The 143,241-nt window shown below is 42.8% G+C and overlaps 4 protein-coding genes and 2 long non-coding RNA genes across 22 annotated transcripts; 2 read left to right on the top strand and 4 right to left on the bottom strand.

Annotated features, from left to right (window-relative positions):
• Nucleotides 1-37,631: 37,631 nt before the first annotated feature.
• ZNF892 (zinc finger protein 892) lies at nt 37,632-45,837 on the bottom strand. Its single transcript, XM_014791576.2, has 5 exons — nt 45,266-45,837; nt 44,385-44,473; nt 40,970-41,075; nt 40,390-40,476; nt 37,632-39,987 (listed from the first exon to the last, which is right to left on the bottom strand). The coding sequence occupies exons 1-5, from the start codon at nt 45,282-45,284 to the stop codon at nt 38,717-38,719; spliced, it is 1,572 nt and encodes a 523-aa protein (XP_014647062.1). The 5' UTR covers nt 45,285-45,837; the 3' UTR covers nt 37,632-38,716.
• Nucleotides 45,838-46,988: 1,151 nt separating this feature from the next.
• On the bottom strand, nt 46,989-56,367 carry LOC147912057 (uncharacterized). Its single transcript, XR_015550312.1, has 4 exons — nt 56,248-56,367; nt 54,808-54,880; nt 49,471-49,686; nt 46,989-47,234 (listed from the first exon to the last, which is right to left on the bottom strand). It is a non-coding gene; the product is annotated as an uncharacterized LOC147912057 (long non-coding RNA).
• Nucleotides 56,368-63,940: 7,573 nt separating this feature from the next.
• On the bottom strand, nt 63,941-80,364 carry ZNF2 (zinc finger protein 2). 3 transcript variants are annotated; one of them, XM_004435805.3, is made up of 5 exons: nt 79,989-80,364; nt 71,282-71,352; nt 69,946-70,072; nt 67,286-67,399; nt 63,941-66,760 (listed from the first exon to the last, which is right to left on the bottom strand). In XM_004435805.3, exons 2-5 carry the CDS (start codon nt 71,312-71,314, stop codon nt 65,754-65,756), a joined length of 1,281 nt encoding a protein of 426 aa, XP_004435862.1. In that variant the 5' UTR covers nt 71,315-71,352; nt 79,989-80,364; the 3' UTR covers nt 63,941-65,753. The 3 variants fall into 3 exon arrangements, with proteins under 3 accessions (XP_004435862.1, XP_087282269.1, XP_014647111.2); XM_087426143.1 differs by lacking the exon at nt 79,989-80,364 and having other exon boundaries at nt 63,941-64,262; nt 65,765-66,760; nt 71,282-71,478; XM_014791625.2 differs by lacking the exon at nt 79,989-80,364 and having other exon boundaries at nt 71,282-71,478.
• A 5,337-nt stretch (nt 80,365-85,701) lies between these two features.
• ZNF514 (zinc finger protein 514) lies at nt 85,702-98,092 on the top strand. Of its 14 annotated transcripts, none has more exons than XM_087426131.1 (7): nt 85,711-85,958; nt 86,235-86,325; nt 87,533-87,644; nt 87,852-87,940; nt 92,227-92,353; nt 92,682-92,777; nt 94,107-98,092. In XM_087426131.1, the coding sequence occupies exons 3-7, from the start codon at nt 87,572-87,574 to the stop codon at nt 95,087-95,089; spliced, it is 1,368 nt and encodes a 455-aa protein (XP_087282257.1). In that variant the 5' UTR covers nt 85,711-85,958; nt 86,235-86,325; nt 87,533-87,571; the 3' UTR covers nt 95,090-98,092. The 14 variants fall into 14 exon arrangements, with proteins under 14 accessions (XP_087282266.1, XP_087282267.1, XP_087282261.1 ...); XM_087426129.1 differs by having other exon boundaries at nt 87,017-87,644; XM_087426130.1 differs by having other exon boundaries at nt 86,235-87,197.
• Nucleotides 89,617-90,201, bottom strand: LOC147912056 (uncharacterized). The gene is made up of 2 exons (XR_015550311.1): nt 89,958-90,201; nt 89,617-89,787 (listed from the first exon to the last, which is right to left on the bottom strand). It is a non-coding gene; the product is annotated as an uncharacterized LOC147912056 (long non-coding RNA).
• A 10,806-nt stretch (nt 98,093-108,898) lies between the features above and the next one.
• On the top strand, nt 108,899-134,609 carry MRPS5 (mitochondrial ribosomal protein S5). 2 transcript variants are annotated; one of them, XM_087426142.1, is made up of 12 exons: nt 108,899-109,094; nt 112,490-112,570; nt 115,173-115,310; nt 119,085-119,210; nt 120,655-120,888; nt 122,656-122,690; nt 124,073-124,163; nt 127,086-127,132; nt 127,589-127,646; nt 127,952-128,014; nt 131,519-131,655; nt 134,235-134,609. In XM_087426142.1, exons 1-12 carry the CDS (start codon nt 109,037-109,039, stop codon nt 134,457-134,459), a joined length of 1,293 nt encoding a protein of 430 aa, XP_087282268.1. In that variant the 5' UTR covers nt 108,899-109,036; the 3' UTR covers nt 134,460-134,609. The 2 variants fall into 2 exon arrangements, with proteins under 2 accessions (XP_087282268.1, XP_014647112.1); XM_014791626.2 differs by lacking the exon at nt 108,899-109,094 and adding an exon at nt 109,341-109,497.
• The last annotated feature ends 8,632 nt before the right edge of the window (nt 134,610-143,241 follow it).

Raw genomic sequence — 143,241 nt, 5'->3', positions numbered from 1 at the left:
CTGACACTGTTGTAAACTTGATTGATAGTTTTGCTTTTCCTCACAGAACTGAAAGTATAATCATCCATGACAGAGGTTAAAATAGCCCATCTAGTAAACCAAACTTCAGTCCCTTGGGAAGGAGGCCATTTCTGCCAGAGCCCTCTGACCACTAAGTGAAGTGCACCATGAGGGCCCGAGAGGGTCAGGGTCATCTGACCAGACCCTTCAGACCCTCAGTCACCTGAGCCTGAGTAGCCAGGCCTGAGAAGCCTCACCCCCTCGGGGGACAGCATCACTGGGAGGGGGTGGGGAAGTTACCCATGAAGAACAGGAGGCCCCAGAGGCAGGAGACTCACGTAGAGCACCTGGCAGGTTAGTGCTGGAGCTGGCACTCGGCCTCGGGCACCCTCCTCTGCCAGCCGCCCCCCTCGGCTTCCTGCCCCTGCTGTGCTCCCCTTTATTGCCACAGATTTTTTTGTGTGTGAGGAAGATCAGCCCTGAGCTAACATCCATGCCAATCCTCCTCTTTTTGCTGAGGAAGACTGACCCTGGCCTAACATCCGTGCCTATCTTTCTCCACTTTATATGGAATGCTGCCTCAGCATGGCCTGACAAGCAGTGCATTGGTGCGTGCCCAGGATACGAACCCGGGCTGCCAGCAGTGGAGCACGCGCACTTAACTGCTATGCCATGGGGCCAGCCCCCGTATGGAGATATAATTGTCATATAACGTTGCATAAGTTTAAGGTGTAGAACATTAATGATTTGGTGTATGTATATACTGTGAAATGATCACCACAATAAGTCTAGTTAACATCCATCCCCTCACATAGTTACAAAATTCTTTTCCTTGTGATGAGAACTTTTAAGACCTACTCTCTTAGCAACTTTCAAATATACAGAACAGCATTGTCAGCTACAGTCATCATGTTGTACATTACATCCCTGAACTTGTTTATCTTATAACTGGAAGTTTGTTCCTTTTGATCCCCTTTACCCCATTCTCCCACTCTCCACCCCACACCTCTGGCAACCACAAATCTGATATCTGTTTCTATGAGTTTTTTTTTTTTTTGATTCCACACACAAGTGAGATCACACAGTACTTGTCTTTCTCCGTCTGACTTTTCTCATTTAGCATAAGGAAATCACTATCCCAAAGAGATATCTGCACCCCATGTTCACTGCAGCATTTTTCAAAATAACCAAGACCTGGAAACAACCTAAGTGTCCATGGACGGATGAATGGATAAAGAAAATGTGGTCAATCTATATATACAGTGGAATACTATTCAGCTCTAAAAAAGAAGGACATCTTGCCATTTGGGACAACATGGATGGACCTCAGGGAATTGTGCCCTCCTCTTTTAAGATACCCCACTGCTTTCTGCCACTTGCGCTGAGGCTGTACAGAGACAGAGGCTGAATTAGCAACCTGCACTGATAACATGGCCAGGGGTGAAAACGGCCACCCTGTGAGTGTGAAGATACGGTGTGCACACTCTGCGGCCCATGGGGAGACCCTGCGGACTTCAATGTCTATGATCAGAACTGATGACAAGGAGACAAGTCAAGATGGCGGCATAGGTGGACTCTGAACTCACCTCCTCCTGTGAAGACAGCCAATTTACAGCTACTCTTGCAAAAATTACCCCTGAGAGAGAACTGAAAACTGGACAGGAGGAACCCCTGCAACAAACAACAATCCTCATTGAGGTGGAAGAGGCAGAAATTCCCTTCTGGAGAGAAAAAAATGCCACCTTCAGAAGCTGCAAAGCTTCACGGCCACCCAGGAGCAGTCCAAAGGTAGACAGCCCTCCCTGGAGGAGTGGGGACCTGAGCCGGGGAGCATACTCACTATAGGCATTTTTTGGACCCAGCACAACTGAGACAAGTGGCATAATTTCTAACTTTGCTTGCTACTAACAATATTGGGGAGTACCCCCAGAAAAGCTGCTTCACAAAGAAATTAAAGCCACCTCTAAAGGGCCCATGCTCAAATTCACCCATTTCAGAAAGCAACCTAAAATCACCAGAAAGATAGGTGCACAATCCTTTGGTGAAAAGAGACTCACCTGATAGGTTCTGAGTGCATCTCAGTGAGAGATGAGACCTCTTCAGGGACTGGGACATTGGTGGCGGCCATTGTTGTGGCCTGATGTGGGTATGCTGACACAGACACTGGCAGATGCCATTCGAGTTCTCCCTGGGGCCTGCTAGCCCAGGGTCTGCCCCACCGAGTAGAGCACCAATTTAATCCAGCTCAGCCAGGGCAGGCAGCCCACTCTAGGGACAGGGCCCACCCAACAACAAGCCTGCGGGCAACTTGTGGGCCTGTGTAGATTGGTGACTGGATTCTCCACAGGCTGGTGACTGTGTCCACCTCCGTGGGCCAGGGCATGTGCAAGTGTGGAGCGTGTGGACAGTGTGGGGTGGTGGTGGAGTGTGTGGGGCTTCTGCCTAGGAGAGACTGGGTCCACTTCAGGAGGTCGGGCTGTGTGCACCGGGCAGGACTGTGTTGACGGTGTGTGTGGCCCTGTGGGCAGTGGGGCTTGTTAGCTGCAGAAGACTTGCACTTCTCAAACAAGCACCTAGGGTATCAGCCCCACCTTCCAAAGCCTGAAACAATTGGGTGCTCCCATGCCTGAGGCCAGCCCCACCCAGCTGCAATCCTCAGAGAGATGACAAGAGACCTAAAGGCTGGAGGATTATAGCAATTGTAAGCCCCTAAGCCTAACAACCTGCCACGCTGGGGGCCTACTCACTTAGTAGAAATACTGCAACAGGAATGTGCTATTAGAACTTGCAGCCAATTGTGCTGGGGCTCCCCACGCCAGATAAAGAGACTGAAGGGCCCACAACTACAAGCAGCTGAGCATTACAACAGCTGGCCAGGGGGACAGCTCAGCCTCTCTGGGCACCTATGGGAAGAAAAGCCATGCCACAACAAAAGGACACATATAGCCCACATAGGAGTCACTCCTGGAATATTTGGAACTGAGGGAAGCACACTGCTGGGCCTCATAAGGCATCACTTATATAAGGTCAACTCTCCAAGAGCAGGACATAGCTGACCTACCTAATACATAGACACAAACACAGGGAAATAAGCAAGATGAGGAGGCAAAGGAATACGTTCCAAGTAAGGGAACAGGACAAAACCCTAGAAAAGGAACTAAATGAAACAGAAATGAGCAACCTACCCAAAAGCGAGTTCAAACAAAGAGTGTTAAGGATGTTCACTGATCTTGGGAGAAGAATGGATGAACTCAGTAAGAACGTCAACAAAGAAATGGAAGATATAAAAAAGAACCAATCAGAAATGAAGAATACAATACTGGAAATGAAAAATTCACTAGAGGGACTCAAAAGCAGAGTAGACAATACAGAAGAACGGATCTGTGAGCTGGAAGAAAGGCTAGAATAAATCACCCAAGCTGAACGGATAAAAGAAAAAAGAATTAAAAAGAGTGAGGACAGTCTAAGGGACCTCTGGGACAACATCAAGCACACTAACATCCATGTTATAGGTGTCCCAGAAGTATAAGAGCAAGACAAAGGGGCAGAGAATCTATTTGAAGAAATAATAACTGAAAACTTCCCTAACCTAAGGAAGCAAATGGACATCCAGGTACAGGAAGCACAGAGAGCACCAAGCAAGATAAACCCAAAGAGGTCTACACCAAGACACGTCATAATTAAAATGTCCAGAATTTAAGATAAAGAGAGAATCCTAAAAGCTGCAAGAGAAAGACAAGTTACATACAAAGAAACCCTATGAGGCTATCAGCTGACTTCTCAGCAGAAACTTTACAGGCTAGAAGAGAGTGGCACGATATATTTAAAGTGCTAAAAGGAGAAAACCTACAGCCAAGAATATTCTATCAGGCAAGGTTATCATTCAAAATGGAAGGAGAGAGAAAAAGTTTCCCAGACAAGCAAAAATTAAAGTTTTGTCACCAAGAAACCAGTATTACAAGAAATGCTAAAGGGACTTATTTAAGGGGAAAAGAGAAGACCACAAATAGGAAAAATTATCTATTTCCATGATAAGAGGGTAATGGATACAAATGCAAAAAAAAAAAAAAGAGGTTAGATATGATATCAAAAACAAATATGTGGGAGGAGGAGAGTTAAAGAGTAGAACTTTCAGACTTAATATATATTGCCATTTACGTAGGTTACTGTATATGAACCCCATGGTAATCACAAACCAGACCTATAATAGATACACAAAAAACTAAGAGAAAGGAATCCAAACATAATACTAAATAAAGCCTTCAAACCACAAGGAAAGAGAACAAGAGAAGAAGAAAGGAACAGAGAAGAACTAGTAAAACACCGAGAAAAAAAAAAGTTAAAAAATGGCAGTAAGTACATACTTATCAAGAGCTATTTTAAATGTCAATGGACTTAAAGCCCAAATTAAAAAGCATAGGGTGGCTGATTGGATAAAAAAACAAGACCCATATATATGCTGCATATAAGAGACACGTTTCAGACCTAAAGGCACTCAAACTGAAAGTGAAGGGATGGAAAAAGATACTCCATGCTAATGGCAATGAAAAGAAAGCTGGGGTAGCAGTACTTATATCAGACAAAATAGACTTTAAAACAAAAACTGTAACAAGAGACAAAGAAGGGCACTACATAATGATCAAGGGAACACTCCAACAAGAGGATATAACACTTGTAAATATCTATGCACCCAGTGTAGGAGCCCCTAAATATATAAAGCAATTATTAACAGACATAAAAGGAGAAATAGACAGTAACAGAATAATAGTAGGGGACTTTAACACTCCACTTACACCAACGGATAGATCATCCAAACAGAAGATCAATAAGGAAATATTGGCCTTAACACTCCACTTACACCAACAGATAGATCATCCAAACAGAAGATCAATAAGGAAATATTGGCCTTAAATGACACGCTAGAACAGATGGACCTAGTAGATACATACAGAACATTCCATCCAAAAACCGAAGAATACACATTCTTTTCAAATGCACATGGAACATTCTCCAGGATTGATCACATACTAGGCCTCAAAACAAGTCCTCATAAATTTAAGAAGATTGAAATAATACCAAGCATCTTTTCTGAACACAATGGCATGAAACTAGAAATCAACTATAGGAAGAAAATCAGAAAAGCCACAAATATGTGGAGATTAAACAAAATGCTACTGAACAATGATTGGGTCAATGAGTAAATCAAAGGAGAAATCAAAATATACTTGGAGACAAATGAAAATGAAAATACAACATGCCAGAATTTATGGGATACAGCAAAAGCGGTTCTAAGAGGGAAGTTTATAGCGATACAGGCCTATCTCAACAAACAAGAAAAATTTCAAATAAACAATCTAACAATGCACCTAAAGGAACTGGAAAAAGAAGAACAAACAAAGCCCCAAATCAGTAGAAGGAGGGAAATAATAAAAATCAGAGCAGAATTAAATGAAATAGAGACTAAAAAAACAATAGAAAAAATCAATAAAACCAAGAGCTGGATCTTTGAATAGATAAACAAAATTGACAAACCTTTAGCTAGACTCACCAAGAAAAAAGAGAGACATCTCAAATAAGTAAACAGAAATGAAAGAGGAAAAATTACAACGGACACATCAGAAATACAAAAGATTATAAGAGAATACTATGAAAAGCTATATGCCAACAAATTTGACAATCTAGAAGAATGGATAAATTCTTAGAATCATACAACCTTCCAAAACTGGATCAAGAAGAAATGGAGAATTTGAATAGACCAATCACCAGTAAGGAGATCGAAACGGTAATCAAAAACCTCCCCCAAAATAAAAGTCCAGGACCGGATGGCTTCCCTGGTGAATTCTACCAAACATTCAAAGAAGACTTAATACCTATTTTTCTCAAACTCTTCCAAAATGTTGAAGAGAAGGGGAAGGTCCCTAACTCATTCTATGAAGCCAACATTACCCTGATACCAAAACCAGACAAGGACAACACAAAAAAAGAAAATTAGAGGCCAGTATCCTGATGAACATCGATGCAAAAATCCTCAACAAAATACTAGCAAACCACATACAACAATACATTGAAAAGATTATACACCATGATCAGGTGGGATTTATTCCAGGTATGCAGGGATGGTTTAACATTCGCAAATCAATCAACATGATACACCACATTAAAAAAATGAAGAATAAAAATCACATGATCATCTCAATAGACGCAGAGAAAGCATTTGACAAGATACAGCATCCATTTATGATAAAAACTCTGAATAAAATGGGGATATAAGGAAAGTACCTCAACATAATGAAGGCCCTATATGACAAACCCACAGCTAATATCCTCCTCAATGGTGAAAAACTGAAAGCTATGCCTCTAAGAACAGGAACCAGACAAGGATGCCCACTCTCACCACTCCTATTTAACGTAGTTCTAGCCAGAGCAATCAGGTAAGAAAAAGAAATAAAAGGTATCCAAATTAGAAAGGAAGAAGTGGAACTGTCACTATTTGCAGATGACATGATTTTATATGTAGAAAACCCTAAAGAATCCACCAAAAGACTTTTAGAAGTAATAAACGAATACGGTAAAGTTGCAGGATACAAAATCAACATACAAAAATCAAATGCATTTTTATACACTAACAACGAAGTAGCAGTAAGAGAAATTAAGAATACAATCCCATTTACAATTGCAGCAAAAAGAATAAAATACCTAGGAATAAACTTAACCAAAGAGGTGAAAGATCTGTACACTGAAAACTATAAAACATTGTTGAAAGAAATTGAAGAAGACACAGAAAAATGGAAAGATATTCCATGCTCTTGGATTGGAAGAATTAACATAATTAAGATGTCCATACTTCCTAAAGCAATCTATAGATTCAATGCAATCCCTATCAAAGTTCCAACAACATTTTTCACAGAAATAGAACAAAGAATCCTAAAATTTATATGGAACAACAAAAGAACCCAAATAGCCAAAGGAATCCTGAGTAAAAAGAACAAAGCTCCCTGATTTCAAAATATACCACAAAGCTATAGTAACCAAAACAGCATGGTACTGGCACAAAAACAGACACACAGATCAGTGGAACAGAATCGAAAGCCCAGAAATAAACCCACACATCTATGGACAGCTAATCTTCGACAAAGGAGCCAAGAACATGCGATGAAGAAAGGAAAGTCTCCTCAACAAACGGTGTTGGGAAAACTGGACAGCCACATGCAAAAAAATAAAAGTAGACCATTATCTTACATCATACACAAAAATTAACTCAAAATAGATTAAAGACTTGAATGTAAGACCTGAAACCATAAAAATTCTAGACGAAAACATAGACAGTACACTCTTTGACATCAGTCTTAGCAACATATTTTCAAGTAGCATGTCTGACCGAGCAAGAGAAACAATAGAAAAAATAAACAAATGGGAATACATCAAACTAAAAAGCTTCATCAACAAAATGAAAAGACATCCTAACTATTGGGAGAAGATATTTGCAAACCATATATCAGGTAAGGGGTTCATCTCCAAAATATATAAAGAACTCATACCTCTCAACAACAAAAAAACCAACAACCCAATTAAAAAATGGGCAAAAGATCTGAACAGACATTTCTCCAAAGAAGACATACAGATGGGCAACAGGCACATGAAAAGATGTTCAACATCATTAACTATCAGGGAAATGCAAATCAAAACTACAATGAGATATCACGTCACACCTGTCAGAATGGCTATAATTAACAAGACAGGAAACAAGAAGTGTTGGAGAGGATGTGGAGAGAAGGGAACACTCATACACTGCTGGTGGGAGTGCAAACTGGTGCAGCCACTATGGAAAACAGTGTGGAGATTCCTCAAAAATTAAGAATAGAACTACTGTATGATCCAGCTATTCCACTGCTGGGTATTTATCCAAAGAACGTGAAAACACCAATGCCTAAAGATACATGAACCCCTATGTTCATTGCAGTGTTATTCACAATAACCAAGACTTGGAAGCAACCTAAGTGCCCATCAAGGGACAAATGGATGAAGAAGATGTGGTTTATATACACAATGGAATACTACTCAGCCATAAGATACAATGAAATCCAGCCATTTGTGACAACATGGATGGACATTGATGGTATTATGCTAAGTGAAATAAGTCAGAGGGAGAAGGTGAAATACTGTATGATCTCACTCGTTAAGTAGTAGGTAAAAACAAAAACAAACAAGAACATAGAGACAGAGATTGGATTGGTGGTTACCAGAGGGGAAGATGGGAGGGAGGAGGGCGAAAGGGATAATTAGGCACATGTGTGTAGTGTTGGATTGTAATTAGTATTTGGGTGGTGAACATGATGTAATCTATGCAGAAATAGAAGTATAATGATGTACACCTGAAATTTATACAATGTTATAAACCAAGGTTACCCCAATAAAGAAAATTAAAAAATAAAAGAAAAAAGGAACTGATGACATTCTTGTGGATCACAGAGGACACACATCCACCAGTGGCTGCAGTGAGGGGCACGGCTGTCCCCAAGCATCCTACACGAATCACCCACACACCCTGCCACATTGTACTATGAATGTCAAAGATGATGATGAAGATGATGGTGAGGATGACAACAATGTCAATCCACTGGCCTAAACCCTGCCCAGCTGGCATGCCACATCCTCCAGGGAGCTGTCAGTGAGGGGCACAGCTGTTCCAAAGCATCCTGCACAAATCACCCAGCAACTCTGCCTACAGTGTACTATGAATTTCAATGATGAAGACGATGATGATGGTGAGGATGACAATGTCATCTACAGGCCTAAACCCTGCCCAGCTGGCATGCCACATCCTCCAGGGAGCTGTCCCCATACCCCGCCAGCTCCTGCTCCTGGGTATCCTGACTCTCCACACCCCAGCCTCTGCTCCTTAGGCTTGCAAACACCCCCTCCCCCCCACCTCCCAGGCAGATGCCCTGGCCAGTTCTCTGCAGATGCTCCCCCACACCAACCCCAACAGGATAGAGTGAGGCTAGCAGGACCGAGGGGCTCTGTGCAGCCCCCAGGATGGGCTGTGGGAGAGGCAGCAGGAAGGGAATTGGCCCCAAGGGGCCCTCCTAGAACTCATTCCTGTCACCCAGGCCAGGAACGGATGGCCAGCAGGGCAAGTACAGGGGGACACAACATATTTCCAGGACCTCTCACTTCTATAAGCAGGGCTGGGCCCCTGTGTCAGTCTGTGCCCTGCCCTGGGCAAACAGTGACAGGAACGCACGCCGAGACAGCATGCCCAGCGCCGGCCTGTCAGTCAGATGCTCCGCTAGGGCTGCCCTGCCCTTCACCCCACTCACCTGAGTCCCACAGTTTTCTGGACCCTGATGCCAACAGGTGAAGGATGCTTGACCCATTCAGGGGGTCTCCCCACTAGGTGCCCTCCATGCTCTGGCACAGCCCCCACTGTAATGGAAGGGGCAGGGGTTTCTGGCATCAGTAGGCAGGAATGTGGGGGGAGAGAGGTGATGGAGGGATCGAGAAAGCCCCTCACCATCTGCTCAGCTTTGTTCCCTCCTGTGTTACACGTGAGGGTCCCTAGTGGCTGGCGTGCATTTTCAGTGTGACTGATGCTAAGAGCTCCCCACGCGTTCTCTGCTCTCATCTCACAACAGTCCTACAACAATCCTATTATCATCTCCACCGTGCAGATGAGGAAGCATGTTCTTGATACTGAACAATGCCCATCTGAGGCCACTCCTAAGTGGCTGAGTCAGACCTTGAGCCAGAGCAGGCCGACCCAGAGCCCAGGAAGGGATGGAGCCGTCCCTGTGGAAGTGTCACATAGACTAATGCATCCCCCATGTTCCCTGCCTCCCTTGAGCACTTCTCTCCCCCAATCCCCTCGCCCCAGGCCTGGCTGGATACAGGTTTTCAGCTGCCCACATTCACATTTGGAGCTTAAAAGGGCTGCTGCTCCCAAAGATGCCAGCATTTTAGCAGGAGACCCTCAAAAATCCTCAAGGAAGGCAGTAATGGTGGTGTTTCAGGCACCAGGATCCCTCCCACTCTTTCCCAACCCAAAACTTTTCTCACAGGGAGCGTGTTCTTCCTGCTAGTGATACCGAGCAAGGGCTCAATAAGCTTGCCTCAAGATAAAAGACCAAGCAGGTGGTGGTAGAGAAAGAACTTTAATAAGCAATAAGCTAGCATATTGCAAGATGATGGACTATCATCCTAAAAAACCCATCTTAAAGGGAACTGATTTGGAAATGACTAATATAAGCCAAATGGGGTTGGGGAAGGGGCTCAGGAGTGCCAGATGACGGATGACCTCAGAACGTTGGGTGTCTCTCCATAGCAGATCTGCTGAATACAACATTCCCGAGGAATCTAAGTAAACCTCAGTTACTTCCTTATCTGGGACAGAAGGAACCGTTTGGGCAGAGGACATAAATTTTCTGCTAACAAGTTATTCTTTCTACATGTTACAGATTAGTTTGCCTACGTGCAGTTCTAAGTGCTTTTCCCAAAGCACATTATGAGAATAAGATGGGGAGGGGAGCATGTGGCCTTGGCGGCTGAAGTTCTAAGAATCCTTTGTGCAGGGGTGACTGTCTTTCATATTTATTATGGTGTGTGAAGCTTACAATTGGTCATTTTAGCTTCTTAATGTTCCTGCATGATGCTTAGTCAGGTGGAGGGCTCTCAGCAAGTTACTCTCTTATCAGTGGTCCTCCTGCTGTTCTGCAAGGCAAGCTCAGAAACTTTGGTTACTTTGTTCCCCATGTTTACCTTGTGGGCACAGGCAGAGCTTCATCCCAATCCAGGGAAACTTGAATTCCTTCATCCTCAGTTTCGCTGGGGTGGGAGAACAAACCCACAGGGAATAGACTGCCCCCTAATCTGTGAGGAACACTAAGAAGCCCCCTGCTTGCTTAAGCAAATTATCTGTTCAGATCCAGAGAAGTTATTTCCTAGACAGCTGTGACAAAAAAACAGATGTGGCTGCAGAGGCCATCAGGGCCTTTGGAGCGTCAGGTGGCTGGGAGAGGGGCACAGGACGAGGATGGATAAAGACCCCTTCCTTTCTTGGGCACATCACATGGGCAGATGTGGGTTTGATGTCCTGATTTCTAGCTTCCTCAGGGCCTTCACATCAGCACTAGAACGAAGATGACATACAAGACTGCTCTCCTGCCACCTGTCCAGAGGGTGGGCACCAGGGACCCTTCCTTCCTCCCTGGTCAAAGACAGATGGTTCTCTCTCTTTCTGTCTTCCTACCCGAGGTGCTGAGAACACTGTGACTTGCAGAGCAGGTGCATCTGCCCACCGCCCTCCCTGCCTCCAACCTCAGCAGGCCCTCAGCCAGCAGTGGAGGCCCATCCATGGCCTGAAGCATAATTTGAAACTCACGTCTCTCCTTAAGCCCCTATTGGTCACCTCCTCCAGCACAGTGAGTACCCTTATCTCCTACTTCTAAAAATTAAAAGGAGAAGAAGAAAGAAGGAGGAGGAGGAGAAAAAGAAGCAGCCCATGAGAGGACCTTCCCCTGCCTTGTCCCTCCTGGGCTCCTTCTTCCTGCCCTGTCCCTCCCACACTACAGACCTCCCTCCATCCTCCCATCACATGGGGCCCCTCCACCTGCCCTAGGCGAGTGCTGCCCCACACTCCCGGACCTCAGGGATCCTTCCAACATTCCCCTAGCCCCAACCTTCAGTGGCCGCCCTGCTCCCTGCTGGGGCTCCCACCACAGCATATTCTCAAATATCTGCCTCCTCAAGACAACGCCAACACCAACACCAACCAAAACAGGTCAACAAAGAAACAGCAAAAACCAAATTTCAAGAAACTAACAACTCAAATCAAACCACATCTAAGGGAAACCCCTCCGTGACTCCTGCTTTTCCCCCCTCACAGCCAGACTTCTGAGTCAGCTCCATGGCCTGCTCAGAGATGAGCCACTTAATGTGCCATCACACCTTGCCTTTCATTTAGGTTTGTTGTTGTTGTTTTATTTTCCATAGAGTTAATAATAGTCTGTGGTTTTTTCTTTTGTGTTTATTTTTAAGGGGGAGGAGTTTGTTTTTTCTGCTTACTTATCATTAACTCAACCCGAATACTGTGGCAGTTTTCTCAATCTCTGTCAAGACTGTCAGACATGTCAGATATTCTATCAGTTGCCTCTCCCTGAAGAAGTCTCTCCCAGAGCCTTCCAATCTATGTAGGTGGCCCTCAACACCTGGTGCCCAGCTGTCCCCTCATTGTCACCCTGTGTGCTTCCTCATCTCTCCCACATTGCTCTGTGGTTTCCTGTGGTCCATACAGTTGTTGCCTCTTGTTTGGTTCACTCCTTCATTTGGGGAGCACATGCTCTAGTAACTTCCTAGGAAATAGTTTAATGGAAACTGAGGTGATTGCTTTTTAGACTGTTCTTGTGTGAAAATGTTTTATCCTATCTTCACATTCGATTAATAGTTTAGCTGGGTATAGAATTTGGGTTAAAAATAATTTCCCTTTGATATGTGGGAAGCATTGCTCTGTTGCAGTCAAGATTCCAGAGTTGCTAATTTTTTTTTTTTTGATAATTTCCTCTCCTCTCCTCTCTTTTTTTCTGTACTTTTTCAGAACTTCTGTTATTTGGGTATTATCATTTCTGAACTGGTGCTCTAAGCTTCTTTGCTTTCCCATTTTCCATCTCTGTCATTTTGCTCTACTTTCTGGAAGGTACCTCACATTTATCACTCAACCCTTCTATTACATTTTTCATTTTTACTATTGCTTTTTAAATTTTATTTTTAAGAGCTTTCTTTTGTGCTCTGATTTTCCTTTGTAAGGTGATCTTCTCTTGCTTCATGGATCTGTTATCTTCTTTTTTTCTCTGAGGATATTAATAATTTCATGGATGCTTTCTTCTCCCTTCATAATCTCTTTTTCTTCCAAGTTCCCTTTTCTGTTTGTGTGGTCTCTCTCTTTCATATTAGAGGCACTCTTGAGATGCTTGTTAGTCTTTTGTCGTTGGCTTATATTTTCAAACCAACTTTATTGAAGTTTAATTCACAAATAATAAAATGCACGCATTTTGCACATACGTTTTGATGTTTGACCAATATATACACCCATGTAACAATTATCACAATCAAAGTCTAGAACATTTTCAACACACAGAAAAGGTCCCTTGGGCACCTCCCAATCAATCCCCACCACTCCCACTCCTCAGCCCCATGCAACTATTAGTTGGCTTTCTGTCACTATAGATAAGATTTGTCATTTCTAGAGGTTCATATAAATGGAATCTTACAGAATATACTTTTTTGTACCTGGCCTCTGCTCTTCAAATGTGTATGAAATTCATCTGTGTTGTTGAGTTCTCAGCCATTCGTTCCTTTTATTGCTCTTTTTTCTTAGTATCTAATTGTATGAAGATGTCATAATTTGTTTACCCATTCATTCATTGATGGACATTTGGGTTGGTTCAGCTTGAGATATTATGACTAAAGCTTTGTCTTTGTGTGGACTTATGCTTTCTTTATTCCTGGGTGAAAACCTAGTTGTTGAATGGCTGGGTCACGTGGTCTGTGAATATTTAGGTTTATAGGGTAACCATTTGGTTACCATTTTATTTTCCAAAATGGTTACCATTTTACACTCCCACAGAAATGTAGGAGAGTTCCAGTTCCTCCACATCCTCACCAATACTTGATAGTCAGTCTTTTTAAATTTTAGCCATTCTTGTGGATGTGTAATGGTATATCATTGAGATTTTAATATGCATTTCCCTAATAACTAATGATGTCAGACAACTTTTCATGTGGTTAGTGGTCATTTTTATATCTTCTTTCATGAAATGTGTGTTGAAATCTTTTGCACACTTTCTGTTGAGCTCTCTCTCTCTCTCTATGTATGTGTGTATGTATACCATATATATATATTTTTTTTTAATTTTTTGTTTATTGCAGTAACATTGGTTTATAACATTGTATAAATTTCAGGTGTACATCATTATACTTCTATTTTTGCATAGATTACATCATGTTCACCACCCAAATACTAATTACAACCCATCACCACACACATGTGCCGAATTATCCCTTTCGCCCTCCTCCCTCCCCCCTTCCCCTCTGGTAACCACCAATCCAATCTCTGTCTCTATGTGTTAGTTTATTGTTGTTATTATCTACTACTTAATAAAGGAAATCATACGGTATTTGACCTTCTCCCTCTGACTTATTTCACTTTGCATAATACCCTCGATGTCCATCCATGTTGTCACAAATGGCTGGATTTCATCGTTTCTTATGGCTGAGTAGTATTCCATTGTGTATATATACCACATCTTCTTTATCCATTCGTCCATTGATGGGCACTTAGGTTGCTTCCAAGTCTTAGCTATTGTGAATAACGCTGCAATGAACACAGGGGTGCATGTATCTTTAGGCATTGGTGTTTTCAAGTTCTTTGGATAAATACTCAGCAGTGGAATAGCTGGATCATATGGTAGTTCTATCCTTGATTTTTTGAGGAATCTCCACACTGTTTTCCATAGTGGCTGCACCAGTTTGCACTCCCACCAGCAGTGTGTGAGAGTTCCCTTCTCTCCACATCCTCTCCAACACATGTTGTTTCCTGTCTTGTTAATTATAGCCATTCTGACAGGTGTGAGGTGATATCTCATTGTAGTTTTGATTAGCATTTCCCTGATAGTTAATGATTTTGAACATCTTTTCATGTGTCTGTTGGCCATCTGTATATCTTCTTTGGAGAAATGTCTGTTCAGGTCTTTTGCCCATTTTTTAATTGGGTTGGTAGTTTTTTTGTTGTTGAGATGCATGAGTTCTTTATATATTTTGGAGATTAAGCCCTTATCAGATGTATGGTTTGCAAATATCTTCTCCCAATTGTTAGGTTGACTTCTCCTTTTGTTGATGGTTTCCTTTGATGTGCAGAAGCTTTTTGGTTTGATGTAGTCCCATTTGTTTATTTTTTCTATTGTTTCTCTTGCCCAGTCAGACATGGTGCTTGAAAATATTTTGCTAAGACCGATGTCGCAGAGTGTACTGCCTATGTTTTCTTCTAGAATTTTCATAGTTTCAGGTCGTACATTCAAGTCTTTAATCCATTTGGAGTTAATTTTTGTGTATGGTGTAAGGTAAGGGTCTACTTTCATTTTTTTGCGTGTGGCTGTCCAGTTTTCCCAACATCATTTGTTGAAGAGACTTTCTTTTCTCCATTGTATGTTCTTGGCTCCTTTGTCAAAGATTAGCTGTCCATAGATGTGTAGGTTTATTTCTGGGCTTTCAATTCCATTCCATTGATCTGTGTGTCTGTTTTTGTGCCAGTACCATGCTGTTTTGGTTACTATAGCTTTATAGTATATTTTGAAATCAGGGACTGTGATACCTCCAGCTTTATTCTTTTTTCTCAGGATTCCTTTAGCTATTCGGAGTCTTTTGTTGTTCCATATAAATTTTAGGATTCTTTGTTCTGTTTCTGTGAAAAATGTTGTTGGAACTTTGATAGGGATTGCATTGAATCTATAGATGGCTTTAGGAAGTATGGACATCTTAACTATGTTAATTCTTCCAATCCAAGAGCACGGAATATCTTTCCATTTCTTTGTGTCTTCTTCAATTTCTTTCAGCAATGTTTTATAATTTTCAGTGTACAGCTCTTTCACCTCTTTGGTTAAGTTTATTCCTAGGTATTTTATTCTTTTTGTTGCAATTGTAAATGGGATTGTATTCTTAATTTCTCTTTCTGCTACTTCCTTGTTAGTGAATAGAAATGCAACTGATTTTTGTATGTTGATTTTGTATCCTGCAACTTTACCATATTCGTTTATTACTTCTAAAAGTTTTCTGGTGGATTCTTTAGGGTTTTCTATATATAAAATCATGTCATCTGCAAATAGTGACAGTTTCACTTCTTCCTTTCCAATTTGGATCTCTTTTATTTCTTTCTCTTGCCTGATTGCTCTGGCTAGGACTTCCAGTACTATGTTAAATAGGAGTGGTGACAGTGGGCATCCTTGTCTGGTTCCTGTTCTTATAGGGATAGCTTTCAGTTTTTCACCATTGAGGAGGATATTAGCTGTGGGTTTCTCATATAGGGTCTTTATTATGTTGAGGTACTTTCCTTCTATACCCATTTTATTCAGAGTTTTTATCATAAATGGATGCTGTATCTTGTCAAATGCTTTCTCTGCATCTATTGAGATGATCATGTGACTTTTATTCTTCATTTTATTAATGTGGTGTATCACGTTGATTGATTTGCGAATGTTAAACCATCCCTGCATACCTGGAATAAATCCCACTTGATCATGGTGTATAATCTTTTTAACGTATTGTTGTACGTGATTTGCTAGTATTTTGTTGAGGATTTTTGCATCGATGTTCATCAGTGATATTGGCCTGTAGTTTTCTTTTTTGTGTTGTCCTTGTCTGGTTTTGGTATCAGGGTAATGTCGGCTTCGTAGAATGAGTTAGGGAGCGTCCCCTCCTCCTCAATTCTTTGGAAGAGTTTGAGAAGTATAAGTATTATGTCTTCTTTGAATGTTTGGTAGAATTCACCAGGGAAGCCATCTGGTCCTGGACTTTTATTTTTGGGGAGGTTTTTGATTACTGTTTCGATCTCCTTACTGGTGATTGGTCTATTCAAATTCTCCATTTCTTCTTGATCCAGTTTTGGAAGGTTGTATGATTCTAAGAATTCATTCATTTCTTCCAGATTGTCGAATTGGTTGGCATATAGCTTTTCATAGTATTCTCTTATAATCTTTTGTATTTCTGAGGTGCCTGTTGTAATTTCTCCCTTTCATTTCTGATTTTACTTATTTGTGCCTTCTCTCTATTTTCTTGGTGAGTCTAGCTAAAGGTTTGTCAATTTTGTTTATCTTTTCAAAGAACCAGCTCTTGGTTTTATTAATTTTTTCTTTTTTTTTCTTTGGTCTCTATTTCATTTATTTCTGCTCTGATTTTTATTATTTCCCTTCTTCTACTGATTTTGGCCTCTGTTTGTTCTTCTTTTTACAGTTCCTTTAGGTGCATTGTTAGATTCCTTATTTGACATTTTTCTTGTTTGTTGAGATAGGCCTGTATTGCTATAAACTTCCCTCTATAACCGCTTTTGCTGTATCCCATAAATTCTGGCATGCTGTATTTTCATTTTCATTTGTCTCCAGGTATTTTTTGATTTCTTCTTTGGATTCTTCATTGACCCAGTCGTTGTTCAGTAGCATTTTGTTTAATCTCCACGTATTTGTGGCTTTTCTGATTTTCTCCCTATAGTTGATTTCTAGTTTCATACCGTTGTGGTCAGAAAAGATGCTTGGTATTATTTCAATATTCTTAAATTTATGAGGACTTGTTTTGTGGCCTAATATGTGGTCAATCCTGGAGAATGTTACACGAGCATTTGAAAAAAACGTGTATTCTTCGGTTTTTGGATGAAATGCTCTGTATATATCTACTAGGTCCATCTGTTCAAGTGTATCATTTAAGGCCAATGTTTTCTTATTGATCTTCTGTTTGGATGATCTATCTGTTGGTGTAAGTGGAGTGTTAAAGTCCCCTACTATTATTGTGTTACTGTCTATTTCCGTTTTTATGTCTGTTAATAATTGCTTTAAATATTTAGGTGCACGTACATTGGGTGCGTAGATATTTACAAGTGTTATATCCTCTTGTTGGATTGTTCCCTTGATCATTATGTAATGCCCTTCTTTGTCTCTTTTTACAGTTTTTGTTTTAAAGTCTATTTTGTCTGATATGAGTACTGCTACCCCACCTTTCTTTTCATTGCCATTTGCATGGAGTATCTTTTTCCATCCCTTCACTTTCAGTTTGTGAGTGTCTTTAGGTCTGAAATGTGCCTCTTGTATGCAGCATATATATGGGTCTTGTTTTTTTATCCAATCAGCCACCCTATGCATTTTACTTGGAGCATTTAGTCCATTGACGTTTAAAGTAGCTCTTGATAAGTATGTACTTACTGCCATTTTTTAACTTTTTTTTCTCAGTGTTTTAGTAGTCCTTCTCTGTTCCTTTCTTCTTCTATACAGAATTGATGGTCTCTTTAGTTTGACCCCTATATGAAAGCTCTACTCTTTAACTGCCCTCCTCCCTCCTTTTATGTTTTTGATATCATATCTAATCTCTTTTTTGTGCATTTGCATCCATTACCCTCTTATCATGGAAATAGATAATTTTTCCTATTTGTGGTCCTCTCTTTTCCCCTTAAATCAGTCTCTTTAACATTTTTTGTAGCACTTATTTCTTGGTGACAAACTCCTTTAATTTTTGCTTGTCTGGGAAATTTTTGATCTCTCCTTCCATTTTGAATGATAACCTTCCTGGGTAGAGTATTCCTTTCTGTAAGTTTTTTCCTTTTAGCACTTTAAATATATCATGCCATTCTCTTCTAGCCTGTAAGTTTTCTGCTGAGAAGTCAGCTGATAGCCTCATGGGGTTTCTTTTGTATGTAACTTGACATTCTCTTGCGGCTTCTAGGATTCTCTCTTTATCTTTAATTCTGGACATTTTGATTATGATGTGTCTTGGTGTGGGCATCTTTGGGTTTATCTTGTTTGGGGCTCTTTGTGCTTCCTGTACCTGGATGTCTGTTTCCTTTCTTAGGTTAGGGAAGTTTTCATCTATTATTTCTTGAAACAGATTCTCTGCCCCTTTGTCTTGCTTTTCTCCTTCTGGGACACCTATAACATGGATGTTAGTGTGCTTGATGTTGTCCCAGAGGTCCCTTAGACTGTCCTCACTCTTTTTAATTCTTTTCTCTTTTACCTGTTCAGCTTGGGTAATTTCTTCTAGTCTTTCGTCTAGCTCACAGATCCATTCTTCTGTATCCTGTACTCTGCTTTTGAGTCCCTCTAGTGACTTTCTCATTTCCAGTATTGTATTCTTCATTTCTGATTGGTTCTTTTTTATATCTTCTATTTCTTTGTTGACATTCTCGCTGAGTTCATCTATTCTTCTCCCCAGATCAGTGAGCATCCTTAACACACTTAGTTTGAACTCTCTGTCAGGTAGGTTGCTCATTTCTGTTTCACTTAGTTCCTTTTCTGGGGTTTTGTCCTGTTCCCTTACTTGGAATGTATTCCTTTGCCTCCTCATTTTGCCTCTTTCCCTGTGCTTGTGTCTACGTATTAGGTAGGTCAACTACGTCTCCTGCTCTTGGATAGGTGACCTTATGTAAGTGATGGCTTAGGAGGCCTGCAATGTGCTTCCCTCAGTTCTCAATGTTCCACGGGTGACCCCCTATGTGGGCTACGTGTGTCCTTCTGTTGTGGCCTGTTTGCTCTCCCTGTAGGCGCCCAGGGAGGCCGAGTTATGCTCCTGGCCAGCTGTTGTAATGTTCAGCTGCTTGTAGTTGTTGTGGGCCCTTCAGTCTCTTTATTAGGTGTGGGGAGCCCCAGCACAGTTGGCTGAAAGTTCTAATAACACATTTGTGTTGCAGTATTTCTTTTAAGTGAGTAGGCCCCCAGCGTGGCAGGTTGTTAGGCTTGGGGGCTTACAATTGCTATAAGCCTCCAGCCTTTAGGCCTCTTGTCAGCTCTCTGAAGATTGCAGCTGTGTGGGACTGGCCTCAGGCACGGGATCACCCAATTGTTTCAGGCTTTGGAAGGTGGGGCAAACCCCCTATGTGGGTCTTTGAGAAGCACAAGTCTTCTGCAGCTGACAAGCCCCACCACCCACAGGTCCACACACACAGTCAACACAGTCCTGCCCCATGTGAGCACCCAGACCTCCTGAAGCAGACCCAGTCTCTCCCCGGCGGGAGCCCCACACACTCCACCACTGCCCCACACTCTCCACCTGCTCCTTGTCCATGCCCTGCCCCACTGAAGTCGTCTCAGTTGCCAGGCTGCAGAGAATCCAGTCACCAATCTATGCAGGCCCACAAGTTGCCTGAGGGCTTGTTGTTGGGTGGGGCCAGTCTCTAGGGTGGGCTGCCTGCCCTGGCTGAGCTGGATTAAATCGGTTCTCTAGCGGGTGGGGCAGACCCTGGGCTAACAGGCCCCAGGGAGAACTCCAATGGCGTCTGTGTCAGCACACCCACACCAGGCCACAACAATGGCCGCTGCCACTGTCCCAGTCCCTGGAGAGGTCTCACCTCTCATCTAGATGCACACAGGGCCTATCAGGTGAGTCTCTTTTCACCAAAGCACTGTGCACCTTTCTTTCTGGTGATTTTAGTTTGCTTTCTGAAACGGGTGAGTTTGCGCGTGGGCCCTTCAAGAGCCGGCTTTAATTTCTTTGTGAAGCAGCTTTTCTGGGGGTACTCCCCAATGTTTTAGTAGCAGGCAAAGTCAGATATTATGCCACTTGTCTCGATTGTGCTGGGTCCACAAAATGCCCCCAGCGGGGGCGCTCCCCAGCTCAGGGCCCTGCGCCTCCAGGGAGGGCTGCGGACCTGTGGGCTGCTCCCGGGTGGCCATGAGGCACTGCGGCTTGTGAAGGTGGCGTTTTTCCTCTCCAGAAGGGAGTTTCTGCCTCTTCCACCTCAATTAGGATTGCCCATTGTTGCAGGAGTTCCTCTTATCCAGTTTTCAGTTCTGTCTCAGGGGTAATTTTCCCCAAGTAGTTGTAAATTGGCTGTGTCCGCGGGAGGAGGTGAGTTCAGAGTCTGCCTACGCCGCCATCTTGACTTCCTCTCCCTTGCATTGTTTCTGATGAGAAATCTGCAGTCATCTTTACCTTTGTTCTTCTGTGCTTAATGTCTATTTTTCTCTCCTGCTTTTAAGATTTCCTCTTTATCACTGGTTTAAAGAAATTTTATTATGATATGCATTGGCATAATTTTCTTCATGTTTCTTGTGCTTGGGTTCATTGAACTTATTTGATCTGTTGGTTTGTAGTTGTCATCAATTTGAAAAAAACTCAGCCATTATTTCTTCAAATATTTTTTCATACCTCCCTTCTTCAAGGATTCCAATTACACATATATTTGGCTACTGACGTAGTCCCATAGTTCTCTAATATCTATCCCTCGGTCATCCCTTCCTTCTTCAGTCTTTTTTTTTCTCTCTGTTTAATTTTGAGGTTTTTTTAAATTGCTATGTCTTCAAGTTCACTCATCTTTTCTGCAATGTCCAACCTGTTGTTAACCCCATCCAGTATATTTTTCATCTCAGATATTGACGTTTTCATCTCTTGAAACTCAATTTACAAGTTTTATATCTTCTATTTATCTTCATAACATGATTTTTCTCTAGTTTTTTGAACATATGGAATACATTCCTTGTCTACTAATCTGTTTTAATGTCCTTGCCTACTAATTCTATCATTGTGTTATTTCTGAGTCAGTTTCAATTGGCAGATTTCCCCTGTCATTGTGAGTTTTATTTTCATACTTCTTTGCATGCCTGATGACTTCTTATTAGAAGCCAGGCATTCTGAATTTTACCTCATTGGGTGTTAGATATTTTTTATATTCCTCTAAATATTCTTGAGCTTTGTTTTGGAACACAGTTAAATTACTTGGAAACAGTTGTGTTCTAGTTGGGTCTTGTTTTTAAGGTTTGTGAGCTGGGATCAGAGCTAGGCTTAGGATATGGTTAATTCTTCCACCATCAGGGCAAGATTCATCTTAGGACTCTTCCAATGCCACATGCATTACGTGGTTTTCCACTATGGCTGTTGCAAACAGGCACTATTTTCAGCTCCAAACACTGTTCCCTCTAATCCTTTTGAGTGGGTCTTTCCCTTGTCTTCTGTAGTTTCCTCACAGGCATGTGCTGTTTAGCACACAACAGAATATTTGATCGGAACCTCTGCAGATTTCCTCAGTTCTCTTGCTGTGAAGCTCTCATTAAGGAATTCTCCCCTGTGAACTCTATCCACTTTGACTGCCCTCGACTCCCAACTCCATCTCCTCAACCCAGGGAGACCACCATGTCCTGATGAAATGACCCTTCCTGGAGCCTTGGAATTTCTCACTTGTTTCCCATCTCAAAGGGGTCACTCTCCTTTGTTGCCTGAAGTTCAATATCTTGATATTTATTAGATATTTAAAGAAGGAGGGTAACCTAGCAAGACATAAAAATTTTAGACAATAACTACCTTCTTTATTCAAGTCAAATATCACAGAAACAGAATCCTCACCTGATGATGTCACAGACTCAGAACTTTCACCATCATCCAGCCTCACAAGGCCTTCTCCCTATCCCATTTGTCACTAGGGTGATCCTCCTCCTTACAGCCAGAAGAGAAGCCTAGTGGGGAGCCTGAGTAGGGAACCTGAACTGCCACACCAACTTGGCAGGAAGGAGGCAGCAATCCCATTCCACCACTGAGGCAGCCAAGAGGAGGCCTGCTAAAAGAGGTTTAAACAACACCCAGAATTTCATAACATAATACTGTGTTCAGGATACAGCCAAAATCACTCATCACACCAAATCAGAAAATTATCCACTTGAATGAGAAAAGACTGTCAAAGGATTCCAACATTGAGATAACAAACATGTTGGAATCATAAAGATTTCAAAGCAGCCACCATAAAAATGATTCAGTGAACAATTACAAACATGCTTGAAACAATAGAAAAAGAAAATATCAGCAAAGAAATAAAAGATAAAGAAGCAGCGAATGGAAATTTTAGAACTGAAACACACACCAGCCAAAATAAAAATGCTGAATGGATGGGCTCAAAAGCAGAATAGAGAGGAAAGAGAAAATAATCAGTGACCCTGATGCTGAAGATAAAACTGTGGAAATTACCAAATCTGAACAACAGATAGTAAACAGACTAGAAAAAAATAAACAGAACCTCAGGGACGTGTGGGACTATCACAAAAGATCTAACATTTGTGTCTTCTACATTTCAAAAGGAGGATGTGGGTGGGGTTGAAAAAATATTCAAATAAATAAGAAAATAACAATATATCCCACAGAATGGGAGGAAACTTTTGCAAATCATACATCTGATATGGGGCTTGTATCTAGAATCTATAAAGAACTATTACACTCAATAAAAACACAAATAGCCCAATTTCATAAATGGGCAAATAATCTGAATAGATGTTTCTCCAAAGAACATAAACAAATGACCAATAAGCACAAGAAAAGATGTTCAACATCATTAGTCATCAAGGAACTGCAAATCAAAACCACAATGAGATTCCACTTCATACCCACTATGACAGCTAAGATCAAAAGACAGGATAAATGTTGACTAGGATGTGGAGAAGCCCACATACATCACTGGTGGGAATGTCAAATGGTGCAGCCACTGTCGAAAATAGTTTGGCAGTTCATCAAAAAGTTAAACATAAAATTATCACATGATCCAGTAATTCACTCTTAGGTATATATTCAGGAGAAACCATGTCCACACAAAAACTTGTATTCAAATGTTTATAGCAGCAGTATTCATAATAACCAGAAAGTAGAAACAACTCAAATGTCTATCAACGGATGTATGGATAAATGAAAATATAGTATATCCATACAATGAAGTATTATTTGGAAATAAAGAATGATGTAATGATGCATGGTACTACATGGGTGAACTTTGAAAACATTACGATAAGTGAAAGAAGCCAGTCACAAAAGACCACATATTGTATGATTCCACCTATGTGAAATATCCAAAAGAGGCAAGTCCATAGAGAGTAGATCAGTGGTTACTAGCGGATGGAAAGAGGGGGAATGACTGCTAATGGGTACAGAGTTTCTTGTTGGGTGATGAGATGTTATTAAATCGATTGTGGTAACGGTTGCAAAACTCTGAATATAATGAAAACCACTGAATTGTTTATAAAAAATAAAAGAATAAGAAATAATAGGAGAAAATTTCCCAAGTTTGGCAAAATATTGGTAAACCTACAAATTCAAGGAGCTGAGCAAGACCCAAATAGAATAAACTGAAAGAAATGCATCCTAAGACATGTCATAACCAGACTTCAGAAAACTAAACACAAAGGAAAGTTCTTGAAAGCAGAGAGAGCAAAACAATACCTTGTCTGTAAGGGGAAAACAATTCAAATGAAAGCAGATTTGTCATCAAAAACCATGGAGGCCAAGAATGAAGCAGCACATTTTTCAAGTTCTGAAAGAAAAAAACTGTCAACCTTGAATTTTCTACCTGGTGAAATTATTCTTTAGGAATGAAAGGAAAATACATTCTCAGATGAAAGAAAACTAAGAAAATTTGTTGTCAATAGACATATCCTAATGGAAAAGTTAAGAAGTTCTTCAAGCAGAAAGGAAATGTGTGAGATAATAGAAAATATATATATTGGTTCCTGCCACAGAGTTTCTAAAACTCTTGTAATTTTCTAAGTGACGAGAGCACTATGAGCATCTTTTGTTCTAATATTTGGTCTTTGACCCAGGTTCCTGGCAGAATTCCTAAATCCACTGGAATTTCCTGGGTGATGGCAGAGTCTTTTCTTCTAATGAGATGACTCTGGGTGGGCTCCTGGATGGGGACTGGTCATCAGAAAGACTAAGCCATGATTAGAAGGTTGGAATTTTCAGCCCCATCTCCCACTCTCCAGAGAGGGGAGGGGACTGGAAATGGACTTAATGATCAATCATGCCTGCGTGATGTAGCCTCCATAAAAGTACAGGTTCTGAGAGCTCCTGGGTTGGTAACCACGTGGGGGTGCTGGTAGAACAGCACACTCAGAGAGGGCATGGAAGCTCTGCCCCTTCCCACATGCCCTGCCCTGTGCATCTCTTCCCTCTGGATGTTCATCTGTATCCATTATCATATCCTTTTATAATAAACTGGTAAACAGTACATAAACTGTTTTCCCAGAAAATTAATCTGAACCAATGAGGGATTCATTGGAACCTCTGATTTATAGCCAGTCAGTCAGAAGCACAGGTGACAACTGGAGTTGTGATTGGCATCTGAAGTGGGGTGGGGTGAGTTAAATTGTAGGACGCCCAGCTGGTGTTGTAGAGAATCGCTTGTTCCAGGGAATGCTCCCCACACATCAGTTGCCAGAAGTGTTGTGAGTGTGGTGGTGGTGTGACAACGAAGGATAAACACAGGAGAATTGGGTTTCCCTGACTCAACGTGATGAAAGAAGACCTCTGGGAATATCAGGAAAGAAGAAAGAACAATTGGAAGAGAAAAAGTCTGGGTAAACACAATAAGCTTTTTTTCTTCTTGAGTTTTCTATGTTATGTTTGATGGTTGAAGCAAAAAGTGTAACATTGTCTAATGTAATTCTCAAGGTAGGCAGAGGAAATTTTAAAACAATTATAGAAAGAGGGGAGGGTAAAGGGAGGTAAATAGAAGTAAGATTTCTACACTTTACTTGAACTAGTAAAAAGTCAACACCAGTAGGTAAGTGATGTATGTATAATGTGATGCCTAGAGCAACCACTAAAACATCTATACAAAGAGGTTTAATAAAAAGAATATCTAGATTCAAAAAAAAAAAAACCACAGTTTGGGAGTGATGTCAGCATCATGGTGAAGTGAGTTGTTCCCTTTGTTTCTCCCCTCTAAGTTACAACCAATCACACAACCATTGATCAACAGAGGATTCCCTACACTGCACAATAGGATGCACGAGGGATTCAGACACCTATACAGCTGAAGGTGGGTGGACTGGACCCCCAGGAGGCAGTGGAACTAGGGGAGCAGCCCCTTCTCCCCACCACCTGCAGCAGCAATCCAGGGCACAGATCCCCACACTGGCCCACATGCCTGCAATAAAACATGCATAGCTTGCTCCCAGCCCGTCTCCCAATGGGGTCAGAGAAGGCAAGCCTGTGTGCTACTTGCCCATCTCTCAGCAGGTCCAGTGTGCACGCCCCACCCCCCTTGCCCAACAGTAGCCAGGTCTTTCCAACAGTGGGGATAGTATACAAAAGTCGGATTTTCCCAGCTTGGCAGGGCACTATGACTCGAATTCTCAAAACACACTGGTTATCACCAGAGACCAGAGGCTGCACAGAGAGCAACAGCAAAAACCTCTCCCTGCCTGGCCTCTGCTCCACTAGTGGTGGCATGTGGAACTTGTGACCAGAGGCTTCAGGAGCCATAGCAGAAAACCAGTGACCCAGCCCCCAGGACAGCATCTCTGAAACCAGCTCCACTAGCAGCATGGGCTGTATACAATTCCCTGGGTCCCCAGGGCCTGGGTAGTGACAGTAATGTCCATGAACCCAGCACCTCTGGCAGCAGTGCAACCAGCACCCACAGACAACCCAGGATCAGCAGCACAGGTGGTGCATGGGACAGCAGGTGCCAAGCATGTGGACAGCCTGTGGAGAACCATTGGAGGAACATAAGACCCAGCAACCCCAGAAGCAGTAGAAGTGCTCATAGCCTGGTGACCACTGTGGTGACACTTAAGACTAAAGTGAAAGCACCAGCAACCCCAGAGGCACAAGTGGTAGAAGGAGGGCACTGATGACACCTGAGGCAGAGGCAGTGGAGGGGGTAATGTGCTGGCTCAAATACAACCAGAAGCAGTACAGAACCAAAGTAACTAAAGCCATCCCAAATAAGAAAGTTGTTTACTACCACAAATGCACTGGCAGGGAAACAACTCATCTAACAACACGAGGAACTACAGTAACACCTCAGAACAGAAGGAGAGTAACAGCTCTCCAGAAACCAAACTTGAAGTCACAGAAGATTACAATCTGACTGACAAAGAATTCAAAATAGCTGTCAGAAAGAAATTCAGTGAATTACAAGAAAACTCAGAAAGACATTTCAATGAGCTCAGAAATAAAATTAATGAACAGAAGGAGTACTTCACCAGAGATTGAAACTCTAAAAAAAAACCAAACAGAAATTTTGGAGATGAAGAACATAATAAATGTGATGAAAAATAAAGTAGAAAGCATAAAAAATAGAGCAGACCATATGGAGGAGAGAATTAGTGAGCTCAAGGATAGAAACCTAGCAATGAATCACGTGCAGAAGGAGAGAGAACAAATATTTTTAAAAAATAAATAAATTCTTCAAGAAATATCTGACTCTGTCAGGAAAAGTAACATAAGGATTATAGGTATCCCAGGAGAAGAGAGGGAGAAAGGAGAAGAGAGCTTATTCGAAGTTCTCAGCTATAAGCTGAGAACTTTCCAAACCAAGAGAAAAAACTGGGCATACAAGTACATGAAGCTAATCAAACTCCTAATTACCTCAATGCAAAAAATCCTACTTCAAGGCATATAATATTAAAACTGTCAAAGCTCAATAACAAAGAAAAAATATTAAGGGCAACAAGACAGAATAAAATAACCTACAAAGGAACACTCATCAAGCTTTCAGCGGATTTCTCACAGATACCCACAGACTAGGAACAAGTTGAATGATATATTCAAAACACTGAAAGACAAAAACTATCAACCAGGAATACTCTATCGAGTGAAATTACCCTTCAGATATGATAGAGAAATAAAAGCTTTCTCAGACAAACAAAAGCTGAGGGAGTTTATCACCACTAGACCTGCCTTACAAGAATGTTGAAAGGAGCCATCCTAATGAAACTAAAATGCAAATGTTTTCAAAACCTTGAGCAAGGAGATAAATATACAGGCAGAATCAGAAAATTGCAGTTCTACATCAGAATAGGTTATCAAACACCTAATTATAACATAAAGGATAAAGGGAAAGAAAGTATCCAAAATAACTATGAACATTTCAATTTGGTCACAAAGTCACAACACAAAAAAATAATAATTTGTGACAACAAAAACATAGGAAGGGAAGAGAAAAGGGATGGAGCCTGCATAGGCTAATGGAGATAAGAGGCTATCAGAAAATGGACTATCTCATCTATGACATCTTTTATACAAACATCATGGTAACCACACACCAAAGAAATCATAGCAGAGTCATAAATCATAAATAATGAGAAAGCCATATAGAAAACCACCAAACTCAAATGGCAGACAGAAATACAAAGGAAAAGAAACAATGGAAATATGGAACAGCCAGAAAACAAAAGATAAAATGGCAGTATTAAGCCCTCATATATTGATAATCACTCTAAATGTAAGTGGGTTGAATTCACCAATCAAAAGACACAGAGTGGCTGGATGGATTAAAAAACAAGACCCAACAATATGCTGCCTACAGGAAACACATCTCAGCTCTAAAGACAAACATAGGCTCAGAGTGAAGGGATGGAAGATGATACTCCAAGAAAATAGCAAGCAAAAGTAAGTGGGTGTAGCCATACTTATATCAGACTTCAAGATAAAACAGACTTCAAGATAAAAAAGATAATAAGAGACCAAGATGGGCATTATATAATGATAAAAGGGACATTCCACCAAGAAGACACAACACTTGTTAATATGTATGCACCTAAAACAGGAACACCAAAGCATATAAAGCAACTATTAACAGACCTAAAAGGAGAAATCAAAATCAACACAATAATAGGGGACCTTAATACCCCACTTACATCAATGGATAGATCATCCAGACAAAAAGTCAAGAAGGAAACAGTGGACTTAAATAAAACACTAGACCAGATGTACTTAATAGATATATAGAGAACATTCCATCCAAAAACAGCAGAATACACATTCTTCTCAAGTGCAATGGAACATTCTCAAAGATAGACCATATGTTGGGAAACAAAGCAAGACTCAATAAATTTAAGAAAACTGAAGCCATATCAAGCATCTTTACCAATCACAATGCTATGAAACTAGAAATCAACTACATGAAGAAAGCTGGGAAAGTCACAAAGATGTGGAGATGAAACAACAGGCTACTTAACCCCATTGGATCAAGGAATAAATCAAATGAGAAATCAGAAAATACCCATAGATAAATGAAAATGAAAACACAACACACCAACTCATATGGGATGCAGCAAAAGTGGTACTAAGAGGGAAATTTATAGCAACCCTGGCCTACCTCAACTAACAAGAAAAATTTCAAATAAAAAATCTTACACTATACCTGAAAGAATTAGAAAAAGAAGAACAAACAAAGCCCAAGTCATAGAAGGAAGGAAATAATAAAAATCAGAGCAGAAATAAATGAAATAGAGACTAAAAAACAATAGAAAGGATCAATGAAATTGAGCTGGCTCTTTGAAAAGATAAACAATATTGACTAACTCACTTTGTTTTGTAGCAAAACTCACTACAAAAAAAGAGAGAAAACTCAAATAAATAAAATCAGAAATGAAAGAGAAGAAATAACAATGGCTACCAGAGAAATACAAAGGTTTATAAGAGAATACTATAAAAAGCTATATGCCAACAAATTGGATAACCTAGAAGAAATGGATAAATTCTTAAAATTATACAACCTCCCAAAACTGAGTGAAGAAGAAATAGAGAATGTGAATAGAACAATCACAAGTAAATAATTGAAACTTTTATCAAAAACCTCCCAAAAAACAAAAGTCCAGGACTAGATGTCTTCTCTGGTGAATTCTACTAAACATTCAAAGATTTAAAACCTATGCTTCTCAAACTATTCTGAAATTTTGAAGAGGATGAGACACTTCCTAACTCATTTTATGAGGCCAACATTACCCTGATACAAAAAACAGACAAGGACAACACAAAAAAGGAAAATTACAGGGCAATATCACTGATGAACATAGATGCAAAAATCCTCAACAAAATATTGGTAAATCGAAAAAAACAATACATTAAAAAGATCACACACCATGATCAAGTGGGATTACTCCAGGATGCAGGGATGGTTCAATATCTGCAAATCAACCAATGTGATACACCACATTACCAAAATAAAGAATAAAAATCACATGATAATCTCAATAGACACAAAGAAAACATTTGACAAGATTCAACATCAATTTATGAAAAATCTCTAAATAAAATGGGTATAAATGAAAAGTACCTCAACACAATAAAGGCCACATAGGAGAAACACACAGCCAACATCATACTCAATAGTGAAAAACAGAAAGATATTCCTCTGAAAACAGGAAAAAGACAAGGGTGTGCACTCTCACCACTCTTATTCAACATAGTACTAGAAGTTTTAGCCAGAGCAATTAGGCAAGAAAAAGAAATAAAAGGGATTCAAATTGGGAAGGAAAAAGTACAACTGTCACTATTTGAAGATGACATGATTCTATATAGAGAAAACCCTAAATAATCCATCAAAAAACTATTATAAATAATCAATGAATATAGTAAAGTTGCAGGATACAAAATTAACATACAAAAATCAGTTGCATTTCTATATACTAACAATGACCTAGCAGAAAGAGAAATCAAGAATACAATCCTGTTTGCAATCACAACATAAAGAATAAAATATCTAGGAATAAACTTAACCAAGGAGGTTAAAGACTTATACACTGAAAAGTATAAGACATTGAGAGAAATCAAAGAATACATAAATAAATGGAAAGATATTCCGAGCTCATGGATTGGAAGAATAAACATAATGTCCATATTACCTAAAGCAATCTACAGATTCAATGCAATTCCTATCAAAATACCAAGTACAAGACTAAATGGTAAATATATGTTAGTGTGATGGGTAATTTTATGTATCAATTTGGCAGGGCCAGGGGATGCCCAGATATCTGGTTAAACACTGTTTCTGGGTGTGTATGTAAAAGTGTTTCCAGAAGAGATTAGCATTTGAATTGGTGAACTGAGTAAAGCAGATGGCCCTCCCCAATGTGGGTGGGCATCATCCAATCCATTGAGGGCCTGAATAGAACAAAAAGGCAGAGGAAGGTTGAATTAGCTCTCCCTGCCTGATTGCTTGAGCTGTGACATTGATCTCCTGCCCTTAGCACTCTTAAGTCTCATGCAGTTAAACTTGGACTGAAATTTACACTAACGGCTTTCCTGGGTCCCCAGCTTGCAGACAACAGGTCATAGGACTTCTCAGCCTCCATAAATGCATGAGCCAATTCCTTATAATAAATATCATTATTTATCCAATAAGATATATATATATCCTATTGGTCTGTGTCTCTGGAGAACACTGACTAATACAGAGTTTGGTACCAAAAGTGATCCTAGAAAAACAGAATTTTAAGGATGAGTTTTCTGAATTGGTTCTGAAGGTTCTGGATTTGGCTTCCTAATCTAATTAGATTTAAAGATGCTAATGACTCTATTTCCAGTAGTAAAAAGTGTGCTGGTAGTCCATGGTGTGATCTGGCAATAGAGATATGCAAAATATCTACATTGGATACTCCCAATTAACCATTTACAAGAGGCAAGGAGCTGGAAGGAATATTTTTGGAAAAGATAAGCGTAGTGTAAGTGATTGACATTAAGCTTTTGATTGCCAAGGCATCCATTTCAAAGACATCCATCTCAAATAAACATATTGCCAACTGTATGACACAGCTACGAGTAAAACAACTAGATAAGAAACTAGACTGCCTCACTCATGATTTTCCTCTCTTAGCAAGTGCTGGATAACCTAGATAACTGACTGATTGAGTGACCCTGCTTTTCTCTTCCTGTGTCCTAATTTCTGCTCTTATATTTTAAATTTACCAAGAGAGAATGAACCAGTGAAACCCTAGGCACCCCACCCTCAGACCTAGTAAAGGCAGAGCACCAGGTCCACACTCTGTCTTTACCCACAACCTCACTGTGTGGACCTTGGGCCTGCCTGTACCCTTTAGGACCTGTGAGTAATAAATCTTTTTTTCAAAGTTCTCTGATGGTTGTTGGTGAGGTGTGTCTTGCAGTCATAATAAGAACCACAAGGGCTCGTCTGGCCACAACATTGGCTCTGGTCACAGAAATATCTGTGGGGGCTCACCACAAGTAATATGGGCCCCGGTGAGTGCATCAGGCATTCCTAGCCAATAGCATCATTATTGATAGGATGAGACTGACATAAAACACTAACAAATACAGTAAGTTTGGCTGGTTACTCCTAACATTGCTGGACAAAGTGGTAAAAGAAAAGGATAAGCTCGGAGATTTAAATTCCCTTCTCAAGTGCACATGGAACATTCTCCAGGATAGATCACATTTTAGGTCACAAACCAAGTTTTAACGCTTTTAGGAAGATTGAAATCACTAAGTGTCTTTTCTGACCACAATGGAATGGAACTAGAAATCAATAGCAAAAGGAAAACTGGAAAATTCACAAATATGTGGAAATTAAATAACATACTCTTGAACAACAAATGGGTTAAAGAAGAAATCATAAGGGATATTAGAAAATATCTTGAGACAAATGAAAATTAAAACACAACATACCAAATCTCATGGGATGTGGCAAAAGCAGTACTAAGAGGGAAGTTTACAGTAGTTGGCAGCTATACTAAAAAAGAAGAAAGCTCTCAAATCAACACCCTAATTTACACTTCAAGGAAATAGAAAAAGAAGAACAAACTAAGTCCAAAGTTAGCAGAAGAAAGGAAATAATAAAGTTTAGAACAGAAATAAATGAAATCAAGAATAGATAAAAATAGAAAAATATCAATGAAACTAAGAATTGTGTTTTTTAAAAAGTCAACAAAATTAAGGGGGTAGAAGGAAAGGGAAGAAACTATACTACAAACACATGCATACATTTATGGTGGTGGTTAAATGTGTATTAAATTTATCAAACTCATTGGACATTCTAAAAGGGTGAATTTTTTTTTTCTTCTGTGATGAAGACCGGCCCTGAGCTAACATCTGCCAATCCTCCTCTTTTTGCTGAGGAAGACTGGCCCTGGGCTAACATCCATGCCCATCTTCCTCCACTTTATGTGGGACGCCGCCACAGCATGGCTTAACAAGTGGTGCGTCGGTGCGCACCCAGGATCTGAACTGGTGAACCCCGGGCCGCTGCAGCAGAGCACACACACTTAACTGCTTGCACCACCAGGCCAGCCCCCAAAGGGTGAGTTTTATTTGTGTAAGGTATACTTTGATAAAGTTGATTTTATAAAAGGCCCAAAAACCAGTTCTTTTAAAAGACTAGTAAAATTGACAAACCTCTGGAAACACAATCAAGAGAAAAAAAGATACAAATAATCAATTCCAGGAATGAAAAAGAGGACATAACTACAGATAAAACAGGGATTTTAAAGAAAATAAAAATATTTGAACAATTTATTGGCAAAAAAGGTAAATTTTTAGAAAAACTTAACTCTAAAATTCTCAAGAAAATCAGAATAGCCCCTAAAACCAATCAAAATACACACTACACACATAATAATCCCACTTCACAAGGTGAATGTGACTACATATTCAAGGAATACAAACTCTTCTGGGGTGAGAAAAAGTCATTAAATCCCAGGATTGGGATATCCTAGGATTTCCCCTGGGTAAATCCCAGGAAGGCAAGAATTCTTTTACATTAGAAAATCTATCAATTTAATTTACCACATTAAGAGATTAAGAAAACCATATGATCATCTCAAAAGATGCAGATTTTACTACTGTTCAAGAAAGCTTACTTAAAAAAAAAGAGAAAAAGGCACATTCCATTATATTCATTGTCATTTTTATTGGGCTACACCGTCATAAAGCATACATGATGGACAGGTCATATAAACGACTATATCAACAATAATTAATGGTTGTATAGCACTTGATAGCTTACAAGTCACTTTACACCAATTATGTACCTAATCTAGCCACTCTCAAGTAGATATTACATTTTAAAAAATATATAAATGAGGAAACAGATTTAAAAGAATGAAGTAATTTGTCCCAAATCCCAATTATTTTAATTCTTTATTTTATTGGTACTCTATGATATCATGTGTTATGTATCAAATTCAAATGAATAGATATCTACATATAGATAATACATAGTGGAAAAAAACCCCAAAATTCTGAATCCAATTCTCCAGTGGTTCTCACCTGCTCTTGGAACAAAAATACAAATAAAAATGTTTAAATTAACCTCATAGTTTATACTCTTAGTCGTATCTATCTTTCCTTCTCAAGTCCGAAATCTACAATTAAACACTGGTGTTTCCCCAACTTAAAAACTATAGCTTGTGCAAAGCTAGATGAAGCTTGCAGCCTCGTAGTTTCTACCTACCAAGTTGGCAGCTTATCTTGGTGGAACAAGTGAGCATTCCTCTTGATACTTAATCCTAACTGGTTACAAATGACTTATGCCTGCCACAAACCTCTGACACAACTTGACATGCCATTTCAGTGTCAAGTGGAAGTATGTCATGGGAAAGATGGGGTAGCACTTTTCCCTATCGCTGCCTCTCTAAATACAGCTAGAAGCCCTAGACATTATATATAAAACAACATAAGATTCTGAAAGGTAGAGAGAATATAGCCTGGCTGGGGACCTCTGGACCTGAAGATCCACATAGCACAGAGTTCCTTGGGTTTTCCTTTTGCCTCATCTACTCCAAACTGGTTCTGAAAAAGCCAGCAACCCAGAAACACCAGTGGGTACAGACAAAAAAGAAGGCCTAAGAAAATTCTGCTCTGTCTAGCCAAAGGACTCAGAGAGGGGCAGCCTTGCAAGAGAGAAAACTTTTAGACAATAATCGCCCTACTCCAGCCAAAGGCCATGGGGAAAAAACTGTGTCACCAACCACACTAACAAAGGCCGAGTGGGGAGCCTACACTTCCACCATCACCAGGCTGTAACAAGGATCCCCAATGCCCCACCCCACCCCAGAGTGGTGTCAGAGAAGGTCAAGTGGGAGAGAGGATTTTCAAACCTGACCACTCCCCCATCCCACTCCAGTATGTCATTGGAGACCACATGGGGAGACTAGGCCTCCAACTCTACCCAGAGACAAGACATCTCTCCCCCTTCTTACTGGTTTTGTCAGTAGAGGCCTACTAGAGAGTCAGGACTTTCACCAATGATCAATAGTAATGAAGTTACTCCCCACCCCACTCCACGGTATCAGTAGAGGCCTAGTATCAGCAGTATTGAGGACCCCCGCTGCAGGTGTCAATAGAAGCCAGTGATGAACCTGGACTTGCAACACCAACTTACAGTAATAAGGCAGTGTCCCCCAAACCCTTTCTCTACCAGAGCAGAATCAGAGGAGGCCTGCCCAAACAGAAGCTTTAAACAGGATACAGAGTCTCATAACATAAAACTTAAAATGTCTATATTTCAATTGAAAATCACTCAACACACAAAGAACCAGGAAAATCTCAACTTGAATGAGAAGATAAACCAGAGATGCCAACACTGAGATGACACAGATGTTAGAATTACCTGACAAGGCTTTTAAAACAGCCATCATAAAAATGCCTCAATGAGCAATTATAAACATGCTTGACATAAATTTAAAAAACAGAAAGTCTAGCAAAGAAATAGAATACATAATCAAATGGAACTGTAAAATACAGTAACTGAAATAAAATCCAATGATGGGCTCAACAGCAGAATGGATGGAGGAAAGAATCAGTGAACTTGAAGACAGAACAATAGAAAAAACCCAATCTGAACAACAGAGAGAAATTGGCTATGGACTGAATTGCATCCCCCCTCCAAATTCATGTGTTGAAGCCCTAATCCCCAATGTGACTGTATTTGGAAATAGGGCTTTTAGAAGGTAATTAAGGTTAAATGAGGTCATATGTATGGGGTCCTAATCTGATAGGATTGGTAGCCTTATAAGAAAAGAAAATTCTCTCTATATAAATGCATGTGCCAAGGAAGGGCTGTGAGGACACAGTAAGTAGGTGGCCATCTGCAAGCCAGAAAGAAAGCTCTTACTAGAAACCAAATTAGCTAATAACCTGATCTTGGCCTTCACAGCCTCTAGAACTGTGAGAAATAAATTTCTGTTGTTTGAGCTACCCAGTCTATGGTATTTTGTTGTGGCACCCCAAACAGATTTTGGTGCCTAGAAGTGGGGTGCTTCTCTAACAAATACCCTTTGGAACTGGGTAATGGAAAGAGGTTGGAAGAGTTTAGAGGTACATGCTAGAAATACAGAAGTGAAAGGCCATTCTGGTTAGGTCTCAGACAGAAATGAGGAACACATTATTGGAAACTGGAAGAAAGAAGATTCTTGATGTAAAGTGGCAAAGAACTTGGCTGAGCTATGTTTTGGTGTTTTGTGGCAAGTAGAACTTATGAACAATGAAACTGGATATTCAACAGAGGAGATCTCCAAGCAAAGTATTGAAGGTGCAGCTTGGGTCCTGCTTACTGCTTATAGCAAAATGTGAGTGGAGAGAGATGAACTGAAGGAAGTGTTAAGCAAAAAGGAACTAGAACTTAGAGATTTCAAAAATTCTTGCAAATTTTCCCAGATTGCAAAAATATGAGAAAGCTTAATCTGAAGAGAACATTAAGGGTGTGGTTGAACAACCATTTGATAAAGAGATCATGAATGAGACTGGTAGACTTAATCAGCCATCTCAGTAGAAGTCAGGAATAAAAATGGGATTTTTAGCAGAAACACTGCCAGCTGGGACTAAAGGGGAAAGAAAAACTAGACATATAACGGAAGGCTATGGGACTTCTTAAATCCTACAGGACCAGACAATGGAGCTATTCAGCTGCAAATGTGCCCTATGTTTCAAGAAAAGGGAAGAATGAGTGTTGATTCAAAGATCAAGTTGCCTTTTCAGTTTCAAAGGGTGGGGACACCCCTTGCGTTTCAACAGTCCAGACAGTCTCCAACCAATGCTTTAGAGGCAGGGCTGCCCAGCAGACCCTTGGTGGCAGGACTGCTGCACCAGTGGGTCTGGAAGGTGGGATCACTGCCTCAGTGGGTCTTGAAGGTGGGGCATCAAGCCAAAGAGGATTATCTTCAAGGCGTAAGATCTCATGGAGTTTGTCTCGCTACATTTTGGACTTGCTTGGGACCCATCATCCCTTCCTTTTTCCCTATTTCTTTTTAGAATGAGAATATCTACACTATGCCTGTCTTATGATCCTATTTTGGAAGCACATAGCTTACCTGGTTTCACAGATTCACAGCTGGACAAGAATTTTGCCTCATGATGAATTATATCTCAAGTCTCACCCATATCTGATTTATGTGATATTTAGATGAGACTTTGAACTTTAGACTTTAAAGTTGATACTGGAATGGGTTAAGACTTTTGGGGTTGTTGGGATGGCGTGAACGTATTTTGCATGTGACAAAAACATGAACTTGGGGGGGGGGGGATGCCAGGGACAGAATACCGTGAACTGAATTATGTTCCCCCAAATTCATATGTTGAAGTGCTAACTCCCAATGTGACTGTATTTGGAGATACGGGCTTTGGGAGGTAATTAACGTTAAATGAGGTCATACACCTGGGAGCCTAATTGGATAGGACTTGTGGCCTTATAAGAAAAGGAAGAGAAAGTGAGCTCTCTTCCCACATGCATGCACCAAGGAAAGGCCATGTGAGGACACAGCAAGAATGCGGCCTTCTGCAAGCCAGGAAAAGAACCCTCACAAGAGACCAAAGTCAACACCTTGATCTTGGACTTCCCAGCCTCCAGAACTGTACGAAATTAATTTCTGCTGTTTGAGCCACCCAGTCTATGGTATTTTGTTATGGCAGACTAAGAAAAAATATATCAGGAACAAAAAAAAAAAAAAAAAAAAGAACAGAGCCTCAGGAACCTGTGGGACTGCAATCAAAGATCTAACATTTGTGTCATCAGAGTCCTGGAAGGAGAGAAGGGGTAGGGAGTGGGGGCTGAAAATGTATTCAAAGAAATGATGGCTGAAAATTCCCAAAGTTTGGCAAAAGACATAAACCTACAGATCCAAGAGTTCAGAAAACAGGATAATCTCAAAGAAATCCACACCGAGACATCACAGTCAAACTTGTGAAAACTAAGAACACAGTACTCAAAATATTTGCAATAATAACCTTCAAAGTTTCAATGAAAAAAATATATACACAAAGACGTCATCTGATCCTACCCAAGAGGAAAATGGTGAAAAGTAAGAATTTCAGAGTCTTTTCAAGTTTTTCACAATCTAATATGCAGTGTCGGTTCAGGTCTACAACTAAATTTTACTATGGTATGAAAAAGCCTAAGGTACAAACTACATACAACTGAGGTAAATCTTTATAAATAAGCACCTTCTCAGGTAACTCAGATAGCTTAAAACTGACTGAAAACATCAAAGGTCCCTTCTGTACTCTCCCTTTCTAGGCTGTCAGTCTTGGCCCTTAGAGTTAACATGATTCTTAGTAGGCAACGTCTCAGTAAACAAGGTCTAAAAGACAAACAGTGCAGAAGCAGACTGCCAGGCCAATATTCCTCGGCTTCAGGGTGGAAACTTTGCAACTGACCAACTAACAAGTCTGACAAATATTTTTCCTGGTTGTGAGTACTCACTTGAGTAGTTATCTCAATCAACGTTCCTTGAGTTCATTCTCCCAGCTCTTTTTCTCTATCCTTTCCATCTATCTCCTAAATGTCCTTGTACTTAAGACCAAGGACAACTTCCCTTCCAGCACCACTCCCAACCCTGGACAAACTCACTGTGAATTTTCAATCTCTTGATTTCTACCCCTGCAATTTCCCTAAAAGTAGCACTTATTCTTTAAAACTTCACCCCTTTAGCATTATGAGACCACCTAGCCCAGCAAAGACATCCTCTTTCCATCTCGGCATACCCTATTTCTCTCTCAAGGATTTGGTAGCTTACATATACATTAGGATGTTAGAAATAATTTTCTTCTTTCCCCAGGGAAATTCACAATGTCCTCCATTAGGACATTTTAAAAAATGTAAAACTCCTCTTTCGTATTCTAAGTAAGCTATGTCCCATATCAATGATTTCTCAATTAATATCTTTTTTGTAACACAGTCTTAAATTCCTTCGTAGCCCTCACAGCATGTATAGTAATTGTTCAATAAATATGCTCTGAATGTACTACATTTATATAGTTTTTATCCAGTATGAATTCTCTTTTGCTGGCCAAAGGCTGAACGCTCACTAAAGGATTTTCCATATTCCCTGGTTTTCCCTCCAGCATGAGTTTTCTGATGTTGGGAAAGGGATGAACTCTGGCTGAAAGCTTTTCCACATTCCTTACATTTATAGGGTTTTTCTCCAGTGTGAGTTTTCTGATGCTTTGTAAGAGATGAGCTCTGGCTGAATGCTTTCCCACAATCCTTACACTTGTAAGGTTTCTCTCCAGTGTGTGTTCTCTGATGACGAATAAGGGCTGAGCGGTCACTGAAGGCTTTGGCACAATCATTGCATTTATAGGGTTTCTCCCCAGTATGAGTTCTCTGGTGTTGAGTGAGGGCTGAACAGTAGCCAAAGGCTTTCCCACATTCATTACACTCATAAGGCCTCTCCCCAGTATGAGTTCTCTGGTGCTGAATAAGGCCTGATCGATCACTGAAGGCTTTTCCACATTCATTACACTTATACGGTTTCTCTCCAGTGTGAATGACCTGATGCTGGGTAAGGAACGTGCTTTGGCTGAAGGCCTTCCCACATTCATTACACTCATAAGGTTTCTCTCCAGTATGAATCCGCTGATGTTGAGTGAGATACGAACTCTGATTAAAGGCCTTCCCACATTCATTGCATTCATAGGGTTTCTCTCCAGTATGAATTATATGATGCCGAATAAGGGCTGAGCGGTGACTGAAGGCTTTCCCACATTCATGACATTCATAGGGTTTCTCTCCAGTATGAATTCTCTGGTGTAGAGTAAGGTGTATGCTCTGGCTAAAGGCTTTACCACATTCGTTACATTCGTAAGGTTTTTCTCCTGTGTGAATTCTCTGATGCAAGACAAAAGCTGAGTAGTAACTAAAGGCTTTCTCACACTCATTACACTTCCAAGGCTTCTTTGCTGCACAAATCTTCTCATGCCTCGTTAGATCTGAATTCTGTTTTAAGTTCTTTTTAAATGACTCACGATTATATAGTCTGTCTCCTTGCTGCTGAACATGTAATGACCTCCAATTAAAATTTCTTCCAGATTCATCACACTGGTAACCTCTCTCCCCAGAAGACTTCTTCTGAGTGACAACCTCTTGTTTTAAATGTTTCTCATGGTTTTCCCACTGACTCTCTAAAGAATCTTCACATTCACTGGAAGTGTCCTTTGGAAATCTTGCTATTAACACCCCAGGGGCTGATTCTTCTTCAGAAATGCCCTGCTCTGGAGTTAGCTCCTTGCTTCCTGGTCTTGTCTCCCTGTCTGAAAAAAACAAAAATACACACATATCATTTCCTACGTGGAGAGGAAAATAAGTGCTGTGGTAGGAAAACAACAAAACAAACGAAGAAACAAGCCTGGCTTGGAACCTTGCACCCAAACAAATTATTAACAAACATTAAAATGTTGATTTCATTTCACCTTATTTGGGAAAAAGAATTGGTCTGAAAAGGGTGGAAAGTATTTGCTTTCTAAAAAATAAAATTATGAATTTATAACAGATCATCATCCACAGAGCTGGAGTGTGGCCTGGGAGAAAGGAACTTCACTTCCACTTTCCATGGCTCTAGGGAAATCTGGAGAGGCTCCTCCAGAAGCATTTCAAAGAGGGTCCTTCCATTGCCCATCTGGGTTTTATGTTCATTGTTACCAACAGTCACTCACCTGGCCTAGTTGCTTTTGAGACTTCTCTCTCTGGCTCCTCCCCACACTCCAACTGAGAGATTACATCAGGCTTGGAAATTGGAAGCCCTGTTCGCGGGGAAAGAAAAAAGAGTCTGGGAAAGAGCTCACTCTTAACTCTTTGTCATTGGGGAAGACAATATAAGAGACAGAGAGGTTGGTTCTGGATTTCTCCCTCAGTAGTGCTCAGAAGAAGGCAGGAAGATTGATATGAGGTCTCTTTGAATTTAGAATAATTGAGTCACTTGTTTTTACCTCTCTCCATTAAAAGAATAAGCACCCATTTCTTAAGAGGTGTTTTCACTAGAATTTGTCTCAACATCCTTGGTCAATAAGTAGAGAAGAAGGATGCTATTGTCTGGGTGAATACAATAAAAAGGTGTCTATTTCTAACTTTAGGAGTGTTAAAACTATATCTAGAAACAAACAGCAGAAATTGTCTGTCTCACGCCTTTTGGAGATGAAGAATCTTTGAATCTAAGAACCTCAGAGCTCCTAGGAACTGAAGAAGCAAAGGTACCATGATGGGTAAATTCACAGGGGGAGGGGGAGACATCCTTACCCAGCAACACTAGATTCCTATGCTTCTCAGGCACATCTCCCTGAGGAGGGTTCAGTTGCCCCCACTGGGTGAGAGCCTCAGCCATATCCCTGATCATCAACGACTCCTGAAAAAACAAACACATCTGTGCTCAGCAAGGGACCTCCTTCAAGAGGCTTCTGAGAAGGACTCAAACTGACAGCATAGGAGATGGAAGACAGGAAGGACAGGAAGGTTAGATAAAATGACCTCTAACATCTCTTCCAAGACTAAGATTCTCTGGTGTATTTGTAGCCACAGACTCATTCCTTGCCTCTATGTATCAGAACTGCACGTTACTTACAAGTAGGAAGGAAAGCACCTTCAGTGTAAAGTCTGAAGGTACCAAGTTATTAGTTTATGTATCAATAAACTAAATTATAAGGGGTGACTGGGCACACATGTATGGTGATGGATGGTAATTAATCTTTGGGTGTTGAACATGACGTAGTCTACACAGAAATCGAAATATAATGATGTACACCTGAAATTTATATAACGTTATAAACCATATATACCTCAACAAAAAAATGAAAAAAAAAAGATCAATGCAATTAAATAAAAACCCTATAGTCTTTGGTGTGTGTGTGTATGTGAGGAAGATCAGCCCTGAACTAACATCTATTGCCAATCCTCCTCCTTTTTTCTCCCCCTTTTTCTCCCCAAATCTCCCCAGTAGATAGTTGTATGTCATAGCTGCACATCCTTCTAGTTGCTGTATGTGGGACGCTGCCTCAGCATGGCCAGACAAGCGGTGGGTCGGTGCACACCCGGGATCCGAACCCAGGCCACCAGTAGTGGAGCGTGCGCACTTAACCGCTAAGCCACAGGGCTGGCCCCAAAACCCTACAGTCTTAATAACAAAAATAAAATAAGTTATAGAAATCTTTCCTATTTAGACATGGGAAAGTGAAGAAAATATAATTATGAATTAAGTATTTTCTTTATGGTACAGTTTTAAAATATAAGAGATTCAAGAAATATGAAATATTTTCCTCTGAGAATAAAATTAGCCCAATATATATTTAAAATTAAGAAGTTTGCTACACATGTCACAGAATATAGATTTATTTGTAAAACAGTATCTCGTTCCCAAATTATTATGAAAATTCCCAAAGCGTTTTTGCCCTTTCTCGTAACAGCCCTGATCCGTCCGGCCCCTGCACCTACTCTCCACCCCATCAAACACTCCTCCTCCCACATTCTCTGTGCTCCAGTTGGAGGCCGTCTTTCAGCTTTCTCGAAACGTGTGTCACATTCCCTTTTGCCCCTTTTCACATGCAGCTTCCTGCTCCTGAATGTTCTCCCCCACCTCATCCTTTCAGGTATTTTAATCCCACTCACACTTCAGATCACAGCTCAGATGTTACCTCCTCAAGGAAGCCTTCCTTGACTCTCTGGGTTGCAGCCCCATGGTCCTTCCCTTCTCCTGGGTTATTCGCACATTGAGGAGACTTTGTGATTGATGTCTGTCTGTCCCATTAGATGGTAAGCTCCAGGAGAGCAGAGGCCAGGTCTGTTCTTGCTCAGTGAAGCAGCCCTAGTACCTGGCCCAGAGCGGGCAGACTGTAAATACTTGTCAGATAGTTGAATGAAGGAAGGAACACTTGAACAAGAATTACCAGAAACAACTTTAAATGGGGAGTTCTATAAAATGTGCATGAAAACATGTGGGGAGGGGAAAAGAAGTGTATCAAACATTGAAAACATCGCAGGGGTATTTAGTCCAGCTTAACCTTAATCTAGATGATGCGCACAAAGTTTAGACTGTCTACTAAAATGTGGGGCAAGGGAGCAGGGCAGGTAACGCTCCTTTGAATCTGTTTACTGCTGATAAGACAAATGTCTAATTAAACTTTTATAATTTTACAAAAAAATTTCTATACAACTTCAATTTAAATGAGACACATTACACAGACCAGTTCCTGGGATGCTAGCAAGTGCACCAATCTTCTCCCTTTTTGAACCACTTTTGCCATAGCCCCCTAAACATACACATGAATATAATGGTTAATTTTGTTTATATTCAGCATTCTAATGTTTATGACATAGCCCTCCAAAAACAATTGGTGAAACAATTCACATAATGAAATAAAGTTAAAAGAACTACCTACTTTGAAAATCCCCTGCTGCAAATAATTTAACTCTTTATTCTAATACTTGAAGTATGAAATCACTACCCTTTTTATTTCAGTTTATGGTCCGTTAAGGTCATATGAGTGATCAGTGTGCCTTAGGAGGGATCAACACAAGCAATATCATTTGTATAGTCTTCTTTCTTTACAAACAATGCTCACAGTAACAGATTAACTGGCAGTTCCTTTCAGACACTAGTTCCCTGAGAAAACTTCAGCAATCAAACTCGTTTATGCAGCTGCCGTTCAGTGCGCATGTGCCGGGGCTGGAAGGCAGAGGTGGACCAATCAGACACTGTCCAGCAGATGCTACTGACTCTCTCTTCCCTCTTCCCTCTGAAAGAGATCTACAAATTCAGACCAGCATCAGTACTGGCATCTTCTCCCAGTGTTTTACATGGATCATCAGTTCCTATGTGCTGTGAGGCCAGGTCTGAAGTTGACAAGTAGCCCCGGTGCCTTTACTACGGGGTCTGCCATTCTCCCAGTGTCCTAGGCCAGATCCTACAGAAGCATCTTGACTAATCTCTCTCCAATCAGTCATGGCATGTTTCATCTTGCTGGGCCTCTCAAAACCCTCATGGGGTCTTATATGCCTTTGGAATAAGACCCACTGTAGATTTTCCTGTGGTCTGGCTACAACATACCTGGGTTTCGCTCACCACACTCCAGCTCACACATACCCCTTGAAGACCTCAACCTCTCTCATCACTTGGAGACTCTCTTGCCAAAGCTGTTCTCTCTCTTGGAGTATTTCTGTATTCTATTCTCAAACTACTTACTTTGTGTTGTTTTTCAAAGTGCAGCTTTTATCCCAATATTTTTCCCCCAAATACTCTAGAGGATGGAAAACCTCTTCTAAGGCCTTTTGTGACTTGTCTGTACCAGTCACTTCTGCATTTAGAAATATATATATTTCTTCTTGCTGTTTAACTACGTTACTTATCTGTATCTTATCTCCTTAGTAAACTTCATGAGGCAGGGACAACTGGCTTTCATCACTTTGCATCTCACCATGAGGTCAATGACAGTACAGAGGAGCTAGTAAGCATGCATCAAGCACTAAGTGGATAGAGAAGTAATGCCAGGAGGGAAAGTCCTACACAAGTGAGGAGCATGTACTGTCAGGTTCATCATTCATCATTTTATCAAGATGAACCCAGTGATCTAGGAATCAGGGCTGAGTAATTCCCTAACAATGGAAGAAACCATATTTATATTCTGAGAACAGAAGGAAAATAGAAGAAGAAATCTAAACCCACCTGGGATGCAATGGTCAGCAGCACAGTGGTCATGCCATTTGCTTTTGGGTTTCCAGCACCAAGAAGGTCTGAGTCCTCAGAAAGTGACCCTAGAAGTGGAGATAGAAGCCATGACGATTACTCTTGCCTTGCAGTAAACTCGCAGAAGCTGTCATACATGCTACTTGTCACCTAAGAAGAGTCAATACAGGGAACCAAGGGACAATCCCACAACATCCCTGAATCAAGACAGCCATGACCATTGCTGCCTCAGGTTCCTCCTATCCTCCCCTGCGCTTAACTCCAGTAAACTCTGCTATGAGAATCTGGACACATAAATTAAACACATATTTCTATCTCTCATCTGCTGAGTGACAGCCAAAATAACACTCAAAGTCTCTGCATGTCAATCGGTGCCTCACTTAATGATTCATCCCTGTTCTATCCCAGGCTCATGATGAACCAACACTAAATTCTTTTTGAACACTGTCTTCAGATAGAATACTGGCTTTCTTAGAAAAGCGATGGGTCTTGTGGGAAAAAGTCCAGGATTCTAAATAAATCCTGTGACTTCTCAAAACCTCACTTCCCCACCTGCCAAATGGGTATCCTACCGCCTTATGGGGTTCCTGTAGGGACAAAAGGAAGTCAACATCAAAAGCCACACTGTCAGATCTGTCGACTTGGGGGGGCAGAGGAGGCGCACATCATCCTAAAGACCAGCAGGGCAATGCAGGGAGTGAGCTCTCCTTCAAAATCCCAACGTGTGACCAACTAGTAGGAAAGGGCTCTCTCACAAAGACGTGATGCTTCTCCTTCCCGAGGCTGCTCCAGCCAGAGGGCAGCCTTTCCCCTCTTTCTCTCCAGCGGGCACCGCGGCCGCATCCCTCCGAAATTCTCACCTCTGCTCCCCGGCTCCATGCGACTCCCTCCCCGGCCCGCGCAGGTGACCTCCACCGCAGGAGGAGGGCGCGGTGAACCCGCGAGGGGCGCGGGGGGTGGGTCCACTGCTTTCGTCCACCCAGAGGCCGGGAACGCGCGCGCGCGCGACCCTCGCTGGGCAGCCTGCGCCCCCCACACAGAGACACTCCCGCCGCCCTCCTTCCGGCCACTCAGACTTAGAAGGACACTCGCTCAGACCTCTTCGACCCCAGGCCCGCCGGACACGGAGGAAGCCCGGCCGGTTGACAAAGGCACCTAGGAGCCCGCCGGGCCCAGTCGCGCCGGCCCGAACTCTACGCTGAACTACAACTCCCAGAATCCTCCGCGGGGCGCGGCTCGCGTCACCGGACGCCGCTTCTCAGAGGACTCCGCGGGGCGCTGGCCGGGGGTCTTCCGCCCTCGGGCTGTGACTCCCGCGACGGCGGGTATCGGTACTGGGTCTCCAAGGGCGTTCGGCCCTTCAGAAAGCTCCTTCTTGGACACCTGAAGGGCCGGCCTCTCCTGGACGCCGACTCTGGACTCCGGCCCCGGAAGATGTACTCGGCTTCACCAAACCCCAGCTCACATGGGACATTCACTCCCCTGCAGCTGCAGCGGGCGGAGGGCGGCGCCCCCAGCCGGCAGGACCGCTCCGTGGCTGCTGTACTGCCTTCGGAGGGGAGGCACCACGTCCCCAAGGATGCTTACCCCACCGCCATCGCTTCCCCTCTGCTGCGCTGCCGTACAAGGAAAAGTGGAATCTCAGAGTGGCGGAAATCGCCTCAACCCAGAAACAGATCCCCAGGAAGTTGTTAGTTAATAACTGGTACCGCTGACCTCAAGGTGACTGGAACGAGAAAGTCTTTCAGACTCCATGGAGCTGTAGGAGCCACCGGCTGGGAGTGGGTGTGTCTTCAGGCTGATGCATGTTCCCGCTTATCTTCCCACAATCAAGTAGCCCATGTTCTATCTAGTTCAAATTCTCAAGAAAGGAAATCAGATTAGCCTAACTGTCCCTGTTTGGGTATAAGCCACAATGTCCGTTTGTCCTTTGTCTAATAGAGTTCCCAACTTTCAGCTGGGGCCTAAGGCTTCCCAGACTAAAGATTACATTTCTCATCATCCCTGCCTCTTGCCAGGGGGATGAGAGCAAAGTGATTCTTGGAAAGAGGAAAGCTCCTCCATGCTGGCTGGAACACGGACAAGTCATCGTGGAACACGTGGACACAGTTAACACCCTAGGAATGGCAAGCCAACAGGATAGAAGGGACTGAACCCTGACAATTTGGTGGAACGGCTCGTGCTTTAACATGAGAGAGATGTAAACTTCTGTTTTGTATAAGCTGCTATTATACTGGGTTTCTGCTAAGTGTATCTCTTAACTGGTCTATAGGTCTATAGATTGGACTGCTTTGGGTCCAATCAGCTAGGGCTGGGAGGAGAGAGGGCATGTGGTAGAGAAAGCAACCCTACAAGCTCAAAGGACAGCTGGAGGGGGCACCCCTGCCCCCTTCCATCAGCAAGAGATAAGGAGTGGGCAGTGTCTTTCAAAAAATGGTGTGTATGAAAGGCAGCACCAGTTGACATGTCTGGAACACCTGGGAATACCTTTCTTCCTTTTGTTAATGGTCTCTGTTGTTAACGCACAAAAGGGCACAGTCCACTCACTGTGAGACAAAAGCCAGTCGTCAAGAGGCAAGATGGTGGCAGAGAAAGGGCATTTTATTGCAGCTTGCTAGCAAGAGAGAAGATGGCCGACTAATGTCCAAAAGAACCATCTTAAGGGGGCACAAAATCTTACAGCAGTTACATAGGCCAGTGGGTTATAGGGGAGGGGATTAGGAATGTTGGCCCTCTGGTGTTACAGACTGGGAGCGCCACACCAGATCTTTCAGTTTTCATTGATGATGGCTGTCAGCGTAGACTCTCTGTTTGGGGGTCATCACATACCTAAGGAACTCAAAAGAACAAAGTTATCATCTTATCGCAGCAGGGGTCATAAAATCTACAGAGCAGTTAGATCTCCTGGAGAGTGCATATCCAGCTGGGTTAGTTAGTCAGAGGTCATTCAAAGTTACAATAGGGTTTCTTTTCTACAATATGGCTTCCCTCATGTCAACCTTGTGTTGAGCCGGTATCACCATCACAGAAATCCCCGTTCTTTTGTAACAAGACAATGGTCAGTTCTAAGTCCTCCTTTCACTTTACCAATCAACAGCAGTTGAAACTGACTCCTCCCTCCTCCTGGAAACACTATCTGGTTTTCCTCAGTCTCCTTAAGTAGTTCCTCCTCTTCTCCTAGCCTCTAAACCAAGGGCTCTCAAACTATAGCATGATCAGAATCACCTGGAGGGCTTGTTAAAACAGTGCTGAACTGCACCCCTATTCAGGATGTCTGGGGTGGGGCCTGAAAATTTGCATTTCTGAAAGTTCTCAAGTGATGCTGAAGCTACTGTTTGGGAATGAACTAAATGTTGGAATGGCCCAGGGCTCAATCCCTGGACCTCTCTTCTTTTTCTATCAACACTTACTCCTTAGTAATCTTGTTCAGTCTAGATGTCCTAAATACCATCCAGATGTGGTCAACTAACAATTCATATCTCTAGCCTGGGCTTCTGCCCTGACCTTAAGCTGTCTCCTCAACCTCTTTACTTGGATGTTTAATAACTATATCTACTGTAGCATGTTCAGAACTGAACTTTTGATGTGCTTCCTCCCCCACTGCTGTAACTGTTCCACTTGCAGTTTTCCCCACTTAGTAAATGGCAACTCCATCCTTCCAGTTGCTCAATTCAGACACCTCAGAGTCATTGTTCTTCTCTTTATCTCACAACCCACATCCAGTTCCTCCTCAAATCCTGTTGGCTGTGCTTTCAAAATATATGCAGACTCTGACCAGTTCTCACCACGTCCACCACTACCACCCTGATCTAAACATCCATCATCTGTTGCCTGGATCACTGCACATGCCTGCTAACTGGCCTCACTCCTACTCTTGCACTGCACATCCTATTCTCAACACAGTCGCTCCCGTATCTCAGAACAAAAGCCTAAGTCCCTACAGTGGCCCACAAGGCCCTTCAAAATCTGCCTCATCCACACCCACTAACTCTCTGATCTCATCTTCTACTACTTCCCCTTCATTTGTTCTGCTGCAGCCACACTGGCCTCTTGTCATTCTTCAATTAAGTGAAGGATGCTTCCACTACAGAGCCTCAGTGCTTGTTCCTCTGCCTGGATACCCTTCCCACAGACATCCACATGGCTTGCTCCCTCACCTCCTCCACGCCTTTGTTCACCTTCTCTGTGAAGCTTTCTCTGACCACACTTCTTCATTTTATCCTTTCCCCTTAGCACTTACCTTTTTTAACAAATAATTATTCATTTTGTTTATTGGGTGTCTCCCAACACACATACACCAGAGATGAAGCTCCACGGGGCAAGGAGATTCTTAGATGATCAATAACTGGGTGAGAGTATACTCTTCTCTGTACTTGTAGAGAAGATATAAGTGCCCGAAGCTAAGATGGTTCTTATTCCTTTTCTTGGCTTTGATTTGTGTGCTTTTGGAAAACTTGGACTTCCTTCATAAGCTTGCCTTTATTCACAAGGCCCTACTTTAGAATAATGTAGCCCTAGACACTAGCAGCTGGCCCAAGCACATACATCGGTGTCACATAGCAGTAGAGTGGAGTTGGAACACCTTGGGATAAAAACCCATTGGTCCCCAGTGAGTTCCCATTGTCTCTTAAAGGTGGATTGTCCTTGAGTTTTCCTAAATTTAGTGAGGGACTCTGTTTCCTTCTAGTCTGGCTTTGTGTTTGCCACAACATCCTGCCAGGAAAGCATCCTTGCCTTCCTCAAGAAGCTACAGTGCCATGAAAAGCCATTTACTTTGATGTGAAAGTTGATGTCAAGAGAGGTAAACAAGGAATCTGTTAATCACCGTGGAAGAGAGCAAAACTGAAAATGTGAAGTAAGGATTTGGAGGCAAACAGGTGGAGGGTTGAGGGACATGAGCTTGAACAGAAGAGAGACATGCTAAAGGTCTCAGGTAGTGAGAGAGGAAGGTGGAGTTGAGACAGGAAATCAGGCTTGGAGTGAAATAGCAAAGGGAATAAATCAGGCATGAGTCCTGTTACTTCTGGGCCTCTGCACAGACCCTCAGCTATTTGCTCCTCCTCACCTGCCAGAGCCTATGAACCCACTCAGCCATTTGATTGCACCACCTGCAGCTGCACGGTTTTCTGCCTGGGAGTGCCAGTCTCTCCTCCTTGATCATCACAGGCCAAACACTGCACACCTCAGGTTTCTGGCTCCTTGCACCACTTCCAGGTGTGTTGAAGTGCCACACAATGGGTTGTGGGATCTGGCTTCCTTCAGGGTGGCTGGATGATGCAACCTGAAAGTATGAGGGAGACAGGAAGGATCTGATCAGATAAATTCCTTCTGCTTCTCTTTGCCCGTCAACTGCTCCAAGGCATGGTTTCTCTACATGGACTGGAGACTTCTTGCAGAGCCAAGAAGGCACTTGCTGAATAACCTACTATCTCTCTTCTCAGCCTGTTAGAAGCAGTGACCAAGGTAATTGATCACCTTGCTTTCCTTCCCATCCCTCCTTGCTTCACTTCCTTTTCCTCACTCTTGCTGCCCTAGGTTTGTACCTCATAAAGTGCCAGCTCTTAATCCTTGCCTCAGGCTCTGCTTCCTAGGAAATTTGGGTTAAGACTGGGAACATGGGCTTCTTTCATCCCCTGGTGTCTCTAATGGCCTCATTTTTTCAGGGGAGAACTGTGAGTCACAAGCAGAGGGATTCATGATGGGGCAGGAGCAGTTGTTAGGATGAGCTGATAAAGGCAGAGGCACAGAATGAGACTTGGATCATGTAAGGAGGAGCCTGGAGACAAGCCACTGGGAGAGAATTATAGAGGGTCTCTAGTCCCAGCACCAGGACTTTCAAGGAAGCAAATACCTTAGTGTCAGTGTCCAAATGCTTAAGGAATCCTGAATGTATATTCTCTAATATACAGTAGCAGGAATTTACATGCACAATTTCTGACCATTCATCAGCATGAAGGAGTCACACTGATGGTAGAGGAGATGTTGCAAACAGTGGTCGAGAAAAGAGCCACAGAATGAAGCCAAGATGGCTCGTGACATCACAAGCAACAAGCAGGATTGACTTCGGGCACCTGTTAAATGCTGATTGGGTATTTTACCTGGAACATGGGAGAGGCAATCCTGAAGACTGAAGAATCTGAAGGTATCTGAGACATGGAGGTCTATCTAGGTGGTTTACATAAAGCCAAGTGAAACAATGGCCGGCACCAACTTTGCCCAGACACAGGACATTCAGGGTTGGTTTCAGCCTGTCTGTGGTTTTCTGGTATATGTTTGGTTCATTCACCCACAATAGCTAAATAATAATAGTATTTGGATTCTTTGAAACTCATGAAGTTACCTATTCAAGTCATTTTTTTTGAAGGGGGTCTTCCTCCATCTTATCCTTCCATCAAATAGACTTATTGATGAGGCTTTTCAAGGGAGTTATGGAAAATTCCCATTTCCTAGCAGGGTGACTGTAGAGGGGTTAATGGGAAAGAAATAGTGGGAATGGGTATTCACATAGAGAGAGAAATCAATAGACCTTTAGATGAGAAACACCTTTCAGCCAACATCATGTCATCTTTTTGCACCAGGACACATCATGTTCCTCCCTTTTACACACCCCCAAACAACAGAAAGAGACAAATAGTAGATCTGGAGGATTATTGGGCAGCTCCACAACCAGGTTTAGTGACAGTCAAGAGCTACATATTGAAGTGACTCTTGGCAACAAGTTAACCAACTTCAAATAGTGTAATTATATATACATTTTTATTTATAATTCATTCTCTGTGTACTTTAAAAAGATAGTTGTCTATGGAAATGTTTTTAGTAAGAGTGACAGAGAAGTTGGCTTGAAGAAAACCAGCCATGCAAAAGGATATTTGAAGGACTCTAGGGTTGAGCTACCAGATCCTCATGAAGGGTTTGCAAAGAATTATGCTGGGCTGTAGGGACAGGGAAGCTCTGTACCTCTGTCTCCATTACTCTGCCACAATTAGATACAATCCTGGAGGCATGAATGCTCCAGAGCTGGTCATAAAAGATGTGGTCTATTACACTTCTGAAGTCATGCCAGCCTCACAATGAGGTACTGCTCGCCTCCCCTCTGGTCCTGGTTTGAAGCAGTGTTTTCTCTGGGTGGAAGAGTGAGTTCCTTTTCTGTTGACTCTAGGTATTGCTTTGGAAAGTTTAACAGGAATTTCCTTTGACTGTGAATACGGTGGCTAAAAACATAAGGGTTTATTCTCTCTCATTCAGGAATAGAAATAGTCTGTCCAGGGCTGGGATGGAGGCTCCATAAGATCATCAGGGAATCAGGTGTCTTCTGTTTTTCTCCTCTCCCATCCTTTAGGCATGGCTTATACCCTCAAAGTCACAAGAAGGTTCCTGGAATTCTAGCCAATAAATCCACATTCCAGGTAGAAAGAATGGAAGGGCAAGGGTCAAAAGGAGTTTCCTAGTTGTCCCTCTCTCTTTCAAGTTGCCTTTCCAGAAGTGCTATCCAACAAATTCCAATTATATCAATATATCAAAGGTGCTCTCCCCAGAGTGAGCCATCAAATGTTTCTTAAGACTACTCCTATAACTGAAGGCTTTCCCACATTCTTTACAGTCATAGGGCTTCTCTCCAGTGTGAGTCCTCTGATGGCGAGTGAGGGATAAGTGGTTATATAAGGTCTCCCCTCATATGCTGCATTCAAAGTTTCTCTCCTCACTGTCAGTTTTTTTTGCAAGAATGTATCCTGAAAACACCAATAAACAATTTTTTAGAAATCCTTAAGAAGATAAATTATGATGTCTTTGGCTTTCAAAAATTTAAAGTAGTGACATTTATAAAGCCTTAATTTTCTTTTTTTTGTGAGGAAGATCAGCCCTGAGATAACATCCATGCCAATCCTCCTCTTTTTGCTGAGGAAGACTGGCCCTGAGCTAACATCTGTGCCCATCTTCCTCCACTTTATATGGGACGCCACCACAGCATGGCCTGACAAGCAGTGTGTCGGTGCACGCCTGGGATCCGAACCCAGGCCGCCAGCAGCGGAGCGCACACACTTAACCACTACACCACAGGACCGGCCCCAAGCCTTAATTTTCTATATTTAGTTTTTAAATTCATTACTAAATATATAAGACATACAAGAGGCATAAAGACTAAAACAAATACCTATGAACCCACCATCTAACTTAAGAAATAAATGTTAACACTAAGATTGAAGCCGCTCCCTCATCCCCTCTCTTTCCCCCATGAGGTAACCATCATACTAAATTTGATGTTAATCAGTCTCTGCATTTAAAAATGTGTTTCCTTATCTTCTTTGTAGTTTTTAAAACATTTAAAAAATATTCCATGTTCATTGTAGACAACTAAGAAATATATATATATAAAAAAAAAGGAAAAGTCACCTGTAAGCCTACTACTCAAAGATATTTAGGGGTAACATTTTGGTGTAGATTCTTCCAGACTTTTTCTATGAATATAAATATATGTTGTAAATGTACTCACATTCCAATCATTTTGTATCCTGCTTTTATCATTTAACAGTAAATCATTAATATCTTTATAACTGTATAAATATCATCGTTAAGGCCCATACAATACTGTAGTCCATTATGGATGTACAATAATTCATTTACCTAAATCCACATTACAAAGTATCTATGTTGTTTCCATTTTTTCACAATTTTAGGCAAAATTGAGATAAATTTTTTTTTTTTAATTTTTTTCCCTTAGGACAATTCCCAGAAGAGAGGGTACCCATTTTCAGTTTTACATAACATAATTTTTTACTTAAAGCTAGGGTCTCAGTTCAAACTTCACTTATCCTATAGACACCATCCACATCAAAAAGGCCATTTCCTCTTGGCCCAGGGTGTCCCTCAGGCTGCATGGAGACTTTATGAATATGACAGCCACCTTGCTGTACTTTCTTGCCCCTGGCCTTAGAAACTTCTGTGACTTGGACTCAGCAGTTTTCCTTGACGTCCTTCAAATGTCCTGTTCTGTCTGCTGTTCTTCTGATCCATCTACACTGGTCTAGGGAGTTCTGGCACTCTCTCAGGCTTTCCTCTCTCATTTTAAAAACTGTCTTGTGGTTCCTTTTCCTATGAGATTCTGTATGCTCTCTCTATACCTTACCTCTCCTTCACTGTTTTCCTTTATCACTGTACTTCAAGGTCTTTGAATGATTTTTGACATCTATGGGAACTTGTTCTCGACCTTTTGGTAAGGAGGTAGAATTTTATTACCACTTTGCTAAACAATATATTGTCAAAGCAGCTGCCAGATCCCATTACTAAGACAATCGTTAGTTAAACACAAACAAATAACAACAATTAAATAAACTCACAAGCCATTCTTTTATCTGTCCTGGGGATCTATCCAAAGATGTGCAATTCTGCCCCAGTAATAAAAGAAAGGCCATAGTCTTTACATGCACACACAATGGCAGACTCGGAGTCACTGAGGAAAGTCATGTTTACCCAAAGAAACAAAATCCTGATAGTTCCCCAGCATCACCTCCCTGGAAAGGGCCCTTTGAGTAGGGATCAGTTGCTTCCCTCATCCTTTGAGAACTTCACAGCCACATCCTTAAACTTGAGTGACTTCTGAAAAGACAAACATATTCTTACTCACCTATGTGTCTTTTATGTCTCACTGAGGAAAAGGAAAGACTATAGCACTGCAAGACATAGAATGGAAAAGAAACGGTTTCAATGATGTCAAGGGCACTGGATATTTTAAGGAAGAGGTACAGGTCTGTGATCTGAGGCAGGAAACACTTGGTTATGGCCTCATGCCATTATACTCATGGCAGAGCCTCCAAATTTCAGGGATTTTGTTACTTAGCCTCAATTTTTCAACTATAAAATGAAAGAATTAGATCAGATGATTTTTAAGTCCCTTCCAGCTCGAACATTAACGGATCCATGAGATCTCAGCCTCAACACTTTGTTCTCAAGTCAGGGGAAGAGCCATGATGAGTGTATGAGTAACAGAGGATACTCTAAAGAACTGAAACTGGAGAAATGGAATCAAAGATATAGTGACCATTTGAAAGGAGGATAACATCCTGTCAAGACTAGAGGATGTGGAATTTTTATATTTCCATGAAAGTTCTCCAACCACTCGCTGAACCACTGGGCCCGTTGCTAAGGGCAGAGCTGCCTCGACCCTCTGCTCCCCAACCATTGCAGACTCGTGATGGGGCCAGTCGCCAAGGCTTTATGAAGGGCGGTTCAGAAGCAACGTCCCTGCAGCTGTGTTGTATGGTGAGGAAGAAGAGAATCTGGAGCCAGAAAGTGTACTAGTGAGCATTCTCTACAAAGCCCATCTTCCACCAGCACAGGACCAGTCTCCAAGGCATTTAGTCTCTGGCGGGCAAGGAAGCTCCAGACTGAAGCAAGGCAAACTCACCTGCCACCTGGCTGTTAGGGGCACAGCTGCCATTCTGTCCTCTGGGAAAAGGCCCAGTCCAGAGACAGCAGAGCTACAGAAGGAAACATGAAAGAGACCAAGCCCATTTTGTAGTTGTCTGACCCAGGCTAAAAATTCTACATATCAATTAAGTGTGAAACAGCCCTTCCTCCCAATACCCTACTAAGAGCAAAGCAAGTCTAGATGTAAATTCACCCTTTCCCGGGGGTGGATCTTATGGATATTGCCACGACTTTGTTTCTCAGTTAGCAGATTCCCGGGAACAGGACTCCGTTCCCACATCAGAAAACTATGAAAAATCAAAGTTTACACTGAAGTTAATTTTTACCCCATTTTATAAATCTACAATCAGCATTGTGCTTTGTAGTATTTTGACATAAATAAGCAATTTAATAAATAACTCAATTTGACTTTTAAATTCAATATGACCAGGGGGATGCTTATACTAACTTTTTTTTTTTTTTTTTTAAAGCTAGTGCGAAGCCTATATGGTCAAGAATAAAAAAAGTAAAAGCAAACAGATGACTGTGTATTAGTCCAGTTTTGTTTAGTTCTAAGGACCAGAAATACATTCAAGCCAGTTCAGGTAAGCAGGTGTTATTTTTAGGGTACAAAGGGCATTATAAGGACACTGTAATCAAACTGCATCCAAGCCTCATGACATTTGTGGCCCCTACTGGCATTTGAAGGGCACTGGCCTCTCACCTAATTCCTTCCTGATTGCCAAGGGCCCCAAGTACAGGTTCAAGAAACTGACTGGGTCCCATCCAGCCAAGAAAGGGAATCAGAAGCCAGAGTCTAGAATTTCCAGCCAGTTTCTTTGTTAGGGTCATTTTTAAAGTTTCTGCATAACTAGGAGGCTGTACTCAAAATGATACCCAGCTATTCAATGGCCAGTCCAAGACTGAATACAATCGCTTCTCCAATAAGAGAAAAAGGGCAGCAGGACCAAGCAGGATGGACTGACTGACCACTGCCCCTGCAGCACTGGCCGGTATCACAGAGGACCATGGGAGATAAAGTATTAGCCAGAGAGCTAGGGTATCTGGAATGTTATGGTCACCTGCAGAGGCAGATAGACCCCACTCAAAGTTTGGTTCTGACATCAGTTAAAACTGATGACAGCACAGAATGAAAGGTTTATTACTTATGTAATTGAAGTCTCTGGGGAGAGCAGGGCAGGCCTCTCAAGCAGGTCCAAAATGTCTTGAGAGAGCGAGGAAAGGAGACTGGCCTGGGTTTTTATTGTGTTTGGGGGGTAGGGCCAGGGTGAGGGTTCCCACATGCCCATGCGAAGGGGCTTGTGTGGTTTGAATCTCTCACTGATGCCAAAGGAATTCAGGCTTCCTTATCAGATTGTCTAGGTGTGGGGCACAAGAAGAGGGAGGTGTGAAGCTTAAAAGCTGTAGGCAGTCAAACCTCAAAAAGTGCAGGCAGACTACACAGAGTAACCATACATCTGGGGCAAGACAGAAAATCTCTGTCCCCTTCTCTCCAGTCCTTCTCATATTTAGGCCTGGTATGGAGACAACCTTATGACATAACAGCGCCTGGAAGACATAAGAGGTAATAATACTCTCATAGAAAAGATTCATTCATCTGACAGAAGTCCCCCCCCCCCAAAGCCCCAGTAGATAGTTGTACGTCATAGTTGCACATCCTTCTAGTTGCTGTATGTGGAACGCGGACTCAGCATGGCCGGAGAAGTGGTGTGTCAGTGTGCGCCCGGGATCCGAACCCGGGCCGCCAGTAGCGGAGTGCGCGGCACTTAACCACTAAGCCACGGGGCCAGCCCCTGACAGAAGTTTTATTCCGAAAATCTGAAAGACCTTTCCAGGAGTGGAGCCAGGAACAATGGTCTCCCCAGGCTCGTCCACAAGGAATGCCAGAACAATATTCTCCCAGGTTTTTATCACAAAGTCTGTTGCAAGATGAAGTCAGTATCCAGTAGGGAGGACAGAAGGGTAGAAAAAGAAAGAGAGAAAGGAATTAGGGGTAAAGGGACCCATCAGTGCCCATCTGAGGCTGATTCTGTGTGACACACTGTTACACAATTCAATGGGATAAATCACATTTGGCACCATCTTCTGGATTTCAACAATGGTTGTGATCTACTACCAATCAGATTTTATTTCTTTTGTTAATAGACTTGTGTGCCCTACTGGATACTGAAGGGATAAGCGATGGTGCTACGCATCTTTGTCTCCTGCTCCTCGATATCTCTAGACAGAGAACCTAGATACGCCATCTTGAACATTTAGAATGGCACTTAGAATATTATAGAAATATAATAGTAAGATTATATTTATGCTTTCTGTGTGGGCAGGGCATCTGACCTGTGCCTAGAGGTGACCACAGATGAGAACAGTGCTGGAACCAAAGCTGTTCTATAAAGCCATCAAGGGCTGCGTGGGTCTTGCATCTCTTCATGCGTCAAGAGAATGTTCTCAGAGAACACTTTCCTCTGTACAGACAAGCTTCGATAATGTCTTTAATGCCCAGTTCTTCTGGACTTATTGATCTAATACCCACAATTAACTGACCACGGTCTCTGTGTCTCCTACTCGGAATTCTCGAGACACTATTGCTTGTTGGCCCTTGAGAGACTAGTGACCTCAGATCATATTTCCCTGTCACTGCTGAGAGACCTCAGATCATGTTTCCACCTCTTGCCCAATCAGCTGTAGCCAAGAAGCACGAACAAGAGTAGTTCTCAGAAAAAGGGACTATGGCCAGGCCAGGCCTACTACTTGCTAGAAAGTAGTTTTCTTAGCAGCAGTATTTCAAAGTGAGTGACAGGCAGCAAACAGCAGCTATTGTTCTGTCTCTTGAGCTTTGCCAACACTTCACACTTTTCAAGAAAATATCTTTCCTCACATCCACGCATTAATAAAAACTGACTTCACTTCTTGGCCAAAGCTGATTGGCGTCTGACCCAATTAGAGTCTTTCCCCTAGAATTTTGGAAGTGGAACCAAGAAAAAGAGGTCAGTCTCTTCTCATGAGGCTCCATTTGAGGGCATGAAAACCTGGCAGCTCTTGGCAGTCACATTTCGTCATGCCATCTGAGAGCAGAAAAAGCCAGTCAGCAGTGACAGGGAAATACGAAACATAAGTTCATACAGACGTAGAGGCAAAGGGTTAAGAGAGGGTCCTGAATTTGTTCTGGTCCCTGGTTCCAGTTTATAGGCACACCTGCAGTCCTCTCCTTGAGTTCCATGACCTACCCAAGTATCCTCAAAGTGAATCCCCCTTATACTTGTTTGAACTGGGTTTCTGTGATATGGAACCCAAAGAGGTCTAAGACAGGTAGCAAAAGCAAGCTTTTACCTCCCAGTTCCCTCATCTGAGGTTTCTTTGTTCACGTTCTGCTACCAAGACCTCTCCTCTTAGAGCTCCTTGGGGTCCTGGGACTGCATAGAGGACACAGCATCCAACGTGGCTCACAAAACCAAAAGGTGGTCATTAATCTTAAGATGCCCACCAGTGTCGTGAAAATAAGCTATGGATGTTTCCAGCCAAGCCTATAAACTCTTTTCCAATCTACTCCCAAATGAATCTACATCATCAAATGAAGAGTCAGGGTCATCATCTTCTTTAAACTTTCAAATTTCTGTCTCAGTCACCTAATATATACTTATCTTACACTATAGTTATTTGTGCCTTTGTTTTATCTTTCCAAGTGGATGATGAAATTTGGGAATTGAATCTTGCTTTCCTCACACTAAGAAAGCTACTTCCACATGTCGACACAAATAATCCATAATCAATCTGTAAATCAAAATTGGGGTGAGTTTATTGTGAGACAGATCTGAGGATTAGCCCGGGGCCTTCCTTCCCCAAGAAAGGAAGGGCACTGAAGAAATGAGGTGTACAGAGTGGTTATATACCATCTTGGAACAAAGAGCATACATCACATATGATAGGAATGTCCCTTTCACAATTGCCACGAGATGCTTAGCTGGCACAGTCAGTCACTGGCCAGCAGGTCAGTGGTCACAAGGTGAGAACAGCAGGTCAGTAATTAATACTTAGTTTGTGGAGAGATGCTTATCCTTAAAGAAATGATGATATGGGGAAAGTTACATCCCTATCTTTAAGGGCATCATTCTTATGTTTGGGACATAGTAAATATTTAAAGCAGATGTGCAATGCACACTCAACCGGCCACATCAGGCCCTTTTGGAAAAAACAAGGTTGGGGGGAATTAGTTTTACACCAAATGGCTTCCTCCTATACTCCAATATATATTATTGCTTTTCATTTATTTATCACATATTTGGTACTAAAGAAATTTCTGCAGACTAATTGAAATACCAAGTTTTGCAAGAAAGTCTGGTTAGTGTCGGAAAGCAGCAACGAGAATTAGAAGACCACTTTTGGACAGCTGGAACAGGCCAGGTGGAAAGGACTGAAATCCTTGACCAGGTCCAGGGAGCCAAGAGAAACGAGCAATCTGAGGTGCTTTCCAAGAATGATGGATCAGCAGGATTCAGCGGAGTCAGTTCAGCACAGGTGTGTGAGCCCCTAGTACGGGAAAGCAGGGAAAGGACCGCACGGCGAGCTTCAGGCGGATACGCACTGCTGAGCGCGGCCCTGCGCACCCTAAGGCACGTCATCTAACACTCCAGGCCAGGCTATCTTGATCTCACTTCACTTCGCAGCCACATCGTCACCGAGTCGCGCCAGGCTACAGCTGGCGCCTCCTCTCCTGCCCCGCAGCAGGCCGGATCAAGGTCAGCTCGGGGGCGGCGGCCAAGGATAGTTCTAAAACACCCCATTTCGGTTCCACGCTCATGTCACCGCGCTTTGCATCCCTCCCTACCTGCCTGCCACTTCTTTGCCCGGACCTCACTCCCACCACATCCAGCCCCAAGTCCTCACCTGGCGTGCCAACTTGCTCCCAGCGACCCCCTAAGAGGCAAAGATCGCAGAGCGCCTGCGCAAAGTGACTTCGGAAAAACTACGATTCCCAGAAGGCCTCGGACGTAGCGGCCGACTCAGGGCCACGCCCACTTTCAAAGGCCCCGCCCCCTAAGGTACTAACGGGGTATTCGAGTGCGTCGTTTAAAAGGTGGAACTGCGACATTTATAGTAACAATGGAGGAAAGTCGCCGAGTGAAGAAGCAAAGCTGTCTCCTAGCCCTGTTCGCCTGTCCCAGCTGGACCCGCTACCCTACCGCGGATGCCTTTGTTTCCTAGGCAGCTTTCTATCCATTTCTCCAGGGGGATATTTTAAAACTTTCTCTACCGTCCTAAGGCACCTGCTACTTTATCTTCTCCCTCACTTGGTGGGGGGTGTGGGGGTGGGGGGGTGAGGGCGTGGAGAACAAGCATCAGAGAGAATTCCCATACTTGCTTGTAATCAAATCTACAAATTTGCCTCTCTTCACATCCATTCTTTCTGCCGTCTCTAATTGTAACAATAAACAGAGCTACGCCTGGGCTTTGCAATTTTTTCAGTCAATCAAGCCTTTTTAGGCTCAAGCAAGTTGGGGAAGCGTTTTCTGTCTCTATACCTGAAGGCGTTCTGATAAATGTTCACATCTCTAACATTTTAAAAGAAATCTTCCCTCAGTCTCACATCTTCCTCCATGTGCCATTCTCTATCTGTCCTTATCAAAGGCAAACTACGCAGCAGCATTATGGATACTTGCTATTTCCACCTTACACTTCCTGCTCATTCCTTAACCAAGGTCATTCCAACATGGCTTTGCCGCCACCATCCAAGTTACTGACAAACGCCAGTGGACGCTTTGTCCTTCTCGACCACTTGGGAACATTGAATGCTTTTTCCCCTTCCTGAAAGTCTTTTCTCTTGACTTCTATGACACTGCTGTAATCTACTGTTTCTTTCACCTCTCTATCCCCTTCTATTCACTCTGCTTTTATGGGCTCTTCTTCTCTTCATACCCTTTGAATCTTGGTGTTCCTCAAGGACCTGTCCTAGACTCTGGTCTCTTCCTGTGCTATACCTTCTTCATGAGCAATTTGCCTCCACTCACATGGTTTCAGAGAGCATCTACGTATCTGAGAACACTCTTTTCAGCGTCAGTCTGCCTACAGAACATTGCCACATATGTTTGGATATTTCACAAGCATCTCAAGCTCATTATATTCAAGTGAACTCTCTCTCTGCCCTCACATTGGACACCTTGGGTGCACTGCCTCATACTCCCTTGGCCTGAATTTCATGCCAGCCATGCTGCAACAGTCACTTTTGCAGAGATATAATCAGATAACACCTCACCTTAGTTGTACCCCATACTTCTCACTTTCTTCTCTGGAGTTTCTCTGACTTGGCAACAAGGGATGACTATAGGAACCCTTGGTGTTCGTGCAGCAACGCTTAACCAACGGGGGATGGGAACTGGTAGATAAACGCTCCCCACTTCCATATCAAGGGCAGACAATTCTGAAGCTCATTCAACATAACACCCCAGGTACCAGTGGGCTTGAGCCTTAGTTGCCCACAGCAGTGAGCAACTTGATTGCATACTCTTGTATTGGCTTTTTCTCCTTCTCTTTTTGACAGAAACTTATTATCACTAATGTAATAAGTAACTTCAGTATTTTAATTATTTAAATCTTGCTTTATCAGATTATAAGGCAAAAAATTCCAATAGCTCAGTGGTAGGACAATAAAAGCAAATTGCTAGTATGTTAAGTGAAGTTAAATTTACCCTGCCATTAGTGGATCAATTTAATGGGTATAGACAAGAATGTGTTAGCTAGATCGATGGCAGCATACCAGTCAAGGGGTGACTTACAACTGTCTTTCAATATTGAAACAAGGTGAAGCACAGAACTATCAACAGTTGACACTATTTCATTAACTTTTCTGTAATATCAATAATCATTAACTTCCAGGATCTAGCTTTTTGACCAGCCAAACCTAGGAATCAGAAAGGAAATGGTGGGACAAATCACTCCCAGGTCCATCGACTTTACCAGCATGGCTGCAATTTTCCTCACTGTTTTACATTTACAACTTTGGAGTGGTGGGGGAGCTCCAGGGGTTTCTACTGGGCACATTCATTGCCAGCACTCACTCATACTTTGCCCAGTCTAATAGAGCATCCTCCTCCCTCCAGAACCGTAATAAACAGATACTTATATCCTGCTCAGAAAGAGGTGAAATGATCACATGAAGTACCTTTAACTTTCACTAACTGGCAACCTTAGATACTTCCTCCTCTATGTCTCTGTTGGGTTGTTAGAGATTCATTAAGCAACATCTCTTCCCCACTTGAGTTCTGATCCAACTCAGAGAGAACAAAGGAGTCAGGCACACAGAGATCAAAACAGCTGTTTTGAGAGCTGTTGAAAAACATGTCTGAGAGATGGTGACAACAGGCTTCCCAGGCCTGGACCCCACCCAGACACATGTCCTACTGGAAGCAGAAGACTGCCCGCTGCAGGTGCAGAGTGCTTGCCACATGGCCAGGAGCAAGCATCCCTCCATCTCCAATGATCAAAATAACCCCTTTACATTTTACCTCTAAAAGCTCCTGATGATTATACAAAACTGTGCTGTACAATACAGTAGCCACTAGCCACGTGTGCTATTGCACACCTGAAATCTGGCTAGTCCAAATTTGAGATGTGCTGTAAGTGTACTCAAAGATTTAGTTAAAAAAGTAAGATATCTCAATAATTTTATATTGATTATGTGTTGAAATGATATTGAATGAAATTTTTAAAATATTTTAAAGAAATTCAAATACTGAATGAAATGTTAAAATTAATTTCAACTGTTTCATTTTAAAAATATGGCTAGCATTATATTTCTATTGGGCAGCACTGATCCAAAATAGCTAGACTCCAACATAGGGCTTAGGGTCCCTCCAAACTGACCTGGTATTTAGTGGTTCTGAAGGGAAAAGGTGCTGCAGTTTTCCAGGACCAGATGTGTGTCCTTATACCCCACATCGGTTCCTCATGCTTCTGCTATCAATATAAGCTAATATAGACATTTCTGCAGTACATTCAGGCTCTTGTAAATACATATTCACAGAACTACCCTCACTAGGATCCCCATCATCCCAACTCAACACGGTCCCCTTTGACTTCTTTCTGCCTTTTTACCACTGGAGTCCTGCCTCAATAACGTAGACCACTAAGGAACTTGACACCCACTGCAGTCTTTCTCTTGGACTTCCTGAGGAATCATCCTTGTGGCTTTTTCAATATGTTGTCTGATGACTGGCACCTGGTCACCTTGCTCCCCAGCTCTGCCTTCACCTCTGTCTAATTTAAGACTTGGGGGTTAATTTATTCTTAGAAGCACAGGCCTGGGGAAGAGTAAGGGGGTGAGTGCAGCAGAGCTCAGAAGCTGGCTAGCCTCCTGCTGGCCATCCTGGCATCCTGACACCCAAGATAAATTTCTTGGATCGGCAGTCCCACCAGCTCTCTGTCCCAGGCTTCAGTGTGCCGATTTTCTCTATTTACCACATTCTCTTCATCTCAAGGTTCCCTAGCATTGCTGATCCTTTTCTTTGAAGAGTTGATTCACGGAGTGCTTCTGTTAATTTGCGTGGAAGTATTCAATTCTCTCTTAAAACTCAGATAGGGCTTATTTAAGCACCAGAGATTGTTTCATTTCTTCAAAACCACTTTTAAAGTCTTAGGCTAAAACCCTACAAACACTACCAAGTTTTTCACCTTATATCTTAAGAATGCTGGCATACTTCCAATTTGACCCATTTCTGATTCCAAGATTTGACCCTACTAATGGTGATTCGGTGAAGCTAAAACCTCAAAATTTAAGGCCTCCACTACTGCAGGCCCTATTGGAAGACACCAGTTAAAAGGTAAAATGGCCCTTTGCTCAGAATTTTTAGCAGGAGAAGCAACAGTACTTCACATTTAAAAAAAATGCTCTGCAGATCACCAAGTTTAAACAGGGAACAGAGGAAGAACTATGGAATTTATGTCCCCACTCTGTTTCAATCATCCTCTACTCAAAGGTCCATTAGAATTCTGAATTAGTTCTAGTCTTATCTTGCTGACAATGGCAGAACATCTTAGGGAAATACTTGATCTTCAGTTTACCTTTAACAAGGCAGTACATTAAAGATTCAGAACTCTCAGAGACAGTCATCAGCCAAAAGTTTGTCAATAGTCTCTTTTATTTTCTACTTGACATAGTTAAATAATCAGATATTATCCACTCCAATAGATTCTGCACTCTGTGTTTTTCCTCAAGTTGCTTCACAAGTGCACATGGGAAAAGTCTTTCCTTCGGCTCATCTGCTCTAAGAAGGGTAGACCAATAGGGTTGTTGGTAGGTTGGGGAGGGACCTGTTTGGCAATTCAGCTTCTTGAATCTGACTTTAACTCCCAGGAGAAATGCATCTTGGTCCACTGGGATTCATGCAGGGTGAGCTAAGTTCCAGACATCCTTCCAGAATCAATTCCTCCTCTAGATTTCACCTTAAGCAAATAGAAAGGGAATGCAGATGCTTAGAGTCAAAGTTGCCTAGTGCCTGACCTTTAATAAAACAAAAATACAGGGCTGGGCCCAGGGAATAGAAGAGTTTTGGGAGTGAGAACTTAAGGTTTAGCAATGTGGGATCACATCAAGGCAGACCTTAAATATTCAGAGAAGCTTTCATTAAACAGGGAGCTATTTTAGGTCTTGAGTAAGGCAATGATGGGCAGTAAGGGGTCATTTGGAAAGATGGTCTAACAGTAACATGCAAAATGTAACTTGTGACAGAGGCTGTTAATGTTAACCAAACATCAAGGTACTTGTTTACTTTCCTAGCCTCTTGGTGCTGGGTTCTGGTTTATGAGTTGTGGACAGAAGTAACGGCCTTTAAAAACATCCCCAAATATCCTCCAGCTTTCTCTTTCATAATGATCTCAGAGGCAACACGTTCTAAATGACAAGGGTGGAATAAGACAGACTGACTCACGCCAGATTTTATGTGCGAAATGAGTCTTTGTGTACTTGGGAGTTAACTTGTTACGGCACCCTAGCTTAGCATACCCTTCTTCAACAATGAAGAGGGTAGAATTTCCATCAGGAAGTGATAAAGGTATAGGCTAGACTGTGAAAATTCAGAGAAAGGATGTGAATTCAAGAAGTGTTTTCAATAGAGAGAACTTTGGAAGTAGAAAAGTCATTAAGTCAGATAAGTATTTATTGAGCACCTATTATTTGCAAGGCACCGTGTGAGATACAAAGACATAAAAGTCACGCCTCCAAGTGCTTACAATCTAGTTGAGGAGATAATACATCTACATAAATTATAAAACAAACCTTATAGCATAATGGTAAAGAGAAGAGACTTTGAAAGCAGACCTTTATTCAAGACTTGGCTTCACCTTTTACTAGCTGTGCCAGCTTTGGCAAATTATGTAACCCCTCTAAACTTCAGTTTGCACATCTGTAAAGTGAGGATAGTAACAGTACTTACTTCATAGTGTTGGTGAGAGGACCAAATAACCTACTCTTTGCAAAACTCTCAGTTGAGTGCTTACCCCATAATAAGCCTCAATAAGTGCTAGCTACTAGTGGTAGTGGTAGTATTAAGAGACCTACAAGCTGTTCTGGAAACAACATTACTGCTCTAATTTTGCCTTTCCCCTCCTGTTGTAGCCTCTGGTTATTTAAAGTGCAGTGATACATGGACCTCAGACAAGAGGTGTGTCTGAGGATCGCCTCCTGACATTTATCCTATTTTCTGATGAACTTCTGCAAAACGTTGACTCTTTAGAGTTGCATCCTAATTGCCAGCATCCCACATCAGTTCTATAACATAGTAAGTAGAGAGTGTTTATTCAAACACTGTGGTAGCAGAGGCAGGAAAGAAATAGCAGCCAGAATAGGCAGAATGATCAAATGATGGTTTTGTTTAAGATGAGGAAGACCTATCTTGAGTTTTTATGGAGGTTCCTTGACTAAAGCTTTCACCCAACTCAGTCTATACCCTGTTTGGCGTAACGCCGTTGATGTTGAATAACTGACGACTTAGAACTGAAAACTTTTCCACACACGCTGCATTCAAAGGGTTTCTCTCCTGTATGGACTCTCTGATGTCGTGTGAGCCGGCATCTCTGGCTAAAGGCTTTCCCACATTCACTGCATTCATATGGCTTGTCTCCAGTGTGAATCTTCTGATGCTGTGTAAGGGACGAGCGGTCAAAGAAAGCTTTCCCACACTCATTGCATTGATAGCGAGGCTCTCCAGCATGAGCCTTTTGATGTCTATTCAGTGATGAGACCCCATAGAAGGCTTTCCCACACTCATTACATTCATAAGGCTTCCTGCCAGTATGGATTAGCTGATGTCGAGTAAGAATACTTTTCTGGCTAAAGGCTTTCCCACATTGATTACACTCATAAGGACTTTCTCCAGTATGAATTCTCTGGTGTCGAGTAAGGGACGAACGGTCAAAGAAGGCTTTTCCACACTCGTTGCATTTAAAGGGCTTTTCTCCGGTATGAATTCGCTGATGTACAGTTAGGGACGAACGGTCGAAAAAGGCTTTCCCACATGCGTTGCATTCGTAGGGGCTCTCCCCAGTGTGAGACATCAGATGTCTACTGAGACTGCTCCTGTGACTGAAGGCTTTCCCGCACTCGTGACAGTCATAGGGCTTCTCTCCAGTGTGAGTCCTCTGATGGCGGATAAGGGATGAGTGATCAAAAAAGGTCTTCCCGCAGTCACTGCATTCTTGGTCTCTCTCTTTAGTGAGAATTTTCTTGGGAGGGGCTGACCCTTGCTGCAAGCTCTCCTCCTGGGAGACGGATTTCTTGTAGATCTCCACTGCAAGGCTTTCCTTCTCTGTTTCCAACCTCCTCTCCAGTGCATGAACTTCAAACGTAGGACACAGAGGACTTTTTCTTTCAAGCTTTTCCCTCAACGTTCCTTCTGTTTTTTCTTCTTCTGAAGCACCTTGAATCTCAGGCTTAGTCTCCCAGTCTGGAATGGATAGAAAATACAGATGCAGTTTCTTTCCTGGGCTAGCAAATATTATAGCAGAAAGAAGAGATACTATGATAAATCTGAGAAGTCCTGTATGGTCACTGCATTGCTTGCTCCCACAAACAGTCTTACACTCTAGGGAAAGACCAAGACTTGGGAATGAAGAAGGCAGGGAATAAAACTGATGGTAGACATCTCAGAAAAGAGGAGAATTTCCATTGGAAGCATGGCCATGGTAATTAGGTGAGTATGCTAAGTGGAGGGGATGGTGAGGAATAGGACTATCAAAGTGTGACTGGGCAACGTGACAGATCTGAGAAAATAAACATTTCATGGATAAAGATGAATAATACTTTAAGGTGTAGAGGAAAAAAATGAAAGCTGCTGGGTGATAGTAAGAAACCCTAAAGCAGAAGATCTCTATTTGAGAAAAAGGTGATACCCAACACTCCCTCCCACGCACACCCAAATAATAACCATAACACAACAAAACTCTGCCCTGCTCTGTTCATACTCAATTACCTAGAGAGACATTCTCTGGACATTCTCTCTCCTCAGCTCCACGAAGATCAACTATCCAAGGCTCATCCCCTCTCTTCAACTGAAAAATCACATCAGGTTGAGGAACTGGAAGTCCTGCTCACAGAGAAATAAACAAACCATATGTGATGAAAATACACAACTATTCCAAAGCTTAGTCCCAGTCTCTAAGCGTTTCAGAGAGAAAATGCAAAAGGCGGAAAATGCACACCAGGAACGCAGAGTACAAAGTAATGCGAAAGAATGCAGGAGCCTCTGAAAAGAGGTCAAAACTGAGCTTCTAAAAAGGAACAAGTAGGGGCCAGCCTGCTGGCACAAGCGGTTAAGTGTGCGTGCTCCGCTGCGGTGGCCCAGGGTTCGCCAGTTCAGATCCCGGTCATGCACCGAAGCACCGCTTGGCAAGCCATGCTGTGGCTGCGTCCATATAAAGTGGAGGAAGATGGGCACGGATGTTAGCCCAGGGCCAATCTTCCTCAGCAAGAAAAGAGGAGGATTGGCAGATGTTAGCACAGAGCTGATCTTCCTCACAAAAAAATAAACAAATAAAATAAAAAAATAAAAAGGAACAAGTAGCATTTGGTCAGAAAGTTGATAAAATCCATTTGAATTAATGTGTTTATTCTTCCTCATGAAGTGAATGGGATGCTTCTTGCTTTAGCACTGGTAGGATGGGGGGAAGAGTCCTTGGCTCAGGGAAGAAGAGAATGAGAAAAGATCACCGTGAGTAAAAACGTGTCATGAAGGTGCCCATTTTCGTTTGTTTACTGTTTAGTATTATGCTTTTATTTAAACAAGTGGATCATGTTCATTGTAGGAAAATTAGGGGTATGTACAAGTAAAAAAAAAAAATAACCTTTTGTACTTTGTATTCATTTTTTTCTTTTTTTTCTATTCATTTTGATACTGAAAGATACCAGTAGGTACATTCTGTTAAAAACTGGATAATGACAATTATATCTCAATTTAAAAATAAATAAATAAACTATCGGAGAGCCTTATTTGGAAAATAATTATGACTACCCCATCTAAAATAATTTCTATTTCTTTTGACATCCACAAGAAGATAATCTCTAAATCCGTCTGATTCACTATGTATATACTACATATCACTCCGGTCCCTTTTACATGTAAAAGATCATTTTGGGCAGAAGATTCTCACTAAAAAAGCAAAAAAAAAGAAAAACTCAAAACAACTGGAAAATGAAATAACGCTGATTTGTAAACTTGATTTTTTCACATAATAATAAATTTCAAATATTATTGTATTTCAATTAGCAAAGATCCCCCTCACCATTTTAATGGCTATATGATATTACATTGCATGGAATAACATAATTTATTTAACTAATCTCCTGCTGACAGACATTTCAGACTGCTTTTAAGGTTTCGCTATTAACAAACAACTGTATGATGACCATTTGTGAACACCACAGACTGCTAATCTCATTATTTCCTTAGGACGAATTTCTAGAAGTGAATCTGTCCACTTTTGGTTATATTAAAAAATGGATCCCCTCCTAGAAACAGTCTTGAGGTCTAACCTTCCTTGAACTGGGACCCCAGACTTGAGACAGAAGCACTTTCTTGTTGGACCCAAGGATCATCTATCCAGTTGTATGTTGGTTCTCTGCCGACAAAACGTCCACACCCATCACCTCCCTGTGGCTTCCTGTCGCTGACCTTCAGAATTCCATCTTCCCCAATATTTCATCCTGCCAAAGCCCATGACAAAGGCTCAGCAGTCTCCCTTAATGCTTCCTGAGCATTCTATTCTGTTTTCCATATTTGGCCTGTTTAAGCTAATCCAGGGGGTGTTATGCTTGCTTTTTTGACCTGCCTTGCATGAAATCTGCAATGTGACTCCTTTTACTGTCACATGCTGCTTATTTTAAGCCTGTTTCTGAATCTGTACATTCTCTCAGCTTCTTGTTCTGGAAGCTCCTGAGAGGTTCTCATTACCTACAGGAGCCCAATTTTACTTCTCACAAATACCTGACATCAGCAGTAGCTCTTAATTTTCCTTTTGTCACATAAGTCTCTATAATCGCAAAGCGCCTTCTTTGAGCATCTCTCTAAGACTGTACTTAAGACAAATATTCAAAATAAAACACATTTCTATTGACCTACTCTGAGGTACAACCTTGTATTCCCACTCCCACACTGCCCTCTTTTTAAAGAGAAACACTTCTTCACTTGTCCCCCCCACCTCCCCCCACCCCCCACCTTTGTCCTCCGGAGGGAGCTGAGAAAGTTACCTGACTGGTGAGTTGGGGGAAGAATTGGGCATGTGTAATTCATCCTCTTCTGTTCACACTCCCTCTGGAGAGCCAGCTCCTGCAGCAGGCACACATCCTGCTCTGCTCCTCCGGCCCTGGCCCTCCGTGTTACGGGGGGGAGGCTGCTGAGTGAGGGAGCCTGTGGTTGCCCAGCCTGCTTACGGCTCAGGGAGCAAGTCTGTCCTATGCTGGGGCTCGGGATTAAGAAGCCCACTGTGGCTGTACACCTAAGAGATGTCCTACTCTTCTGTTTTGTCTCTCAGTGGTTCAGAACTCAGCGGGGAGGAGAAGAGGTATCGTTATTAGCCCCTCAACCCCACATTAACACAGTATAGAGTCTCACTCCTTATGGGAAGCTCTCCTTACCCAATGAGACAATGCTCTTATAGTTCTCCAGCATCACCTCCTTGTAGAGGTCCCTCTGAATAGGGACCAGATGTTTCCACTCTTCGTCTGTGAAAATCACGGCCACATCCTCGAACGTCACTGATTCCTGGAAACACAATCAAATTTCCCTTACTCATAACCCTTCTCTGTACACGGACCAGACAAAATTGTCATAAAGATGAAAGTCTTCGAGGATGTAGAGGGAGTAGAACAGAAATGGTTCTGACAAAGTAGGGCTTTGAAGCACTTGGGGAAAGTGGCATAATCCACGAGGCATGAAGTTCTTGGTCATAACCCCACACCACTATATTCATAGCTGAGCCTCTGAAGAGCAGGGGCTCTTTTGTCAGATTTCCAGAAAACTTGCAAGAATAGAACGGAGAATTCCTGTGTACCCTTTACCCAGCTTCCCCAAACGTTAACATTTTCCACATTTGCTTTATCTGTCTGTCTCTCTCTGTATATATACATTCTCCTATCTTTCTCCTGAACGTGACAGTAACTTGCAAACATGATGTCCCTTTACTCATAAATATTTCAGTGTATATTTTGTAAAAACAAGGCTATTCTCTTATATAATCAAAGTATAATTATGAAAATCAAAATAGCATTGATATTATACTGTTATCTAACCTACATTATTCCAATTTCACCAACTGTCTTTTTTTTTTTTTTTTTTACAAATCCTTAAAATAATGATGATTAGATCATCTTTAGGATCCCTCTCATTTCACTCTGATGCTCTGTGATTCTATAAGATTGTATCTTTACCCCCAATCCTAAAACCCCCAGTGTATCCGCAGAAGTTCTAAGCCAGAGCATGGAATTCAAGACTCTCTGTCCTTGGGCAGGAACGGGGCAAGCCACGTGTCTCTACCCGCACAAACTCTCTGCAGGACTCTTTCAACTTCACTGAGGTGCTTACAGTAGGTGTCACATGCCCCTGACTAACCCAACACTCCCTGAGATATGGGGGCCCACTCTCAGTCCACACATGGATGTACTACAGGGAAGTCAGGACTGGACCAGCCTGCTGTTCCCCAAACCTTCCAATCAGACCCACACCATTGGGTTTTAGGCAAAATCACTCAGAGTGAAGGCCACAGGGACTGTGCCTGGTGACAGGCTGGTGGGCACATGTTCAAGGTAAGAAAAGATCCCTGAAGGATACCATAAGTCAAATGGGAAGGAAGCACTCCCTATGGAGTCCTTCATCCACCTAGTGGGGTCAGATCAAAGAAGCTCTAGGATAGGGAGAGAAAAGTGGTTACATTCTGGAGACAGAGTATTTCAGAAACATAAAAGTCCACCTCACCTGGCATCTGGCAGGCGGAGACAGAGCAGCCATTCCCTCCTGCAGCTCTCTGTGTAGAAAAGGGCAGAGTCCTGATAGGGCAGAGGTATGGGATGAGAAAGACCAGTCTTGTTTTGTCGTTTTCTGACCCATGACGCAAGAAATCTCTGCATACCAGAAAGTTATGTACCCGCCTTCATTCTCAATACCCTACAAAAAGGGAAAGCAAAAGAAAGCAAGACCAGGAGCAAGTCCACCCCATCCCAGAACTGGATGGAAAGGCTGTGGACGTTGCTATTCTAAAAACAACGTGGTGGTTGTTTTACCGTGATCATAAAGACAAAGTTCTCCTCCTGGGAGTCAAGAACTTATTAAGGCTCATACTGTATTTACAAATTCACATTCAATATTGCCCTAAATGATTACTAGACAAAAAGCATAAGAAATTTTATAAATGGCTACATGGACAGGTCATGTCAAGTAAATACCTTTAGCCTCTTTAAAGGAAAAATACCCCATGCACAGCAATACCCTGTGCTAAAGGAATGGCCCTTGGGCAGCCACGATTTGTTCCATGTGACCCTGCGTCTGCCTCCTGGAGCCACATTGATTAGGCCACAGGTGGGCAATGCACAGGCTGACTAGTAGACTAAGATGTGATCTGGCTTGAAAAGATGCCATCCTTCCTGAAGAACGTGAACTAAGAAATGTCAGTACAACAAGTGGGTGATGAGCTGAAAAGATATCATGAGGGACGGAAGTGGCCATGGGGATCAGGGGAGCCAAGATTGCCAGGAAGCAGAACCCAGGGAGCACGTGGGAGGTACAAGGTAGAGATGATATAGTAGACAGTGGGACTAACACAGGCAGGGGAAGAAGAGCCCAGTCACATCAGTGGTGAGGCACTGAGCAAAGACTCAAGAATTCCCGGCCCGGAGTCCCTCAATTCACCTAGCACCACCTTGGGCTCCAATGTGCATCTAGACCAGCCCTATTTATTCTTATTTGTTCTTGGATTTCCAGAAAACTCTAACCCTCTTAGGCTTTGTGTGAATCTTTATCACGAAACTCCCTTTACTTAACTGAGTACATCTCAGTTTCTCACAATCAAGAGTCTAATTAAAACCTAGTTAAATCAAGCATTTCTGGGATTCATGAGTGGGGCAGGGAGAGTGTGGTCCTGGGAAGAAGTAGGAAAAGGTATGTTTGTGGCTCAATGACTACTCTCCTGCAGTCAAGGGAATATATTCACTGATCCTTGTTATTCATCATCCATCCATCCAACCAACATTTATTCAGCACCAACTATTTATGCCAAGCACAAAAACTGTATGACGCTGTCCTTGCCCTCCAAAAGCTTACAGCTTAGCACACAGGACAAACAATAACATATTTCACTACAGGATGGATAAGTGCTCTAAAGCGACGTGCACGGCAAACTATGAGAGCACATCAGGGGCTTGCCTAACCCGGACAGGAGGGAGGGAGGGAGGAACAACGCAGCTTTCTTGGCAGAAGTGAGACCTAAGATAAGTTTTTTTTTTTTTGTGAGGAAGATCAGCCCTGAGCTAACATCCATGCCAATCCTCCTCTTTTTGCTGAGGAAGACCGGCTCTGAGCTAACATCTATTGCCAATCCTCCTCCTTTTATTCCCCCAAAGCCCCAGTAGATAGTTGTGTGTCACAGCTGCACACCCTTCTAGTTGCTGTATGTGGGATGCGGCCTCAGCATGGCCGGAGAAGTGGTGCGTCGGTGCGCGCCCGGGATCCGAACCCGGGTCTCCAGTAGTGGAGCGCGCGCACTTAACCACTAAGCCATGGGGCCGGCCCTAAGATAAGTTTTGATTTGGGGGAAGAGGTGGAACATCCTAGGTGGGAAAAACATCAAGTTTTCCCAAAACAAGGAGACAGGTCTTTATGTGCAAAAGATCAACAACTATAATTTAGTTTAGAATGGCAGATGTCTAGGTTGTGAGCAGAGCTGTGGGGAAAGATGAGGTTTAAGAAGTAGGCAGGCAGAGGCCAGCTAGATCAAGGAGAGCTTTGTATGGGCCTTTTCCCATAAGCATGGGGATCACAGAAGGATTTAAGCATGGAAGTGTCATCAACAGATTTCTGTTTTAGAAAGATCATTGTAATCTGTATCAAAGGCCTTGAAACACATACTCAAAAACCCAGCAATTCTCTCCAAGGAGTTTATCCTAAGGAAATAAGTAAGAATACATACAACGGTTTTTATTAATCATCATTAACACTAACTTTTATTGAGTTTTATGAGGCAACCTCTCAAGCACTCTACATGTATTATCTCATTTAATCCTTACAATAATATAGCAAAAATTTGAAATATCCTGTTTCTAAAATAGGAGATTTGATTAAATAATTTATGGTCCAGTCCATACATACAATGGAATATCATTAAACATCATATTATTAATAACCAGCATTCATTGAGCTTTTGCTATTTACCAGGCCCTGTGCTAAGTACTCTTTACAAGGATAGTTTAATCCCATTCTCATAAATCAATAAGGTAGGTACTGTTTTGCAGATTAAGAAATTTAGGCTTTGTAAGAGGCTGAGATAGAATTTGAACCCAGGTCTGTCAGCACTTTTTAACCTTTATGCTATAATGATTTATTTTCATGAAAAGATAGCCACATAGATAACAGATCATTAGACTAGAATAGAAAATCCCCAAACATATCCAGGCATGCAGGGAAGTTTGATGTCTGACTGAGGTGGCATTATAAATCATGGGGGAAAAGACCACTAGTGATAAACTGCAAACGACTTACATGTCCATCAACAGGATAAATTGTGATTTTATATATGTGTGTGTATGAATACTATACATTAAGATGAACTGGACCCTCAGGTGAATAATAGAGATAAATTGCAAAAATAAAATTACTGAGTAAAAAATTAGAAATGTATAGAATGACTTACTGTATAATATTTATATAAAATTTAAAAACAGGTAAATAATATCTATAAAAATCTATATGGGACAATAAGCACCAAATTGTGAGCATCTCTGGGAAGGGAAGGAAACAGGATCGGGAAGGGATACCCAGGAGACTTCAACTTTGTAATGTTTTCTTTGTTAAAAAAAAATCTAAAGAAAAAAAAACAAAGAAATTCACACAACAGTAAGTGAAGAATGCATAATTTTAAAATTACATATTTGTGCATGCACCTATGTACAGAAAAGACTGGAAGAATATATACTAAAATGTAAATGGAATTTGAGTGGTAGCATTACAAGTGATTTTTATTTTATTTCTTACAATTCTTTATATTCCGATTTTTTTTTAACAAAAGTATGTGTTTACTTTGGTGTATGGGAAAAATAACAGGAAGGGAGGAAAGGTGGTATGCAGAAAAGTTATAGCAGACCCTAGACTGCTATTCTTAGGAAGGTCTTCTGGCAAGGTTTGCCCTTGTCTGGGGCCTGGGAACTTCGATTTTGGGAGGGTTCCCCTAGAGATAAGGGTGGCCAATTATGCCCAAACTACTTGTGCAAACAATGTGGTATATGCTGAACATTTGCTTTCCTGCTAGAGGGTCTGGAACTTTGGTGTGTGTTACACAGAGGGTGCCTACATGACCAGCTCTGAATAAAAAACTTGGGCTCTGAGTCTCTAATGAGCTTCCTTGGGCAGAAACCTCACACACACGTTGCTGTGTTTTTGTTGCTGGAGGAGGATGTGCTCTGTGTGCCCCCTCACCGGAGGGAGAGAGCATGAGGAAAGCTGCATATGGATTACTCCAGACTCCACCTATCTTTTCTCCTTATGATCTGGCTGCGTATCCTTGCAAGATCGCTGTCATAACCTTAGCTATGAGTACAACTACAGGCCGAGTCCTGAGTCCTTCTAGTAAACCCCTGAATGTGGGGTGATCTTGGGGACCCCTGACACAGGTGGTCACACTCTCTGGGTAGCTGTGGCAGAATGGGATTAGAGGAGGGCAAGAATGGAGCTGAGCAGACCAGTGAGGGGACTGTTACATAAATTAAGCACGAAATGATGAAGAACTGAATGAAAGTAGTGGCAGCAGAAATGGAGAAAAGGGGAACTACTGTCGAGATATTAAGAATAGACAACAGACTAACTGGAAGTGGAGGCTGAGGGTGATGGAAGAGGCAAGGATGACTCCCAGGTCACTGATCTGAGTAACGGTGTGGATGATGGTACCATTCACAGAGATGAGCAACAGAAAAGCAGGTTTGGGGGAAAGCTACTAAGTACAGTTTTGGACATTTAGAATTTGAGCTATTCCCACCTCTCTGAAGGAAAAATCAGATGACTCTGGCTCCTGCTGGCCAAGTTGTAAAAATTATTATTGCTATATGAAATAATTTGAATTTTAAAAAACCATGAGTTTCATACTCAAAATAGAAAAGTTAATACAAAGTAATTAGAAAACGGTTGTAATACAAAGAAGGCAATGTTTAAGCCTTTAGTTATAAAAATAAGTACTTTGTTTTTTTCTATTAATTATATGACTAGTCATAAAGTATAGATGTATTCTTGGGATATATACTTGTATACATTCACACAAGCAAGAAAAAAGAAACCTGGGGAAACAGGATAAACCAAGCAATCCCAGAAATAAGAACTAAGTACCCAAAACAGGAAGGACTAATCAGCAATGGGGCCAGGCAGAAAGAAGAAGACGGGGCTCCTCATGATGAACCAACCTCAGATTCTAAAGAGGCAAAGGAACCATGCAGACTTAATCCTGCCTCCCTTAGGAGATGGGCCCTCCAGCTGGCCTTAGTAATTATAAGATACTAACAAGGTACAGTCAGGTTTTCAAAAATGCCAAAAGAGCAGATCAATAAATATTTACTAGAAATGGGTTAACACTGGCCACGCAAAACTTTAAAAGAGTATCACCTTGAAGGTGAATACCAGTTTGCAAAAACTTAAACCTATGTGAAAGGCAAAAACTTAAAAAAAAAATCTTACTGGAAAAACAGTATGTAACTAAATGTAACTACAAAAAAGAATCTTGGGGCCGGCCCTGTGACCTAGTGGTTAAGTTCGGCACACTTTGCTTCAGCAGCCCGGGGTTCATGGGTTTGGATTCCAGGTGCAGACCTACACCATTCATCAGCCATGCTGTGGTGGCGACTCACATACAAAATAGAGGAAGATGGGCAACAGATGTTAGCTCAGGGCGAATCTTCTGCAACAAAAAAGAATCTCAACCTGAGGAGGAGAATGGGGTTTGAACCTTGCTACAAGGAGGCAGAAAGTGATACATACAAAGATGGAAACATATATCATCAGTTGATAACTGGAGCCCGCAACTTGTGTTGTCTAAGACGGTATTCTTTCCCTTGTTGGTCTGTTAAGATTCCTCCATCCCCAGGAGGATCTCAAAATATTACTCTTAAGCCCTAAGAAGATGTCAAAATTGGTATTTAGAGATACAGGAGAGAAGAGGGATACAGATATAGTATTTAGGGATACAGGCTCTGGCAGACTGCCTGAAATCAAACTTCAGCTCTGCCTCTTCCTACTTGTGTGATCTTAGGCAGTTTCTTAACTTCTCGGTTTGCCCATCTGTAAAATTGGAATAATGAAAGTACCTATCTCATACAATAATTGTGATAGGATAATACTTATAAAGCTTAAATAGGATAATACTTATAAAGCATTTAGAATAATGTGCTAAGTAAGTGTTAGCATTAGCCAAAAGTCATGTTATAATCCTAGGAAGGTAGAAATAATGAAAATACTAACTATACTGTGCTGTTGCTGTTTTAAGAGTTGGCTTCAGTGTAAGTGTGGTAATAACGTTGGAATCAAAGTATTTGTATGTTATCTAAAGCGTGTGAGCTTTTGAACAAATCTGTTGAACTACATCTGAAATTGTAGTTGAAACTGCTCAATGTTTAAACGCTTCAAGACAAATGTCAAAGTTTCATTTATTAGATCATGACTTTAATAAACTGAGCATTAAACAAATTACAAATGGTGGTGAGCATGAGAGCTCCGCAGCCATTAAACAACCAGTTGATAGTCCCAAGGTGCTCATCATCCATGGGCTCCCTGCCAGGCCGACTTCACTCCTCACTAGGTTTAGACTCCACCAGCAGTCACTTCATTAAGCCCTCAATGGCACTCAAGACTCCTCAGATCCACTCAAATTCATATGGAGTCCCTGCCAGCAAAGCGTCACCTCCACTTAACGTTTTCTCTTTTCCTATTCCTGGATCTCAGAGTATTTCTGAAGAAAATGCTCTTCAAATTCTTATTCTATATCTTCAAAGGAGCCCTTGCCTAGCAAGCTTTTACTATTCCCATCTTAGCTACAGAGCTATTCCAAACCTCCATGGCTACCATTCGATTTCAGCAGAACACTGTCTTTTACTATACTGCAGCTTCACAGGAGTGAGTTCCAAGGGAGGCAGGACTGCGTGATAGAAAGCATTCCACAGGCCCGGAATTATTAACTGTGAAGGCTTGAGCAAGTTACTTAGGCTAACAGTCGACCCCCAGTTGTTTAATACCTACTTCATGGAGTAGTTATAAATAGTAAATGGAACAATCAATGTAAAGCATTTATCTTACAGTCTGTTCAATAAATGAAAGTTCCTTTCCTTTCTACTGCTCAACACCAACCCATTCATTCACTCATTCACCCCACCATTCAACAAATATTTCCAAGTACCTGTTATGTCCTAGGCAGCATGGGTGTGAGGTCACCAAACAGAAATGTCTCTGTCTCCAGGACTTGACTTTAGTCCTCCATCTGTCCTACTTTCTTCTCCACTATGGTCCCCTCTCAGAATCTGCTCCCTGCATTATCCAGTCCTCCTTTCTCCAGCATCTCCCATCTCTCCAGTAGCTTCTTCTCATATCTTCAAACAGATACAATCCTCCTCTACGTGAAAGTATCTTCACTGAATCTCATGGCCTCCCTCTGGCATAAGACTTCTCATTTAGGTTTTCCTTTCATGGTCAAACTTCTTGGATGAGTACCACATACCTACTGACTCCGCATCATCACCACCTCCTTTTGAATTTGTTATTCTGCTGTTGCCAGCCCTCACACACCTGAAACTGCCCGCCTGAAAATTACCAATGCGTTTCTGATCTCTAGTTCCAACAGTCCTTTTCTCCTTATTTCTCTGCAGCTTTGGACTGTTTTGACACGTTTCTGCTTCTTCAAGCAGTTACTGTAGTTGCTATGATATTATATTAGCCTGACTTTCTTCCTACCACTAAAAGCGCATCTCTCTGTGACTCTTTTTCCCACTCTTGCCCTGGAAACGTGGATGCTGCCCAAGCCTCAGTCTTTGCCCAACGTTCTTTTTGCTATCCCTCAAAGTCCATCCACCTGGCGCTCCCTTTTCAACCTCTACAGAGACGGTTCCCCAGTTAAGTCCCAATCCCTCTTCCAAACTCATCTTGCATTTCCAAATGACTGCAAATTTTGAATTAGGCATTCTGCCAGCACCTCAAAACCATCTTCCCCTATGCAGCTCCCCACATCAACTCCTCTCCCTGGCATTACATTTCTATCAGATATTCTATTATTCTCCCAGGTGACCCAAATTCAAACTCTTACCTCGTTCTTTCCTCCCAAATCTAGTTAGTCACCAGGTCCTTCTGACTCCTCTTTCGCAATGCCATTTGTATCCTTCTCTACCACGGACACTATCATAATTCGGGTCCACAACAGTTTGCTTGAGGAGTACTACCACTACCACACATTGCCAACTGGCTCCCTGCCACTAGTCCTTTCTTCTCTCTAGAATAACTGTCCCCAAATAGTTTTATTCCTGTCAGTCCCTGGATCAGACCCATACAATCCACCCTGCCTACTGCGTCTTGTCCTGATCGTCTATGCCCTGGCTCCCGTGTACCCTTGTCTCCCACTATTCCTCCACACTTCACTCCAGTAAAAAATAATCTCCCAGGGCCAGCCGGGTGGTGTAGTGGGTAAGTTCTTGCGCTCAGCTTCAGGGGCCAGGGTTCACGGGTTCGGATCCCAGGTGCGGACCTAACCACCGATCGTCAAACCATGCTATGGCAGGCATCCCAGATATACAGCAGAGGAAGACGGGGCTCGGATGTTAGCCCAGGGCCAATCTTCCTCAGCAAAAAGAGGAGGATTGGCAACAATGTTAGCTCAGGGATACTCTTCCTCACCAAAATAATAGTAATACTAATACTAATTTCCCACTTTGCTCCTCTTTCATGTTTTTTTCACATCAAATCCCACCTCCTTCACGAAGGCCCCCTGATCACCCACGTGGTGGCCCAGGGGAGGGAGATAAACGAGACAAGCTGGGGCGCTTTCTGGGAAAGAGGGAGGGCTGGGGTGGGCGGCACCCTAGATCTAGTGTCAATTCCACCCACGTTTATTAAGCACACATTATGGGAAGAGGGTACGGGAAGGCTCCAAACTTCCCACCTGAAAGCTGGGAGCTGACATATAGGGGGTCCACGCCGAGAGACCACTGGTAACAGTACCCACACCCCACGGAACACACGCACACTCGTGTGGGAGGTGTGAACAACTTTCTGTCAGCACCTCTCCGAGCCGAGACGTCGCCAGACACACACACTCACACACACCTCTGCAGGCTGGCTCCGCCCGCGTCACCCCGTTCTACTCCCACAGCACCTCCCCCACGTGCTCAGCGTCCCCTTCTCTCGGCCGCTGCGCTCACTCCGCTCCTCTAAAACACACACCCACAGCCCTCACCTCCGGCACAGAGTGCTCGGGACCCAGGAAGACGGCGCCTCTCCAGGTCGGGAAAGCACTGCGCCTGCGCAGAGGGTTATGACGCCCGCGCCCCCAATCAATGCTCGGCCTTCGCACGGACTCCATTGCCCAGAAGTCTCAGCGGTCGGCGCGCCTATTATGACGTCTGAAAATCTGCGCGAGCCTACGCCTCTGAGACAGGGTTTGGCGGCGCTGCACCGGATCAGACAAGTGCAGTGCGGCAAAAGGGAACTGTCGTGGAGTCCTGGGAGGTTTCTGGTCAGCCTCGAAGTACTGCCTGCGAGTGATGTCGCGTCTCTCCAGTCCTTCGATGGGAGGGCCTTCCGAAGAAAATGTGTCTGTCTGATCCTGGGGGCCCGTCCCTACCCCTGGTTTTCACCGCCCAGGAAGACGGAGAGCGACATTGAGTATTCTGGTGCTTGGAAAGGGCTGGTCTCTGCTTCAGTTTGCCCTGACGGGAATTTGGTGCTAAAATTTGGTCCGGAGAGAGGCAGAGTTTTCTGAGGCTGAGACTGGGTCTGAGGCGGGGTGTGTGCACTATTTTTACGTTGGAAGAAGAGAAGAGCCGTGTATTTAACTGGGCAGCCGGCCCGACTCCCGACAGTTAGAGCGCACACCGGCCTGCCTGCCTTGGTACTGCTGGAAGGGCCCTGGTCGGAGACATCGCAGGGATTCTCAACCTTGTCTGCACGACGGAATCACCTGAAGAGCTTTCGACATACTGATGCTTGGGGCCCACTCTGAGAAGCGAGAGTTTGAAAAGATGTGCAGGTGATTTTAATGTGCGGCTAAAGCGAAGAACCGCTGAGCTAGAGTTTCAGGGAAGACTGGCGATTACGCAAAGAATATGATAAAATCCTGCTTCAGGAGCAAGTCTACTCTTTGACTCAAAAAATCTAAGTTGCAAGGCATGGTTACAAATATAAATGACACAGTTACTGCCCCCAAAGAACTCAAGGTCCAATGGAAATCAGAATGTGAAGTTATTACAACACAATGCAGTACGTTCTATAACTATGTCACGTCCAAGACACTCTCGCAGTACAACGGAGGAAGCAATTAACTATGGCTGGGAAAGTTGGAAAAGGCTTCCTATAACTGGTACACTTGAAGAGTAATTACTTTCTTAAGAAAGAAAAGTGCAATCTGAGCAGAGAGAATAGCACCTGCAAAGGTATAGACTAGAGGATAAAAGTGCAAAGAATTAGTAGCAAAATGAGTGGCTGGCAGATAAGGTTTAGGGGCTGATAACCGGTAACGTGGGGCCAGGTTGAGGACGACTTTGTGCTGCAGTAAGGGGTTTGGACCTTCCAAGAAGATTGGGACTTGATTCAAGTCATGACGTCTGAGACAGCTATATTTTGCTGCTCTTGCTGTGTAGTGGTTTTTGTTATTCGTTTAGCCTTATGCTGAGAGCGGAAATCTCAGGGTCCTAGATGAGTTTCCTTCTAGAATTCCCCACCCTTGGGCAGGCCCTGGCTTTATCTCTATATTTACTGCCCCAGGTAGCTGTCAAAGTGGAAGCTTAAGTTCTCCAGGGTTTAGCGGTGTAAAAGTCAAGTTTGCTGCTCATTTACCTCTCAGGGTTCTAGCTCTCACTTCATTTTTTTTTTTTTTAATCTTTGCAGATTCCTCACTTTCATGCCTGATCACCAGTGTGTTTATAAAGATGTTTTGTAACTTTTCAGCATTTTCAGTTTTTTTTCAATTAGGAGGGTTGTTCAGGGTATCCAATTGGCCATGTTGCTGGAAAGATGAAGAGAATTTATCTGATTTTTTCAAAAGAGGACGGGCATATGGATGCTGAGCAGCCGAGAAACAACAGACATTAATCTTGTTTAGAATAAAACAGATGTCTCCTAGGCCTGCCAGCTGTGGGCTCTGCCACACTGCAGGATGTTCTGGCTATCTGCTGCTGTGAAACAAACCATTCCAAACTTAGTGGCTTAAAACAAGTTTATTATGCTAATAGATTCTGTGGGTCAGGAATTTGGACAGGGCACAGCAAGGATGGCTTGTCTCTGCTTCACTGCTTTATGATTTCTGGACCCTCAGATAAGAGGACCCAAATGGCTTCTTCACTCATGTGTCTGGTACCTGCATTGGCACCCGTGGCTGGGCTCAGCTGAGACTGAGTCCCCACATATAACCTCTCTCTTTTTTTTTTTTTTTTTGGTGAGGAAGATTAGCCCTGAGTTAGCATCTGTTCCCAATCCTCCTCTTTTTGCTGAGGAAGATTGACCCTGGGCTAACATCCATGCCCATCTTCCTGTACTTTATATGTGAGATGCCTACCACAGCATGGCTTGATGAGTGGTGTGTAGGTCTGCGCCTGGGATCCCAACCTGCAAACCCCGGGGCACCAAAGTGGAGCATGCAAAGTTAACCACAGTGCCACTGGGCCGGCCCCATATAGCCTCTCTTTGTGCTTGTACTTCCTCACAGCATGGTGGTCTCTCAGGGTCATCAGCCTTCTTACGTGGCAGCTCAGAGCTCCAAGAGATAGTGTTCCAGGGAACAAGACAGAAGTTGCATGGCCTTTTATGACCTAGCCTCAAAAATCAATAATGTCACTTCTGCTCTACACTATTGGTTGAAGCAGTCACAAATGTGCCCAGATTCAAGGGCAAGGACCATACAGCCCACCTCTAAAAGGGCGACATGTCAAAGAATCTGTGGCCATTAAAAACAAAAAACAAAAAAACCTGCCATGGAGGATTTTAGCCTTCCCTTTTTATGGGTGTTTCTCTAGGAGAGAGGTGAAGGCTGAGTGGAGTGTAGAAAGAAGAAAGGGTCACTTGTAATCAGAGACTCTGGTGGGACCTCTGCAATGTGCCCAGTTCCACTGACACTTTTGCTGTGCCTCGCTCTTGTTCTGCTTGCCTGTGTTGTCTCCTAAGCTGTTGCAGTTTGCTTCTGACAGCAATCTCTGCTCCTCCCAGGCCACCTTTTGCGGTTCTAAGACCCCTCTTCTTGGACACTCTTTGACCTTATCTCTCTGAGCATCTCTCCTCGTTGCTGCTGCTACCTGGTACTCTGTATCCAGATCTGCATCTCTCCAATCTCGCTCTCTCAATCTCTCTCTCTCAGAAGAAAGTGTCATTCCTTTATATCATGTGGCCTTTTTTAGAGGTATTAGCTTAGCAGAATAGTATGGGCCCTTAGTGATAAGTGTTTTCAGTTTTACCACTCAGTCTGTGGGGTTAGGGATGCTTGGTCCCCTAGCAAAGGGATTTGGCTACTTAGTAGTAGTAATCTTTATTTTCTACCAGCTGTCTTTCCTGGGGTGCATGTGTGTCATCAGAAGCTAGGTGGATGGAATGGAAAAGAAATATTCAGGCACAATTTTATGCTCTACCTGAAAAACATTGCTGCTTCTGATACCTAGGTCTGATTCCAGGTCAGATTGGGTCTCTTTACTTCTATGTTTTTGTTTGTTTAATATCTTCTTTTTAAAATGGCTACCATTGGGTCATCTCTAAGTCCACCTTAAATGACTGTATAATGCCTGAGCCCTAACTGTGAACAGGTTCCTGTTTTTACCATGGGACTTCTTACCCAGGTAAGTCAGAGGGTGTGGATGGTGGTGCTTTAACATCCCACGTTAGTTAAAGAGGCATTGTCTGCCAGAGCACGCAGAGAACCTGTAGAAATCTCTGTGCTTCAGTTCTGCCTTACAAAAGCACCAGCCAATCATTCACATTTTTGTTTCTTATAATTCTTAAAATTCCTTTAGCTCTTTAAACTAGAGTAAGCCATCTCCTTCAGGCTACTTTGAGTTAGAGAGATGCTCTTGCTATCTGCTCTTCCTCTGGATAAACTACAGCTTATCAATATTGTTCTTAAAATCTGATGTCTCCCATTATCCTTTCTCTTCATTTTCCATGATAATAGAATTTTAGCTGGGCACAGGAATAAAGACTACATTTCCTTGGGCCAGCCCCAGTGGCCTATGGGTTAAGTTCAGTATGGTCTGCTTCAACCACCCGGGTTGGGTTCCCTGGTGCAGACCTACACTACTCGTCAGTGGCCATACTGTGGCAGCAGCCCACATACAAGATAAAGGAAGACTGGCAACAAATGTTAGCTCAGGGCAAATCTTCCTCAGAAAAAAAAAAAAAAAGACTACATTGCCTTGCAGCTAGGTGTGGTCATGTGTTCTGGTAAATAGGATGTGTTGTATAGCACCTTCTGACAACCTTCCTTAAAGGACAGCCGGGCTCGGAATAAAAAGGAATGAACTATTGATACACATGACAATGTGGATGGATCTCAAGGGCTTTATGCTGAGTGAAAGAAGCAACTCTCAAAAGGTTACATACTGTATAATCCTGTTTATATGACATTCTGTAAAAGGAAAACCATAGGGACAGAACAGTAGTGGACTGTACAAGGGGTTGGGATGGGAGAAGGGTCTGACTACAAAGGAGCTGCAAAAGGGAATGTTGAGGGTAATGGGGAGCCCTATCAGGCTGGGGACCAGAGCTCCCCTAACAGTGTTTGACATCAGATGGCACACCGGGGCACTCTGAGTGGGAGAGGGGACATACCTGTTAAGCTACTCATGAACTCTCCTAGGTAATGTGTGTAACAAGGACCTCTGGATCAAGGTCTGTCCCAAAGGACCGCATTTAAGAGGGGGAAATTTCAGACACTGTAGCAGGCCAGTGCCAAAAGGAAAGGTATCAGGGACAGGCAGTGCCTTGAGTTCATCTGAAGCAGTTCCACTTCTATCTAGTTATGTCAGCCACCAATCAGATGACAGTCTTTTCTCATTTGTTCATCTCCTCACCTTTTTGGTCCAGGGCACACAAGAGAACAGAAACTCCTGTGTCAGCCATGGCTCCCAGGGGCAGCACCCCCTGCTTGGGAGGCAGAGGGCTTGCTTGCTGGGCACTTGCTGTACCATCCTGGCCGTCTGTGCCACCGTAAGTGCCGGCAGAAAAGTGAAGCAGACGGAAAAAGCAAGCAAGGAGAATGGCCTTTTTGCCCTGACTTAATAGGTTATTTGTCCTTGAACCCCTAAATAGGGTCTATAAACCAACCTTTCAAGTCCTCACTGGTGCCCCCTCTGGCTGAGGACTGCCTCCTGAGAACCCTCCCTCTAATCATATCCAGACCGTTTCTCCATTTCCTTTAGGTCCTAAATGATACTTGTTTCTGAAGCAGGAGGGAGCCCAAAGTCCTCCCTTCTTTGAGATCCCTCTCCGCTGCACTCCAAACTGGGGACAGTGGGAGAAGGGCGGAGAGGCACGCGACAGCCTGTAGAATAGCAGTGAGTAGCCAGCAATGAGCCACCAGTATCTCCCGGGCACTTTGTAAGAAATACACACGCCCGGAGAGCCCCCTGGAAATTCTTACTTGGCAGATTTAAGGGAAAAGATTCTCTTTTTAACACATTTCCAGTGGCTTCTGTTGAACAGCTCCAAACGGCGCTGTCGGGCCCAGCTACAAAAGGCAGTCCCAATATGAGAGTTGCTTCCAGTTCCCAGTCGGTGACGGGGAGCAGGGTGAAACCCCGACCCAGGTCGCTGCTGCTCCCCGTCGTTTCCCGCAGACGCGGGAGCACAGCGCCCAAGCTCGCCACGACCGCCAGTGCGCAGGCGCCGCTCGCCCTCCCCGCGGGCCCGCCCCCCACACTCGCTCGTTGGGCCCCGCCGGGCGGTCCGTCTGCGCAGGCTCAGGACTGGTCTCGGGAGCCGGGGCTGGGGCGCAGGGGTCGCTGTGGTTTGGTGGCTTCGGGGCCTCGGGGTGCGCAGGCCCGCCCTGGGCAGCGCGCCGGGAGCCCGTGACAGAGTTGGGAGTGCGCCTCCGTCTGCCCGCCGGCAGGGGCTGTGGCGGCCTGGAGCTGGGGCAGAGTCGCAGGGCCGGCCCGTGTTCCTGTGAGGCCCTCCCCGGAGCCCCCTCCGTCTGGGGGCGGCGGAGGAGCGCCGGGCACCGAGGTCGCAGGTGGGCTGCGGCCGCAGGGCCTGGTGGGCTGCGTGGGAACTGGGTTCAGAGCCTGGTCCCGAGGGCTGCGGTGGGCGGAGGCCGGGCGTGTGCGGGGTCTGCGAGTGCTCCTGGGAGCGGGAGAAGAGCACCGCGCAGGGCAGCAGCGCCGCGCGCCCTGGCCGGGGTCCGGGTTTGACAGCCCAGCTCTGGGCCCTACGGGTCAGCTGGGCGTCGTCGCGCGGAGTGCGAATGCCGCGTGTCACCCAGCCTGCTCCCCGCGCCCTGAACCCTCAGGAGGACCGCAGGGCCGCGCCGAAGGACGGAGATTTGGACCTAGTGAAAGGACATCGCCCCTTAGCCCCAGCTATGGACTCCACAGCATCAGGTTTGGCTCTCGAGGGTGCAGAGGGGCCAGAAGCCCTCCTGGGGAGTTAGTACCGCATAGTAAAAGGAGGACCGTAGGACGAGGCCGGGGTATCCCACTGGAGGGACAGAGCCTGCAACTCCTTCCCTGTCGCGGTTTCTAACCTTCCAGGCTCAGGAGCATGAAGTCCTAGCAGCCAGAGACCATGGCTGGGGGGAGTGGAGGGGACCGCCACCGGAGACTTGTCCCAAAGGCCAGAGGAGAGAGGGGAGAGCAGGAGATGCTGTCTTCCTGCAGTGTCAGAGGGAGGGCAAACAAACCTGTGAGAGAGTGGCCCTTGGCCAGAGATCAGAGGGCAGTGGAGCCATTTGGAGCCCTGCCAATCCACATCTTTTATCACTTCATTAAGTAATAAGATTCTTCCAGCTCTTCTAGCTCAGCTGTGTACAAAGTCAGCAGTGTACACGGTGGGTATCTCCTGTGACCACCTCCCCAGTAATACTGGGGACAGGGCAATCCAGGTGCCCCAAGAGGTTTTAAGCCATTGCTTTCTAAGTTTAGAATCTCCTGCCCTTCACCAAGTGGGCATTTAAATTTGACTTTTCATTCTTCAGTGCACATGGTCAAGGTCACAAAACTGGCGGATGGCAGAGCTGGGCCAAATCTCTGAGACTCCCATCCCCTTTTTTCCCTTATTCCTCGTGGTCTGTAGACCAGCAGCACAGGCATCACTTGGAAGCTCTTTAGGATTGCAGACTCTCTGGCCCTACCCCACATCCACTGAACCAGAGTCTGTTCAACAAGATCCTCAGGAATCCATATGCACATTCAAGTTTGAGAAATGCTGACCTGTACTGTACTATGCTGCCTGCCCACTCCATGCTGCTGCTGTTGTAAGCCATAACCACTTCTCGGGCATGGTTGGGGTTAGTGTTTTTGTTTTAAGCCTTTAAAAATAATATGATACAAAGCCCCATAATAGAGGGACTCTCCAAACATGCTGCAGAGACCTAATGGTGCTTGGGAACACCGAGGGCAGCTTCTCAGGAAGAGCTGGCCTCTGAGCTGTGTTCCCAAGGATAAGGGGAGAGGTGTAACTTCTTCCCCTTAAAGTCTGATATCTCTCTGTGGCCTTGCTCTGGGCCTTGTTTTGTATTGTTAACATGTCTTATACCCACAGGCTACATTTAAAGTTCTTTGAAGGTCTTCTCCATGTTTATATTTTCAGAAGGCCTAGTAGAGGACCTGCATATTGGAGGCCCAGTAGATGACTCTCCAGTGGAGTGGCCAGACTGTGGTCACACTTCGGCTGCCTACAGCCTGCTGTGGGCTATGGACAGGTGGGGGCCTCACGCAGTTGTGTACAAGGGCACTTCTCTCTGATATGGGCAGGCTAGAGGCTGCCCCTCAGCTCCCTTCGGCCTACCTCTGTCCCCAGAACTGTGGAGGTGACGTGCTGACTGTGTAGGGATCTCCAGCTTGAGGAGTCTGAGAGCTGTAAGTCCCATAAGGGTTAGCTTTCCTTATGGCTCCTTTTACCTTCCTAGTTCTCCCTTCTCAGGACCCTGCTCTTCCTCCAGAGAGATACCCAGGAGAAAAGGGAACAGCCAGTTTATGCCTGAAAGCCAGGCCCCAGGTGAGTTGGGGTTCTCTTAATTTTTCCTCAAATGCCTGAACTATGGATATCTTTGCCTCCTTTTCTCTGCAGCCTCTTTGTTCGCGAAAGGGAACTGACCCCAATTCCTGCTCTGCAGTAGGCTGAGCCCGTCAGGATGGATGCTGGCCTCTCTGCCCCTTGCCCAGGGCCCTCTCCTCTCTGCTCACTCAGATCCTTTGCTTTATTTCTGTAACGGGCTCTGTGGTGAGTACCAAGTAATGTGAGAGCACCCTGGCCCTGAAGGAGTGTCACAGCAGAGAGAGGAGTGGATTCTGGCACCCAGCATGCAGCCCCAATCACAGTAAGGATGTGCATGGTTTGATGGCAGATGGAGTGGCACAGATAGGCCTTTTCATCAGAGTTTGGGAAAAGGAGACTCAGCCTATGCTGGAGAGGTTGGGGGAGGCTCGTGGAGAAGAGAGGACAAGGAGGTTCTGAGGGTTTGGACAGGCGAGGAGGCCCTTTGAGGCCGGGTCCCTGTCAAGTGTTACCTTCCTGGATTAGTGAGGGGACAGACTTAACTTCACTACTTACTGGCTGTGTGACCTTGGATGAATCACCTAAACTCCGTGCATTGGTTTTGCCAACTGTAAAATGAGGAGGGTAATCATGTTAATGAATATGATGGAAATAATAATAGCTATTACTTACCGAGAACCGAATATATATCAAGAACTATTCTAAACAGTTTATGCTAATTTCACCTTTAAAACATTCCTGTTTTGGAGAATGGCATCTGAGGCACAGAGAGAGAAACCGAGGAAACCAAGGCACAGAGAGAGAAAGTCATTTGTTTGTGGTTATCTAGCTAATAAGGAAGGGAACCCAGTTTCAAATCCAAGTTGTCTGGCTCCCAAATCTTGACCACTCCATGATACAGTTACCTCGTGTAGTTGTTGTAGTCTCTGGCACGTGGAATTGCTTAGGCCTTGCCAGCTTCAGTGGTGATAGGGATGATGGGGATGATGGCGACTGACTTCAGAGGTGGACTCAAGTTTGGCTGTAGTAAGCTGAATGTGGAGGGAGAACCAAGTGGAGGGCCATGAATGCCAGCCTGCATGATTCCCTTGCATCCAAGATGGTAGTTTAGTGGGATTCTAGCTTAATGATAGACATTTATATTTAATTTTCTAGCCAACAGGGGAAACCCCCACCAATAAGGCATTCTCTCAATTAGTAGAGTAATAATTAGAGCTTCAGTGTACCTTTACATTAAGGGCCTTGCTGTACACCATTCAGAGCTATATCAGAGAGCTCAGTCTAGCTATGCTGTGGTAACAACAGCCCCCAGATCTCAATGGCTCACAGTAACAAAGGTGTATTTCTCCTTTATGTTACAAGTCATAAACGGCTGCTGTGACTGTGACTCGGCTCCACATCCTCTTTGCTCTGGGATTCAGGCTGAAGGATCAACCCCGCTCTGGGATATACTCTTCTTGTGGCAGGGGGAAAGGGCAATGTTAGAACCAGGAGGTTGCTCTTCAAGCTTCTGCTTAGAAGTGGCATGTGTTGCTTCTGCTCACAACCCATTGGCTGAAGACGGTCATGTGGCCAAGCCTAATGTTAGTGAGGTGGGAAGTGTAAGCCTCCCGTGGTGAGGGGCCCAAAGAGAGGGGCAATGAATATTTTGAACAAATGATTAGTCCACCACTGTCTTGTTTTCTTACTCACAGATATTTCACTTCTCTTCTTGCACACAAAATCTCTCCCCAAGAGAGATAACCCAAAAGTCCCATCCAGTCAGCAGCAGGATCAAAGTCCTGGATGGTGTGATAGTCTGGACATCAGGTCTGGATGTTTCTCCTCTGGATCTGGAGACCTATGGACTGAAAGGACAAGTTGCTTGAATCCATATATCCTACATGTAATGGAGGAATGGGGACAGGATAACCACAATAAACACCCCTATTCAGAAAGGAGCCTGGGAGGAGCCCAGCAGTCCCGGGTCCATGACAGTGATGAATTCCACTGGGCAGACTCAGTGAGGACTACTGACCTTGGGAGTGGGAAGTCTTTTGTTTATGCCCTGGTTCTGCTCCCTGGGTGGAGCTCCCCAGTCCAGTGTTCTCCTTGCCCTCCGGAAGTTCCTTCTTTTTGTAGTGTCTTCCTTGATCAGATATGAAGATGATATTGGAGAATAAGCTCTTTTGAGGGCTAAGCAGCTTTTTCATCCTACCTGAGTAGGTTGATAGTCCAAGGACTGTTTCAAGTCATGAACATTCAGTGTAATTCTCAAAAACTTAATCAGCTTTTGGTCTATTTGCTTCCATCAGCTCTGTGTGTCGACAGCTTTACACACAGTTCTTTTTGGATATGCCCTTCTCTTTAGATTTCATTGTGGAGCTTTTGGGGTTTCCTTGGGAAAGCCATACATTTAGTCACTCTGAGCAATTTAGTCCTACTGAAAGGATTTACTGGGAGCCATCTGTAATTATTCAGAGGCTTAAACAAAAAGTTTGGCAACCACACCCATCATTTGGTCCTTGCCAGTAGGCTGAATTTTAATCATTCTTTGTCATGCAAAAGCCTTATTTATATTGTGTTTGACCAGTTGGAAATGAGAATTGGTTAAATCTCCAACCCTGCAAGTCCTGGAATTTCTAGACACTCTTTTGCCTTCCATTTTTATTTTGTAAACCAGCAAACTCTTGAGCTCATTTTTTTTTTTTCTTGTAATACTTTGTCAACAGCCAGCTCACACTACTGATGTTATGTTTCCAGCCTCTTCTCATAACCTCACAAGCTCATGCTTACATTGTTCATCTTTCAAGTTATTGCAGGCAACAGTTTTACCAAAGAGTTCACCCCCAAATTACAAGGGTTGCCATCTTGCCAATAAGTTTCCTCACTGCCTGGCCCTAAAGCCAACATCACATATTTTAGGCTTTTTGTGGTGGCAGAACCCCACTTAGTACCAGTTTTTTTAATGAGTCACTTTAGGCTAGTTATGCTGTGATACTGACAGCAAACCCTCAGAGACTCACACCAACAAAGGTCTATTTCTTGCCCCCATTACACGCAAGGTGTGACTTTGCCTCACATCTCCTTTACTCTGGATCTGCTGTTCTCAAAGCAGAGGGAAAAGAAGCAATTGCAGAACCCTCACTGGCTCTGAAAGCTTTTGCTCATATGTAGCTCATGTCACTTCCTTCACATTCCATTTGTGAAAGCAGATATTTGGCTACACCTGCGTCAGTGGGGCAGGGAGATCAGGGATGGCCAGTGAATGTTTTCAACAAATAATATAATCTATCGCAAGCGATTACTATAGTAGTGAGTTTTCCACATTTGATTATTGTAGACTGACTTTTATGTTAATGTAACATTGTTACTTTGACTTATTCTTTGGAATCAGTAGTGCCTAATGGGATTTGATTTTTAAACATTTTGGGGGAAGAGTAACAGGAGTTTATACTACCTTCACTTACCTGCTTTTTAGTTGATAGTATGTGGATTACTGTACAAGTCAAATAGGAGGTGTTCTAATTGCAGTTATAGAGGGTGACAGGATAGTTCTGGCTGGGACCCACAGAATAGTTGTGCCTTGTGGGCACCTGGGATCCAGGGTCTTAGTCTCAACTTTGCACATTAGGTAATTGAAAAATGATTAGGCTTTGGGGGAGAGGTGCTAATCAAACTCACAAAAGACTGATTGATTCAATATTAGAAGGCCACTTGATATACTTTCATTGAACTGTGTGCTGGCAGGCAGGTATGGGGATAAATTATTATAAACCCCAAATTATTTGATTCAGCCTTAATAAAAATTGTCATTGAAATCATAAGTTAGAAGCTTCAAAAATACTTAACTAGAAGACAGTTGATACTAGTGGATTTGAGAATGCAAAGCATATTAGTCTGTTACTTCTAATTGAGTCTACTTAAATGCAACTAAATTGAGAGTAAAACCTCTTGAAAACCGAGGAAATGATTGCATTTATCTCCCCCAGCTAAGCGGAATGTCTCTGTAGGCCTGATTCTCCTGAGACCTTGATTATATTTCTGAGCAGCTTGATGTTGACATAGTGGGCACTGGGTGGGATACCAAGTAGTAAGGATGATACAATCCCTGGAACAGCTTGAAGTAGTTTTGAGATGATAAGACCCAGAACTGGGCATTGAGATAGCTAGAACTCTTGGAGTCCCTTCTTGCACATCCTGAGGTTCTACTTAGACACCCATCCACTCCTCTCCCCAGGGTCATGAGTGTGCTCCTTGCCATGAGTGTGCTCCCCGAGGGTGCAAGTGTGTCTTCTGTGTTTCAGGACCTGATGACATTTGAGGATGTGGCTGTGGAATTTACCTGGTCCGAGTGGGGGCAGCTGGACACTGCTCAGAAGGAGCTGTACCGAGAGGTGATGCTGGAGAACTTCAAGAACCTGGCCTCCCTGGGTGAGCTCAGCTCCTCCAAAGCCCAAAGCCTTCCCATTAGGCCATCTTTATATTCTTGGTGTTTAAAAGCTAGGGGCATCAGGGCCTGTTGTCTGAGTTTTGCCCTGGAGTTCTGGAATCAGACATTTACATTCTCTGGGGAGTGAGGATACAGTATTTCCACTCCTGATACCTAGGAAAAGTCCTGCTCCATATGAAATTGGAATAAGAAGTCTCATGACTCTACTCTTGATGTTTCACAATGCCTATTCTTTGGAGGCTATCCACCTACAGTATTTCTCCACCCTGAAGACCAATGGCCGTGATCCTTTTCTTTCTCTACCATCAGGGTTTCCAGTGTCCAAACCATACATGATCTGCCAGTTGGAAGAAGGAGAAGAGCCATGTATATTGGAGAGAGAAATCTCAACAGGTGATCACTCAGGTGAGTGAAACCAAAGCAGCATCAACATAATAAGGCCCAGCCTTGGGTCAGAGCTAAAGCTTAGGAAAGCAGTGCTCAAATCCTGAGATCACAGGTTGCGCCTCCATATAGGAATCTAGGATAGAGGACAGAGTGGGAAGATGCTGATTTCCGCTGTATTAGTACTTTCTTGATCTTTTTTCCTTCCAGAATGAGAGCAAGGGTCTGACATCTGGATCTAGTCTCATGATCAATATCTGTCTGCTGTGTTTCAGAATCTCTTGGGGAGCTTGTTAAATATTCAGATGCCCAGGAGCCACATAAGACCTTTTGACTCAGAATCTGGCCTCTGGGAGCACTGGTTAGGTGTTGCCAGTCATTTCCCTCTTCAGAAGGGTCATTGTTATTGTATTAGCTTTCTATTGTTGCTGAAACAAATTGTCACAGAATTAGTGGCTTTAAGCAACACAAGTTTATTATCTCACAGTTTATAGGTCAGAAGTCTGGCATAGGTCTTACACGGTTACAGCCAAGGTGTCAGCAGGGCTGCATTCCTTTCTGGAGTGTCTAGGGGAGAAACTGTTTCCTTTGAGTGGTTGGAGGACCAATTCCTTGTAGCTGTAAAACTGAGGTCCTCGTTTTCTTGCTGGCTGTAAGCTGAGGGGTGGTCCCACCTTCTAGATTCCTTGGCTCATGGTGCCCTTCCTCCACCTGCAAAGCCAGAAATGGTGGATGGAGTCGTTCTTACACCACATCTCCCTGGCTCAGCCAGGAAATGTTCTCTGATTTTAAGGACTCCTGTGATTAGATTGGGTGCACCTGAATAATCCAAGCTAGGCCCCCCATCTCAAGGTCTGTGCTCTTAATCACATCTGCAAAGTCCCTTCTGCCATGTAAGGTAGCATATTTATAGGTTCTTACAATTAGGGCATGGACATGTTTGGGGGAGAATTATTCTGCCTGTCATAAATATATATGGTAATAAAATACATGTTATATGTATATGTACATAATACATAATAATGTGTGGTGTGGACTGAGGTATTGAGGGAAGACTTTGTGGAGGGCATCTCCCTACCCTCCTCTCATCTTTACAGACTTTGGACTTACCTTGTGTACTGTAATCCGAACACTCTTCTTTCAGGTTTTCCTAATCTCCAGTCACCTGCTCGTCTCTTATTTTTGACACCTCTGAAACCTTCAGACATACACCATTCTTGGAAGAAACTGTACATCTCTTTTCGATATTATTTTAAAGGCTAATTATCTTACATCTATTGTAAGACTTTATTTCCTCTTGGCACACAGAATAGGTAATACTAGAATGTCTTTTTTTTTTTCCCCCCCTAGACTGGGAGAGAAGGCCTAAAGCCAAAGAATCAATGCTAAGTCAGGGAATTTCCAAAGAAGAATTATTCCAGATACCACCAGTGGAAAACCACATTAGAGATGAACTCTGGTCTTCCAAACTAAAAGCAACCTGTGGTTGTGATGACCAATTAGAGATGCATCCAAAAAACCAGGAGCAACATCTGAAAGGAACATCACTCATTCACAAATTTACTACCCTTAGGAGGGATCATGAATGGAGTGAATTTGGGAGAAGTTTAGGCTTAAGATCAGTCCTTGTTAACCAACAAGGAGTTCCCACAGGAGAAGGATCTTATAAATGTGATACAGAATTCAGACAGACTTCAGGGAGAAATAACTCTCAGAGAACCAATCCAGGGAAGAAATCTTGTAAATGTAATGAATGTGGGAAGTCCTTCCACTTCCAGTCAGAACTTAGGCGGCATCAGAGATGTCACACTGGAGAAAAGCCCTATGAATGCAGTGAATGTGGGAGAGCCTTTGGCCATATTTCATCCCTTATTAAACATCAGAGAACTCACACTGGAGAAAAGCCTTATGAATGCAGCGAATGTGGGAGAGCCTTCAGCCAGAGTTCATCTCTTGTTCTACATTATAGATTTCATACTGGAGAGAAACCCTACAAATGTAATGAATGTGGGAGAGCCTTTGGTCATACTTCATCCCTTATTAAACATCAGAGAACTCACACTGGAGAAAAGCCCTATGAATGCAGGGAATGTGGGAGAACCTTCAGCCAGAGTTCATCTCTCATCGTACATTACAGATTTCATACTGGCGAGAAACCCTACAAATGTAATAAATGTGGGAGAGCCTTCAGCCAGAGTTCATCTCTCACTCAACATTACAGATTTCATACTGGAGAGAAACCCTACAAATGTAATGAATGTGGGAGAGCTTTTGCTCATACTGCATCCCTTATTAAACATCAGAAAAGTCATGCTGGAAAAAAACCCCTATGAATTCAGCAAATGTAAGAAGGCTAGAGCACACACACCACTAAACCTGAGAGAATATATACTAGAGAGAAGTCCTGCAAGTGTAATGAATGTGGGAAGACTTTTGGCTGGAGGACACATCTTGTTCAACATCAGACAGGACTTACTAAAGAAAAGCTGTGTTAGTCTCAAGAGAGAAGGTGGGCTTTTGGTCTCTCCTCCTCCCTTATCAAACACCAGAGGATTTATACTAGTGAGAAACCATGTGAATGTAATGAATTTGGAAAGGGTTTAGTCAGAGGACACACATCATTCAACATCAGAGAGTTTATACTGGAGAGAAGCCTGATCAGCATAATGAGTTCAGTCACATATTGTTCCTAAAAAAAAAAAAAAAAAAATCAGATAACTCACATTGGAGAGAAACTCTGCAAGTGTGGTAAAAGCTGTCAATGATACTTTCCTTACTAAGCATCAAGAACACACAGTAAAGAGAAGCCCTATGAAAGCAGTAAATGTGGGAAGGCTTTCAGTCAGAGCACATCCTTATTAAGCATCAGAGAATTCATTCTTGAGAAAAACTATGGATATGGTGAATGAAGGAGAGCCTTCAGCCAAACCTCTTCCCTGTATAAATATCACCAAACTCACCCTACTAGTTAGAAACCCAGGAAATGTAATGCATGTGGGAAACCCTTTGATGGATGTTCACCCTTTTGGCACATCAGAGAATTTGTAGTAGGGTGACTCTGAATTTAGTGAACTGGGAAAACCCACTAGTATAGTTCAGGCCTCAGCATACATTAAGGCTTCACTCATATGAGAAGCCCTGGGAGCTTAATGAATGCCAGGAAATTTCCTTCACACTGGAGGTTCATAAAACTAGAGCTGAAAGGAAGCCAAGAAGTCACCCAGTCTGGTGATTTTCGACCAGGTGGGGACTGCTTTTGTCACTGCACTTGTGTTCTGCCTCCCCATCCTGTTACTCATGGCAGCAGGGGTGTTATTGTACAGGTGAGGACAATGGAGGCTGCGGAAGGTGGAGAGCCACGAGTGACCTAGCCCAACCATATTTTAGAACTAAGGAAACTGATCTTCAGCACTTGCCGTGCCCTGGCCTGCATACCTAACCAAGCTGGGCCTCTTTCCTTCTGGTCGCAGCTGTAGTTTGGCGATTGAGATACTGAAGACCTTCCCTGCACAAAACCTCTGTGCCCTTGTTTCTCTGCAATACATGTTACCTTTCTCTAAGAGGCAACAGAGTGGTATTTTAAACTTTGAGCAAGAAGCAATTTTTATCAGATCTTTATGCTACTAGATTTGGAGTTTTTGAAATAAAATGAAAATTTTTTCTAAACATCAAAGTCACTAAAATATGGGTATTATAAAACAAAATCAAAATCTCAAAAACATTATTCTAAGTGAGAGTAGCCAGATGCCAGGGACAGCATGTTGTATAGTTCCATTTATATGAAATGTCCAGAAATGGCAAATCTTCAGAGACAAAGTACATTAGTGGTTCCTGGAACTGGGAGTGACTGCACATGTTCCAGGGAATCTTACTGGGGTGGTGGAAATGTCCTTGAAATACGATTATGGTGATGGTTGAACAATTTGGTAAATTTACTAAAAGTCATTGAATTGTGCATATAAAGTAGGATGATTTTTATGGTATGTAAATATACCTCAATAAATTGTTTTTTTTAAAAAATCAAATATACGGATATACCAACAATTGCTAAACGAATTTTCCTATCTCATCTGTTACTTCAAGCCATCTGTGTGTTTTTGGTATTACTTTTTATTTTCTCTAATAGTTACTCCTAAGCGTACTGAGTCTCAAGTTCATGTGTTGCTTCTGCAACTTATGTGAAGAAGCCAAGATCAGGAGCTGGCATAGACCAGAGAAGTCTTAACTAAAAAGAATTAGCTTGTACGGCGGACAGTCTTTCAAGCATCTAAAGACCAGATATGGTAGCTGAGCCCAGAATTCAGGGAACCAGTTCCAAGTGGGTCTGTGTAGACAGGCAGGATCTAGGGGTCCAAGAAGTTGTCCAAGGCAGAGGGGAGCAGGCAGGTACGATGTACAGGAGGCATCTGGACAGCTGAGATCAGGATGCCAGGCTAGAAGCCTAAAAATCCTCTAGGAGTTTCTTCCCAGAGAGCCAAGGTTTGCAGGAGCAGAAATAGCAAATATTTTACATTAGTAATAGCTTAGTTTGCTCTCTCACACCTTCTTTTTTCCCAGTGCCCGTCTCTAACCCCCACCCAAGTCATGTTATATACCTGGATGCCTGCAACAACTTGTAGCTATTCTTGGCCTAAAATCTGTCCCTTGCTCTTGTGTATCTCTGCCACGTTAACCATTCTTATCAGTGTGCACCCATTGCCCCCCTCTGAAAGCCTCTGTACTGCCTTCAGGATAAGTCCTCACTCCTCGGTTTGGCATTTAATGCCTCCTTCAGTCTGCCCTAACCTCCTGCTGCTCATGACAAGAACCTCTATTTCAGACAGACTAGCTCGCTTGCCATGCCTCAGACATGCCTCCACACTTCCCAGCCTGTAGACGTTTGCCTGAGCTGTTTCACCAGCCTGGAATGCCCTCTCCACTTATCTAAAGCCTAATAATCAGCCAGAACCCTGTTCAAAATGCCCCTTCCTCGGGGAAGAATTCTCTTGAACACTGAGATGAAGTCATATCTTACTCATTTGCAATTGTAAAAGCATTTGTTTGCATGTTTTTAAAAATGAAAGATCTGCACTTGGGATAGTTTTTATCACTGTCTTGGTCTATTTAAATCATTGATTGTTTATCATCTTGCTACTTTCTTGTCTCCTGAACCACATTCGCTGCTTCAGGTCATTTCTCATACTTCCTCTCAGAAATGAGCATGCAGTAGGTGCTTACTAAATGTGTATTAATTTGAAAAACGACTTGTATTGCTCAGGTTTTCTCAGTGCTTGCAACTGCACACTTTTGTACTAGATGAAAACCTTTCTAGAAAACTACCAATTAAATCTTTTCTTAGAAAAATATAATGTTGCTTCCTGTAATTATTTTTCAAGTTCAAATATAGATTAGCGTTCCATCTTTTGGGGGTGGGCTGGTGTGTGTGTACATAAAAATTCATTACTATTTTGTAGCACTACAATGACTTCTTGTACCAATTACCCAGAATTAGGCCAAACTTTGCAGGTTAAGGATACACTACCCCCACAAGACTACTCTCACTTCAAACACCAGCCACAAATTTGGGGGTCCCTAGGCCACCCTTCCATCCAGCTGGCTGATTGGAGGTTGTTGGCATGGGAAAGCTGGAGGTAGGGTAACTAGTGTTACTACCAAAAGGAGGTCTTCTACTCACTGCAAAGACAAGCCAACAGTTGAGAGGCAAGGTGGTAGGAAAGAAAGAGTTTTATTACAGTTTGCTAGCAAGGTGGAAGATGGGGGGACTAATGTCCAAATGAATCATCTTAAGCAGAGCACAGAACCTTGAAGCAGTTATATAGGCCAGTAGGTTACAGGGGAGGGGGTTAGGAATGTTGAACCTCTGGTGTTACAGACTGGGAGTGGCCACACCAGATCTTTCAGTCGTCATGGATATCAGCATAGAATCTCTGGGGGTCGTCACATTCCTAGGGAACTCAAAAGAACAAAGTTATCGTCTTATTGCAGCTGGGAGGGGACATATAATCCACAGAGCTTGTATACCTCCTGGAGAGTGCATATCCAGCTGGGTTAGTTAATCAGAGATCATTCAGAGTTACAATATGGTCTCTTTCCTACAATGTGGCTTCCCTTATGTCAACCTTGTATTGAGCTGGTATCACTAGGAGCAGGACATCTTATGTGATTAGTTTGGGGAGCATATTTAGCTTTTTATTGTTGGTCCCAAGTTGGAAGTGGGGGCAAAAAATAGGGGAACTAGCAGTCATTGATCAAGTTCTGTCTGTTCTGAGCTGACTGCCAGAGAGGCTGTGGTTTGGGTTCCAGGCTGGTTGCTGCAAAGGTGTGGGTCAGAGTCCTATTCTCATACATGGTGTATCCATTTTCCATTGATACATTTAGTTCCTCAGTTCCCCCTTTTGGTCATTCTCTTTCTTGAGAGAGGTTGACCAACTCAGAGACACTAGAGATCCAGATCTTCACCACGTGGAGATTGTTCAGTTGTCTCCATGGTAAACTGTATCATGAGATCTTTTTGATCTTCTTGTTGTATCATCAAGGCACTCATCTGATGAGAGAGCAGTTGTGCAGAAGCATTGAGCCAAGTGGTTTCATTAAGGTGATGTAGCCTGTTCTACCATGCCTGTTTCATTGATCCAAGTACAGCAAGAAGCAATAGCAATGGCACAGACACCACCGTGATTAGTCAATAAGAAGTTTAGAGCAATGCAATTGCCCATAAACTGCTTGTGCCAAAGAGTTGAGGCAGATCTAGTGAAGAGGTGGTGTCATTAATAACTTCTGCCAGAGTTAGTGATAGGCGTCTTATAGTATTTTTATTTACCATCCTTGGAAATACTGCTCTGATTGTTCACATAAACAAAAAGTCAGCAATTCTCCAAGGTAAAGTGCCTGAATAATCAAGGGTGGCCTCATTTTGCAGCTCCCACCTGAGTTGGAATTTCCAGCATTGGTGACTTATAGAGTTAGGATTTCTGCATACAGACAAATCTTGGAATACTCTTCCCAAACTGCGTGAGGTTTTAGTCTAAGGAAAACAAGACCAGTTGACCTGGCTGCAAAGGAAGTAGAATCCAGTAGGGGCACATAAAGATCCAGGAAAAAAGGAGTTGTTCATGACATGAGATTGGAAACAAAGCCTCACATTAGCTGTGTTACATGCTTGGATCCCTACTAGCTTCCTCTAGGTGATAAGTAACTGACGCATTACCCTATGAAGGTCGTTGAATTCAAATTCAGAATTACCTGGGGTCTGATCAATAGATTGTAGTAATTGGCTCTTTATATGGGAGAGAGGGACACTAGTAAAGTCACAGGTTGATTTGTTTAAGGTCATTTGTCCCTGTAGGTGCAAGTGGAAAAACCATTGGCTATAATTCCATATAGTCTCATTTTTTTGTTGTGAGGAAGATCAGCCCTGAGCTAACATCTATGCCAATCCTCCTCTTTTTGCTAAGGAAGACCAGCCCTGAACTAACATCTATTGCCAATCCTCCTCCTTTTTTCCCCTTTTTCTCCCCAAAGCCCCAGTAGATAGTTGTATGTCATAGTTGCACATCCTTCTAGTTGCTGTATGTGGGACGCTGCCTCAGCATGGCCGGAGAAGCGGTGTGTCAGTGTGCACCTGGGATCCAAACCCAGGCCGCCAGTAGTGGAACGCGTGCACTTAACCACTAAGCTACAGGGCTGCCCCCCCCGTATAGTCTCATTTGATGAGATCAGAATTGTTCACATATATTTATCATGGTGGTCTGGCAATGAATGGCATATCCAGCAGTTGGTAAGATTGAGAGAAGTGGCTACTGTTTGGGATAATCTAAGAATGCCGTTAGAATGAGTATGTTCTGACCTAACAATTATAATAAAGAGGAAAGAAAAGAGAAAAGGGGCTATTATGGGTGGATGACAACAGGGATCTATGGAAATGAGAAGAAGAACTATAAGCAAGCAGACAAAAAACAAAACAGGACTTTGACACAGGTCTTGGGCTGACATCTTGGGCAGAAGCTATCCACTATCTGAGGTCATTTATTTATTCTAAAGGTCTTTGGTCAGCTGTATACTTCTGAAGATCAGCTGCTTCTTGAGTATCTTGGAGAATCTTCAGTTTGAAGTCTTCTATTGGAGTTGGCTTCCAATTATGTCAATTCTGAGTTTCTTCTTTAGTTGTGAAATATGTACTGAAGAATTGACTCCTTGGAGTTTCACTGCTATGTTTGCTAACAGTATGTGATAAGGTCCCATACAATGAGGTTCAAGAGCATTTTTTCTCTGATGTCTCTTCCAGTAGACAAAAATCTCATGGTTGAAGATTATAAAGAGGCTGTTTAGGAAGCGGCTGTGGGAAGGTGTCCTTAACCTGTTGATGAAAGGACGGGGTATAGGTACATGAATTCCTTGCAATATTTTGCCGTGTCTGCATGCAGCAGGGTAGAGTCTAGTATGCGAAGTGAAATCTTTAAATAAATTGGGCCTTCCAGTTATCAGTTCTTAGGGGGATAACTGATGTATTCCCAAGGGAGTGAATAATATGGCCATAAGGGCTTCTGGGAGTACCTTTAGCTAGGGAGCTAAAAGTTTCTGAAAGTTTTGCTCATTTTAAGTTAAAGATGCCATTGGTTCTTTCAACCTTTCTGGAATGTTATGGATGGTAAGGGCAACATAGTTTGTGAGTACAGAGTAATGCCCTATGGAGTTCTGTTATAATGGTTCCTGTAAAGTCTATGCCTTGATCACTTGATATAAAAAATGGGATGCCCCAGGTTAGAAACACAAAATCAAGCAACTTTTAGTGACTGTAAAGACTATAGGTTTTCAGCAATGAAATGCTTCAACACATCCTGAAGATAGACACATATAAACATATTCAAATCTTATGGGGGTGGAAGCTGGATAAAATCCATCCAGAGGTGTCCAAGGACCCTTGAGGCTTTGGTTTCTGGCCATGTCCCACCTTTACGGTTTTTCCAGGCTTATGTTGACAGGTGACAGATAACCTGAAAATAACCTGTTAAAAATTTGTCTTTTTAAAGTTTATTTGCCAATGTTAATCTAAGATAGTAACCAATTTGTCTGTACCATGATGGGAAATTTCATGGGAAACTTAGCTAATATCCATTTGAAGTCATCTGGCACCACCAAGCGGCCATCTTGGGAGCACTCAAGATGATCCGAGTGAAGGGTACAATTTTTAACATTCTTCTTTTTCAGAATCAGGGGCTGAACACTGATATTTTATAATGGCGTCTTTAAATTCCTCCAGAGATTTATTCTTTGAGGTTTAGTTAGGAACCTCACCTTGGTTAAGGCTGGTTGTTTGGCATAATGATCTGCTACAGCGTTTCCTTTCAATTCCATAGTCTCTCTTTCGCATGAGCCTCAGCCCTTATTATAGCCACCTCTCTAGGAAGTAGGAGTGAATCCATAAGTGCTTTAGCTTGTAGTCCATTTTTGATGGGGATTCTAGCAGATGTTAGGAAAACTTCTTTGTTTCCAAAGCATCTCACAGTCATGTACTGATCTCAAGCATGTCTGCTATCTGTATCTGTGCTTATTTTCTGGTCTTTGTCTAGTTGACAAACCATGTACATTAAGTGCAATAAGTTCTGCCATCTGGGCTGATTTTACCTCAGGTAGAGGACTATATTCTAAAGAGAACTTAAATTAGTGATAGCATATCCTGCTTGAAAACCTCCAGTTTCATTTTTGAGATATGATCCATCAACAAAAAATAATTGTTCAGAGCTCTTAATTGGAGTCTCTAATAAATCTGAGCAAGGTATGGAAAGTTCCCTAACTAAGGTAAGACAATCGTGAGGTTCTCCTTCTGTTAAGAGCAGAACTGTGGCAGGATTCAGGATGCTGCAGTAGTGAACAGTAATGTGAGAGGGAGAGCATAACAGAATACCATAAGATATTAGTTAGCTGGCTGAAAGTGTAAAACTCTCTCTATTCACAGATGACATAATCTTATATATAGAAAATACTAAGAAATACACTAAAAACCAGTTAGAATAAATGAGTTTAGCAAAGTTTCTGGATACAATCAGATCAATATACAAAAATGAATAATATTTCTATACATGATCCATAAAAGAAAAAAACTGATAAATTGGATGCCATCAAAATTAAAAACTTTTGCTTGGTGAAAGACCCCGTTAAAAGAAGGAAAAGACAAGCTACAGATTGGGAGAAAATATTTGCAAAACACCTATTTGAAAATGTACTTACATCTAGAATATATAAAGAACTCTCCAAACTGAACCATAAAAGAAACCAAACAGTCCCAATAGAGAGTGAGCAATCATTTCACCAAAGAGGACACATAGATGGCAAAGAGGCACATGAAAAGAAGTCAACATCATTAGCTTTTAAGGAAATGTAAATTAAAACCATGATGAGATATCACTATACAACTATTAGAACAGATAAATAAAAATTTTTTTAGTGACAATACTAAATGCTAGTGAGGATGCAGAGGAACTAGATCTCTCACACATTGCTGGTGGGAATATAAAATGGTATGGCCACTTTGGAAAAGAGTTTGGCAGTTTCTTAAAAAACTAAACATACACTTACTACACAATCTAGCAATCTCACTGATTGGCATTCATCCCAGAGAAATGAAAGCTTATACCTACACAAAAACATGTACTTAACGGGTATATACCCCAAAATATTGAAGGCAGGGACTCAAAAAGACATTTGTACCCCCATGTTCATAGCAGCATTATTCACAATAACCAAAAGGTGGAAGCAACCCAACTGTCCATTGGCAGATGAATAAACAAAATATAATATATATGTACAATGGAATGTTATTCAGCCTTTAAGAAGGAAGAAAATTCTGACACATGCTACACATGGATGAACCTTCAGGATATTATGCTAAGTGAAATAAGCCAGTCACAAAAGGACAAATACTGTATGATTACACTTATATGAGGTATCTAGACTAGTCATATTCATAGAGACAGAAAGTAGAATGGTGGTTGCCAGGCACTGGGGAGAGAAAGGAATGGGGAGTTATTGTTTAATAGGTATAGAGTCTCAATTATGCAAGATGAAAAGAGTTCTGGAGATGGATGGTGGTGATGGTTGTACAACAACGTGAATGAACTCAATGCCTCTGAACTGTACACTTAAAAATGGTTAGGATGGTAAATTTTATGTTATGTACATTTTATCACAATTAAAAAAATTTAAATGTCAAAAAATGTACATGAGTGTTCATAGCAGTTTTGTTTGAAATACCCCCAAATTGGAGACAAACTAAATATCTACAATGGGTGAATGGTTAAGCAAAGAGGAAGAAACCATTGATGCATGCAGTAACTTGTAAGGACATCAAGGGTATTATGTTGAGTGAAAAAAGCCACTCTCCAAAGGTCACATACTGTATGATTCCATTTATATAACATCCCCAAATTGACAAAATTATAGAGATGGAGAACATATTAGTGGTTGTCAAGGGTTAGGGATGGTGAGGGAAGAGAGAGAAGACAGATGAATGTGACTATAAAGGGAAAGTACAAGGGATCTTTGTGGTGATAATACAGTTCTATATCTTGATTGTGATGGTTACAGAAATCTACACGTGATAAAATTGTTTAGAACTACATACACACACACACACACAAATGAATGCATGTAAAACTGCCAAAATCTAAATAAACTCCGTGGATCATACCAATGTCAATTCCCTGGTTTTGATGTTGGGTGATATAAGATGTTACCATTGGGAAAAACTGGGTGAAGGGTGCATGGGACCTTTCTGTACTATTTTTGCAACTTCCTATAAATCTGTAATTATTTCAAAATAAAAAATTAGAAACAAATAACAAACTAAGCAAACCTTGAATGCTTGACCATGGCTCAGCAAGTTCCTATGTGACCTGAGCTGTCCATCATGAATAGGCTGTTGTCTGACCCACTAAGCCATAAAGGGTGCACAGTAGCACTCCACCATTAAACGGAAGTGGTATATATGGAACTGGGCTAAAGCAGGTCCTGAAGGCACAAGTAATTGTGTGATTCCCTCACGACCATGGCCTGTACTCCTGCTACGTTATCTTCTCTCTCTCAACCCACACCCACGGCTTCATGGGAAGTTCCCTATGACTAGTTGCCTGAAGAAAACTCTTGGGTTCTGCATGGTATGCAAGTATCACCTTAGAGTGGACAACACAGGACTAGAGCCCCACTTTGGGATGGCTCTGAAGGCCAGTGGTGAAGGGAAATCCTCTCAGTGGGTAGAACTTTGAGTAGTGCACCCGGTTGTTCATTTTGCCTGATCAGATGTACAGGTCTATAGTTTTTCATGGGCTGTGGCTAATGGCTTGGCTGGATGGTCAGATACTTGAAAGGAACATGATTAGAAAATTCAAGGAGGTCTGACAAGGAGGTCTGGGGAGGAGGTGTGCAGACAGACTTCTCTAATTTGGCACAGAATGTGAAGATAATTGTGTCCCATATGAATACTTACCAAACAGTGACCTCCACAGAGGAGGACTTTAATGAAGTGGATAGAATAACCATCCTGTGGATGTCAGTCAGCCTCCTTCCCCAGCCAAATGGTCTCATGAACAAAGCATCAGGGATGGAGGTTATGCATGGGCTCAACAACATGGACTTACACTCACTAGGGACAATCTGGCTATAGCCACTGCTGAGTGCCCAATATTCCAATAGCAGAGACCAACACTGAGTCCCCAATATGGCACCACTCCCTGGGAGATCAATCAGCTACCTGGTTGCAGATAGATTACATTGGACTAGTTCTATTATGGAAGGGACAACACCTTCTTACTGGAATAGAGACTTACCCTGGATATGGCTTTGCCTTCATTGCCCACAATGCTTTTGCCAAAACAACCATCCATGGACTTACAGAATGCCTTATTCACCATCATGGTATTCCACACAGCATTGCTTCTGCTGAGGAACTCACTCCAAAGCAAATGAAGTGTGGCAATAGGTCCCTGTTCATGAAATTAACTAGTCTTACCATGGTCCCAATCATCCTGAAGCAGTTGGCTTGAGATATTGGTGGAATGGCTTTTTGAAGACTTGGTTACGGTGCTAAATAGATGGCAACATCTTGTGAGCTGGGAAAATGTCCTTCAGGATGTGGTATATGCTCTAAATCAGCATCCAACATATGGTGCTGTTTCTCCCATAGCTAGGACTTATGGGTCCAGTTATTAAAGGCTGGAAATGGGAGTGGCTCCTCTCACTATTATCCCTAGTGATCTAGTGGCAAAATTTTTGCTTCCCACTCCTGTGACTTTAGGCTTTGCTTGTCTAGATCTTAGTTCCAGAGGGAGGAATGCTTCTACCAGGTGACACAACAATGACTCCATTCAAGTGGAGTTGATACTACCCGCTGGCCACCTTTGACTCCTCATGCCACTGAAACAAAAAAGAAAGGGTTACAGTCTAGGGTCATTGGTCCAGAATATCAAGGGGAAATTGGGTTGCTATCACACAATGAATATAAGGAGGAGTATGTATGAAATGCAAGAGATCCCTAGGACGGCACTTAGTACTCCCAAGTCCTATGATTAAAGTCGATGGAAAATGACAACAACCCAATTCAAGCAGGACTTCTAATGATCCAGACCCTTCAAGAATGAAGGTTTGGGTCAACCCACCAGTAAGGAACTGTGTCCAGTTGAGGTGCTTGCTGAAGGCAAAGGGAATATATCATGGGTAGTAGAAGAAGGTAGTTAAAAATACCAGCTTTGACCATGTGACCAGCTTCAGAAATGAGATCATGATAGTTATAACTATTTCTTCCTCATTTTGATATGTTTGCATAAATATTAACAAAATATTTTTGCTTACTTCCCCTCTCTCATCCCCTTAACAAAAATATATTGATGATAGTTAACTTTATATTTCAATATTTAAATTACAGGATATAAAAGGGGAGTATGAATCAGCTAGAGGAAGAATAAACATCACCAAACGACAAAAATATCTTTGTGTCTTCTTTTGGGGAAAAGGTTAGGGTGTTTTTGGTTTTCCACGGTACAGTTGTATCATGTTAGGCAGAACATGACTTTTTTATTTGGAGATTAAGCATGGTTTAAGGATGTGTATATGGGTGCCAAGTTGACATGGGGTGAACTGTGATGGCTTTAAAATATGTCAACTTGGCTAGGCTGAACGACATTTCTTTACGAGTTAGCTGGACACCACGGGGATGAACGTGGAAGTGGGCAGTCCTCTTTAGGCCTTGCCAGAAGCCCCAGAACATCACTTCTTTCCAATGTAGTCTTCAAATATTTTTTCTGCCCCTTTCTCTCTCTTCACCTTCTGAGATTCCCATTACATGTAAGTTGGAATGCTTGACATCATTGCACAGGTTTATGAGGCTGTGTTAATTTTTCTTCAATCTTTTTTTCTCTCTGTTCTTTGGATTGGATAATTTCTATTGATCTATTTTTCTAGTTCACTTGTTTTCTCTTCTGCCTTCTCAAATTTGACAAGGCCTTCCACCACTTTGTGTTGATCAAAGCAAGTGATAAGGCCAGCCCAGATTCAAGGGAGGGGAAATAAACTCCCCTTCTTTTTTATTTTATTTTTTTTTTTGCTGAGGAAGATTCACTTGAGTTAACATCTGTTGCCAATCTTCCTGTATTTTGTATGTGAGCCACCACCACAGCACGGCCACTGATACAAGTGGTGTAGGTCCACACCCAGGAACTGAACCCAGGCCCCTAAAGCAGAGTGTGCCAAACTTAACCACTAGGTCACCTGGGCTTGCCAATTTTTAAAAAAATTATTTTATTGAGGTAATAATAGTTTATAACATGGTGAGATTTCAGGTGTACATTATTATTTGTCAGTCACCATAGATAAATGTGCCACTTTACCCCTTAGGCCCACACCCAACCCCCTTCCCCTCCAGTAACCACTGATCTGTTCTCTTTGTCCATGTGTATGTTTATCTTCCACATATGTAAACTCCACTTCTTCATGAGAGGAATGACATGCAAGTATAGGCAGAGAAGGAACGGTTGGGGGCCATCTTTGCAGGTGTCCTACCATATATGAATTCTTGAATTAGGCAGCCTCCCTCCCTAACCGACCACTGCTTGAGTGCCTCTTACCCAAACCCCTGCCAGCGCTGAGTGTGATCAATCTCTTTTCTTTTAACTTAGCCAATTTTGATATGTTAAAAGTCTACTGCAAACGGGATGCATCATAAAATGAATGAAATAGGTTGTCTACTTCCGTAAGGAAAAAGGGGAAAGAACAGATGAAGCAACTGCGTCTATCTTAATCTTTGACTCCAGCTTGTCATTATTTTTGCTTTTCTGTATGTTTGAAAAAAAATATTTTTTTGGAGGAAGATTAGCCTTGAGCTAAGACCTGTTGCCAATCCTCTTTTTTACTGAGCAAGACTGGCCCTGGGCTAACATCCGTGCCCACCTTCCTCTACTTTATATGGGACTCCGCCTCAGCACAGCTTGATAAGGGGTGCGTATGTCCAAACCCGGGATCCGAACCTTGGGACTCCGGGCCTCCAAAGCGGAGCGCGCTGAACTTAACTGCTACGCAGGGCCGGCCCCATGTTTGAAAATTTTTATACTAAATTTGAAAATCAGAGGTCTGGCTGAGGAGAATTCCTAGCTTCTTACAAGACTTCCGTGTCTTTCCTTCTTCCAACCTGCCGCACGGTGGAGCTAGCCGGCCCCGCCCCCTCCCGGGAGAACACCTGGAGCAGCCCGCCCGCGCCGGCAGCCAGCCCCAGCCCCGCCCCCTCCCGGGAGAACACCTGGAGCAGCCCGCCCGCGCCGGCAGCCAGCCCCAGCCCCGCCCTCTGCCGCGCGGTGGAGCTGGCCGGCCCCGCCCCCTCCCGGGAGAACATCTGGAGCAGCCCGCCCGCGCCGGCAGCGAGCCCCAGCCCCGCCCCCTCCCGGGAGAACACCTGGAGCAGCCCGCCCGCGCCGGCAGCCAGCCCCAGCCCCGCCCTCTGCCGCGCGGTGGAGCTGGCCCGCCCCGCCCCCTCCCGGGAGAACGCCTGGAGCAGCCCGCCCCAGCCCCGCCCTCGGGTCCTAGCGCGAGGACCCCGCCCCCGCGGGCTGTCCGCGGCCGCGCCGGACTCATCCTACCTTGTGGCCCGCACGAACAGTCTCCCGCCGCGGCCTGCGCTGCGGCGCGGCCCTCTGGCCTCGGGAATTCAGCGGCTGGCCGAGGTCCGCCGCTTGACGAGGAGCCGGCACGGCAGGCAGTGGGGAAGGCGGCCCGGACGGAGGCGCTCGGAGGGCCCCACCATGGCGGCTGCGGTGCGCGCCGCAGGCTGCCTGCCTGCGCTGCGCTGCGTGCCGGCGGGTGAGAGCCGGGACGCCGGGGGCGGGGGCTCTGAGCTGGGCGGCGGCGGGGTCCCTCCCGGGGCCTGCAGACGCCCAGGCGGACAGAAGCGGGAAGCCGCGGCCCCTGGGCCCTCACGCCGGGCTCCTGTCCCGCCTGGCCGGCTGTGTGACCTGCGCGCGTCGGCGCCCTCTCTGGGTCGCAGGGCCCGGGGCTGGGGAGTGAGGGTGGGCTGGACGCCGTCGAGGCCCCTTCTGGTTCACCAGTCCGCCCGTGTGCGCGCGGCCCAGAGGGCCAGGGAACTGCGAAGTCAGCGTCGCCTTCCCGGCGGGCCGACCCACAGCTTCATTCGGTGATGTCGATGTGGGGCTCGAGGCGGACGGCGGCCAGCGGAGCTCGAAAGGGAGAGAGGCCGTCCTGCGGCGTGAGTCGGGTGGGATTAGTGTTCGTCGTTGTAGAGTCTGGGCTGATGAGTGCCCTCATCAAAAGGAGGGATGTTCCCGAAGTCAGTCGTTTTGCTGTGATTGCCCGCCCCCACCCCTTGCTGGTTGGTTGCGGCCGGAGGAAGGGCAGTGGGCTATCGTCCAGCATAACGTTTCTCTCTAGGAACCGCTTCATGATTGGCTTGGGCGCCTCTATTCGCTGTGTTCTACCGTAAACCCGCAATCTAGCATTGGTCATTGTGAAGTCCAGATCTCTAAAAACAGAATTTTTTTTTTTTTTTTTTTTTTTTGGTGAGGAAGATTAGCCCTGAGCTAACATCTGTGCCCATCTTCTTCTATTTTGTATATGGGACACCGCGGCAGCATGGCTTGATGAGCGGTTAGTAGGTCCACTCCTGGGATCCTGACCCGTGAACCCCGAACCCCGGCGGTGCCGCAGAAGCAGAGCGCGCGAGAACTTAACCATTATGCCACTGGCCTGGCCCCTGAAAAGTTCTGTTTTGTGACTCATTTTGCTGGGAAACTTGACCAGAAATCATTTGATGGAAAATGTGACCAGAACGTTCTTTGCTTTTGTCCGTGTTGTGACCACGTTCTCCTTCATCCAGGAATGCACCTAGCTTTTGTAGCTTTCCTGCCTGAGCTCTTACTGAGCGCCAGGGACTATCTTAAGCTCTCTATGCTTTTTTCCCCACTTGGTCTTCACAGTGCCTTTTTGAGATAGATGACTTTATTATTCCCATTTCACAGATGAGGGAACTAAGGCACCTGGAGGTTGAGAAACTTGTCCAAGGTTAGACTGGGAGGACACCACCTGGCTCCAGAGCCAGTTTCTTTCTTTCTTTTTTTTTTTTCTTTTTCTGGTGTATAAACTTTTTAAAATAGCTTTATTGGGATATAATTCACATGCTATGCAATTCATCCTCTTAAAGTGTACAGTTCAGTGGTTTTCGGTATATTCACAGAGCTGTGCAATCATGTCCACAATCAGTTTTGGAACATTTTCATCACCCCAAAAAGAAACCTTGTACCCTTAGGCTATTGTCCCCCCAGCTCCCGTTGCCCCCAGCCCTAGGCAACCTCTAATTTACTTTCTATCTCTATAGTTTGCATGTTCTGGACATTTCGTATAAATGCCATCATATAATTTGTGGTCTTTTGTGACTGGCTTCTTTCACTTAGCATAATGTTTTCAAGACTCATCCATGTTGTAGGATTCAGTGCTTCATTCCTTTTTATGGCTGGATAATATTCTGTTGTATATATACTACACTACAGTTTGTTTATCTGTTTATCAGTTGTTGAACATTTCGGTTGTTTCTACCTCTTGGCCATTATGCCTAATGTTGCTATAAACATTTGGGTGTAATGTTTTTGTGGGTACATATATTTTCATCTCTTGTGTATATACCTGGGAGTGGAATTGCTGGACCAAATGGTAACTCTGTGTTTAACCTTTTGAGGAACTGCTAGATTGTTTCTAAAGTAGCTGCACTGTTTTGCATTCACCAGCAATGCATGAATGTTCGTATTTCTCCACATCCTTGCCAGCACTTATCTGTCCTTTTGATTATAGTCATCCTAGTGGGTGTGAAGTGGTATCAATTTGTGGTTTTGATTTGCATTTCTATGATGGCTAATGAGCATCTTGTGCTTATGGGCCATTTGTATATATTCTTTGGAGAAATATCTATTCAAATATTTGCCCATTTTTTAATTGAGTTGTCTTATTAGTGAATTGTAAGAGTCCTTTATATATTCTAGATACAAGTATCAGATACATGATTTGTTAAATTTTCTCGCATTCTGTATTATCTTATCACTTTCTTGATAATGTCCTTTGAAGCACAAAAGTTTTAAATATTGATAAGCCTGGTTTATCTATTTTTTGTTTTTGTTGCTTATGCCTTTAGTGTCGTATCTAAGAAACTATTGCCAAATCCAAGGTTATGATGATTTATCCTTATGTTTTTTTTCTAAGAGTTTTATAGTTTTTGCTCTTACCTTTAGGCCTTTGATCCATTTTGAGTTAATTTTTATATATGGTGTGAAATAGGGCTCCAGCTTCATTCTTTTGCATGTGGATATTCAGTTGTCCCAGCACCATTTGTTGAAAAGATTGTTTTTTCCCCGTTGATTTGACCTGGTACTCTTTTCACAAATCAGTTGCTGGTAATTGCTATCAGAGCCTGTTCTGAAGCCCTGCATTGTGTGAAGTGGTGCACACTACAAATACAGGCTGGCGGTGCAGGGGCTCCAGAGGGAGTGGGGAGCAGAGTGCTGATGGAGCCTCTGGGCATCAGGGAGGCTTCACCAAGAGGCGATGTTTCACACAAACCAGGAGAACATGTGCGAGACACACAAAAGGATTCAAGAGCAGGGTGTGTTCAACACTGACTAGAAATCTGGCGTGGCCGGGGGAGCGTGGAGGGGAGAGTGGTGGGAGATGAGGCTGATGTGGAAAGCTGGGGCCAATGCGCAGCCCTGGAGGCTGTGCTGAGGAGTTTTGACTTTGTTCTGCAGGCAGTAGGGAGCCAACGAATGATATATCAGGGCTGTGAAGTGACCAGACCTGTTATTTCAGAAAGGCCTGCCTGACAGCAGATGGTGACCTAGAGGGAGAGAGACCTGGAAGCAGCGAGACCTATTAAGAGACTGTTGTTACCATGTGGCTGAGGATTGGTGAGGCCTGAACAAAGAAAGGGCAGTGAGACCACAGGAGAGGGTGTGGCTGACTGGTAGATTGACGTTTGAGGAGAATTTATAGGGCTTGGTAACTGGTTGGATGTGAGAGTGAAGGAAAAGCTGTGTCCTTTACTTGGGCAAGTGATCGTGGATCCCAGAAATTACTCCTTTACTTGTCTTGGTTCTTTTATTCTAGAGATAGTAATATTAATATAGGTGTTACTGTTTATAATCTTCCTTTTCATGCAGAAAAATATCTTAAAATTTTTTTTTGTTTTTAATTCACAGGTCATTTATTGTCCGGGCAGCTTTACCTAAGCACCTTTCCGACAGCTTCCGTTTTCACGTTGAAGAATGTTCTCAGCAATGGTGAGATTCATTTATCAACCTTTTCTTATAAGGTCTAATGTTAGAGTACTCTCTATAGTTTTTAAAATGTAAATGAACAAAGCACATTCTTTATAATGGAAATGCATAGGGTCTAAAGAGTATTTTTCAAACTTTTATGTTTACAATTGTTATAGTTTAAGGCTTTAAAAAATAACAGCTATGATTTATTGAGTAATTACCATGTGTCAGGCTTATAACACGTTATCCTGGTTAATCCTCACACCAGTTTTTGTGCGGGAGTTGTTATTCCCATTTTACAGATGATGAAGTGAGTCTCTCAGGTGACTTGCTCAAGATCACACAGACAGTAAATGGCAGGACTGGGTCCTGAGCTGTCGGGATACTGTCAGGATGCCTCCTTGAAACAGTCTTTGTAGAAGGCCTTTGCTCCTACACCAGTGTAGCACAGGGCCCTCTCTTCAGTCACTCTCCAGAAAGGAAGGAAGCCAACACTTGCTGAGCCCATGTTGTGTTGTGGTCAGTTAAATCCTGCCTTTTCCACATGGACAGTGGTTAGGGCAGAATTGAAATCTTACTGTGTCCTTGAGTTTCTGGAACTCTGTGTGTTAGGCTTTCCTTTTAGTCTTACTCCCTTTTATCTTGTTAACCCTACCTGTCAAAATGCCTTTATTCCTTGCTTTATACCTCTGCTGGAGTGGTCCAGCAGAGGCATCTGGTGGACCTGGGCTCTTCTCTTTATTTGTTTATTTGTTGGTTGGGTGATTCATGCACTCATAAACTACTTACTGTGCCCTGTTCTGTGAGCCAGGCAGTGTCCCCAGTCTGGGCTGATGTGGGGCCTAGAGAAGGCCTCAGTGAGGAAGGCCAGAGAGGATCGCTCTGCTGAGGGGATAGTCCCACTGAAGGCCCTGGTGGGGAAGAGCGCTGACTGGTGGAATAATGGCACAGTTCTCTGCTCCACCACTTTCTACCTTTGCAACCTGAGAGGTTGTCACCCCTCAGACCCTCAGTATTCTCATCTATAAAATGGGCTGGTAGTCCTTGCTTTAAAGATTGTTATATTATTTCTTAAAATATTGTTCTCCCACAGACTACTAAAAGGTTTATATCTTAAAACTAGTTACCTTTCCTACTCCTTCCCATCTTCCAGTGACACTTTCCACTCTTTCAGCTGCCTTCTGGTTATATTTCTAAATAGATGGTGTACGTGGCTCTTTTCTCTCTTAACATTGTTATGCTAATTGAAGAGCTAACTCTTATACCACTGTCCCTGCTTTTTCCCAACATAGTGGTAAGCACAATTTTGATGGAGTCTGTAGACAGTGCTGTGATTATTAAGGTCGTGTATACATTTTTCACAGCTGAGCTAGGTAGTATTCTGTCATTACATTGCCTTTCTCCTGCAACATTTTCTCTCTTTTTCCTAGAATTAGTAATTGCCTTGTTTTTAAAAAAGTCGCTTAGTTTTCTTAGTACCTATTGCTCTGTTTTTCTAAATGTTGCAGCAAATTGGTCAGAAGCTCCATTGACATGCAAAGCTTGCGTGAGTGCACTGTTTCTGTAATCAGTGTTCCCGTTTCCTCGAGTCCACTGCTGCCTCTCACCCCTGCTGTCTTCCTCACAGGACACCACCATCCGTGGAATTGATATGATGGCTGCCTCTTAAGACACGGCTGTTTAAAAACATTTTTTTAAGTGATACATGCATATGGTTAAAAAAATTCCCCAAAACACAAAGGAAGCAAATCTCTCTTATCCAACCCCCAGATGCATCAGTTTTCTTCCCCAGAGGCAACCACTGTTACCAGTTTCTTATATGTGCTTCGGTGTTAGTCTATAAAATATCTTCACGCCCCCCCTCCTTGTTTTTTAAACATTAAGGGTAGAATGCTCTACTGTGCTGCACCTTGCTCTTCTAACCAGATCATTTACAGGTCTTTCCACACCAGTACACCGTCTGGCTGCATATAGCAGAGGGCGCCATTTGCCCAGAGCAGATAGTGCCCAGCATGGGGTCATATAATGCAGCGCCGGCAACCCTGGTGTGGACGGATCTTCTTCTTCTTTTTCTTTTTTTTTTTTTTTTTGTGAGGAAGATCAGCCCTGAGCTAACATTGCTGCTAATCCTCCTCTTTTTGCTGAGGAAGACTGGCTCTGCGCTAACATCTATTGCCAATCCTCCTCCTTTTTTTCCCCCAAAGCCCCAGCAGATATGTCATAGTTGCACATCCTTCTAGTTGCTGTATGTGGGACGCGGCCTCAGCATGGCCGGAGAAGCGGTGGGTCAGTGTGCACCTGGGATCCGAACCCAGGGCTGCCAGTAGCAGAGCGTGCGCACTCAACCACTAAGCCACAGGGCCGGCCCCAGGTCTCCTTCTTGAGACAGCTAGGTCTATTGTGTGGATGAACTATAACTTCCCTAACTAGGATGGCCATTTAGGTTATCAGTCCAAAGTTTTGTTTTATTTTTTAAAGAAAGACTGTCCTCAAAATATGATTCTTAAAAGTTGAGGATTTTAGTGACTTATTTTTATTAGTAACAATTAATTATTTGGTGCTGGCAGTGTTTCTCTACAGGCATGGAGCATCTAACTCAAAGTTTTATTCCATCTACCTACAGGCCCTTTGTCATCTCTAGGAACCAGAGACAACAGTCGTTTCACCAGCTTGACCCGTGCGCTACAGACACAGTGCTGTATTTCTTCTCCCAGTAACTCGATGGGCCAACAGTATAGATCCTATAGTTTCTTCACTAAATGTACGTAGACTACCCACAAACTTCCCATTTCATGAAACAGGAAAATAAAAGGTGGTTTTGTATCTTAATTTTTCTTCTTTTTCATCTTCTTCCTTAAATGAATTAACACTTAGTGATTCGTATATGATGTACTATTTAAATAAAAATGTTCCTTTGTGTACCTCCTAGAATTATCTCACATGCTGCCAGTTGTATTTGTACTCTCCTTCAGGGAGCGCTAGTTTACTTTAATCTCCTCATTTGAGGCACCTGAGGCCTAAAGGGTATTGCATTGTGGCCCAAATCCCTGCTGATTTAGAGTCACACCAAGAACATACTCAAAGTCTTTTTTCAGTTGTGCTTCAGTTGGGGAGATGGGATATCTAATTAGGAAAAGTTAATTATAAGTAGATGATGTTTTGCTAATATTACTCCTAGTTATGATAGTATTTGAAAGAGTCCAATCTGAACTGAAATTAGCTTGTAATAAATGGAGGTGAAATTCACAACTCAGCATTAGGCAAATTAAAAGAAATGAGGCCTATAAAGCCAATTCATTTTAGACTATTTGGTAAATACAGAAAATCAAAAATAAGAACATTGGGGCTGGCCCGGTGGTGCAGCGGTTAAGTATACGTGCTCTGCTTTGGCAGCCCGGCGTTCTCAGGTTTGGATCCCGAGCGTGCACCGATGCACCGCTTGTCAAGCTGTGCTGTGGTGGTGTCCCATATAAAGTAGAGGAAGACGGGCACGGATGTGAGCGCAGGGCTAATCTTCCTCAGCAAAAAGAGGAGGATTGGCATCGGATGTTAGCTCAGGGCTGATCTTCCTCACCAAAAAAAAAAAAAAAAATCATCTATAATCCTACTACCCTGAAATACTGGGTTTGCCACTTTTTTCATGTAGAATATATTATATGTTTTTCCACGTTAGTACATAGCCTTCTCCAATGCAGTGTTATGACTGTAGAGTGTCTCATCGTGTGGGGTCCAGATCCCTGTACTTTGGCAGTCTCGTGGTATCTAGGTCATTGTGTAGCAGTGGACCAGGTGGCAGGAAGGCCCTCTTTCCAGGTGGAAAGGGGACCAGGTGGCAGGGGATTACCAGTAACATAGGCTTAGTTGTGTTTGCGGGTTGTGGTGCAAGGGAAAGCGAGGTGGGTGGATGTGGAGCCATTAGCCTCTTCTCTTGGTGCCCACAGCCCCAGTTTTTCCTTAGAGCTGACTTTGTACTTTGGGGGGCTATATCAGATTTACAGGCCTTGGGAATTTTTAATAGTCTTTTCCCTGCACGAAAAGACCTTATCTCCAACTCTTGTTCTAGAGGTGCCCCTTGCCCTCTGAGACCCCGTCCCTGTACTTTTGTCCCACACCTGCCTCTGACTCTCCATTTGCCTACGTTCTTCCTCACTTATAGGAATCTGTACCCTTCTGAGTTTACTGCTCCCAAGTCACATTGAGATTAGCTTCAAGGGGGCAAACTCAGTTGAAACTAGTATGGGGCTAGTTTTTGCTGCTTCTACTTTGATTTTCTAAATCTCTTCTAAGAAATAAAAAACGTAAAATTTCAAAACTCATTGATTTCCTAAGAATATTTAACATTGTACTTGTAAATCTATCCCTCTGCCATAGAGGGTCCACCATTTAAATCCCTTGGATCCAAATTAGCAAGCAGTGTTATTTAGCGTGATTAAGACAGAAATAGCTCAGTGTGTCAAATTAGATGCAACAGTGGATTTTGTATATATGTATGTGTGTGTGTGTGTATAAACATGAACTTTATTTTATATAACTGTGGTAGTTAATAGGTGTATATATTAACCTACCTACACCTTTCTAGAAAATGACAGAAAAGGTTGAAATAATAGTAAAGGCTCACAATGTGATATATAAAGTGAAAAACAGGATACAAAATTGTACGTATGGCATAATTTCAGTTTTGTTTAAAACAAAAAAATATATATATACAGTTATGAATGTAGGCATGAATAAAGAAAAAGATAAAATATACATTCTGATCTAACAGTGGTGATCAGATTACGATTATTTTTTATATTCTTCATACTGTCTGTATTTTCCAGATTTAAAAAAAAAATAGCTGTTTCTTTTATAATCTGAAAAAAAGATTAAAACCATTTCTTATAGCATAATGGCATCCAAAAGTTGACATATGACTTGCTATCTTTTTCAAATGTAGTTAGAAATTTTGTTTTCCTCGTATATAAAATACTGAACTAAACTCGTTAGTCTTTTACATTTTTGTCTCAATATCAAGTTCCTTTTAAAATGGCATTTAGTCTTAATGAGTGATTTGCTTGTTCTGCTTCTAAGTGAAGAACAACTCTATTGACCTCTTAATCTGCTGCCCATTATAAGTGCTTTCATTGTGAACTTTTAAGTTTTTGATGGCATTTATAGGTACCATCATTTTTAAGCAGTTAGGAAAGAAAATCAAATCTTTAGTGAGAGTTTAGCACATGGTGAGGTTGGTAATTTTATTTCCAACCTGTGGTTCTTTTAAGTGAATCAGTGTCAACCTAAAGTTTGAGTTTAACCCTTTGCTCTGATCAGGGATACACAAAGCAGCATGTGACGTGGAATCTCACTTTTTTGAGCGTTAGTTGTGAAGATCAGCTATAGTGATATGTGTATACTGAAAAATGAGATACTGTACAGATACTAAAAATATTATAAATCCAAAATATTTTTCTCTTTCCGTGTTATCTCCCCAGAGGATCAAGGTAAGGCCTTTCAGGAAGCAAGCAGGTAGAACTTTTAAACCCTAAGGGCTCATAAGAGAAGGAGAATGAAGATACTCATTTGTCTTCTAGAATGTGTTTAGTATTTCAGACATGTAGGTATACGTATCTTAGATTTTTGGCTAGTGCAACTAGAGTTGGCTAGCTGTGTGTGGCTCTGATTCTTTATTAAATAAATTGCTAATGAAACAATATATGGTTATAAAATCAATTGGTGGTACTACTAAAGCTGCAAGTTCTTGGGAGGACAGAATTTAAATCTAATAAATGATGTAAGTACAGCAATAAAATTAGTAGTGGTCAAAAGTAGAGAATGTGAATGTTCTACAAGTACAAAGGGGAAAATACTGATTGAAATGTATGATAGAAAAAGATTTTGGAATCCTAGAAATTCACAAATGGACATAAATCAGCAGTGTCAGGGTCTATACATAAAGTAAAAGACAAGCATGATATCAGAAGTACAGGCACATGCAAGTATTAACTATCAGAACCCTATATACTCATTCTTTCCTGTGTATTGGTTAGACTTTAATTAGAGTTGAAGGTGAATTTGGGCGTCTGATTTTGAAGGATACACAGAGATGTTTAGGGCATTTACAGAAGAATAGAGCAAACCAAATTATTATTGTTTATGGGTTCAGATTGAAGTGTTGCTTTTTGTTTGGGCTAAGAAACCTGTATTTAGGAAGAATAGTTAATTGATTATCTTATTGGTTAAAATGGAGGCAAGAAGGCAGTGAAGAGACCTGTGCCATAGTTGATAAAATGTCTGGGAAACAAACCTCCTGCTAAGTAAATGTGATTTAAATGTGGGCCATCTTTTGTGGAGGAAAGCTATATTCTTTGAAAGTAGTAGAATTGTCTCCTCTTGGGTTTTCCAAATGTGAACATATGATATGTGCAAAGGATGATTTAAGTTTGCTTTCATTGCCACAATGATAAAAGTGAAGCTGGCCTCTTCTAGCCGTTTTTCTCCAATAGGAAACTGTAGATCATTGCTTGAAAAATTTTTTAAAAAGCTTGTTTCATTATAGTGACGGCAGATGAGCTGTGGAAAGGTGCTTTAGCAGAGACTGGTGCTGGAGCAAGGAAAGGAAGAGGCAAAAGAACCAAGAAAAAGAGAAGAAAGGATTTGAACAGGGGTCAGATTATTGGTGAAGGTAAGCTTATTTATAAAAACAGCTAGTGTGCTTTTTCATATTTTTTCCCCAAAATTTTATAGATATTTTATAAACTAGAAGCATTTCTCATGAAGGGCACTAGGATCTGTGGTTTTAGAGTCCAATCAAATGGCTTACTTATTGCCCCATGATTTAGGGGGAGGGAAATCCCGTAGAAAGGGATTCATTCTTTCAGTTATTCATTCAGCAAGCCTAAGTGTCCTTGTGTGGCATCTGGTGTGACAGTCCCTGCCCTCAAAGAGCTTATGATTCAGTGACAGAAGATGGAATAAATGGAGAGTTGGCAAACTTTCTCTGCAGAGGGCCAGATAGTAAGTGTTTTCAGCTTTGTGAGCCACATGATCTCTGTCACAACTATTCAGCTCTGCCATTGGGGCACAAAAACAGTCACAGACAATACACAATTGAATGGGCATAGCTGTGTTCCAATAAAACTTTATTTACAAAAACAAGTAGTGGGCTGGATTTGGTCCATGGGCTTTAGTTTGCCAACCCTGGGAACACATGATTGTTTATATTGTGTCTTTTGAAGAATAAAAATAGTATAGTGTACTTGAATCGACATTTTGTACAGTGATTGCTAACAAATCATCTGTGATAGAACCAGCCTTCTGGACATAAAGCCAGCACCTCTCACTGCACTTCTAGCTGTTGCACATTTACCTGGATGTTCTTCTCTAGGACTTACCTTGTGTCTTATTTTATTTTTTAACATTTTTTAAAATCATAGCAATCATGTATGTATTCCTTCTCAGTAAAAATTCAGAGACTACAGAGGAACCTAAAGTCCCCCTTCATCCCCTTTCCATCTCCCCCAATCCCAGTTGCCACCCCCAAGGAAACCACTGCTCTCATTTTGGTGTATCTCCTGAAAATTTTTAATGCTTTTATATACATAAATACCCTAAAAGAAATATATAATATCTTCTTTTTAGAAATAATTACATTATATGGTACATACTGTCTTATAATTTACCTTTTCACTCAATAATAGGTCTTGGAAATTGTTCCACATCAGAACCTATAGAGCTACCTCATTCTTTCAATTTAGTGCAGAATATTTCGTAGGTGGATATGCCGTATTTGATTTAACTATCCTAATGTTGCTGGACATTTAAATTGTTTCCATTTTCTGCCTTTACAAACAACACTTCAGTGGACATCCTTGTCCAAGGACACATGTGCCTTGCACCTCTATGGGAGTGTTTCTCTAGGTAATACCATGACGTGGAATTACCAGCTGTTAGGGTGGGTACATTTACAATTTTAATGGACAAGGCCATGTGGCCTGCCAAGCAATTTATGTTATTTTAAGCTGCCACCAGCAGTATCACTATCTGTACACCCATTGCCTGGCATTTTAACACTCAAGAAATGAATAATTTTTAAAAATTCTCATTTATGTCTGTTTTTAAACCTTCAGGGCGTCATGGGTTCCTGTGGCCTGGTCTGAATGCCCCTCTTATGAGAAATGGAGCTGTGCAGACCATTGCCCAGAGAAGCAAGGAAGAGCAGGAGAAGGTGGAGGCTGATATGGTCCAGCAGAGACAGGAGTGGGACCGGAAGAGGAAGATGAAGGTTAAAAGGGAGCGAGGATGGAGTGGAAACACGTGGGGAGGTGTCAGTCTCGGCGCCCCGGACCCTGGTCCCAACGGAGGTATCAGAGTCCTGGTTTTGCTTACCTCTGTGGCAGAATACTTGCAGTTTTAGAATTCTTTATTAGGATTTTGTTTCCTCGTCTGTTTAGATTCCCTTTTTCCAGAAAAGGATTTGAGTATCATTGAAGTAACTCCACGTTATTATCCACCTGTATTTTATGGAACACTAGAGGCCTATAACCAACAAGTATTCCACAAACAAGATGCAAAGCACTGGATACTGGTATCTTTATTGTGTAGCTTCTCAGAGCCTTAATGTGGTGGTGTGCATTGTGGATCTACACAAGCCACCTACAGGATGCAGTTTCCCGAACACAGTTGGTCAGGGGGTGTCTATGGAGCAGCATAGCTCGGGAGTGCTGTCTCCATAATCGAAAATAGACCAACCAGATAGCTGTCATTAAGCCTCATAAAAGCACACATGAAATAAAAATTGATAATGCTTATCAGGCCAAATTAGAAAACAAAGTCCTCTCCCCTCTCCAAGTACATAAAGAAGTAAAAATCACCTGAAAAGTTCATTCTTGTCAATGAGTATGAGATGAAGAGATAGACAAGAGTTTGGCTGCTTCCTTAAGTTTGGCTTAAAGAGGAGAGGAGACGCTGAGATGGAGAGACTTAGGCAACATGCTTAAAACTGAGCAAAGTGCTTCAGTTGGGAGAATAAAGATATGGGAAGGAGAGAAAAAGACCCATAAACTCAGTCCCTAATGAGGGCCCAGATCCAGTGTTTAGATAAGTGTATTAACTCCTGACAGAAGAAAGGGCAGGGTACAGACTCAGGTGAGCCTCTTTTGTTGGTAGTGGACATGTGTGGGGGCGGGGCATGTGGGTGGTATCTCTTCTGGTGACGTCATTCAGTCTGTGAGGAGGAGCTGGGGTCATCTGCTGAAAGTAGGATTGATGAGCACGGCCACCAGAATATTTTGGTGAAAAGGTGTCTGGACTGGCTTCAAAATTATCCAGTGGAGTGGGAGTTGGACAGTTTGGAGGAAAGAAGATTGGCCATGAGTTGATAATTATTGAAGCTGGCTAATGGGTACATAAGCTTTTATTTTACTGTTCTCCCTATTTTTGTCTATGAGTGCAATTTTCTATAGTAAACAGTTAATAAAAATGAAAGAACACAGAGAGAATTTGAAATGGCTGCTGAGGTGAGTGGAGAGAGACCTAACTAAAGGACATGAAAGGCTAACACACAGCAGGGAGGACTCACCTGAGTTGGAGACCATGGATTTTTAGTGGCCCAAGTGTGTACTCTGCTTTGACTTCTCTCCAGCAGCACCCAGCAGGCCAGGTGTGGCAGACAGCTGCATGGATTCAGGCCTGGACAGTGTGGTGGAGAGAAAAGGGTGAGAGCGTTGAGGACATTCACAAGATCTGGTGGAGGTGATGGACTGTGGTGTCCTGGCTGAGTGGGAGAGGCTGTGAAGAGCAGAGGGCGTGAGAGATAAGGGGAAAACAGTGGTCAAGAGTCTGGGGGTGCTGGGAAGCTCCAAGAACCATTGTCTTGGGAGTCGTTGAGTGCGAGAGCTGGGGGGTTAGGAGGATGCAGTCTGGGAGATGGTGGCCGAGCTGGTGAATTCAGTGGTGGAGCAGTCTCTGGTGATGATGGAGGACCAGGGTGTGGCCTTGGGAGCGGCACCAAACAATCTGAGATTCTTTCTCACTCAAAAGTCAGTGATGGAGCCTGTGTTGAAAAGTGCTTTCACACACTAACTGTACAGACACATTTACCTGTATGCCTGTTTCTTCTCTCCCTGCAGAAACATATGACGATTTTGATACCAGGATTCTTGAGGTAGGCATGCTGCATTAAATACCCAGTTAAGCCTTTGGAGAAGTTGGGGTGGGTGGAGTGGGGATAGGGCAAGAGGAACTGTGAGGGAAAGCTTTGATGCGTGACTTTTTCTAGACACAGAGCTGATTTGAGTAAGTAAATGATGGAACTTGAATTTCAGTGACTTGATACTGGCTTTCCTGACTGCCGCCCTTTGTGGGGGCTACCAGTTGAGGTCCCAGGACAAGGCAATTTCGGTGGTATTGTCGGTAACAGAAATTGGAGATTAAGTTTCCTCCTTCCTAAAGCTAAGGTAGCATTAGCAATCTGTCCTCAAATTATACACCAGCTGTATGTGGCACTCAATGCAGGGAGCAGAGCCTGAGAGGAGCCGTGGGGTGGGGGTGGGAAGCTTGGAGTTGCTGTGAATGTCCAGCTCTTGAAGGGAAGTGACCTGCTGGGCTGCTTGCAGGCACACGAATGTGGTGAATTCAGTCACTCTTTCCAGGACATTCCCTAAAAGAGTCAGCTTCCCTGTGAGCTAGTGCTGCACACTGGGTGTTAAATACCATAAGGAATGACCATTTATTGAGTTCATGATTGAGTATGTATATTGTTTCTTCAATGTCAGTTGCATCATAGAATTTAACATCTGGTCACCAGTGTTTTATGTCTTTGGTCCCAGTTTGTACCTTTTGGAAGTTAATTCCTTTGAAGCATCCTGTGTGTGTGGTGGTTTCCTGTCGGGTCGTCCACAGGGTGGACGGGAGCTCCCGTTTCCTTGAACCCATTTTATGGGAAAGGGGCTGCCAGATAAGCAGATTAGTTCACAGTTTCATAGTTCCTGCCCTTTTAAATATGCCCCCAAATGCAGATTTTCCTGTAGTTCATAATAAGCAGACATTTCCAGATTTTCTATTCTCAGTTGAGCCTAGTCCTGAGCATAGAGATCCAGTCCTATGCTAATTCTTTCTCTAGGCTGCATTTTATCATTTCTAAGTACACATTTTTTCATATTTTAACATCTCTGATATTGGGTATGTCTTATAGTCAATCAGTTATAAACCATGTCAAAGTATAATAAGCAACTATTTTTCTTTCTTGCGGTACATTCATTAAAATAGGGTATGTTGAGTTGTACAGTTTCAGGTCCCTTTAAAAGTTACCTCAGTGGCACCTTCTAACAACCCTGTGAAATAGGAGGAGAAAGTCTTGTTTCCTTTTTGCTCCTGAGGAAACAGTCCCGAGAGAGGTTCCTTTGGAGAAAGTTTGCGTTTATGCTCGTGGACTTGGAGGATGATGTATGATTCAGCACGTGTGCGTTGTTTGTAAGGAGGTCACCCCAGTTTTCTACTCCAGAATGTTATTGAGGTGTAATATTTATGAAACACTTTGTCTTTTAGGTCAGAAATGTTTTCAATATGACAGCAAAAGAGGGAAGGAAGAAATCAGTCCGCGTCCTGGTGGCTGTGGGGAACGGCCGAGGAGCCGCAGGTGAACGGGGTGTGATGGTACACGTGGTGCTGGTGGTGGTGGCAGAGGACAGGCGCGGCTGTGCTCGCCTGTGGGGTCTGCGCGTTCACGCTGCAGCCAGCCGTTTCCTCCTGATTAAACCTGTTAGCGGTTTGGGCTCACAAGCCTTGTGGTAAACCCATGAACTCCCTTAGAGGGAAAAGATCTTCCTACATCTGCCCTTTCCTATGAGGACAATGGATACTTAAAAAAGCTTAAGACACTAATGTATTATGTATAATAGTGAAAAATTAGGGAGAAAAAACAATGTTCAACAATAGGGACATAGTTACAGAAAGAGTGTAGTCACACATTTTAATGTTCTGTAGCCCTTAAAGAATTATGGAAAATCATTTACAAAATAATGCTAAATTAAAATAAAAAAATGATTTCATGTAAGACTGTATAATATAATCCCAATTTTTTTTTGTGTGTGTGTGTGTGTGAGAAAGATCAGCCCTGAGCTAGTAACATTCATGCCAATCTTCTTCTTTTTTTTTTTCTTAGGGAGACTGGCCCTGAGCTAACATCTATTGCCAATGCTCCTCCTTTTTTTTTCCCTTTTTCTCCCCAAAGCCCCAGTAGATAGTTGTTTGTCATAGTTGCACGTCATTCTAGTTGCTGTATGTGGGACGCCACCTCAGCATGGCCAGACAAGTGGTGGGTTGGTGTGCGCCCGGGATCAGAACCCGGGCTGCCAGCAGCAGAGCACGTGCACTTAACTGCTAAGCCATGGAGCCGGCCCCCCAATTTTTGTTTTTTAATAAAATATGTTAATATAAATGGAAAAGACTGGAAAGATACTCAATGAAAAGTTTAATAATGTTTACTCTAATTTGCCAATTATTTACATTTTCTTCCGTATACTTTTCTATAAAGTTTCTATAGTGAACATCTGTTTTTCAAATGTATACGTGAATGTATAAGGGAAAGAAAACTGGAAAACTGTCTATTTAACCCATACTGACACTTTGAAAACAAGCAGTGTGTATGGATGGTATTTGCCAAAGGAAACCACTCTTTTTTTTTTTTTAAAGGAAGATTGGCCCTGAGCTAACATCTGTTGCCAATCTTCCTCCTTTTTTCCTTTTTTCTCCCCAAAGCCCCAGTAGATAGTTGTACGTCATAGTTGTACATCCTTCTAGTTGCTCTATGTGGGGCGCCACCTCAGCATGACTTGATGAGTGGTATGTAGTTCTGTGCCCACGATCTGAAGCAGTGAACCCTGAGCTGTCAAAGCAGAGCAGGCGAACTTAACCGCTACGCCGCCTGCCGGCCCCTGGGAAACCACTCTTAACATGTTGTTACTTCTGTATCTTTCTTGAAATTCTGTATTCATATATCACCATATATCTGTTACAAAATTGATACAAAGGGATCATATCATATCCATAATTTAGCACCTTGCTTTTCTTGCTTAGTATTATACTCAGAGATCTTTCTGTATCAGCATAAACAGATTCCCCTTCATTTTTTGTACTGATTGCATAATGTTCCATTGTATGAATAAACATAATTTTTGTAACATTTTCCCTATTGCTGAATATTTACATTGTTTCCAGGTTTTTACTGTTTATAAAAGATAACGAGCTTCTTGTACATGTAATTTGTTGTACTTTTGCAAGTATATCAATAGGGGAAATTTCTTGCTGAAATTACTGCCTCAAAGTTCTATGCGTTTTAAATGTTGGTGAGTATTACCAGATCGCCCTCCTAAATGTTGCCTCAGTTTATCTTCATCTGGACCATCACATCCTTGCCAGCCCAGGATATGATCAAACTGTGCTGACTGTCAATATGATATGGGAAACATATCTCTTAGTTCTGATTTGCATTTCTTTAATTATATGAATTTAGACACCATTTTACATGTTTATTGGCTGTTACCCTTTTTGAAATCTGTTCGTTCATGTGTTTTACCCATTTTTCTATTGGGTGATGGTTCTTCCTTATTGATTAGTATAAGCTCTTTGTAAGTTAAGAACATTAGCCCTTGGTCTGTTATGTACTTGACTTAGTTTTTAATTTTTTTCTATACAAAGTTTTAAATTCACAGAAGTTTCAAACCTTTGTATACCAAGTTTATCAGTCTTCTATCACTTCTGGTTTAGTGTCTTGCTTAGAAAGCCTTCATCTGAAGATTATAAATAAGTTCACCCATATTTTCGTCTTGGACCTTTATGGTTTAATTTGTTTTGTTTAAATTAGGGGTTGGAATCCTCAGCCCCTTTTGTCCCATGTTCTCAGATGTCTTGCATATCTCATGGAACAGTATTGTCTTATGTTACTTTGCTGTGTATAATTTAAACATAAAATACATTCTTCAAAATAATAATTAATGGTGACAGCAAATAATGGAAGCATTTCCATTGACTTGTGATAAACCTCATTTCACAGGGTTAAGCATTTACAGACTCAAGAATCGTTGATTTTATTTCGTGGTTAATTGAAATGTGAACTGCATTTGAAACTTTCAGTGAAATTGTGGTTTTACTCTATAGCAGTGTATGTTTTTTCCCAACCTTTCTGTTTATTTTAATCTATTCTCAAAAATGTTCAAAACCATTTACCTTATTAATTTAAATATTAATGGTTTGTTTTTTTAAATTGAGTATATTTAGTTTTATCTAGTGATTTATAAAGGTAATGTTATGCATCTAACTTTGGATTTCGTAGATACTTTCAGCTGTAATATTTCCTAGCTGCCCCAATACACAGAAGCAAATCTCTGTAGCCTCACGCTCTGTCATTCGTTTTGCACAGCAGGTTTTCTGTGGGAAGAAGAAAAATGAAGCACGATGAAATATTGTAGGAGCTGAAACTTAAAATGTGGCAAAAGACATTATGTGCCAAATTTATGCCCCTTTTCATATTTTTGCTTTTTCTCTTACGTTTTACTCTTAGGTTTTGCCATTGGGAAAGCCACTGAACGGGTGGATGCTTTCAGGAAAGTACGTACATTTTTCCTTTGTTGACAGTAAAAGATCAATAAGCTATGTGCTAGACACCTCAGAACCACAAAAAAGATAAAAATAGGAACCCTCCCCTGAAGCTTACTGTCGAAAGGTCACTTATCTTATAAAAAGCAGTTTTAGAAGTGCCTGTATTCTTTTGCATCATTTTTATCAGACATTTGATTGCGACAAGATTATGAGACAGCCGGGAAAGGTTGAACACTGACAGAACGTTGACAGATACTGAGGAATTATTGTTAATTTTTTTAGGGGTGATAGTGACATTGTGCTTATGTTTTTTATTAAATCCTTAGCTTTTAGAAGTATATACTGAAATTTTTGTGTGTTTGAAATTTTCTATAATAAAATATTTTATGAAAGATACTTTTTGAAATCTCTGAGAAAATGTAAATTCCAGCAATAGATTCAAAACAAATATTTTCCTTCTTTCAGGCAAAGAACAAAGCAGTTCACTATCTGCATTATATAGAACGATATGAAGACCATACGAGTGAGTGTTAGTCTTTTCTTTTAAAATTCACAGGATTACACTTGTTTCATTATGCGAGGCAATATGTCTCTATACGTATGTTTGTGTTTCTCTGCTCCTTACTGCGTTCTTACAAATAAACATATGAAGTGTAGAGACAAACTCTCTCTCCTGAGAAGGTTAGTGATGAGTGAAATCAGTCTGTCCCTCGTCCTTGGCCAGTCTGTGCTGGCTGCCTTGAGTGATACGAGCTGCTTTGTGATATTTGCAAGGGCATCAAAACTGGAACCCCTAATCCTTCTTGTGTTTATGTGTTTTCCCTCCAGTATTCCACGATATTTCTTTAACATTTAAAAGGACGCATATCAAGATGAAGAAACAACCCAGAGGTAACTACAAAACTCATATTTGTTGAAGATACAGCAGAGAAATCTCACAGTTCCATCGTGTCCTCTATTTTTGCTCACATTTACTAGAATTCACTTTGAAAATACCAGAATTGAAAGGCCTAAGTTAGATTGAAGAAGGCTGAGGCTCTCAGGGAAATAAAAAGTAGTCAACCTACCCAGACTCCCGTGAGCACCAGCATGTTCCGGGGTAACTCCAGGCGGGAAGAGCACATTATGAAGAGGAAATAGCAGCTGAGTGAGGAGGTGGGCTTGGGTGAGTGGGAGCCTCAGTTCCTCGAGGAGACGTCATTGACGCTCTTAGATGGTTCTGTTCTTAGAGCTCATTTGGTTCCAGTCATTTCCTCTCATCACTGGGTATTGATTGACTGTCTTCTGTGAGCCAGGTGCTACACTTAGCTGTGTGGATGCAGAGATGGACCTTCCTCCTGTCCTGTGGGAGAGCAGGCAGGCAGGCAGGCAGGGTTCAGGGTCCCGGGGCTGTGGCAGTCATGCCCAGTGGACCTGGAGTGTAGAATCCTTGAACATTCTGATTTGCTTGTCACCTGTGGTTCCACAGTAAGACTGATTTCATATAACTCTAGATCTATCTTAAAAAGTTTTGATCGAAAGGAGGTAAAACATATTTAAAATTTTTATGTCAGAGCTTCTAGTGCAGCTCTGCTAGAGCTATGGCCTGGAAATAAATCAAGAAAAAAAATCAACTACAGTACTGATTGTATTAGTAACTAGAGCTTGCCTTCTGCTTTAAAGTCATAATTGTCTGATAGAAACCACTTTATTTTATCACTAGAGGAAGTACTGAGCACTCAGACATCAAGGTCTAGACCTGCGTGGGGCCGTGTCGTAGTTACTGGCCTGAGAGGCTATTGAGCACTTGAGACGTGGCTACTGAGATCAGCTGTAAGTGCCAAATACACAGCAGATTTCAAAGACTTAGTATGAAAAAAAGAATGCAAAATATCTCAAAAATATTATTATATTGATTACATGTTGAAATGATAATGTTTTGGACATTGGGTTAAGAAAATATATTACTAAAATTAATTGTATTTTTTTGACTTTTTGAATGCACCCATGAGAAAATTTAAAATTACACGTATGGCTTGCACATATTTCTGTTGGACAGCGTTGGTTTAGATACATTTATCTGAATGATTTTTGAAAGACTGCTACAATTTTAATTTAATTTATTTGCAGAAGTTACCTTTTTTATCTTCCCTGTCATCTAATCAAAGCTATAGGTTATAGCTGTAGGTTGCTATATCGTTTAACCCATTTCCTGTGCATTGGGGTTAAACAGTCTGATTTTGAAGCTAAAACAGTATGCTGCGTCATAGACAGCATTTCCTAAATTATGTTCCTGTGCATCACTCCTTCCATGAGGAGATACTAACAGGTGCTACCCCAAAAAGGGTGCCAAGTGGGAAAGTTGGATTAAGGAAAGTGAAAAAGGTGTTTGTACGTGTGTGTGAAGGTCCCAGTCTTTGATGCACTAGTGTGCGTGTGAGTCTCCAGACAGGGACAGAGAATGCAACGTTCCCAGACTTACTAACCCTGGGACACTTCTGCCTTGTCTGCAGGACAGTACTTAACTCCTCACACAGCACTGCGAGAGCTTCCTGTATGACACACACACACACACACACACTCTCCCTCTCTCCCTCTCCCTCTCCCTCTCCCTCTCTCTCTCTCTCTCTCTCTCTCTCTCCCCCTCTCTCTCTCTCTCATTTGACTTTTATTAAACAAGTGTTCTTGGACACAGTCCCTGCCTGGAAGTCTTCACAATCAAAGTACAGTCCGATAATTGCCATAGGACTGTGCCCGCTATTATATGGATGTTTGTGCAAAACAGTGGCTGCCAGTCATGGAGTGTGTCGTGTGGTCCAGGTGCTCTGCAGCACGCAGCCCTCCCCTCGGGAGCTCCCCACCAGCTCTGCTCAGTAGGTGTGGCAGGGAGGGGAGGACCTTGCCCAGGGTCATCCAGCAAGCAGTTGCAGGGGAGAGTCTGCCTCCCAGGCCCTTCCAAAGATCTGCCTTGCACTCCTCTGCATGTTCATGTCTCTCCAGGTGTGTGTGCATCTGTACACATCTGTGGATGAATGCATGCATGGACACATGTTCTATATGTGTGTAACTCCACACACGGAGGAACAAACCAGCCTGTTGTTGCCTGTCTTAGCTACCCTCTGAAGTCCCCAGTTCTCACATGATCTGGCATAGGTATGGAGTCCACATTTAACTGGTCCTTTCAAGTAATAGGGACAGCTCTAGGTAAGAATATGTTATGTACTTCTATCCAAATACAGTTTTCACACACATATGTTGAATTACCATTAAAAATCGGAAACTAGAAAGCCAGTAATGTTTAACTTGTGGAGTAGATCTTCTGCCTTAAAGCAGGGAGGTGTGTGCTGAGTTTCATGTCTGACTAATCAAAATGTTAGAGTCTAAACTTGGGGCTGTTTTGTCTCTCTCACTCCCACCTGCATCTGCCAGGTACAGACCTAGGCTCTGGGGATACAGTGGAAACAATATCCAGCCCTCGGAGCCCACAGTCTACTGAAGGGGAAACATCGGATCAACAAGTTCCACTAAAGTGCCTGAAAGCAGCAATAGAGATGCTGTGTTTTGGGAGGAGGGGGTGGGGAGGATGCCACCTGCAATAGTGCGGTCAGAGAAAGCCACCCTGAGGAAGAGGTATTGAGTGAGACCTTGAGGGAAGAAGTAGCCATGCCGGGGAACAAGCCAGGGGAACCACCAAGTGCACGTCCTTGAGGTGGGAAAGGCAGCAGGGGGAGGGTGTGTCTCTGGATGAGGTCAGTGAGATGTCAGGTCATGGAGGGCTTTGTAGGCTGTGGAGATCTGTATTAATTATTTTACTTTAATTCAGAGAACAGCGGGAAGTGAAGGGCTTTAAACGGGGAGAGATGTATTGGGTTTGTGTATTTAAAGCTCTTCCTGGAGAAGGGATGGCAGGCAGACAAGAGTAGGGCAAGTGGCTGCAGGAGAGACACCACCCAAGAACTAGAGGCCAGCAATCAGGTGGGACGGCCAGGTCAGCTTCTGGGATAAAGTCCAGGAGATGTGGTATTCCTGAAGCCCAAAGAGGAGTCTTTCCAGGAGGAAGAAGTGGATGTCTCTGCCCAAATGCACCTGAGCAGTCAAGGAGGGTGAGAACAGGTGTGTCCCTCGATCCTCGGTTAACGTGGGCGTGGGGTGCCCAGAACTTTCAGGCATCTCTGTGAATCTTCATAACAGCCCTGTGTTTTTGCCCATGTGTTGAAAAAATTTATATATATTATTTCTTTAATCCTTATAACATCTCATTTAAATAAGTGTCATCATGGAAGTTAAGTAAGTTGTCAGGGGTCACCCAGCTGGGAAGTGATGAAGCCAGAATGTGAACCAGTGTCTCCTAAGCCCAGAGCCTGAAGAGGTGTGAAAGCCAGCAGGGTGACTGACTCCTCTTTTTCCCTTTTCTAGGCTACGGCCTCCGCTGCCACCGGGCCATCATCACCATCTGCCGGCTCATTGGCATCAAAGACATGTATGCCAAGGTCTCGGGGTCCATGAACATGCTCAACCTTACCCGGGGCCTCTTCCATGGGCTCTCCCGCCAGGTAACCCGTCCTTGGGGTGTGAAACAAGCTCTAGTTTGTACTTCAGTTGTGTGTGTTGAGACCACGATGTCCTGGGCGCCTGCTGGAGCTGCTCTCCTGGGGCCCCCTGAGGACTCGGACATTCTTTGCCGTCTGTGGCTGCACTGGGTTAGTTAACCCAACTGAAGAGTTAGTCCATGAAAATTAGCCTTTAGAAAATACTTCATGGGTGTTTTGAAGTTTCAAAATTAAGTATTTTTAAAGGCCAGTAATTACAATCTGTGTTTATTGTGAAAAGAATGCATGCTTGTTCTAGAATTCCAACAACACAGACATGTAAAGTGAAAGGACAAGGTCTGTTTCCTAATTTAGTCCCTCCGGCTGGGCCTGGGGTGAGGCCCCTGGAGCACCTCCACATAGGAAAGCTGTTTTCATAGAAGCACAGTCAGTCCTCACGTTACCTGCGCAGGTCGTTCAGACGGACGCCTGAGTTAGTAGGAACCATGAACATTAATGTGCCAGGGTATTTCTCCACGTGGGTGGAGCCCTGGCCCTCTGCCCAGCTGGCCCCTCAGCCTGGGCTGGGCTCTCAGTCACTCCACTCCATAGCGGAGACGGAGGCCTGTGACTGCATGGGCCCCTCCTCCCGGGCTGCCCTCCTACCTGCTCAGCAGGGGCGGCCTGTCCCTTGAAGGGATGAGGGGACCTTAGCAGAGCTGGACAAGCAGAAAGACAATCAGGCTCAAGAGACTCCACTTGCTGACCTCCATTTGCTGAGGAATTTGACAGGCTTCCGACACTTAGTGCAAGGACTGCTTCTGAATAAAATGATCCAGAGACTAATTTTACATGTCTCTGTTTAAAACAGGAAAATTAATTAAAAGAAAAAGAAAGCTTTGCTTAAAGGTCTTGTTTTGAACAGCTTTGTGTGTGTCTGTTTTGCTACTATTGAAAACATCCTTCAAAAGCACTTCTAAATCAAAACTTATTGCTAGAGGTGTAATTGTTTGATGTAAGTAAGGTATTGGTTCTAGATAGGTCATATTTATGATCATGTAGACTTGTTCTTTTATGTGATATTTTTGATTTATTTTAGCACTTTGAATGTTCTCATGTAATTACCATGTATCATCTCTTCTAAAATGCCATCAGCTATAAAAAGTTGAATTATTTTAATGTGCCACTCAGAAAGAAAAAAATGCCACCAATATAAGCAACATACCATTGATTGTAAGACACACCAATTTAAATTATTTTATTTTGCTTTTACCAAACAGCTCATCTCTTTTCCAATTTCAAACATATGGAGAATTAGAGAGAAGAGTACAAGGTGGCCATAATGTCTGCAAACAGGAGATTGAACATCTCAGTATTTTAATGTTCTATCAATAACCATCTACTACATTTATTTGCCTGTTTCCAGACTTCACGGCTCCCTTCTCTAACGGCTCCCCATGGCCCTCTCACCCAGTGTCAACAGTTAGCAGCTTGTGGCCAATCTTGTTTCTCAATACCACCCCCACCCTGCCCCAGTTATTTTGAACCAAATCTCAGACATCATTTGATTTCATCCATGAATATATCAGTATGTATCTCTAAAAGACAAGAATTTAAAAATACCCCAAAATACTGTTATCATACCCCAAAAATTAATAGTAATCCAGTGTATCATCAAATATGTAATCATTGTTCATAGAAATGTATCCATTGTCAGATTAAAAAAACATTTTTTACCCAATTTGTTTGAATCAGAATTCAGAAAGGGTCAATACATCGTAGTTTTTTGCTATGCCTTTTAAGTCACTTTTAATTGGTAGGTTCTCCTCTTCTTCTTCTTTTTTTTTTTTTTTTTTGGCGAGGAAGATTCACCCTGAGCTAATATCATGCCAGTCTTCCTCTTTTTTTTTTTTTGCTGAGGAAGATCAGCCCTGTGCTAACTTCTGCCAATCCTCCTCTTTCTTTGCTGAGGAAGACTGGCCCTGGGTTAACATCTGTGCCGTCTTCTTCCACTTTATATGGGATGCCGCCACAGCATGGCTTGCCAAGCGGTACATCAGTGCGTGCCCAGCTTCCGAACCGGCGAACCCCGGGCCGCTGCAGCGGAGCGCGCGCACCCAACCACTTGCACCACTGGGCTGGCCGCCCCCTCTTCTTTTCTTTCCTTATAGTTCTTTTGTTGAAGAAACCAGGTTGTTTGTGCTATAGTTTCCCAATCTGGTGCTGACTCAATTTCTGTTGGTCCTTAACATCTTCTCTCCCTGCGTGTCCTGTAAATTGGTAGCTAGAGCTGGCAGTTGGGGGCACAGCATGGCAGAGAATTGGGAGTGTTTGGAAGGCAAGAGAGCAGAGGCCAAGGCCCTTCCTCCATCCCAGCTTGGGGCGGGGAGATGGGGCTGAGATGATGACACCCACGACTTAGTTTAGCCATAGTTTAGCCAGAAAAATACATCGCCCAGAATTAACTGAAATGGTATTAAGTCCCCCAAGTGGTCCAGTGTTTTCAGTGCTGACTTCCCTCTGGCTGGTGGAAGTTCCTGCTCTTTATGTTCGAGATGTAACTCAGAGACCTCACCTGGTGTTCTCAACTTGGTCTTGCCCAGGAAACCCATCAACAGCTGGCTGATAAGAAGAGTCTCCATGTTGTGGAATTCCGGGAGGAATGTGGCCCTCTGCCCATCGTGGTCGCCTCCCCCCTGGGCCCCTTGAGAAAGGATCCGGAGCCAGAAGACGATGTTCCAGACATCAAATTGGACTGGGAAGATGTGAAGGCCGCACAGGGGATGAAGCGCTCTGTGTGGTCGGGTGTAAAGAGAGCTGCCACCTGAGCGTCCCTCTGGCCTCGTGCGGTGCAGGGTCTGGTGCCGTCCAGCACCTGGAGGACGCGCAGCGCCACACCTTGGATCTCACCTTTGTTTTTAAAGGAAAGACCAACCTCAGCTTCTTCATTTGCAAGTAATAAATAGTTATAGCTTTAATTTAGTGAGCATGTGGTATATTCTGGTCACTCTGATAGGAACTTTACATACACACCTTAGTTCAAGGTGACTTTAAATATTCATTTAAACCAACAACAATAAATGAATTAGGGAGACAGGGCTTACAGTCTGACCTAATGAAAAAATAACATGCCGTCAAGTTATAGCTACTTGACTCTAGTCACACAGCTAGAAAGTACAGGAAAACAGGCAAAACTTGTTCTTTTTGACTCTAGAAATTCTTTTTGTTAAACCTCTTTGCATGGATGTTTTAGTGGTTGCTCTAGGTGTCACATACACACGCGTCACTTACCACCAGTCTACTGGTGTTGGCTTTTCCCAGTTCAAGGGAAGTGTCAAAATCTTTCCTCCCTTTACCCTCCCCGTCCCATAATTGTTTTAACGTTTCCTTTGCCTACCTTGACAACCACATTAGACAAAGTTACACGTTGTGCTTCAACCATCAAACATAATGTGGAGAACTCTAGAAGAAAGACCTGTTGTGTTTATCCATATTTTTGCCCTTCCAGTTGTTCTTTCTTCTTTCCTGATATTCCAAGGGTCCTTCTTCAGTCATTTTGAGTCAGGAAAACCCAGCTCTCCTCTTGTGTTTCTCCTCTACTGTCACACCACCACCACACCCACAACACTTCTGACACCTGATGTTGGGGGGCGTTTCCCCAGAACAAGCAATTCTCTGCAACACCAGCTGGTGTCCTACAATTTAACTCAATTCTGACGCCGTCCACCTGGAGATAGCGTCAGATCCCACAGGTTAGGGGTTCAGTCCCACAAGACTGCCTGACCCCACTTAAGATGCCAATTGCAAGTGGGATTGTCACCTGTGCTTCTGACTAATTGGCTAGAAATCAGAAGTTCTTATGAATCCCTCGTTGGTTTAGATTAATTTGCTAGAAAAATAGTTTTAATTTGCTAGGAAAACTGTTTACCAGTTTATTATAAAAGGACATGATAAAGGATACAGACGAACATCCAGATGGGAGATGCATAGGGCAGGGTATGTGAGATTACCTAGCCATCCTCACGGCCCTTCTCCAAGTGTGAGCAAGCTATGTATTTCGGGTGACCTGGTAAGTGTCTGATTCACAGGCTCCATTGGATGGCCGCTGAAAGTCCCGTGTGGCTCCCTGCTGAGATCAGACTTTGTTCCTGTGAATCCCAAGGGCACAGGAAGCCCCGACGATGCCGCCATCTTGAGAGCACACAGGACATGGGAGGCGTGTGTGTGAGGTGAAAGACTGTATTCTCCTGAACTCTCTCGAATCCCCCTGTTCTCACAGCATTTTCCCCAAGCCCCGTTCACCCCAGCTGGGAATTCTATGCAGAGTTTCTGAGGAATAGTCACTCCTACCTTCTCAAGGAAGCTTCAGGGGGCCTGTGTTCTTGCTCCTGTCAGTCGTTCCATTTTGCTAAACCCTGCAGGACAGATGCTTAGAACGCTGCTCCTGTTTCCGTCCTCACAAGTTCTGCCCTGGTTCTCAGAAGCCTCCATCCCCAAACCCTGTGAAATCCTTTCCTGCTCTGGCGCTTTGGAGACGTTCCTTTGGCAGCTGTCTTCCCTGCTGCCCGGGGTAATAACAAGGAGTTCCTTCAGGTTGTGTTTATTTCAATGGAGGGAAAGGAGGGGCCTGGCGGCACCCGGTGGTGGGAGCGGTTCCTTGCTCTGCTGGGGGCTGCCAACTTTTGGGGTAGGGGCTGCCAGTCTGAGGGCTGCCAGGACGGCTCTGGTAGGAGAGAGGCCCTACCCAACCCCGGGAGCAGAGGGTGAGGGCTGTTGTGGCCTGGTGACAGCCTGTGGGCTTGGGGTAAACAGGGATAAGGCCCCCAGGGTGGTGGGTGAGGCCGGCTGGAGGCTGGAGGGGAAGCCTTGCTCCCTGGGAGAAGGCTGGGAGCCAGAAGGGCAGTACCACCCAAGTCCCCGTGGGGCCTCTGGAAAGGGCAGGACAGCATCCAGGCAGGAAGAGACTGCAGGTGTTGGGACAGTTGGTCACCAAGGGGACATAAGGAAGGATGCAGCTGTGGGGTCTCCTCTGAAGACGGCTGTGGTCTCAGCATTAGCAAAGGGCCTGAGTGAGGTTAAACTCCCCTTTCAAAGGACAGATGCATCGAAGGGTTTCCTGAGAGCCACAGAGAACCTGGCTCATGGGTCTCTGTTTGCCTCAAGGAATGCCCTTGGCCATGCTGATGGGATGAGCCCCCTGGCATCTGTCCCAGAGACTTCTCCCAGGCCCTGCCTCAGGAGGCAGAGAGAACACGTGCTGAGCCTCTCTCCCTGGCCCTGAGGGTGACATGCTGTTAGAGTGTTTGCTAACATGAGTCTTTGTGAGTTGAGTCCTCATGGGCCTCGGGTCAGCACCACCTCTGCCTCAGCATCTGCATTTGTAAGATGAAAATCTGACCCTGAGCTTTAGTTATATCTACAGTGTTCTTACAGAGAGAGTCATAGTTTATGTTTACTAGACATGAATTGAACTGATCTCCAGGGATAAGAGGAGACAAAAATAATATAGCCCTGCTGTGTGGGCACCCCGTGGACCCCCAGGAGGCGGGGGCAGCTTTCTTTCCAAGGAATCACCACTGCCAAGGGTGAACCGTAAGCTCAGGGCTTATAGCTGTTTGCTCAGGCAGGTAGCTCCAGGCGGGTCCCATGGATGTGTCGGTCTCCAGAGGGGGCTTGACACAGTGTTGTGCCCCGTGAGTATCGAGTTCTGTCCCCCATGAGCCTGAAGTTAGTGATCACTTGGTCCATCCCCTTGTTTTATAGATGGGGAAACTGAGGCTCAAGGAAGGGAGAGTAGCCCCAGGCCACACAGCTGTCTTTATTATTCATTCATTGAATACATGGCAGGGGTTGGAACCAATTTCCCATTTGAAGAAAAAAAAAGTTTTTTTCTTTCTGTTCTTTAATCTGTAGGATTTCTCTTTGCAACACACATAACGTAAGAACCTTCCAAAAAAAACCTGAAGCTTTCCAATGTAACCCAATCAGTGTGTCCCACTTGGTGCTTGAACGTGAAGCTTATGGGTTTTTTTCTAAAGATGGTGTTTAACCACAGTCATCAGAGTTCTGTGCCGCTCACTCTGGCCGGGGTGGGTGCCCACTACCCGTGGGTGCCTGAGGTTTCAGCTCTCTCTTGCAACTCTTGTGACTAACCCAGAGAGAAGATGGTGGTGTTGCCAGAGGAAATAGCACGTGTGGCTTCCTGACCCACTTCCCCCTTCAGAGAGCGCCGTGTCGGGAGGGGGCGTCTGGATAGGCACAGATCCCTCCTTAAACCACCAGCAGCTCAGACTTTCCCGGGGATGGGGAGTGGCTGGTAAAACAGAACAAAGGCTCATTCCTGCAGGGAATGTCAGCCATCACCGCGCTCATTGTAAAACACTGTTCAAGTCACAGGACATACGTACACCCCACACAGCATTCTGGTAAGAATGAGGGCCTCACCATCAAAGCAATGAGCAAGTCTCTGAGGGTCTGGAGTCACCTACTTAGCACCGAGTAAAAGGCAGGAGTGTCCTTGCCTGGCTTGGGTTACAGCATAAAGACGTCTAATTGCTCCCAGGAGTCTCAGATGGAGGCACCTTCCTCCCTCGGCCCAGTTCACACTTGCTGGCAAGTGCTGCCTTTTTCCGAAAGGATGAGCCTCTTAGCAGCAGCGGCACTGGACTGTGAGAGAAGCTGGCTCCGCCTGACACGCCACAGGTCCAGGACGCCTGACTCAGAAGGCTCCACTCCCTGGTCTGCCCTTTGTCCCCTGCAGCCCACCAGCCACCGCTCTCTCCTCTGCGTCCCTGGCTCGCATGCTGCCCTCCCTCCTCCAGCAGAGATACAGGCCCTGGGCTGCACTGGGGGGTGGTATGGGTTGTATATGCAACACTGGGGTCACGTAGAGCTCATCCCTCATTTTTAGAGAGCTGAGACTGGGGGCTGGTGGTGGACAGAGTGGTTAAGCAACTTGACTGATGTCACACAGCAAGTTGATGGACTTTCAAGCTATATTTCCGGGATCCCATGTGCTTCCTGCAGCCGCCCCAGGACACTGACTACACTTTGGTCTTGTGATAAAGGTCACCTTGAATGCAGTGACACGCAGCTGAAAGAAGTTCTAAAAGCCCTCTTGAGAGGAAGAGAAGCAAATGTGATTCTTTCAAGACAGTCTTTGTAGCACAAATCTGGAAGCTTCACTTGACCACTTGACTCATGTTACCAGTAGGTGCTTATAGCCCCTGGGGATTCTGCATCTAGCATTTCAGATGGGAGTGATTTTCCAGTGTGGTCGGCCAGCATTTCCAACTGCAGATATTTCTCTGAGAGGAGAGCTGGGTTTCTGCTGGAATCATCAGCTTCTGCCTCATTCAACAACAGGGGCACCCGGGGAGCGCTCACTGCCCCCTGGCGGTTGTGACTATAACTTTTTAACAGTGTTAGTGAGGTTTAAAGAACAAGCTGCACGTATTTAAAGCGCACACTTGGTGAGATTTGACACGTGTACATTGTGAGACCATCACCACAACCAAGATCTATAACAAAGGATCTATTACCCCAAAAGTTCCCTTGTGCCTCTTTGTCACCCTCCTCCTGCCCCTCCCCCCTCTCCTATCCCCAGGCAACCGCTGATTTATTTTCTGTTACTATAGATTAGTTTTCACTTTCTAGAATTTTATATAAATGGAATCATATAGTATGTGCTCATTTTGACTGGCTTCTTTTACTCAACAATTATTTTGAGATACATCCATGTTGTGTGTGTATCAATAGTTCATTCTCTTTATTGCTGAGTAGTAATCTTTATCTGTATAGAACACAATTTGTGTGTACATTCACCTGTGGAGTTACATTTGCATTATTTCCAGTTTTTGTCTATTACACACAAAGCTGCTGTGGACATCTCTATACAAGACTTGGTAAAGGCAGGGGCCTTTGTTTCTCTTGGATACATACCTAGGAAGGGGATGGCCAGGTTATATGGGTAAGTGTATCTTTAACATTTTAAGAAACTGCCAAATTATTTTCCAAAGTGGCTGTGACATTTTACACGCCCACCAGAAACATATGAGAATGTCAGTTGTCCCATATCTTCACCAACATTTGGTATAAGAATTTTTAATTTTAATTTTGTTATGACATTTGGTATAAGAATTTTAATTTTTAAATTCTGATAGGGGTGTAGTGGTACCTCTTAGTAGTTTTAATTTACATTTCCCTAATGATTGAGAGCATCTTTTCATGCTGAACAATGTTCAGGGGTTCCAATTTCTCCACATCCTCTCCAACAATGGTAACTTTCTGTTTTTATTTTTATTTTTTTGATAGTAGCCATGGTAATGGGTGTGAGGTGATGTCTCATTGTGGTTTTCATTTGCATTTCCCTAATGATTAGTGATGTTGAGCATCTTTTCATGTGCTCATTTGCCATTTGTACATCTTCTTTGGAGAAATGTCTCTTCAAGTTTTTTGCCCACTTTTGAATCAGATTGTTTGCTTTTCTGTTATTGAGTTTTTGGAATCCTCTCTATATTCTGGATATTAATCCATTATCAGATATATGGTTTGCAAAAAATTTTTCTCATTTTGTGCGATTGCCTTGTTGATTGTGTCTTTTGATGCACAAAATTTTAAAATTTTCATAAAGTCCAGTTTGTCTATTTTTTCTTTGGTTACCTATCTATGCCTTTGGTTTTCTATCCAAGAAATTATTGTTAAATCCAATGTTGTGAAGCTTTTGTCCTGTATTTTCTTCTAAGAGTTTTATAGTTTTGGTCTTACATTTAGGCCTCTGATTTATTTTGATTTAATTTTTGTATATGGTGTTAGGTAAGAGATTAACTTCATTCTTTTGCATGTGGGTATCCAGTGTTCCCAGCACCATGTGTTGAAAAGACTGTCCTTTCCCCCTTGAATGGTCTTGGCCGCCTTGTCAAAAATCATTTGACCATATTTGTCAAGGTTTATTTCTGGGCTCTCTATTCTATCCCATTGGTCTACATGTCTGTCTTTATGCCAGCACCACACTGTTTTGATGACTGTAGCTTTGTAGTAAGTTTTGAAATCAGGAATATGAGTCTTCCAGTTTTATTCTTCTTTTTCAAGATCATTTTGGATATTCGGGGTCCATTGAGATTCCATATGAATTTTAGGATGGGTTTTCGCATTTCTGCAAAAAAATGTCATTGGAGTTTTGATAAGGATTGCATTGAATCTATAGATTACTTTCGATACTGTTGACATCTTAACAATATTAATTTTCCCAACCCGTGAACTTGGGGTTTATTTCCATTATTTCTGTCTTGTTTAATTTGTTTCACAATATTTTGTAGTTTTCAGTGTACAAGTCTTTAACCTCCTTGGTTAAATTAATTCCTAAGTATCTTATTCTTTTTGATCCTATTTTAATTGGAATTGTTTTTGTAATTTCCTTTTGATTGTTCATGTTCATGTATAGAATATAAGGCATCCAAGGTGGAAAGGAAGAAGAAAAATTCTCTCTTTGCGGACAACATGATCTTATATGTAGAAAATCCTAAAGATTCCACAAAAAGACTTAGAATAATGAATTCAGCAAACTGGCAGGATACAAAGTCAACAGACAATCAGTTGCAGTGTTGGGAATGGAAAATGGTATAATAACTGGAAACCAACATGGTGGCTTCCTCAAAAATTTCAAGGGCCAGCCCCAGTGGCCTAGTAGTTAAGTTCGGCATGCTCTGTTTTGGTGGCCTGAGTTCAGTTCCCAGGCATGGACCTACACCACTTGTCTGTCAGTGGCCATGCTGTGGTGGTGGCTCACAAAAAAAAAAAAAAAAAGGAAGATTTGCAGCAGGTGTTAGCTCAGGGCGACTCTTCCTCAGGAAAAAAAAAAAAATTCAATATAGAATTACCATACAACTCAGCAATTCCAATTCTGGGCATATACCCAAAATAATTGACAACAGGGTCACAAAGAGTTATTTGTACACCCATGTTCACAGCAACATTATTCAGTATCTAAAATGTGGAAGCAACCCAAATGTCCATCAACAGGTGAGTAGGTAAGGAAAATGTATTCTATACATACAATGGAATATTATTCAGCCTAAAAAAGGAGGGAAATTCTGACAAATGCTGTAACATGGATGAACCTGAGGACATTATGGTAAGTGAAAGTCAGTCACAAAAAACAAATGCTGTGTGATTCAACTTACATAAGGTACTTAGAGTAGTCATACAATCATAGAGACAAAAGTTAGAATGGTGGTTTCCAGCGTCTGGAGGAGGAGGGAATGGAAAGTTGTTTAATGGGTATAGAGATTCAGTTTTGCAAGATGAAAAGAGTTCTATAGATGGATAATGGTGATGACTGCACACTATTATGAATACATTTAATAACACTGAACTGTATACTTAAAAATGGTTAGGATGGTAAATTTTATGTTATACATATTTTATCACAACTTTAATTGTTGTAAAGAAAAAGAACAAAGGCAATGAATAGAAAACAGAATATGGTGGACATTAATCCAATTATATGAATAATCACTTTTAAGTGTTAAGGTCCAAATACACCAATTAAAAGGCAGAGGTTGTCAAAGTGGATCCGAAAGCAAGATCCCACTACAGTCATGCATTGCTTAAGGATGGGGATATGTTCTGAGAAATGCATTGTTAGGTGATGTTGTCGTTGTGTGAACATCATAAAGTATGCTTACACAAACCTACGTGGTATAGCCTACTACACAACGAGGCTGTATGGTACTAATCTTAGAGGACTGTCATTGACAGAAACATCATTATGTGGTGCATGACTTACATGTCATCTACAAGAAACCCACTTTAAACATAAATATGCAAATATAAATATAGATTAAAAATAAATGGATGAGAAAAGATACACGATGATAACACTAATCAAAAGAAAGTGGGAATAGCTGTGTTAATTTCAGATAGAACAGACTTCAGAGCAGAGGAAATTATCAGGGATAAAGAGGCATTACATAATGATAAAGGAGTCCATTCTCCAAGAAGACATAACAATCCTTAATGTGTATGAGCCTAACAACAGATCATTAAGATATGTGAGACAAAAACTGATAGAATTGCAAGGAGGAATAGATGAATCTAGTATTATAGCTGGAGACTTCAACACCCTTCTATCAGAAATGGACAGATCAGGCAGGCAGAAAATCAGTAAGGATATGGTTGAACTCAATAGCACCATTAATCAACTGGATGCAATTGACTTGTTTAGACCATTTACGCTTAATGTGATTATGGATTCGGTTGGGTTCCAATCTACCCTCTTGTGTCTTGTTTTCTATTTGACCCATCTGTTTCTTGTTCCCCTTTTCCTGCCTTCTTATGAATTGATTTCTTTTTAACATCACATTTTATGTACTTTGTTGGCTTAACAGCTGTCACTCCGTGTCATTTTATTGGTTCCTTTAGGGTGGGTTTTTTTTGATATATCTTTAACTTAAACCAATCTACCTTGAAATGATACTATATTACTTCACAGATATAAGAACCAGATGACAGCGTACTTCCATTTCTCCCCTCCTGGCCTTTGTGCTATTGTCATCATACTTCTCTATAAATGTTTAAAACTGCATAATACATAGCTATTATTTTTGTTTT

This window comes from Ceratotherium simum, chromosome 40 (assembly GCF_057802395.1).
Source record: "Ceratotherium simum simum isolate JZ-2026a chromosome 40, ASM5780239v1, whole genome shotgun sequence".
NCBI lineage: Eukaryota > Metazoa > Chordata > Mammalia > Perissodactyla > Rhinocerotidae > Ceratotherium > Ceratotherium simum.
Note: the sequence above shows the minus strand (reverse complement) of the source record. Positions and strands in the feature narration are given on the sequence as shown.

What these genes read in the sequence shown, in the direction of transcription:
- ZNF892 (XM_014791576.2), bottom strand. An exon ending in TGCTGACCATTGCATCCCAG is followed by an intron (nt 41,076 to 44,384) that starts GTGGGTTTAGAT and finishes TTGTTTTTTCAG; the next exon opens with GAGTCGTTGATGATCAGGGA. An exon ending in CTCAAAAGCAACTAGGCCAG is followed by an intron (nt 39,988 to 40,389) that starts GTGAGTGACTGT and finishes TGTTTTTTTCAG; the next exon opens with ACAGGGAGACAAGACCAGGA.
- ZNF2 (XM_014791625.2), bottom strand. Translation starts at nt 71,413, where the DNA reads ATGGGTCAGAAAACGACAAAACAAGACTGGTCTTTCTCATCCCATACC. An exon ending in TAAGAGCATTGTCTCATTGG is followed by an intron (nt 67,400 to 69,945) that starts GTAAGGAGAGCT and finishes CTCTGTGAGCAG; the next exon opens with GACTTCCAGTTCCTCAACCT. An exon ending in TCCAGAGAATGTCTCTCTAG is followed by an intron (nt 66,761 to 67,285) that starts GTAATTGAGTAT and finishes TATCCATTCCAG; the next exon opens with ACTGGGAGACTAAGCCTGAG.
- ZNF514 (XM_004435804.3), top strand. Translation starts at nt 86,190, where the DNA reads ATGCCGCGTGTCACCCAGCCTGCTCCCCGCGCCCTGAACCCTCAGGAG. An exon ending in CAAGAACCTGGCCTCCCTGG is followed by an intron (nt 92,354 to 92,681) that starts GTGAGCTCAGCT and finishes CTCTACCATCAG; the next exon opens with GGTTTCCAGTGTCCAAACCA. An exon ending in CTCAACAGGTGATCACTCAG is followed by an intron (nt 92,778 to 94,106) that starts GTGAGTGAAACC and finishes TTCCCCCCCTAG; the next exon opens with ACTGGGAGAGAAGGCCTAAA.
- MRPS5 (XM_087426142.1), top strand. Translation starts at nt 109,037, where the DNA reads ATGGCGGCTGCGGTGCGCGCCGCAGGCTGCCTGCCTGCGCTGCGCTGC. An exon ending in GAAGAATGTTCTCAGCAATG is followed by an intron (nt 112,571 to 115,172) that starts GTGAGATTCATT and finishes ATCTACCTACAG; the next exon opens with GCCCTTTGTCATCTCTAGGA. An exon ending in CTATAGTTTCTTCACTAAAT is followed by an intron (nt 115,311 to 119,084) that starts GTACGTAGACTA and finishes GTTTCATTATAG; the next exon opens with TGACGGCAGATGAGCTGTGG.